Source organism: Pecten maximus, chromosome 12 (genome assembly GCF_902652985.1).
Source record: "Pecten maximus chromosome 12, xPecMax1.1, whole genome shotgun sequence".
NCBI classification, from domain to species: domain Eukaryota; kingdom Metazoa; phylum Mollusca; class Bivalvia; order Pectinida; family Pectinidae; genus Pecten; species Pecten maximus.
In genome coordinates this window covers 14752138-14882311 of record NC_047026.1, presented here as the reverse complement: position 1 = coordinate 14882311, position 130174 = coordinate 14752138, and the positions used below count along the sequence as shown (strand labels likewise).

Here is a 130174-nt window from a genome sequence, read left to right as displayed (position 1 = left end):
AATTGAGCTGCAAATTGGTGAGGATGTTAAGGAAGGAGAGCCAACAAAGTGTTGTTATTTTTCGGCTTCGTAAAAACATGGCAGGCACGGCGGACATTTTGTAACATGATTGCGCAATCCTAGTTATTCTGAACAACACCTATTTCAAACTTCAAATTACACCAGTGGGATTCAGTTCTTACCAATCGAATTTAAATCTAGATGGTCATTCCTACTACGTTACATGAACATCTAACAACATCCCATAAGGTGTCACGTGCGACATGCATGCGTGTATTGAGTGCGTATGTGTGTTTTGGGAGGCTGCAGTATGTTCGTGTTAAGTCTCCTTGTGATAGGTCGGAACTTTTGCCGATTTATAGTGCTACCTCACTGAAGCATACTGCCGAAGACACCCAGCAGCACACCCCACCCGGTCACATTATACTGACAACGGGTGAACCAGTCGTCCCCACTCCAGATATGCTGAACGCTAAGCAGGAGTAGCAACTACCATTTTTAGGTCATCTGACCCGAAGGGTCAGGATGACCTATAGTCATCATGCTTCGTCCGTCGTCGTGCGCCGTCCGCCGTGCGTCGTGCGTGAACTTTTCACATTTCAAACTTCTTCTCAAGTTCCACCAGTGGGATTGAGCTGAAACTTGCCTGAAATGATCCTGAGATGGTCCTGACCAAGTGTTGTTATTTTTCGGGTAGGTCCGAAATCCAAGATGGCCGCCATTTTGAAAAGACATTTTAAACTTCTTCTCAAGTTCCACCAGTGCTATTGGGCTGAAATTTGCCTGAAATGATCCTGATATGATGCCGACCAAGTGTTGTTATTTTTCGGGTCGGTCCGAAATCCAAGATGGCCGCCATAGTCGCCATTTTGAAAACACATTTTAAACTTCTTCTCATGTTCCACCAGTGCTATTAAGCTGAAACTTGCCTGAAATGATCCTGATATAATGCCGACCAAGTGTTGTTATTTTTTGGGTTGGTCTGAAATCCAAGATGGCCGCCATAGCCGCCATCTTGAAAAACACATTTTAAACTTCTTCTCCAGTTCCACCTGTGCTATTGGGCTGAAACTTGCCTGAAATGATCCTGATATGATCCTGACAAAGTGTTGTTATTTTTCGGGTCAGTCCAAAATCCAAGATGGCCGCCATAGCCGCCATCTTGAAAAACACATTTTAAACTTCTTCTCCAGTTCCACCAGTGCTATTAAGCTGAAACTTGCCTGAAATGATCCTGACCAAGTGTTGTTATTTTTCGGGTCAGTCCGAAATCCAAGATGGCCGCCATAGCCGCCATCTTGAAAAACACATTTTAAACTTCTTCTCAAGTTCCACCAGTGCTATTAAATTGAAACTTGCCTGAAATGATCCTGATATGATCGCGACCAAGTGTTGTTATTTTTTGGGTTGGTCTGAAATCCAAGATGGCCGCCATAGCCGCCATCTTGAAAAACACATTTTAAACTTCTTCTCCAGTTCCACCAGTGCTATTGGGCTGAAACTTGCCTGAAATGATCCTGATACGATGCCGACCAAGTGTTGTTATTTTTCGGGTTGGTCTGAAATCCAAGATGGCCGCCGTGGCCGCCATCTTGAAAAACACATTTTAAACTTCTTCTCCAGTTCCATTGGTGCCATTGAGCTGGAAATGGGTGAGGATGTCAAGGAAGGCGAGCCAACATAGTGTTGTTATTTTTTCGGCCTCGTAAAAACTTTGAAATGGCAGCATCATGGTTTTCCTGAACAACACCTATTTCAAACTTCTTCTCAAATTCCACCAGTGGGATTCAGCTGTAACTTATCAGAAATGATCCTGAGATGGTCCTGGCTGAGAGTTGTTATTTATCGGGTCGGCCAGAAATCCAAGATGGCCACCATGGCAACCATCTTGAAAAAACATTTCAAACTTCTCCAGTTCCACTGGTGCCATTGAGTTGGAAATTGGTGAGGATTTTAAGGAAGGAGTGCCAACAAAGTCTTAATATTTTTCCGCCTTGTAAAATCATTGACTTGGCAGCCATGGTGGCCATTTGTAACATGATTGTGCAATCATGGTTTTCCTGAACAATGCCTATTTTAAACTTCTTCTCAAATTCCCCCAATGGAATTCAGCTGTAACTGTAACCAGAAATGATCCTGAGATGGTCCTTACCAAGTGTTGTTATTTATTGGGTCGGTCAGAAATCCAAGATGGCCACCATGGCAAACGGCGCCACTATATACTTGCTACAGAGAATACATACTACAATTATATAAGGTTTTTAATTTAGAGTCAGATGACCGTTAAGGCCCCTGGGCCTCTTGTTAAAGACTCTGGTATGTCTCGACTAGGGAACAGAACACAAAGCCTTCCTCACAGGGGCGAACGCTCAACTGAAGACCAAAAGTGAGCATTGTCTAGGGAGACATTAGGAAGAAGAAAGTTGTTAAGAAAGAAGAGAAAAGATAAGATCCCAAATTTAGTCGCCTCTTACGATCATGCAATGGGGGCAGCAGGTACAATTCATACGCCCTACCTGCAGGGAGATTTTAATAGCATTGGTTTTGTTAGATTTTGTTAGATTTTGTATTATTTTATATCCTATACCAGACGCCCAATAAAAGGCCAAATGTAAAAGGAAAAAAATTAAATATGCATCAGTCAACAGATTCCACAGTCGGGGACAACAGGAGCACTGCAACATCCGGGGAAATTTGCAATACGTCACAGAGATTTATAAAACTACTGGTAAAACAACGTACACATGTCATTTCATTCAAATGTCATTGCTTTGACATACACCTCACATAAAATAGTTCCGATCAGGAAAATGATTTAACAATATTTGTGACATCAGTTATGCAGGAATTATAATGATAGGCACCAGGTTTTTTATATCGCATGCGCTCGTATGAAACATCGCGTGTGTATGCAATAACATTGCCGAATATTCTGTAATTATCTTTTGTAAACAAAAACTGCAGCATTTAACTGCGACGGAAGCCAAATTACGATTTCCTTGATGTCTTGCGATGTTACAGGATCAACAAAAAACATTTATAGAAGATCAGACGTAGTATAATGAGACATACGTCGTCTCTTTCCCCTAAAATTAGAAATCTAATTTCTTTGTAATGGCCGTCGTTAGCTGATCGTATTCCACAAGCAAAACTATACACTACATATGAAACAGATCATTGAATTACTGTAACTATTGTGTGTGTGGGGGGGGGGGGGGTTCGTGATTAATACATGCAAAACCTTTGGAAAGAAAAAAATGTTTACCGAATTTGTTACATTGGATATAGAGATAACCCAACCCGTATGTGCATAAAGGGCGGCCCTTGAGTTAACCCAACACGTATGTGCATAAAGTGCGGTCATTGAGTTAACCCAACCCGTGTATGAATACAGTGCAGCCCCTGAGTAAACCCAACCCGTGTGTGCATAAAGTGCGGCCTTGAATTAACTTAATTCGTGTGTATAAAGTGCTTTACTAGAGTCAAGATTCAGCAAGCCCCCTGCGAAGATAGAATTGGGGTGCCATGAATGTAGTACTAATTTACATAATATTAACATGCAGAGGGGGGAAAAAAATATATAAATATCAGAAAATCAATAGTTGGACTTCACTTTATAGTGGTTAATTATACACCAGTTCGCACCCCCTCAACGAAGTTTGGGGGAATCCTGGAATCAGGTTGTCCGTCTGTAGACACAACAATATGCCGACTACTCCTCATAAACTACTCGGGGGTTTCAACAAAACTTGTAAGCAATAATCTTTGAAAATTTTTACACATTGCAAATGTGCGTAATCTATTTCGGGTTTCCGATCAGTCAGCTAAGATGGCCGTTACGGCCTCTAATAGGCTAAAAAAAACGAATTCGCTAAAACTCTTTTATTATTCAATGCAATTAAATTAAACTTTGTGGGAGGGATGGTTACAAGATGAACTGTAATTTTGTTTAAACAAATTTTAAAACAAATTGGCCGCAATAGAGGACTTCTGATTGGTCGAAATTTATATATGATAAAATTCAGTATCTAGGTGTAGTATGGCACTGCAAAAAACCATGGCGGTATTTATTTTCTGGAAAAAATGGCCGCCATTTCCTGACCTATTATTGTCCCGATTTTGATGAATTTGGTATACATGTGCATCATAAGACACTGTTCCCTTTTGCAGCAGTTGCACATTTTAAGAAAATGGCCGTCATCTACTGGCTTCTGATGGGTCAAAATTTACATATTGTTCGATTTCAATGAAAATTGGTTTATAGGGGTATTACGGGACGGGGAATTCAACTGAATAGGTTACCACACAGAGGCTTCTGATTGGTCAAAAATTAAGTATTGTCCAATTTTGATAAACAAAAGTTGTATATAGTGGTATAAGAGGACTGCGAATTCAATTGTGTTGGTTTGGCTGCCATAGTAACCACATGGAAGCTTCTGATTGGTCGAAATTTAGATATTGTTTGATTTCTATGAAAAATAGTTTATAGAGGTTTTAAGGACTGCAAATTCAACTGCAATGGTTTCATTGCCATAGAGACGATATTTGTATCTTCGGGAATATGGCAGGCGTTCGGAGGACTTGTGTCATGGTTTCCATTACTATAAGTCCTTGTACTATAAATACAATCGGATTTCAGCTAAACTTATCAACAAAACCCCTTGTAAAGTAATACAATGCAATGGTGTATGTGACCAAAGGTAAGAAAACTCACGAGAGTGATTGTACTGACGAGAAGGAAGTCTATAGGCGCTAAGCAGGAGTAGAAACTACAGCTGCTTAGCGCTCAGCATATTAGGAGAGGGACGACTGGTTCGCCCGTTGTCAGTATAATGTGACCGGGTGGGGGTGTGTTGCTGGGTGTCTTCGGCAGTATGCTTCAGTGAGGTAGCACTATAAATCGGCAAAAGTTCCGGCCTATCACAAGGAGACTTGACAAAAACATACCACAGCCTCCCAAAACGCATACACACTCACCACACGCATGCATGTCGCACGCACGGGAGGCCGTCCTTAAATGACCTTAGCTGTTAATAGGACGTTAAACAAAATAAACCAAACCAAACCAAAACTACCATTTTTTAAGACTCTGGTATGTCTCGGCCAGGGGACAGAACCCAAAGCCTTCCTCACAGCGGCGAATGCTCAACTACAGGCCAAAAGTGAGGCAGTGTCAATGGAGGCATTAGGAAGAAGATAGTTGTTCAGAAAGAAGAGAAACGATAAGATCCCAAATTAAGTCGCCTCTTACGATCATGCAATGGGGGCAGCAGGTACAATTCTTACGCCCTACCTGCGAAACATAAAATAAGGATCCCAGGCATGTACAAAAGACACACGGGATATTAGCAACTTTCAAAACCAAAATAAATTAAACTCAATAATACAGCTGGCTTGTTTTTTTTTCAGGACTCGTCAGTGTTGCTAAGGGACTTAACCTCTGAGAATATATAGGAAGTTACCAAAAGAAGCGTAAGTAATGTTTGAATTTGGATTCAACAAATCTTTAATATTGAATTTCAAAAGGATAGCATGTACGTGTGTGTATACGTGCACGGTCGGACGAGAAATTATTACATTATTTTCACCGTAAACAAATACAATGTACAATATCAGATCAGATATTAATGACCAATCAAGATGAAACATTGTAACCAGGGCCCAATGGGCCAGAATCGCTCACCTGCTATGAAGTGATCATTTTCATACATAAATATAATTAAGAACAAGTGTATCATAGGCCATATATAAAATATCAGGGCCTCGCAGTTATTTCAAAAGAGTTGTCTTTTAAATATTTTGGTTAATTTAACTATTTCAAACTTATATTATGATCAAGGTCATTCATTTGAACAGCACGGGAGGCCGTCCTTAAATGACCTTAGCTGTTAATAGGACGTTAAACAAAATAAACCAAACCAAACCAATCATTTGAACAGACTTTCTAGCCTTCATCCAAGAATACTACCTTGAAAGGTCAATGTTATTCATTGGAACAAACTTGGTAGCCCTTATCCCCAGCATACTACAGACCCAATATCAAATCCCTGGGACTCTCTGTTATTGAGTGGATTTTTTTTAACATTTCAGCCTATTTGACCGCTGTAACCTTGAATGAAGGTCAAGGTCATTCATTTGAACAAACTTGGTAGCCTTTCATCCAATATAAGGTCTCCGGGCCTCTTGGTTATTGAGAAGAAGTCCCTTCGGGCAGGTGAGCTAAAAACAAACGGAAAGTAAAATACAGACGTTTTATAGTGTGGAATAGACCGAATGCGTACAGGTGGTATTACAGTTCCAATTAATTAAGTTTGAAGACTTGCTATTTCTAGAAATATCTAGTAAATTGCGGATCAACGCAGTTCAATGGATTTTCTTACCGTAAACGGTTTCATGAAACACTTATCCCTGAAACGTCCTGGCGTTCAATAGATAAGAAAATCAGAAGACTGGTAAAAACAACCAGGTTAAATCTTTCAAACGGAGTTGAAAATCAATCGCCTGACCGGCACAATCTGACTATTCATCACCTGGTGGGCTATATATTTTTTTGAGTCAGAAAATCAATGGTCAGTGCCAATTTGGCATATATACTGGCACTCGGCATTATTCAGCGAAACCCGTATCAAACTTCTCTGTAAATGATGAAATCTATTGGGTTTCAGTATCACGAGTTAAGGCCAAGGTCGCTTTGGATCAAAAACAATTTGGCTGTCAATCAGATTCAGAGAAAACAGTGCTTTTGAATATGATCATTCTTTTTATACTTGTTCTCCTTTGAGATGATTGACCCTATTTCTGGGGTCATGCTTTAAAAGTGAAGGTTACATGAAGACATTTGATTTTTAACAAGACACCAAGAAAACCAAACATGTATAAAGAAGAACCAAACAACGAAACCGTAACCCTAACTCGTAATTGATCAAACAAGCAAAACATGAACACGCATAGAGACCCAAAAAAAACGGGAAGGAGATGTCGGGCCTTAAACTTTTAAAACTCTTCCTTATCATCCACCAACACAGAAATTGGTCATCAGGGCCAATAATTGTAAAAGAAGTCAGCACGCTCAGGCAAGAACAATGACACCTGTCATCGGTCTAAGGTTTAGCGTGTAATTTGATTTCATATACATCTTTTGTGAAAAATAAATTTGACTCGTAACAAGACAACAAAGAAATGTACTCAGATTTGGAATAAATCCCCCTAGTTATTACGAAAAAGCTATTGACAGAACGGTTCGAAGATGACAAACGCCGCTCCATCTCTGAGCAATTATGGTATGGTGAACTAAAATGCGTCGCATCCTCCATATAAATTTTTGGCCGCAATTATTTAGTGCAGAGAACTCATTGATATCAGCAACTTAATAACACTTTCAACAAAACGCTGATGTTCTTTGATAAAACCTTCTCTCTACTTCAAATGATAGCATAGATGTATTTGACCTTGATAAAAACCTGAACATTGAGTAAACATGAGATCATGCAGGAATGTTACAATTTAGGGGTATGTAAAGGATAATTTAGTCCCACTTCAAGTCTGATACTACGCCTTGAAAGTTAAGTGATGTTTAGGAAAACATTCCAGTATGTTTGAATAAGTTCTACTTTCCATGTTCAACTTAATACCCTTTTCGGTTTAAATACACTTCAATTAATCAGTCTTCATGATTTATTAATCATAAATGTTAAGAGGTGGAGTATTCCATTGAACAAACTCATTACCGTTAGTAAATCGGCAAAGTTGACAATGTAATTAATATATATCCACGTCGACTTGTTGAGGAGTGGAATAATTGAAACCCAATTAGTGCAAGACATGAAATTTCATTGTAGAAACATTTGACACATAATAACGTATGTATTCCACTTGTCTCAATAATCGCTTATCGATGTTGATATCCCGGCATGACCTTGAGGAAGGGTGTGCAATATTTCAAACATTTTTATATCACAACAATGAAACAAAAAACATGTACGGATTCACTAAACTGAACAATCATCGTAGAACGCAATAAATTCATTACGATATTTTCTTTTTGAGAGATTGAACTGCATTTGGAATCAGTAAAATGCTGTTAGTTATTCGCTCAATATATTTTGCAAATCAACTATTATTCGAATATACACACAAGTGCATGTAAGCTTAAAAGGGCATTACTCTGTTTGAATAAAGTTAAGGTAGTCAGAATCAAACTTACTGGAAAATTTGTATTTTTCCCAAATCGTAAAAATTATAACCTTTACATTAATAACACAGTTTTATTCTCAAAATAAACCAAAGTTCTTTAAGTATTAAGTCTTGAAAATTCTTATTTTGACCCGAGGTATCACTAATCACCGCAAAGATATACGGTATTTGTATACGATACGCTTTTTTCCTGTACATTTCGGCGTTCATATCATTACTCACACACAACAAAAAAAACCAAACCAAACCAAACCACTCATATAATCATCGTTCGGATAAATTGTGCATATTTCTGATGTCCGAACGAAGGAATGCCCCTTTTACCCATGGGACCATATTATCACGATCAAGACATAAGTGTTTGTTCTGTTTCGAATAGTTAATGGCAGCTTTAAGCCCTTCTAGTAAGGTGCAAAAACTGTACTTGCTTTTTTAACTTTTCATAATATTTCCATTGATACTGCCCAATATGTGGCTTTTGGGTTCAGTATTCGCCTTTGTGAGGAACGACTTCGGTTGTTCTCTGGCCAAGACTGTTAAAACAGTAGTTATACATTACTACTCTATGCTTGATGTTCTTCATTTCGGGATTTAACCACTTGTTTACCCGTTTATGATATGAGACGGTGCCCTGTGGGATGTTTTTGGCAGTATGCTTCAGAGTGGTATTGGTTTGGTTTGGTTTATTTTGTTTAACGTCATATTAACAGCCAATGTCATTTCTTCCTAATGTCTCCCTTGACACTGCCTCACATTTGGCCTTTAGTTGACCGTTCGCCGCTTTGAGGAAGGCTTTTGGTTCTGTCCCCTGGCCGAGACATACCAGAGTCTTTAAAAATGGTAGTTGCTGCTCCTGCTTAACGCTACGCAAATTCAAATTAGAAGTGGGATGACTGGCTCGCTCGTTGTCAGTATAATGTGACCGGGTGGGGTGTCCTGCTGGGTGTCTTTGGCAGTATGCTTCAGTGAGGTAGCACTATAAATTGGCAAAAGTAAAAGTTCCAACCTATCACAAGGAGACTTAACACGAACATACCGCAGCCTCCCAAAATACACATACGCACTCACCACACGCATGCATATCGCACGCACGGGAGGCCGTCCTTATATGACTTTGGCTGTTAATAGGACGTTAAACAAAATAAACCAAACCAAATTAAATATAAGCGTCGGACGTTATTTCTTTTTCATTTTAGTGGTTAAACGTCCTCGCAACAGCCAAGACCATATTAGGACGGGTGTAAAATGACACTTATACACGACTGTATTTCAAAATATCCGTCCATATCGATATGAACGTCAAAGAAAGTGCGGTTCAATATAAATATTGAAAGGAAAGTAGCTATATCTACTAATTCTTTAAATATTGCGTTGCAGTAACAAAAGTAAAACGACATAAAACAGGAACTGATGTCTTTGACAATATATACCTTATAAAGAGTTTGAATGCCAATCTATATTAGTGTGTAGAACATTTATCTCACGATTGAAAAGAAATTTATCCTTAACCATTTCGTGTGAATCACTTTATGATATACCTCATCGGTTTTCAGCATATTTCCACATCTTAAAGAATGTGGTTTGTATAATAAAATATATATTGCCATTCTTTATCAAGGGTATATTGTGAAAGACTACAGTTCCTGTTTGGTGTCGTTTTATTTTGTTTGGCCCTATATCAACAAAGGTGTTGATGGGCAATTAAGCATCTTATCGATCAATCTTGACCATTACTACAGAAGATAGAAGGATTGAAATCATCTTGAACTGCAGGTTTATATGGAAATTAATCAACATTAAGACAATCTCGATTCCCGTTCTTCGTGTTTATGTGTCTAAAACCAACCCAGCCAGACTCAAATTTAGATTCGCATTCTTTTGGCATAAAAAAACCCGGCGGTTTTCGTCACAGATAGTTGACTAGAGATAATGTTCTGCGGTGCCAGACGTGTAATCGTCGAATGGTCAAAAGCAGTCTGGTTAAGTGGAGTCCATTAAGACTGTCTGTTGTAAATGCCTGATTACGGAGCAAGGTTTTACCGGTACGTCAATCATGTGGACACCTTCAGAAGGTGACATGTCTGACCTATTGAATAAATGAGCAGGTTTGTTGCTTTTTAAACCACGCCATAAATGTAGCTGTAACCTTGCAGTAGTCGAAGGTCTCACTCTGACCGACTTTCTACCTAATCACTGCCGAGGACTTTTGTTTTTGCTGTACATCAGGGTGAATAATATGCGAGGTAAACCAATGGATGCCATTTGAGTTATAACACGTACAGGGTTTGGTTTAGTTTGGTTTGGTTTGGTTTATTTTGTTTAACGTCCTATTAACATCTAAGGTCATTTAAGGACGGCCTCCCGTGCGTGCGACATGCATGCGTGTGTTGAGTGCGAATGTGTGTTTTGTGAGGCTGCGGAATGTTCGTGGCGGCTGCGGTATGTTCGAGTTAAGTCTCCTTGTGATAGGCCGGTACAGGGTTGGGATAGAGTGAAGCTGACCTACAGCAATCGTGTTCCGTCTGTTGTCTGTTGAAATTTTACAGAAACCTTTCATGGCCAAAGGGCAACCGTATTTGTGAATGGTACGGTCCCCATCACCAGGGGCCTGAGGGGTGGGGCCAAAAGGGGTCAAATTGACTGATTTAAAAAAAAAATCTTCTTTAGACCCAGAATAAAATATTGTGAATACTGTATACCTGGTAAGTTTAATTTTCGCCAGATAGGGCGAATTTAAGATGAAGGCGAAAATTTCAAGCTGAATTGAAGGATTTATAAACCATAGTACATGGGCCAAGTGTAGTCAGATCACAAACATACCCTCTTACTTTTCAACTGTAAAATCACGTAGTAGACTAAGCATTAACAAGAGGCCCAACGGGACTGTATGGCTCACCTGGCTCTAGAGCAACTTTGAAGTTGATTGAGGTCATTTCTACAGATACTATGCTGATTACTTCTTTATTCAAATATCATAGTAAGCTAGGTTTATTTATATAAATAATTTTTCTAGTCCTTCATTCCAGCATTCTATTGGCCTAATATCAGGTCTCAGAGGCTCTTGGCTATCGCAGACTTATTTACAGATTTAAGCCGATTTCACCCATGTGACCTTGAATGTAGGTCAAGGTCATTCATTTGAACAAACTTGGTAGCCCTTCGCCCCAGCATGCTAAAAGCCTAATATCAAATCCCTGAGCCTCTTGGTTATTAAGAAGAAGTCATTTGAAGATTATAGCCTATTTGACCAATGTGACCTTTAGTGAAGGTCAAGGTCATTTATTTGAACAAACTTTGTATCCCTTCACCCCAGCATGCTTCAGGCCCAATATAAGTCCTTGGGCCTCTTCGTTATTGAGAAGTTGTTTGAAGGTTATAGCCTATTTGACCGATGTGACCTTGAATGAAGGTCAAGGTCATTTATTTGAACAAACTTTGTAGCCCTTCACCGCAGCATGCTACAGGCCCAATATCAAGTCCCTGGGCCTCTTGGTTATTGAGAAGTTGTTTGAAGATTATAGCCTATTTGATCCATGTGACCTTGAATGAAGGTCAAGGTCATTTATTTGAACAAACTTTGTAGCCCTTCACCCTAGCATGCTACAGAACCAATACGAAGTCCCTGAGCCTCTTGGCTATTGAAAGAAGTCTTTTGAAGATTATAGCCTATTTGATCCGTGTGACCTTTATTGAAGGTCAAGGTCATTCATTTGAACAAACTTTGTATCCCTTCACCCCAGCATGCTACAGACCCAATATCAAGTCCCTGGGCCTCTTGGTTATTGAAAGAAGTCTTTTGAAGATTTTAGACTATTTGACCAATGTGACCTTTATTGAAGGTCAAGGTCATTAATTTGAACAAACTTTGTATCCCTTCACCCCAGCATGCTACAGACCCAATATCAAGTCCTTGGGCCTCTTGGTTATTGAGAAGTTGTTTCAAGATTATAGCCTATTTGACCCATGTGACCTTGAATGAAGGTCAAGGTCATTTATTTGAACAAACTTTGTAGCCCTTCACTCCAGCATGCTACATGCCCAATATCAAGTCCCTGGGCCTCTTGGTTATTGAGAAGAAGTTGTTTAAATGAAAAAGTTGACGCCGGACGGCCGGACGGACGACGGACGCCGCACCACGGCATAAGCTCACTTGCCCTTCGGGCAGGTGAGGTAAAAACGATACATACCAAGTTATTTTAAAAATTCAGTCTTTTTTTTTAATTATGTAGTCCAGTCATGATAAAAATGAAATACAGAGTGGCATCAAATTCCTGCCATGGAAAAGATTAATTTTATGAGTTCATCGTCGCTTAATTGTGGCTTCCATTCATGTGTATGTATGTACATGTGAACAAGAGAAAACACTGGTCAGTTATTAGTCACGGTGCGGTGAACTTACAATTGATGTTTGCTTAAAATCACCCATGCATACCTTATACTACTTGAATGAGCAGGGACTAACAGAAAATCTGAACACAGGTAAACATTCTTTGTTTCACACCTGATTACCTTTCACAGCTCATGCCGGTAAGACAATTCGGGAAACTGTATAAGTTCCGAGTGGTCCGAGTGCAACTGTATTGAGAGTTCCGAATGGAATTTTCCGATTTTTTTTATATTTTTTTTTACAAACGAGGAAAGGGATATTTCTTGAAAACCATTTAGGGCGAATTCAAAACGGGGCGAATATGTTTTGTGTTGCTCAAGGGCGAAAATTACCAGAGGTGCTATACCAAAATTGTAAAATGCTTTACGCTTTCATACCCCTTTTCCCCTTTAAAGGAGGAGGGGGGCAAATTTAGTATCATTTTGATAGGAATTTCACATTTAAGCATCATTTGTCTAATTTGTACTAGAAGTAATTCAAACTTTCTTAGAATATTCAGGATGGGAAGGCAGTTTGATGGTATACACATATCAGCCAAGCAAAATTGGATGAAAGTCAAATGAACGTTAAGGCCCGTTGGCTTTTTGTTATAGGCTCTGGTATGTCGTACGAAAGGCCGTCCTTAAATGACCCTAGCTGTTAATAGGACGTTAAACAATAATAAACCGAACCCGATATCTTACGATATCCTATCTGCATGGACGCAAAATACTTTATCTGTTGTATGTCACTGCGTGGATTCCTTCTTTGTTCGGGTCTGGCTACACGATGTTTTTTTTTATTTCGGGGCTTGATTTGGTATTGTTAAACGATATATTATCAGGTCATTTAAGGACAGCGACAAGGCGACGGCGGAAACTGACGGACGCTCGTATTGTCATGACACTGATCTGATCGGGTCACTGGCGGATGTCTGTAGACTGTCATAACAATGAACTGATCGGGTCACTGACGGATGTCTATAGAATGTCATTACACCGATCTGATCGGGTCACTGACGGATACCTGTAGAATGTCATAGCACTGAACTGATCGGGTCACTGGGGAATGTCTGTAGAATGTCATAACAATGAACTGATTGGGTCACTGACGGATACCTGTAGAATGTCATAACACTGAACTGATCGGGTCACTGGCGGATGTCTGTAGAATGTCATAACACTGAACTGATCGGGTCACTGACGGATACCTGTAGAATGTAATAATACTGATCTGATCGGGTCACTGGCGGATGTCTGTAGAATGTCATAACAATGAACTGATCGGGTCACTGACGGATACCTGTAGAATGTCATAACACTGAACTAATTGGGTCACTGACCGACAATGAGACATAGCACCATAACACGGTACTATAACTGAATGTTGATCATTGGAGCCGAGGGGACTGCAGATTTGGGGGTTGTCTTCGGTGAGTTCGGTTAAGGTGGCATCGAAGGAACAAAACAAATCCGTTATTCCCTATAGTAAAACTAGGTACCTTTACTATCTTTGCTTGCCCTGCAGGTAGAGCGTAAGAATTGTACCTGCCGCCCCCATTGCATGATCGTAAGAGGCGTCTAAATTTGGGATCTTATCTTTTCTCTTTCTTATCAACTTTCTACTTCCTAATGTCTCCCTTGACAATGCCTCACTTTTGGATTTAGTCGAGCGTTCGCCCCTGTGAGGAAGGCTTTGGGTTCCTGTCCCCTGGCCGAGACATACCAGAGTCTATAAAAATGGTAGTTTCTACTCCTGCTTAGCGCTCAGCATATTAGGAGTGGGACGACTGGTTCGCCCGTTGTCAGTATAATGTGACCGGGTGGGGTGTGCTGCTGGGTGTCTTCGGCAGTATGCTTCAGTGAGGTAGCACTATAAATCGGCAAAAGTTCCGGCCTATCACAAGGAGACTTAATACGAACATACCGCAGCTTCCCAAAACACATACGCACTCAACACACGCATGCACGTCGCACGCACGGGAGGCCGTCCTTAAATGACCTTAGCTGTTAATAGGACGTTAAACAAAATAAACCAAACCAAACCAAACTGCTTTTTGCTTTTTTCGGTTGGTATATCTTTAGGTGCATCGATAATCACAAAATCTTCGAAAATGAATATTAACTCATATTAACTGAATATTAACTTTTAAATTAGTCCGTGATTACACTGAAATGCGAAGAGCTATATTCAAAATCACGCTCATGTCTCGGTTATGATACCAAATTAACAGTTAATTTTAATGAAACACTGTCGGATTCAAATCAATTTTTCGTGACGAGAAATATGTTTTGGCCATCCTTATTGACCATAGCTGTTGGTAGGGCATTTGAATTTGAAACAGTGTGAATGCTAAGAAAATAGCTGATGATGGTTGATTTTAATATTTTTGAAAGCATATGACTTTCCATTATTTGGCGCCGTCGCAATAGGTACTATTCAGAGTTTAAAACTAACATATACAATTGGTATGGTTTCAATCACAGAAGAGGATACAATTGTTTGTTTTGGTTCTGCCCTGCAGGTCCTTAAATGACCTTAGCTGTTAAGAGGACGTTAAACAAAATAAACCAAACCAAACTGCCCTGCAGGTAGAGCGTAAGAATTGTACTTGCTGCCCAATTGTATAATCGTAAGATGCGACTAAATTTGGGATCTTAACTGTTCTTTCTTAACTTTGTTCGTCCAAATGTTTTCCTTGACACTGCCTCATTTGTAGCTTTTAGTTGAGTGTTCGTCCCTGCGAGACAGACTTGGGTTGTGTCCCTTAGCCGAGACAAACCGGAGTGTTTAAACATAGTTTTTTGGGTTTTGGACAACTGGTTTGCTAATTTCAGAATAATGTGACCGGGTGGGGTGATCTGCTGGGTGTCTTTGGCAGTGTGCCTCAGTGGTGTAGCACTATAAATCGGCAAAAGTAACGGACTACCACAAGGAGACTTAACACCGACATATGACAGCCTCCCAAACACACATTCGCACTATTGACCTTAGCTGTTAATAGGACGTTAAACAAAATAAACCAAACCAAACTCACCACACGCACGGGAGCAGTCCTTAGCTGTTGATAGTACGTTAAATAATAATAAACTATACCATACCAGCTTTGTGGTTAAGTTGCAACATCGAAGGCTTGGTTTGGTTTTGTATTTTTCAACGTCCTATCAACAACTTTGCTGATGTAAGGACGGCTTATGTGCGGGATGCGTACGTGTATTGTATGTGTATTGTATGTGTTTTTAAGAGAGAACAGTTGTCAAAAGGGACATCTACAAAAGACGTAAGAAACGAGTACAGAAACAAATACAGTGCACTCTGTCCAAACCGGACTCTGTCCAATCCAAATATTTGCCAAAACCGGCCAAACAATTTGGTCCCGAAAATTCCCTTCTTTATTTATAGTATTGAAATAAACTCTGCATAATCCGGACTCTGTCTATTCTGTAATCTGGCCATATATTCCGGCCCCATTCCTACTGTATACTAGTAAATCTACTCTGTATAAACCGGCGTCGGTCCCATTGATGTTTCCCTGGTAGCGGTAGCTATCCAGTTGTAGCCGCACAGGTATATTATCAATTGACCATTTACCGTCACTGTTCACAGGTGGCTACGGCTTGATAAACACCTAAACAGTTGTTACGTACAATAAAGAATGATTTTTTGTCAATTTATACCGATAATGTTACGTGTTTGTAAATGTATCCTAATTAAGAAAGTTTCATGCTGGCTGACTTACCCTTCGCGGACCTCACTACACGAACGTACCCGGATGAGGACATACATTTTGTATTACTCTGTTGATATTATTAACAAACATGGATCTCACGACAGCCGCCAACATTAAGGACCAATTAGAAATTGAGGCTAATTCCTCAGATTGGGAATCTGCACTTGTAGAAAGTGTCAGATCGGTTGATTGTTCGGACTCTGTGGAAGGCCTCTTAAAACAAACAACAATCAGTGATTATTTTCAACCGATGTACCGTACACATAGTGTCATATTGCCAGTGTTGAATTAAATTGTGTCATTCAATTCAAAGTTTGTATATGCATGAATAATGCACAATAACATCTTCTTTGTAATATATCTTTTATTATTATTAATTTTTTTTTTTGCATTCAACGACGATATCAAGTAGAATCTCTACAATCCGGAACTCTCTACAAACCGGCTTTATTTTGTGGTCCCAAAGGTGTCCGGTTTAGACAGAGTGCACTGTAGTAGGAAGGAAATGATAGTGGATCCCAAAATAATGCAGAAGTTTAACATATCTTCATCACCACTTATGTAGTAAGTCCAGAAGAAAACTTTATTCTGCAGAGGTTCCATATTGAAGATATGACTTCATCCTGACCTCTATTCCAATGCGGTCATGTATCAAGTTCAAAGACTGTAGGAGGAATATATATATACTAGGAGGAAATTAACGCGAATATAGATATAAATAATATATATATACTAGGAGGATGTCGTTATTACTACTTGACAATTACTAGGATACTAGAAGGAATATATATGGACATTCCATTCAAAGAGAATCACAAAAGATTATCAAAGTGATTCAAATGGTTTTACGAACATACATACAAGTAAAACGAACAATTTGGTTTTTAGGTCACCTGAGACGAAGTCTCAAGTGACCTATTCTAATCGCCTTTTGTCCGTCGTCGTCCGTCGTCCGTCGTGCGTCCGTAAACTTTTTACATTTTCGACTTCTTCTCCAAAACCACTGAACAAAATTCAATGAAATTTGGCAGAAAGTTTCTATGGCTGAAGGTCAACCAAAATTGTGAATTATATGGTCCCCACCCCCCAAGGGCCTGAGGGGTGGGGCCAAAAAGGGTCAAATTGACTAAAACTTCAAAAATCTTCTTCTCTACTCTCAGATATGGTGGAGTCAAACACTCTTTATAGATGAAAGGGTCTTGTGGTGCTTTACCAAAGTTGTGAATTGCATGACCCTGGGGTCTCACGTTTGCCCCTGGGGAGGGGGTAAACTTTACTATAGTTTAATGAGGGAAATCACATTTTTGACTATTATTTGTTGGATTTGTATTGGAACTCATTCTAACCTGGTCAACATTATCACCATAGGATAACATTTTGATGGTTTGGAAATGTTGGCCCTGACTGACCCCCAGGGGCTGATGGTCGGGGCTAAAAAGGGTCAAATCGACTGAAATTTCAAAAATCTTCTTCTCTACTCATATTTGGTAGAATCAAAAAATCTCCGTAGATGGAAGGGTCTTATGGTGCTTTACCAAAATTGTGAATTTAATGACACAGGGCTCTCGCGTTTTGCCCCTGGGGAGGGGGTAAACTTTACTATAGTTTATATAGGTAAATCACATTTTTGGCTATTATTTGTTGGATTTGTATTGGAATTTATTCAAACCTGGTTAACATCATCAGGGTTGGATAACAGTTTGATAGTACACATATGTTGGCCCTGACTGACCCCAAGGGCTGACGGGCGGGGCTAAAAAGTGTCAAATTGACTGAAATTTCAAAATCTTATTCTCAATACCTATATAAGATAGAATCAAAAACTTTTCATAGAAGGAATGGTGTTTTACTTGAATTGTGAATTTCATGACCCTGGGGTTTCACATTTGCCCCTTGGGAGAGGGTAAACTTTGCGATAGTTTATATAGGGAATTCATATCTTTGACAATCATTTGTTTTCTGTCTATTGGAATTCATTTTAACTTTCTTAAAATTATCAGCAAGGGATGACAGCTTAATATGCACATGTTGGCCCTGACTGACCCCAAGGACTGTTGGGTGGGGCCAAAAAGGGTCATTTAAATTAACTGAAATATTTCAAATCTCAGGTGACCGTTAAGGCCCGTTGGGCCTCTTGTTTTTTATTGTAAGTTGTCGTACGGAAAATCTTGATAGCCAATTTGTTTATAGTGTTATATGGTATCCGTAACATTCTGATCGTTGTAAGGTTTGCGAACTGTCTCGAAGCTACAGAACAAACAACTACTAGAGCGATAGTTCCACAGTGTTCCGCTTTTGTGATTGATTACCAAGTTGCACTCCGACAATTCATTATGTTTAACGGAATTGTTTTCCTTTATTTGATCGGTCTGGACGGGAGATTTTTGGACGTTGATTCAATTGATATTAGACATTCAGTAGAAAATAAAGTTGTGACTATATATTTGTGTCTGTTTTTTCCAGTTAGTTCGTAAGTCTTGATCTTCGTCTGTGTCAAATGTCTATACTTTATCAAAGTGACATTCAATGTATGTGCATGATAAAGTGACATTTAATGGGTATGCATTATACGAGGTACCGACTGTATTTCCCTCCCAATACTTTCTAGCCACATGTCTGATCAGGAAACCGTCACAAGGACAAAACTATTGATTAACACGGTCCGTAAATCATGCAGTGATTGGGAATTAACGTATCTCAGTTTTCTATTGGTAAATAGCATGTCCAAAACCTTGACTAGAATACAATGACCGTATATGAAATTACTGATGTAGCCTTGAGACTAGGCTTGCTTCCCATGCAGACATGGGTTTCTAGTAAATTGGAATCAGAAGCACAATAGTGACAGCTATGAACACATGTACGCGAATTTAGATTAGATTTTACAGTCATTACTAGCCCACGACACACTGTTCGGTGTCTATGTTACCGGTCAGACAGTCGCCATTGTTCTTGATAAAAATGATTGGCTAAAGCTGTTTAATACATTATTGAGACTTTTAAGTTGCGTGTGGCGACCTACATATTGTTCCATGCCAATTTATCATAAAATTATTGTAAAATTACAGAGCAATGCAAATTGATTGTACGTCGAAGTCGCCAGTACAACTAGGGACACTTTTTCGAATGATTAATTCTAGACAGAAAGGACATTTTATTTTTCTGATTTAAATTTTGATCGCAGTTCTAAAGCGTTTTGTTATAGTTTTCATTGCTTTTTATTTACAATTACAGTGCATCAATAAAACTAAGTCAAGCACTTCATCTTGGCGACGGTAACCGTGGTGCTCCAAAGGACAATGTTTATCTCCTTTACCGAACACCATTCTCTTTAGTGTATAAAATAGTGATTTCGTCCTTTGTTTAATTAGTGTAGGGAGTAATGTAGCAAACATTTATGCACAAATCCAGACAGGACAGCTATCTGATCTTATCTCATTCTACATACAAATGATGTAAAAACTGTACGACAATTTGAAGGTCATATGAAGACGGAATAGTAGGCACAAAATAATTGATCGTACAGGTCGGCTAAAAGTTGGCCCCTTAAGGATTAGTGGGTTTCCACCGTGTCTATTTAGTGGACATTGGTGAGACAAATAAGATCGTCTGCCCCCATTACAATCTAAAGCAAGCAGACAATGATTAATTACATATGTAATATGACACCTTATCTTACTGGTATATGTTTTGCAACCAGTTCTTTACCTTTTAACATTTTAGTTTAGGTTTGATGAATTTCTTTCTGTGAGCGTCCTTCTAGTCTTTGGACAGAAACGGTCAATGGCCTGTAAAACAATATAATTTTAAATCAAGAAAAAATGATAATTGTATTGTTCAATGGACTTGCGACAGTCCGGAGTCATTTAATTGCTAAACAACACGTTATAGGGTTTTTAAAAAAAGAAATGTTTTTGCAAAAAGAAAATCATTCCAACAGAAAAAGGTAAAAAATCTCTCATAGTTCATGAACCCTTGGCAAAACATGTCACATCTTAGGGTGAGGTAGCAGACTACAGAAAGTCTGCCTTGCCATGGGTGATTTTTTTTGTTAAGCAAATAACTCCTGTATTATGATGAGCATAAAGAATAAACTGTATATTTGTTATATTCATTATGAAGTAGTACATACCGGCTTGGTTCCGGATTTCCCGAGTGTTTACACCGGAAATCAATCTAATTAAAATCTAGTTGGTAATTCTCACTACGTTACATGAACATCTAACAACATCCCATAAGGGGTCACGTTCTGTTGACTTTTGAGATATGTATATTTCACTTTCAGGGCAGATTGTCAATTTTTTATGTCATCGAAGCAAAACATTTCGTCACAGCATGCATCTAAAGCAAACCATTTCGGCACAGCATATATATACATGTACCTTTATGCTTTCTGGGACGGCATGCTAATTCGGACACATAAAATCCACTTCCAAGATTCTGGAAGTAATCATTTGATTGGCTAATCCAAAAGGTCATCCCGACGTGACCCCTTATGGGATGTTGTTAGATGTTCATGTAACGTAGTGAAAACGACCATCTAGATTTTAATTAGATTGCACCGGAAATTTAGTTTTGTCTACAGCGAAAAATGATGTATCATAGTGAAGGTACGATTGCGGGAAAACTTAATGTACAACATATGTCAAAACAAGATTAATATTTAATTTCAAATAGGTTTCAGAAAAAAAATTGTGAAGAAAATTGTGTCATTTTGGATCAAATTTGAGATTTTGTTTTAGGTTTTTTGAAGTCCCTGATATTCACAGGTCTGAAAAATATAGAAAAAATAAGTTTACTTATCCTTCAGAGCTGTATTAAAATTGCCAATGCTGTATAGATCGCAAAATATATACTTTTCTTTTTATATTTCAGGTAGTATGAAGGGTTGACTGGCTATGTTTACATATCTAAAACATATTTTTCAGAACTGGGCAATGTATACTATACTCTGCTAACCGAGGTTCTAATGCACGTAAATAATCAAGTTATAAGCGATACAAAATTTGCTCTTAAAATCCACATCATTCGACATCTAATATTGAAAACGATGAAATGTATTCGCTCATATTTTTAAATACTTTGAGATTTCTTTCGTTGTGGCCGCCTACAAATCCTACAAGGACGAAACAGCTGGATCATGCCGTTTTATTTTGTTTGGCTCTACTGAACTCTCATGATTTTGATGGCGCTTATAACCACAGGCGCTTGCATAGAAAATGTGATTTTCCAATTTTCTTTTTTTTTTTTTGACAGTACTCTGTAAAGTACAAGGTTGGCAACTCCGTCACGAGCGAACGAAACGGCTCCCCATCTCACTTCAATCGACTGAAAAACATATATTCAAACTGACACGGCGCATACTTTATACTACCGTAATCTAGAAACATTCAAATGTGACTTTTAGTCGATTGAAGTGAGTTGGGATGCCGTTTCGTTCGCAACGGAGTTTTCGGCCTTGAATTTTACACAGTAAACATAACACTGACATCTTTCTTTTTATTATTCTCATTTTTTTAGTAAGCGCCTGTGCTTATAACCTTGCGTGTCTTTTGTGCAATCTATTGATACATGTTACAAATACCCTTTCTTGCATTGAACATTTTGAACAACAATCAGAACGCGCATGACCAAACGCTAAGTCGATCAGTGCAGTTGTTTCTTTAAACTTGTGATCAACTGCTTCTCTCACATCCCGCGCCACTCAATACATTTTATTCATCGGTTTCATTTTTCCGTCATCAGCACGACATTTGCTAGAATAAAATAGAATCTTCTAATAACAGTTTAATGGTTGAATGAGAACCACTGTCTGATATATCACTGAACATAAACGGTCACAAGGGGTAAATCGAAATAGCCGACAAACTTAATTTAACCTCTGGTAATAAAGAATTATTGTTTAAAAGATATACACTTTACTTACTTCCTTTCTGTCGGATTTTTTTTTCATTTTTGGCTTCTAGCATCACTGATTAGTCTTAGAAGGATACATTTGTACAATATAGTATCATTCTATTCTATATTCGGTACTCTGCATATACAGTATCTTGCTGGTTTCCTATTCAATGATATTCACTGGTGTCTTTTATACAATTGATACAGTATCTGCTTAAAAGTGGATTGAAATCGCACCACTCAGCTTTTTTTATCCTTCTATAAAGTATTGGTATCGGTCCTACCGCACCAGATTTGCGAACACGAATATAATAATGTAACGTGCATGATTGGTTTGGTTTTGCGTTGTTTAAAAGTCCTCTCAGCAGCTATAGTCATTTTAGGACAGTCTTGTGTTCGAGATGCATGTTTGTAATGCGCAGTGAATTTGTGTATTTTAGGAGACTGGTACGTTCGTCTTTGCCTTCTTGCGATATCGCGAAACTGCAGGGCTGGACTAGTTTTAGATTCGCCCTCTAAAGTGGTCACTTATAATCACCAAGTCCCTCGCCACACTGCCCTGCGAGTAGGGCGTAAGAATTGTACCTGCTGCCCCCATTGCATGATAGTAAGAGGCGACTGAATTTGAAATCTTATCTTTCTTGACAACTTTCTTCTTCCTAATGTCTCCCTTGACAATGCCTCACTTTTGGCCTTTAGTTGAGCGTTCGCCCCTGTGAGGAAGGCTTTGGGTTGTGTCACCTTGCCGAGACATACCAGAGTCTTTAAAAATGGTAGTTGCTACTCCTGCTTAGCGCTCAGCATATTTGGAGTGGGACGTTGGGTTTGGTTTGGTTTATTTTGTTTAACGTCCTATTAACAGCTAAGGTCGTTTAAAGTGGGACCGGGTGGGGTGTGCAGCTGGGTGTCTTCGGCAGTATGCTTCAGTGAGGTAGCACTCTAAATCGGCAAGAGATCCGGCCTATCACAAGGAGACTTAACACAAACATACCACAGCCTCCCAAAACACACATACGCACTCATCACACGCATACATTTCGCACGCACGGGAGGCCGTCCTTAAATGACCTTAGATGTTAATAGGACGTTAAGCAAAATAAACCAAACCAAACCAGGATTGAAGTGCGCAAGGGGTTTTACCATGGGAGAAACCGGGGAACACCCACGTGGTCGGGCAGGTGACCCCATACCTTTTCATGTCCGATCGGTATATTGAACCCGGCGGCCTAGGTGAATGGCAAGTAAGTTTGTTATCACTGTGCCACCTGACAACCCTAAGTTTAGCTGTTGACAGGTCCAATCGAATAACATAACAATACAGGAAATTTACACAAAAAAGTTGCTCGCCTTATGGATATTTCCTAAAGTCTACGTAAGCCCCTCCCTGATCCCTTTGATGTGCTTGAATTAACTCAAAGTCTTCGTCATTATATTGTCTCACTTGGCTTTACATAAAATGCGAATTATTTCTATTGAAGCGTGAGGACCAACGTTATGCGTCGCATGCAATGAACCATTTATAGTTAAAACCTTTTTTTTATTGCTGATATGGTGCGATTATTCCATGGGACATTCGGTAAAATCTCTCAAAATAAGATTTTATTACACTTGCACTACATATATGTGTGGTATGTTTAACAACCGATTTATCGTTTGCAACTGACATATCTCCGGTAATTTGAGATAAGTAGCCACGATGTAACTTGTGGAGTGATTTGAATGTACTTTTAAGATAGCGCTGTCGATACTTGAAATTTTACTTCCTGTGCATCTGCTGCTGGGTGTTGCTAAATCTGCAATTAAGACGACAGAGATTAGACCAGATTAAGTACATGTGGAAAACAAATTGTCTTTACGCGCACTCGACATAACTTAATTACAATCATTGTAACATCTCCAAAGATACCACAAATAATTCGGTGAAATCGAAATATCTTAATCCGCAATAGGACGTTTAACAAATGAAACCAAACTAAACCGCAATGTAGACTACAAATTATCGTGGTGTAAACTACGTCAACAGGTAAACAGAATTGGTGCCAAAGGGCAAATATGTTATATAATTAATTATTTTAGAATTTACTTATATGATGTCGAAATTATATCTAATTTGAAATCATTTTTGACAAAGGGACGAATGAAATATAAATTATTTTAAAAATATATATAAGCTTTTATTCCTAGATCTGTATTTTTATATAACACATTTGCCCTTTGGCACCAATTCTGTTTACCTGTTGACGTAGTTGATCTGATATTAATCTAATATTGTCTTGGGCTATATGACAACCGTCTTCCGTATTATCATGTATCAATCAATCATATATACTCATACCAGGACTTAGGACTATAAAAGGTTAGATGTTACTATATTATGTAGTCGGTTTCCAAGGACTGGACTGAGCAGTTCTACACACGTAAATAAACCAAGATACAACTACTTGGACTCCGTCTTCCTCTCTTACACCATACGCAACAATTCTACAAGTGGCTACACAACCTTGTAGTTCACACATGCATGCGTGTGGTGAGTGCGTATGTATGTTTTGGGAGGCTGCAGTATGTATTGTTCGTGTTAAGTCTCCTTGTGATAGGCCGCAACTTTTGCCGATTTATAGTGCTGCCTCACTGAAGCATATTGCCAAAGACACCCAGCAGCACACCACATCCGGTCACATTATACTGACAACGGGCGAACCAGTCGTCCCACTCCTTATTTGCTGAGCGCTAAGCAGGAGCAGCAACTACCATTTTTAAAGACTCTGGTATGTCTCGGCCAGGGGACAGAACCCAAAGCCTTCCTCACAGGGGCGAACGCTCAACTAAAGGCCAAAAGTGAGGCATTGTCAAGGGAGACATTAGGAAGAAGAAAGTTGTTCAGGAAGAAGAGAAAAGATAAGATCCCAAGTTTAGTCGCCTCTTACGATCATGCAATGGGGGCAGCAGGTACAATTCTTACTTCAATCCTGGCCAACAAGCGTAATTAGTATAAATTGATATAACTTGTTTCCCAATTGTTGAAAAATAACAGCTTAAGCCATTTAAAGCCAGCCTCCCCTGTGTGCAAGTTACAGGTTTGCAGGTAAAGGCTGCGACATGTAAGTGTTTGTCTCCTTATGATAGCCGGCAACTGATTTGTGCTACCTCTCTTAAGCATACTGCCGAAGACATAACAGCCCACCTGGCTACTTTATACTGACAACGGGCGAACCAGTTGCCCACTCCAAAACTGCTGAGCGCTAAGGAGTAGAAAAAACAAAGTCTTAAGTGACCTATTCTAATCGCCTTTTACCGTCGTCGTGCGTCGTCCGTCGTGCGTCGTTAACAATTTGCATTTTCAAATTCTCCAAATCCGCTACACCAAATTCAATGAAATTTGGCAGGGAGCTTCTATGGCTAATGGTCAACTAAAATTGTGAATTATATGGTCCCCACCCCCCAGGGGCCTGAGGGATGGGGCCAAAAAGGGTCAAATTGACTAAAACTTCAAAAATTTTCTTCTGTACTCCGAGATATGGTGGAATCAAACATTCTTCATAGATGGAAGGGTCTTATGGTGCTTTACCATGACCCTGGGGTTTCACATTTGCCCCTGGGGAGGGGGTAACCTTTACTATAATTTATATAGGGAAATTACATTCTTGTCTATTATTTGTTGGATTTGTATTGGAATTCATTCTAACCTGGTTAACATTATCAGCATGGGCAGGGGTCGACATTAACGCTTGTCCGATTGTCCGGTACCAGACGAAATTGATGTCGGACAAGTGAAGTCATTAAAGTACTTGTCCGACGGGACAAGTAGCAAATCTGTCTTTGTGTTTTATTTATATTATATTCTGAAGTCAAAACTGATTCAATACTCACTGTAAAATGAGTAAACACTCCGTTAAATTGTGTTAACCATCGAACGGAAGACGTGAGATGATCATGCTTATTGCTTAATTCGGAACTACATAGAAACGATGGTAGACTTCCGAGGGCTCCCGAAACATGTTATCGGTATCATTAGTATGTTTGAATCACATACGGAATGCTGTACATGTGAGAGCATCGATACTTTGATGCAGATACCATAATGGATCTGTATAAATTCGGCTTCATTAGCAACAAAGCTAAACGCCAAAAAACAGAAGACCATGATAATAGCAATTCATCTAATAAAGAGAAAAAACAGGAATATGAAAAAAAAGAGGAAACGCAAATTCCAAGACTCTTGGAAAGAGTTTAAAGGGTTAAATTATGAAATTCAACCTGTCGGGTATTATGTACTGTGACATATGTAGAAAAAACAGAAATTTAGCCGACCAGTCGAGTTCTATGTTTATTGGAACATCATCATTCCGTAGGGACACTTTGGTGTCACACTGGAAAAGCAGTTCACACCAGAGATGCGAGGAGAGGAAAAAACCGCAAGAATCGTCTAGTTCTAGTTCATTAGCAGCATCAGGTCCGATAGTAGACATGGCAAGAAAGATGGGTGAAGATGTTGAAAAACAGATTGAAAAGTTGATTAATACTGCATATTTTGTCTGTAAAGAAGAAATGCCATTTCAGAGCTATCCATCTCTTATCAATCTACAATTGAAAAACAAGGCAGATATGGGCAATTTCTATCGCACTGATAATGCTTATAGAAGGTATGTATCAATAATTAACTTGCTTAATGTGATCATAAATGCAATTCATTACTCAATTTTAAACACTTTTATTAACAACAAATTTATATCTACACTATATGTATTGCAAATTATTGCATGGAACTTTAAATAAATGCTTCATTTTGATTAATAATGATCTTGTCTACTTTAGATTTTCAAAACATTATTCAAGTTAAATCAGGATTATAACAGTTCAGCAAAATCAAATATGTTGCATTTCACCGCAGTATGATTTAATAATTTGTTGTATAATTAAAATGATTAGATTAGGTGAGTACAGTAATTTAAAGAAATTAATTATTTCCTGTTCCAGGTTTGTTAGTCCTATATTTGATGAGCTTTATGGCGCTTACACAGAAGAACTGAAAACCAATAAGTTTTTCTCAATTATGATTGATGGGGCCACCGACTGCTCAGTGACGGAGAATGAACTGATTTATGTCAGAAGTCTGGGTGACAATGGGACACCAGAAAATCATTATCTGTCAATGGAAGATATCCAACATGCACATGCTGATGGGATTGTTGAATGCATTGAGAAAGCTTTTAGTCGATGTGGCATGGATGATTGGAGGGACAAACTTATTGGATTTGGGTCAGACGGTGCATCTGTCAACCTTGGTGGACGAGCAGGAGTAGCTGTGTAATTGAAGCAAGATGCAAATCATCTAATCATAACACACTGTGTGTCTCACAGACTTGAACTTGCAGCTACAAATGCAATCAAACAGCATCGGCTGATGCGTGATGTCCAAGATCTTCTGACCAATGTGTATAAGCAGTACCACTATTCCCCGAAGGCTTTACGAGAACTCAGACAGATCGCAGAGTCCCTTGAGGAAAAGGTTCTGAAGCCAGGTAATCTCCATGGCACTAGATGGCTACCCCATGTTCACGGAGCATTGAAGATTGTGGTGAGGGATTATATGGTGATTGTCGCTCATTTCGAGCACATTATAACCACTCGTTCTGCCTCTGCTGAGGTACAAGGACGAGCCGCTAATGTCTCAAAAAAACTGAAAGACTACTCTTTTCTGTATATGGTTTTCTTCATGCTAGACGTTCTATCTGTTCTGTCTGAACTGAGTCTTGCATCTCAAAAAGACAGTGTGACTTTAGGTCAAATGATAGATGCAGTCACATCAACTCATCTGTCTCTAGTGGAACTGAAATCTGAAAATGGAAACACACTTTCCAATTTCCTGCAGGATGTGACTGATGAGAACTGCTTTAAAACAATCCAGCTAACCAATGTTAAGGACAATGATGACTTTAAACCTCAGAAAGAAGATATCATAGGGAAGGTATCACAGGCTCTCGAACAAAGGTTCCGGTCAATGGAGACTGATCCTATATTGACCGCAGCTGCCACACTCATGGGAAGAATATCCAAGGGACAGGGATGAAATGGCAACGTATGCCACTGCTAAACTAAACTTGCTAGTGGAACACTTCACTATTCCTCTTAGAGAAGCAGGCTGTACCATAGCCAATATTGGAAAGGAGTTCGAGGATTTGAAGGCATATCTGTTGAGAAACAAAAATGTTTCTTTACAAAATATTTTCCAACGAGATGATTTGTGCCACCGCTTACATAACCTTCTCATGTTGATGGAAATCCTTCTGGTGTTCCCCATATCAAGTGCCTGTTGTGAAAGAGGGTTTTCGGCCATGAAGCGTGTCAAATCAGACTGGAGGAGTAGACTCACCCCTGAAATGCTGCAGAAACTATTGTTTATAGTGATTGAAGGACCATCAGTTGATGATTTTAACACTGCACGGGTTATGGACAGATGGTGGTCCTCAGGAAGGGCAAAGAGGCCAGGCTTCAACTCGAACGATTTCATGTAATCAAAATGAATCACCTTTTCAAATGTTTTCACAGTAGTGTACGTGTTTATAGTTTGGTTGAACAGTTCATGAAAGTTTATTATTTTAAAGTAAAAGAGAATGGTTTTTATAAAACTTTAATAACTTGTAATGTACTTGCTTGTTGTTTTTTATGCCGGCTTGCAGTGCTTTCCCCTGCTTTATAATAAATTATCTCACTGTTTACACATAACAGATGGAAAGGTTTGCAACTTGCAAATAACTCCGTTTATGTTTGAACAAATACAAAAAAACACGATTGAATCCTTATATCAATTGATTTTATTCAAAGTTCACAATTTAATACAAATCTCAGAAGCAGGGTAACATTCACACATGATTTATGTGATAGCAAGCAATAATTTAATTATATGTAGCAAGGCAAAGTAGAAACACATGTAGGACAAGTGAATATTTCATTCGGACAAGTGAATTTATCTATCACTTGTCCGAAGGGAGTGCAGAAACAAGTTAATATCGACCCCTGATGGGTAACAGTTTGATGAGTGTACATGTTGGCCCTGACTGACCCTCAGGGGCTGATGGGCGGGGCCAAAAAAGGTCAAATTGACTCAAATTTTAAACATCTTCCGGCCTACCACAAGGAGACTTAACACGAACATACCGCAGCCTTCCAGGATACACATACGCACTCACCACACGCATGTATGTCGCACGCACGAGAGGCCGTCCTTAATGGTTTGGTTTGATTTATTTTGTTTAACGTCCTATTAACAGCTAAGGTCATTTAAGGACGGCCTCCCGTGCGTGCGACATGCATGAGTGTTGCGAGTGCGTATGTGTGTTTTGGGAGGCTGCGGTAGGTTCGTGTTAAGTCTCCTTGTCATAGGCCGGAACTTTTGTCGATTTATAGTGCTACCTCACTGAAGCATACTGCCGAAGACACCAGCAGCACACCCCACCTGGTCACATTATACTGACAAGCAAACCAGTCGTTCCACTCCAAATATGTAGCAACTACCATTTTTAAAGACTTTGGTACGCTCGGCTAGGGAACAGAACCTAACGCCTTCCTCACAGCGGCGAACGCTCAACTATAAAGGCCAAAAAAGTGAGGCATTGTCAAGGGAGACATTAGGAAGAAGAAAGTTGTTAAGAAAAGATAAGATCCCAAATTTAGTCGCCTCTTACGATCATTCAATGGGGGTAGCAGGTACAATTCTTACGCCTTACCTGCAGGGAGCCCCCCTTAAATGACCCTCGCTGTTAATAGGACGTTAAACACAATCCCAAATTCAGTCGCCTCTTACGATCATGCAATGGGGGCAGCAGGTACAATTCTAACGCCCTACCTGCCGGGCATTTACATTAGGGAGGATTCCCATCGCTTCATTGACATTTAGATAAAAAAAATCTGGGAAAAAAAACATACATTGATTGCGGATTAAACCAGCAATAGGTTAGAAACATCATACTCACAAAAACTTCACATCGTTGTAGATGTTGTGTAACCCATCTCAACGAAAAAGGCTTACTTTTTGTCCGGATTCGAGTCTCTCGTTAAAGCCTTTAGCGTCTCCATATAATCGAAATGCAAAGATCCCCTTATACCACAGGAGGATTAACATTTTAGTTACATGTACGAGCCGTCGAATCAAATTGTCGTGAAATGACATTTCAAATTATTACTATTTTGGAATGTTCTACAGGGACGGAAAACTGGGATTTCCTCATTTAATGTTTAAACGATTATCATAAAGATGACATTCTAAACATACCCATTCAAGCGCTCTTGAATTGATTTCACATACAATCCCGTGGAGGCAAATAGCAGATACTATAAGACTTTCATATATGGATATGAAGTATATGGATCTTCACAAACTGTGGTGAAATCATGCTGAGGATTTTTTTTATATAACAAAATTTCTCAACTGAATCAGATATTTTTAAATAACTAATTTATTATAGCTGTACAAAATACAATTATATTTACCCTGGTCAGTTTAAAATATAAATATTTATAACATTAGCTGTTAATAGGACGTTAATTGGTTTGGTTTGGTTTATTTTGTTTAACGTCCTATTAACAGCTAAGGTCATTTAAGGACGGCCTCCCGTGCGTGTGGTGAGTGCGTATGTGTCTTTTGGGAGGCTGCGGTATGTTCGTGTTAAGTCTCCTTGTGATAGGTTGGAACTTTTGCCGATTTATAGTGCTACCTCACTGAAGCATACTGCCGAAGACACCCAGCAGCACACCCCACCCGGTCACATTATACTGACAACGGGCAAACCAGTCGTCCCACTCCTAATATGCTGAGCGCTAAGCAAGGAGCAGCAACTACCATTTTTAAAGACTCTGGTATGTCTCGGCTAGGGGACAGGGCCCAAAGCCTTCCTCACAGGGGCGAACGCTCAACTAAAGGCCAAAAGTGAGGCATTGTCAAGGGAGACATTAGGAAGAAGAAAGTTGTTCAGAAAGAAGGGAAAAGATAAGATCCCAAATTTAGTCGCCTCTTACGATCATGCAATGGGGGCAGCAGGTACAATTCTTACGCCCTACCCGCAGGGCAGAATAGGACGTTAAACAAAATAAACCAAACCAAACCAAATTAAAATATAAATGTAGGGTTAAATGTTTATCAATGTCAATTATTGGGACTTGATTATCTGGTAGTTCAAACTCCTGTATCTTATATCATCAAATGATATCTTCATACTTTATTAAATCACAATTACAACACACGTATACGAGTTATCAACTTTATTTTAACAGCAGGAGACAAACTGATATACAGAACAGACGAAAGCTTTAACGTTAACCAAACATCCCAGAGGAATTGTGAAAAAGTCAAAATGGTACTTCATCTTGATAATCACTAAAGTTTACCAAATACTGCACACTGGGAAACATCCTGTCTTAATGGGCTCGATGTTTTAGTTTAATGATATACAGTAGATTGTTAAAATACAACAACATTAACCCTTGATGAATGACCGAGAATATACAGTACGTATTTAACAAGTATAATCTGTTAGCACATTAATTGAAAAAGATGATATAGTTATATAAACACTTCATACAAGAATTCCACGAAAGCTGATGTGTCGCCTGCGCAGAAAGTTGTGTGATAATAGGAGTTTTTGAACGGGAACAGATTTTCTATTTATTCTGTTTGATTTGATCGGCCCAAAGAAACTTGAGTTATCGGAAGGTAACCTTTGTGCAGACTCCACCGACATCAACTTCTGTAAGATGTTTTCCCGCAATTAGCTGATATGAGTAAAGTTGGAAATAATTCATCCATAGTTTATTTTTTCTTAGGTGGCAATTTAACCTTTTCGGATGTTTTACCAATGATGCCCTAACATCAGTGTTGGTGCGATTATTGTACATATAAATAAAAATGAACATTAAATAATTCCAATTGTTTGAAATATATCGGTTAACTACATTTCTATCACAAGAATTCTAATTGTTTTAAAATTGTCATGGCGTAAGAAGTGTACCTGCTGCCCCCATTGCATGATCGTAAGAGGCGACTAAACTTGGGATCTTATCTTTTCTCTTCTTTCTTAACAACTTTCTTCTTCCTAATGTCTCCCTTGACAATGCCTCACTTTTGGCCTTAAGTTGAGCGTTCGCCCCTGTGAGGAAGGCTTTGGGTTCGGTCCCCTGGCCGAGACATACCAGAGTCTTTAAAAATGGTAGTTGTTACTCCTGCTTAGCGCGCAGCATATTTGGAGTGGAACGACTGGTTCGCCCGTTGTCAGTATAATGTGACCGGGTGGGGTGTGCTGCTGGGTGTCTTCGGCAGTATGCTTCAGTGAGGTAGCACTATAAATCGGCAAAAGTTCCGGTCTATCACATGGAGACTTAACACGAACATACCGCAGCCTCCCAAAACACGCATACGCACTCACCACGCGCATTCATGTCGCACGCACGGGAGGCCGTCCTTTAATGACCTTAGCTGTTAATAGGACGTTAAACAAAATAAACCAAACCAAAGTCATGGCATGTGTCCTTTGCAATTGGTTTGGTCTGGCTTATTTTGTTTAACGTCCTATAAACAGCTAAGGTCATTTAAGGACGGCCTCCCGTGCAATTGGATGAAATCTTTCATACAACTTTCAAAACAATTGTTTTTTAGATTCGGGTATGGTATTTGTAATACATTTAGTGATTACTTGATGTACTTATAACAATAATTCTATTGATGACACGCATACCGTAACCATACAACAAGCTTGTCTTTGCCATTTACACATGCTGTCGGCTACTGTGTGATTATCTCCAATTGTGATATGAAATATTGCCATGAACCTATGACATGACAGTGATGACTACGGTAATTATACATGCATATGCCTAGAGTATTCAAGATTTTTTTTTTGGAATACAAGACAATAACTTTCATGGTGTTGTTGCATACAGTCGGATAGATGGGCAGGTGTACAGCAGCTGATCTTTGAATGTAGATCGAGCTCAAATAAACTTACTCATACATTCTACATGGTGGGTACTTGTAGACGTAAGGAAGGAATGACAGCAGAGGAAACAAATTTTCAGTTATGTAATGACATCTCTGCTCTCTGAAACGACTTGTTGTGAGAGGCGATTAATTTTGGAGGTCCCCTGCATGGCCAGGATAATTTCTCATTTCCCTTCTGATCAGAGGATATTTGAGAGCTATTGAATAAGGCCAACTGTGTCCCAATTGCTTGTGAATCGTAGAAGATGACTAAAAGTCGGCCTCTTATTCATCTTTGAAATATCATTATCTTATTTCTTTAAATGCCTCACTCGGCGATATTTGTTTTATGTGGATAAAGCATCCGCCCAGGAGACATTTTAAATCAAGCAATCAAGACAAAATCAGTTGTTTGTATCTGGACGAAATAAACAAAAACGAAAGCTGAAAAGGTCTGCCAATGACAGGTGACAGCAGCTTGGAGATGAAAACTTGTTCACCCGTTATCCGTATAATGTGATCTGGTGGTGAGCCCGCTGGGTGTCTTTGGCAGTATATATCGATGAGGTAGCACTATATACTATTCAGTTATGTGCTATCACAGGAACACATACACAAACATACCACAACCTCCCAAAGCACATGCATACTTCAGGCCTGTATATGACAATGGCTGGTAAATGTACAAATCAAACCATATGCATATGGCATGTCTTAAACTTCTTTAAATTGTTCCGATATACTAAAGATCTCGGACCCTGCGGACTGTACCTCAAGTTACCAATAACAATGGCCACAACTATCCTTTTAAACAATAATTTGAATGTGCAAAAAAATCGTTTCGTTTGCGTCGTCCGTCCTGCGTCAGTAAACAATTCACATTTTCGACTTCTTCTCCAAAACCCCTAAACCAAATTCAATGAAAGTTGGCAGGAAGCTTCTATGGCTAAAGGTCAACCAAAATTGTGAATTATATGGTCCCCACCCCCAAGGGGTCTGAGGGGCGGGGCCTAAAAAGGGTAAAATTGACTAAAATTTCAAAAATCTTTTTCTCTACTCTCAGATATAGTGGAATCAAACACTCTTCATAGATGGAAGGGTCTTAAGGTGCTTTACCAAAATTGTGAATTTCATGACCAAGGGGTCTCGGGTTTGCCCCTGGGGAGGGGGTAAACTTTACTATAGTTTATATAGGGAAATCACATTTTTGACTATAATTTGTTGGATTTCTATTGGAATTCATTCTAACTTGGTTAACATTATCAGTATGGGATAACAGATTGATGGTATGCACATGATGGTCCTGACTGACCCCCAGGGTCTAATGGGCGGGGCTAAAAAGGGTAAAATTAACAAAAACTTAAAAAATCTTCTTCTCTACTCTCAGATATGGTGGAATCAAACACTCTTCATAGATGGAAGGGTCTTAAGGTGCTTTTCCAAAATTGTGAATTTCCTGACCCTGGGGTCTCGCGTTTGCCCCTATGGAGGGGGGAAACTTTACTATAGTTTATATAGGGAAATCATATTTTTGACTATTATTTGTTGGATTTCTATTGGAATTCATTCTAATTTGGTTAACATTATCAGCTTGCGACGGCAGTTTGATGGTATTCACATGTTGGCCCTGACTGACCCCAGGGGCTGATGGGCGGGGCTAAAAACGGTTAAATTGACTAAAACTTCAAAAATCTACTTCTCTACTCTCAGACATAGTGGAATCAAACACTCTTCATAGATGGAAGGGTCTTAATGTGCTTTACCAAAATTGTGAATTTCCTGACTCTGGAGTCTCACGTTTGCCCCTGGGGAGGGGGAAAACTTTACTATAGTTTATATAGGGAAAATATTCAAATCTCAGGTGACCGTTAAGGCCCATGGGCCTCTTGTTTAATCACGGTATTTTTACAAAAATTCCTTAGCGAAATATATATCGCTATATATCACGATATGTATTTGCCTGGAAATCTCGTACTATCACAACTGTAATGATAGTGATATAAATGTATAAAATCATGAAATACATGGTCCAGACCTATTATTATATATGTATAGTTTACCGGGGCGATACTTACATTGTAAAGAGTGGTACCTATATTGGAAATCATATATATATGTGTATATAAAAAAAACGAAAAATATTTGTTCTAATAGTGTCCACAAGTACATATCTTGTTTCGCGATTGGCTGTTAGCACAGCAGTAATCTCATATTACATCTTCTTAAATCGATATAAGCCAGTAATAATGTCATTGTGATTTGTCAAGAATCTTTATCAATTCTATAGCTTATCAAAGGGACTTTCAACAGATGGTGGGCTATTCAAATCGCCCTGCGTCCGTGGTTCGTCGTCCGTCCGTCTCTCCGTCCGTAAACAATTCTTGTTATCGCTAATCCTCAGAAAGTACAGAAGGGATCTTTCTCAAATTTCATATGTAGGTTCCCCTTGGTGCCTAGTTATGCATATTGCATTTACAACCAATCGGATAACAACATGGCTGACAGGCAGCCATCTTGGATTTGGACAATTGAAGTTTGTTATCGCTATTTCTCAGAAAGTACTGAAGGGATCTTTCTCAAATTTCATATGTAGGTTCCCCTTGGTGCTGCTGCCCCCATTGCATGATCGTAAGAGGCGACTAAACTTGGGATCTTATCTTTTCTCTTCTTTCTTAACAACTTTCTTCTTCCTAATGTCTCCCTTGACAATGCCTCACTTTTGGCCTTTAGTTGAGCGTTCGCCCCTGTGAGGAAGGCTTTGGGTTCTGTCCCCTGGCCGAGACATACCAGAGTCTTTAAAAATGGTAGTTGCTACTCCTGCTTAGCGCTCAGCATATTTGGAGTGGAACGACTGGTTCGCCCGTTGTCAGTATAATGTGACCGGGTGGGGTGTGCTGCTGGGTGTCTTCGGCAGTATGCTTCAGTGAGATAGCACTTTAAATCGGCAAAAGTTCCGGCCTATCACCAGGTGACTTAACACGTACATACCGCAGCCTCCCAAAACACACATACGTACTTACCACACGCATGCATGTCGCACGCACGGGAGGCCGTCCTGAAATGACCTTAGCTGTTAATAGGACGTTAAACAAAACAAGGGCCCAATGGGCCCAAATCGCTCACCTGCAATGCAGTGATCTTTTCATATATGGATCCTGCAGTTATTTGAAAGCATGCTACAGGACCAATATAATGTCTCTCTGCACTTTGGCTTTTCACTAAAAGTCATTTAAAGATTTAAGCATACTTGATCGACGTGACCTTGAATGAAGGTCAAGGTCATTCATTTGAACAAACTTGGTAGCCCTTTACCCCAGCATGCTACAGACCCAATATCAACTCTCTGGGACTCTTGGTTATTGAGAAGAAGTCGTTTAAATATTTTAGCCTTTTTGACTCCTGTGACCTTGAATGAATGTCAAGGTCATTCATTTGAACAAACTTGGTAGCCCTTCACCCCAGCATGCTACAGACCCAATATCAACTCCCTGGGACTCTTGGTTATTGAGAAGAAGTTGTTTAAAGATTTTAGCCTTTTTGACCCCCGTGACCTTGAATGAAGGTCAAGGTCATTCATTTGAACAAAATTGGTAGCCCTTTACCGCAGCATGCTACAGACCCAATATCAACTCCCTGAGACTCTTGGTTATTGAGAAGAAGTCGTTTAAAGATTTTAGCCTTTTTGACTCCTGTGACCTTGAATGAAAGTCAAGGTCATTCATTTGAACAAACTTGGGAGCCCTTCACCCCAGCATGCTACAGGCCAAATATTAGGCCTCTGGGACTCTTGGTTATTGAGAAGAAGTCGTTTAAAGATTTTAGCCTTTTTGACTCCTGTGACCTTGAATGACGGTCAAGGTCATTCATTTGAACAAACTTGGTAGCCCTTCACTCCAGCATGCTACAGACCCAATATCAACTCCCTGGGACTCTTGGTTATTGAGAAGAAGTCGTTTAAAGATTTTAGCCTTTTTGACTCCTGTGACCTTGAATGAAGGTCAAGGTCATTCATTTGAACAAACTTGGTAGCCCTTCACCCCAGCATGCTACAGACCCAATATCAAGTCCCTGTGTCTTTTGGCTATTTAGAAGAAGTCGTCTAATTTTTTTTTAGCCTTTTTGACTCCTGTGACCTTGAATGAAAGTCAAGGTCATTCATTTGAACAAACTTGGTAGCCCTTTACCCGAGCATGCTACAGACCCAATATCAACTCCCTGGGACTGTTGGTTGTTGAGAAGAAGTCGTTTGAAGATTTTAGCCTTTTTGACTCCTGTGACCTTGAATGAAGGTCAAGGTCATTCATTTGAACAAACTTGGTAGCCCTTCACCCCAGCATGCTACATGCCCAATATTAGGTCTCTAGGCCTTTTGGTTATTGAGAAGAAGTTGCTTGAATGGAAAGTTGACGCCGGACGGACGGCCGGACGGACGGCCGGACGGACGGACGGCCGGACGACGGACGACGGACGGACGACGGACGCCGCGCCACGGCATAAGCTCACTTGCCCTTCGGGCAGGTGAGCTAATAAACCAAACCACTGAAAACTGTAAACACCGCAGGTAAGGAGGAGTACTATATAGAAATTGAAATCATCTTTATCGTGTTCGAGTCCGTTACAAGGTTATTCCCTGGAATTAAGATAGTGCGGTAGCTAATATATACAAAGAACCCGCTGGTCTACCTTGACCAATGCAAATGATGTTGGTTCATTAGATTCATATCACATTAGTTCATAAGACAACGTATTACACTGGGGGGAAATAACACACTGTACATCACCATGACTTTATATATAGTTACCTATGTACTATCTGCACCTAGTATTATACAGCACTGAACATACACCAAGTACTAGTATACAAGCTAAGATATATTCTCCAGTACCCCGTACTATGCCTTAGTACTCCGTACCATTAGCCCACAGTACTCGGTGTTGTATATCTGGACCCCGACACCCAATCCTATATGTACCTCGTACACTGCCTCTGTATCCCGTACCTTGTACACCTTTGATACCTGTCACAGAAATGGAGAGGGAGGGCCCTTGGCAGATTGTGTCGCTGCTATTTATGGAAGCCAGAAAGCCAGAGCAGGAATGATGCTGGGGATTGATTGATTGATGGATGGATGGGTTTAACGTCATTGTTCCGGTTATTGGCGAGCCTAGGACACCTAATTTGATGCTGGGAAGCTTAGAATAGACCCCTCTTATATAGACAGCATCAATCAATCAGGAGGCAGCATTGTATTCTGCTTATATCAAGTAGAAATATTGGTCTTCAAACGATGACCCTGCAGATAGGGCGTAAGAATTGTACCTGCTGCCCCCATTACATGATCGTAAGAGGCGACTTAATTTGAGATCTTATATTTTCACTTTCTGAACAACTTCCTTCTTCCTAATGTCTAATGGTAATTGCTACTCCTGCTTAGCGCTCAGCATTTTGGGAGTGGGACGACTGATTCGGCCGTTGTCAGTATAATGTGACCGGGTGGGGGTGTCCTGCTGGGTGTCATCGGCAAAAGTTCCGACCAATCACAAGGAGACTTGTACATGTACACGTACATACCCAGCCTCCCAAAACACACATACGTACTCACCACACGCATGCATATCGCAAACACGGGAGGCCGTCCTTAAATGACTTCAGCTGTTAATAGGACGTTAAACAAATCAAACCAAACCAAACCTAATGTCTCCCTTGACAATGCCACACTTTCGGCCTTTAGTTGAGCGTTCGCCGCTGTAAGAAAGGCTTTGGGTTCTGTCCCCTAGCCGAGACATACTAGAGTTTTTAAAAATGGCAGTTGCTGCGCTGCTTGGTGTTTTCGGCAGTAAGCTTCAATGAGGTAGCACTATAAATCGGCAAAAGTTCCGGCATATCACAAGGAGACTTAACACGAACATACCGCAGCCTCCCAAAACACACATACGCATTCACTACACGCATACATGTCGCACGCACGGGAGGCCGTCCTTAAATGACCTTAGCTGTTAATAGGACGTTAAACAAAATAAACCAAACCAAATCCTCAAAACCAGTCCTAACAAAATTGAGCTAGGATTTATCAAACGAACTTGAACTAGTATATACATATTATACGTGATAATGTCCGGCTTCTTTCTGTCACAATGCTTTATCATACCCCGATGTCCGTAAAGTTGCTGTCGGTCATTCAGAAGAATTTAAAAGAGAAACATGATTATGTTTCTTGATTGATTGCAATTCCATCGATGAAATACTTTATTTAAAACAAAACATTTTTTTCAAGGTAGATCATTCAATGGCAAATACAACTAAATGAAATATCGTTTTGGTTGTAAACGCATGCGTTACATTATAACTTCATCTATAATTTGCCACTCGAAGATATATACCCCTGTTGCCGTTCAGTATTATTAATCTGCCATCATCAGATGGTGGGCTATTCAAATCGTCATATGTTCGTCCGTCAAAAAGCTTATTTGTCGCTATTTCTTGAAAAGTACCAAACCTTGTTACCACACGCATACATGTCGCACGCACGGGAGGCCGTCCTTAAATTACCTTAGCTGTTACTAGGACGTTAAACAAAATAAACTAAACCAAACAAAACCTTGTAGATACGTTTCCCCTGATCGATCCCTAATTGTGCTCATTTAAATTTAAGTCTGATCCAGCAAGCAAAATGACTGACAGTTGAAGTTTTGCATTGTTATTTCTAGAAATTTCACAATAACTTCTTGATTCTCTCTTAGATTTTATGTTGGTTCCCTTATAATAGTATTGAAAATATCTGTCTTACATAGAACCAACAAAGATTATACCCTGGTGTCCTGCTTGAGACAAATACGAACATGCTGCTGCCTTCCAAAACACCCAACAATCCATTTGAATTAGAACATACATATGGTCTTGACGTTTTGTAAAATCCATTTTATAAAAATCATGAAATTTCTTGTATTGTGTTTCTGTATGTTTGTATTTTTTCATTATTGTTATCATTTTACACCCTTATACGCATCAATAACGAGTCTTCAAAAGATAAAATAACCGAGTTATGCGGCTATTGAGTGCAGTTTCATTCATATTGGCACTTTTGTATCGAAAAGTGCTAATATATTGCATTCATTTTGCATAATCTTTTGAATCCTATGCGACATATTTCACCATCCCTTGGCTTGCTTTTCTGATCCCGAAATGACTTGTAAAGCATGTTGCTATAGACAGCATGTCAATACGATCTTCATTGAAGTTTCCGCAACTACGACTGTCTAAAATTAAAAAAGAATCAATGCAAAACTCTCTAGACACAGCAAAAACTACATTTATCCTGAAGGCTAACAGGATCCAATCATAAAACATGTTTTTCATATTTATGGTATTTGTTTATGCTGTAATGGTGGAGTGAGGTTGCATCATATTGATGATTTATATTCTTAATGTGCTGCCGGCGTTTCGGTAAGACGCCTTACAGAGGACGATTTACTGTTTCCATGTACTGTCAACGACTAGACTATTTCTTCCTTTACTGCTAGATGTATTTTCTCATTCATATAAAAGAATGAGGTGACAGAAACGTTAAGCATCGTCCGGCCCTAAATAATGATTTCCCTGCGACGGAAGCCGTATTTGATGATTGTAAGCTATTTCAGGTTCAAAAGTTATCATATGGAGCAATAAAAGCACAATGATGAGTGTGTCATCCTAAAGTGCGTCTGGTAGTTAACAAGAACAAAAAGAAGACATTCACCATTTATATTACTCTTTCACTGCCATTTTTTTTAATTTGCCAAAATCCTATAATATATGACGCGGCACAAACAGTCCCGCTGAAAGTAGTCACGTCAAAGATATTGACGTATGTTTAGGAAGGTCTACTTTCGCCTAAGCTGCCTCTGGGTGCGATATGAAATAGGTCGACTAAGTTTATTGAACAAAAATATATTAATCACACAGGGATTCATAATCATTAGTAATGATGTTTTTACTCTCTACTTTTTGTTTTGCAACAAAACAACGGATAAACATCAAAATACCTTTATGATATGCTCATTACTTACACTACAGTTTTTACCGCAACATTTTTCTCATATACCTTCTACGCACACGATTTCACCCTTCCAGTAGAAAACAGCACCACCTTGTGCGTTTGATCTGATGAACAATGCAGATTGTTTTTATTGTTCATTATATACCGTATTTCTCGGAAGACTGCCAGTTGACTTGCATATTGTGCAAACTTACCTAATTCGCCGCCTGACACCCCCGCAGCACGTGTTGAAAACACACAACAGCCTCTTTCCCTACGAGATGGGAGCAAGTCCAGCCTCTGTCTTGGACGTCGGTTTCTTGGCAATGCATGTATATGATCTAAATCGGCAAGTGCCACTTGCCTTATGGTAGGTAGCTTCTGGGCTGGAATAAGTGTACTCGGTTATCTAGTGGTTTCTTGTCTTCGTTTTCTCGAGAGACACGATAATATTTTACCCTTTCTCATGTTTAAAGGAGTCTCTGGATCAGGATTCCCGTTCCTTATAGTTTTCCTGAGAGTACCTGTTAAATTGGTGTGAGAGACTTTGATAATTATATCTACATATTAAAAAAGGCAGCATAAATCGAAAGTTTCTTTCAATATATTTTATACGATTTAGTTGACACACACAATTGAGTACCGAGTCCACTATAAAAAATACTTGCGTACCTACAACTCGTTATCATGTACGTACAACTTAGTATCTTGTACATAATAGCCACCAATATGGCGGGAGTACATGTTTGTTTGCCAAACGATTTCCTTCATCAAACCAACTGTAAACATCATATTGAAATACGTGGTCGGCGAAGCATTCCTTGCTGGCATATCATGGTGCAAGCCAGATCTTTATGTAACTTGCGTTCTCCTCACTGGCTCCAGCGGATGCGTTCTCCTCACTTGCTCCAATGGAAACGCCCGTACCTATATGTCTTTGTTTTACGGCATGTCGTGATACAATGACGTTGGATGAATTTTTTGGCAGACTTTCTGTATATGGCCATATGTACCAATTCCTTTTCATTTGGTTGGAATTGTTTAACAGCCCATTTTACACAATGAAGTAAATTAACGTTGGTGTACATGTGTTCACTGGCGATTTTCTAGTCATCGCACTGAAATTCCACACCTAGAAGCGCGTATGTTCATCCAGTTCTATACTGGCAACAGACCACCCAGTCCTTTCCTCCACATTTAAAAGCTGTACTTCAAGCAGAGTCCTAAGTCACGATTATGGGATTGAATGAGAAGTCAAAAATGAAGACATTAGGAAGAAAATGTTAAGAAAAAGTAGTATCCAAAACGTTAATCGCCTCTTTCTGTACTTATCAAACAGTGGGGATGGGCTATTACAAAATGTAGTTAGCCCGGGTTTCCTCTGGCACTGACACCACTATATGAAAACGTGGAATGCCGAGATTTTGGTGCAAACAAAATAATATCGGGCGTGACATAACACCTACCTTACATATAAGGATAATTATTATATGTATTAAGCCCCGGTGTATTCGGATGGAGTGTGCTGCTGGGTGTTTTCGGTAGTATGCTTCAGTGAGGTAGCACTATAAATCGGCAAAAGTTCCGGCCTATCACAAGGAGACTTAACACGAACATACCGCAGCCTCCCAAAACACACATACGCACTCAGCACACGCATGCATGTCGCACGCACGGGAGGCCGTCCTTAAATGACCTTAGCTGTTAATAGGACGTTAAACATAATAAACCAAATCAAACGACTAACTGAAGTGTAGAAAAAACGAATGTAGGTGTGTTATCATCTTAAAAGTATTTTGGGGCAAAACTGAACAGCTGTTATGATGGCTACAATGTAGCTTTTCAAACCAAACAAATAATTTCTGAAATGGTACTTTACAAAATAGCTGTTAACCTATCTGAACATTGCTCATTTAAATCAATTCAACAACATTGGAATCCGGAGCTAATCAAACCGATATCCACTTAATACGGTATTTGAAAATATCCAAATGCTGTCTCTTGAAATAGCACTAAAGATTTTAGAAACGTCGTCTGATGAAGTGTTCATAGAAGCTGATGTTTTAGGATTGGATTTATTATTACTGCTTTAATGGCCTTGATAATGTTGGAAGCGTAAACGAAAGGTTAATGTTCGCTTTGGGATTAAACACCATCTTCTAGCACGTTAACCCAATTCAAATATTTCTGATTACTTACAGGTCTCAACATTTATATGTTTTTGTTCGAGTGTCTTGATTTAGCCAAATATACTTTACGTTAGTTTAGGTTGGCGGCTGTGAAGGATTTGCATGTGATACGATTATCCAGGCTAGACGGCTATTGATATTTACCAGAGGCACTAATAGACAAACTCGCATAGACACTTTTGATTTCCATTATATTCAGACTCAGACAGCAGATCAAATATGTATTATGGAACAGTTTATCATCATCTGACCTAAGAGCGGATATCCAAATATGGACCTCCCGAATAAATTTTGGTTTAAAAGCAAAGGTCAAGGACACTTAAGTTATTAACAAAGTCAATTTCTACGCACAGCATGATATGATGACCGTATAAGCATCGGTTCGTTGATACAGAAGGACGTAGGAAGTTCACCAAAACGAACGCACCACAAAACCACTCGCATTCAGTTTATTAATATGTTTGTGTCCTTTCTAACACATTCTCTTAAATGTCTATCGAGAACATCAACAAGGCTGTAATATTTGATGCCTTCATCCCCTTCAAGTGAACTCTCTATCAATGATCAGATAAGTTTTTGAAAAACCCTTACGTTGATAAAATCTTCTTTCGTATAATTGTTTAGATTCAAATAGGATATTTCGCATAAACACAACAACGTGCGCCATTGCTACAAAGAAATGTGATCAGGAAGGTCAGTAGCATGCTGGGACAAAGGGCTACAAAGTTTGTTCAACTTACTTTCAAGGTCACAGATTTCAATATTACGGCATTGCTTCGAACAAACATTTGCAATTACTTCATTGCAACACATCAGTATTGTAGATATAGTGGTTCCCCAACAAATGACGTTTGTTTACATGTTTATCTTACTCGAGTTAGATAAACATGATTAAAAACCGTCACTTGTTGGGGAACATGTTTATCCCATAACGTCTTCACTAACAAATGTCATGTTCAAATTCTGAGAGCGTAGCGACTAAATTATGTAAACCGAATCATTACGCGACAAAATATAGTTCGTAATGAAGGAAAGCTTATTATCTGTTTTAAGTGCACAACTAATTCATTTGTACTATTATTGTAAGTTATATCATTTTTACAAAATGAAAAGTAAGAACAGACTATAGTTTAAAGTCACTCAGGTGTAAAATTTGACATGTTGGCCAGGTAATACAGGTAAATTTCAGAGTGTTGGCTAAGTGAGAATGAGCCATACTTTGACCCCGGGGGGTTAATTGGGGACAGGTCACCTGGCCAGGTATACCATGTGTCAGACACAAAAGAGTCATCATCAGGTAAGGTGTGGTAGGATGCATGTCCTCAAGGCTGTGGAGGGGTTGCATATTGGGCCCAGGTGGACATTGGCAACAGGGTTATAGGCCTTTCCTAGATGTATGGCTTCAATATACATGTAGTATTATGTAATGTACATGTAGTCTGGACATGTCTCAAGATCTGTCGACAGAACATACAATGTCATATCATATAGATTACATGTACTGTAAAAGAACTTTCAATTTTGAAATAACAATGTAAAAGAAATTTAAGTAAATTAACATTCATTTAAAAATTTAAATATTGATATTTTGTCTGACAAAATATTTACATGAAGTACATGTACACCTGAGTCAGCCATTATTAGGCCTCTACAAACTGATGTGTTAATAGAGCATGTAAATAATAAAAATGATCGCAAACAGCATCAAAGTTAATTTCAAAAGTAGATTCTTCACTCTGCACTGTTGTATTACCGAGTTATGTCTTTTGTGACGATAAGTTAAAAAAAAACAGTTGTGCACTAATTATAAGTTTACTTCAGTACCTTAAATCTCGTGCACTCCTCACTTCTCCTAAGGTGCAAAGGATACCTGATCGACACTCAACTGAGAGGTACGGACCCCCCTTTTGTTTTTAGTTTTCATCCCTCCCCATCCAGAGTTTTCTCTGATCTCGACATCAGACTTTTAAATAAACCAGTGATTGTTATATATAGACTTGTCAGACATGTACATGTACTTGACTTAATTGTCCCCCTAACTTGTTGCCATGGGTACTAATCCCCCCCCCCCCCCCCCCCCCCCCCCCCCCCCCCCCCCCCCCCCACTCCCCACCACCATCAACTTCACCTGATGGCCATGGATATACAATTGATTAGGAGTCATCACCACACCTGGTCAGTTTCTCCTTTTTACAATTAGCCCTATGGGGGTCTATTCATAGCCTAGTCAACTAAGGCAGTTTATCTGTGGTCAGATTTCTAGATCTGTTTACCTGTACCTAAATGAACACTTTGATACAGGTTTTTCAATTCAATTAGTTAACTACTTAAACCTTACGGTTTATCACTACAAATACAGTGAATAAATACAGTGAAAATATAGATAAATACATACATGTACAAACAAAACAATAAAGTTCGGACACTCAGAGACCACACATACGCGACCGCAGCGCTAGTGTAGAGAGTGATTTTATTTTTAAATTAAATGCTATCGTCTTTTGTTGCCGAGAATAATAAATATTCCTTAATTTGGAAGATCCTTATATGACCTTAATATTTCCTGTTTCTAACAGTTGTACACATTTTCGCATACTGAAGTTTTCTATAGTAGTACGGTTTGATAAAACGTTCTTCCACTGACAACATTTCACTGTCGTTTCTACTTGTTCGCTTCGTCTAGGATTCGCTTTTTATAAGAACCAGACAATTTATTTAGAAACGGTCGAATATTTGTGAGTGTCAACCGTAGCACTTCCGTACCATTTCTGTAGCACTTCCGTAGCATTACCGTTCCATTTCTGTAGCACTTCCGTAGCACTTCCGTAGCGTTTGCGTTTAAGACGGAACTGCGAACGTTCACGGGTCTGTAGTTCGGAAAACGAGCTGCAGTGCTGAGCAATATGTTTATTTCATGTTTGTCAGTGTGTTTACACGAAATCTCATCAGTTTACGGATACGAGTGTTCCAAAATATGGATTTTATCTTTTTTGTAATCGGAATATTAATTCATCATAGGCAAGTCGAATGATATGAACGTGTTTTTTACCACTACACGAGGGAAAAGGAAAGCTTGGGGCTTAGACCTACGTTAAATGCTGCGACCGTTTCATTCAAATGATTATTAAAAGGGACAGCGATTTAACCATTTTGTCGTTATTATTTGTATTGCTGATTAATTCATGGTTATCGGGGTCCAGTGCATAACGAAAATCACGTAGGAAGTGAAGTTCAAATTATATTTCGTACTACTCAAACCCCACATTAATCGACCTTTCCATGAAGGCATTCCTCTCACCCAAGTACGCTAATGTTGACCGCCAGCAAATCCACGAAATGTGTCCATGTTGATCTTTTGAATGACAAAAAGAATAAGTGAGAGTAGAAAAAGTAATCCGTGGCCAGATGTTAGACAGTCAGATTGATGGAGGTCACCAATGACCAATCGGAGGCTTTGAATGTGGTTACACCCCGCGGTGTGTAAACAATAAAATACTTAAATTTTATCCAAGTATCATATTAGTTGTGAAACAAGTGTAGTTATGGAATAAATGTATTTTATAGATGGTAAATTCAGATAAAATATGTTTTGTTAGGAAATCGGATTTCTCTATCAAAATGTGCAATTCTATAAAAAGCCATACGTAAATGTGTCCTTTCAAACCAGTCTAATTTCCAACAGTCTACAGAAATTGCTTTTATTTCACACGACACCAATCCCAACGGAGAAATTATGTAAGGGATAAAAGACAAAAGGTCCCAATGAAAGCAGTAGATCACAAAAAGCTTTTACATGAGAGTCCCCGTACTAAATGTTTTATGCGATGATGCATTTGATATATTTCCCTTGCCACACCTATAACATTAGACCACGTAATAAAACAAATAGTAGACATTAAAAGGACACCCGTACAGGAGCGAGAAGACGAATATGTGCTATTTCTCACAGCACGGCATGAGATCGTTTGGTGTTTTGTATTGTTTTGAGAGGCGACTTATTGCCCTTACCCTCCTCTCTGCAGGGGTTCATGGATGATTTGCCTATATCTTCTGTTCAGGGGACATTGGAAAGCTCAATTGTAAGACTCGTTGATCATAGATGGCAACTAAAAGCGGGCAGAGTGGGCCATTGAAGTGATCAAATTCAATATTTATCTTGTCATAAATTTTGTATGTGCGTGTGATATTTACCCTATATTGTGGACAATTTACAAGGAGTCCGGCAAGAACAGAGCAGCTCCATGGCCGACACAAGCACGCAGGTACCAGGAAAATACCCCCAAGCGTCGTGCTATCATTAAGGCGAGATCATGTAAGAGCCGGTTCGGTGTACCTAAGGTCGCTTCAAAATGTTGAGATTACACAAAAGAATGCAAATTAAACAAAATTGGCAATAAATGACATTCCAAAAGATGTAATTAATGCATATTTCTTATTGGATTTCACTATCACACGAATTAAACACGGCTTCACTCTCAGCACGATAATTTCATGTTTGCATCCAACTGGAAAACGTCTGTTGAAACTGGATATTCTGCATCACAAAAAAGAGAGAAAAAGTATGCTGCATCTCGTTACAAAATATTGTTTGAACACAAACGTGTGTTTAAATGATGATAGAGAGGTTGTTTTGCCAAAGGGGAGACCGTTCACCGGAAACTTTATTTTTCAGAAACTTGAAAATGCACTCCTGATGTCAGATTCGATTGTACCCTTACTCAGTTTATTTTGTGTGACGTTATATTTACCATGAATCATGTGGATATTAATTTACGAAATAAATATGTTTTAAGTGATCCATGTTCTTCTATAATGATATCATCATACTTCGAAGTTGTTAAAATATTCCTCCTTATTATTTTATACCCTCGCCATGACCCGACCCAATGCGTTTTTATTAACTAATCTCGGTAACAGCCGATGCGATCATCACTAATCTTTGCATATATAATATGTACGATCAGTGCTGTGCACCTTACTCTTTATGTCATGGATTAAGTATCCAAAATGATCGCCAAAGCATCTGATTGGCTAAATCATATGCAACAATAGTTAAAGTACGAGAATACCTCTTACATTATTGTGTTTCGGGGTGCCAGGGTCAAGGCAAGGTTACTGGTGCTAAATAGAGAAAATCATCAACTATTTCAGTTTTTACACCTAACAACTTCATTCTTTCATTGAGTTTCATTAAATGTTATACAAAGGTCGATTATGAATATACTTATGATGTGTTTCGAGGGGCATTAATGTCTCACTGACATCATCTAGTTTATTTGTTTGTCCATTTGCATTTCCCCGTTTCCACACTTTTAACTTCGACGTCACTGATGAATCCTTGGAAGAGAAAAAACATTCAGTGAATTTAGCCGTGTGATATTTCTGTGTATTTGTCATTGATGCGCTAGTAAGATGTCAATTGTGATGTCATTGTTTAGACAAGGACGCAACAAAATTGCTTCAGCTTGAATTTTCCCTTCGCATTTTGAGTTTTGAACTTGCCGAAATGTAATTTAAAGTTTTTGATAAAAAATAAATTAAATGAGTTTCCTTTCAAACGAGAAAATTCGGCATATACTGTAAATATTACTAAATTTATATGTAAAGATGTTATTTGCTTGTATCTTTTGCGAAGTCCTTCAGCAATAATTCATACATCGGCTAGTGGACAAAATGCGCAGTTTATCACCTCGGATTCATCTATTTATTTCAAATCATTTTGAGATATTCCCGTTATTATTTCCGAAACATGTTTTTAATACTTTACCTAAGGAATGTCGAGACTTAAACATTATTCTAACCCAATGTGCAAGTTTTTCCTTCGAAAGAACGTACGAATGACGAAAATAAAATGTAAAAACAGAGAATGTTACAATTTCCTATCAAATCTTACGTTAATTACTTGATCAAACGAACATCTTAATCTCACTTCTTCTTGATCTCTCCTTGCCTTGCGTGAAGTCGTTGTCGGTAACGTACGGTTGTTTGGCATGTCTGTTTCCGTACTCATACTGAGACATGGCGGCAGCACTCGCTCATTTTATCCAATGTCTCTGATCGCTCGCTGAGGCTTTATTCAGAGAAGAAATTATTTGCAGAAGATTGATTTAAATATTCTGGTAACGGGAGCTTTAAGACGGATACCAATCGTATCCCGTTCCGTGTACGCTATATCACAGGGAATATCTAATCAATCAATCGCTATAAAGATGGCGGACTATTCGGTGTGATTTATAACTTGCATCCGATCAATGATCGATTAACTTGTCCATAGCTTGATTACGTAAATTATTCAGGAAATATTCAGATTATTTGGTCTATTAGATTTAAAGTGTCTATGTTAGACAGAATCATACCAGTCAACAATCAGGATGTTGGTCAAAATGCATTGGCTGTTGATAGGACGTTAAATATTGCTAAATAAAAGTTATGGTCCTAATGTGTTGTTCGTTTCTGTAAGTCGAGAAATATTCCCCGTTATGAAATATTATATTTTCAGTTGCTTTCCTTTCAGTAAGGTATCGGTTTTCAAACAAAGAGAACAAAACAAACAGAAAGACAATAAAAGAAATAAAACGTAAGGAAGCAACCAGACTTTGAAGTAAAATAGGTACACAACAACAAGTATTATTATACCTCATGTTTATAACAGTGCCTGTGATAAGCCGAAACGCATCAAGTGGATAAAACATCATATCTCCCTGGGGCGCGTGAGCCAGGGAGATAAATAACATATCTCCCTGGACCGCGTGCCCCCATGGCGACCCCCCACATTCTGTTGCGAGGAGTTGCCTCCCTTCAAGTTATTTACAAATGGCAGACGAACAGAAACGCAAACGTTTTCGTGCAGTTGAAGAAGCAGAAATAGATAAAATTCTGCAAAACAAGATTGCAAAGAACACGAAAATATCAACAAATGTACACGCCAACTGTTTCCAAGAGTTTCTAAAAGAAACTCAATAACACCTTGAGTTGGAATCGAGCGACCGGGATCACAGGGGTTTGTGATAAAAATGATATTTCAATTCTTCCGTTTATTAGGTCATCAGGATGACCTATAGCCATCGTGCTTCGTCCGTCGTCGTCCGCCGTCCGTAAACTTTTTCTTTCAAAACGCTACTCCTCCTTAACCCTTGGGTGGATTACTTCCAGATTTGGTTTGAAGCATCATCGGGGAGGGAAATCATATTTTGTATAAATGAGGCTGGTCTGACCTCAGGGGCCCGAGGGGCGGGGCCCCAATAGGGAACTTTGGTGAATATTTGCTATAAAATCCTACTTCTCCTTTATCATTGGGTGGATTACAACTAAATTTGGTGTGAAACATCATTGGGGGAGGGCGGTCATATTTTATATAAATGAGGCTGGTGTGACCCCTGGGGCCAGAGGGACCGGGCCCCAAAAAGGGAACTTTTGTGAATTTTGCTATAAAATCCTACTCCTCCTTAACCATTGGGTGGATTACTACTAAATTTGGTGTGAAACATTATTGGGGGAGGGCGGTCATATTTTATATAAATGAGGCTGGTGTGACCCCTGGGGCCTGAGGGGCGGGGCCCCAAATGGGGAACTTTGGTGAATTTTTGATATAAAATCCTACTTCTCCTTAACCCTTTGGTGGATTTCAACCAGATATGGTATGAAACATCATCGGGGGAGGGCGGTCATATTTTATATAAATGAGGCTGGTGTGACCCCTGGGGCCAGAGGGGCGGGGCCCCAAAAGGGGAACTTTGATGAAATTTTGCTTTAAAATACTAACTCCTCTTAACCCAGAAGTGGATTATTACAGAATTTGGTGTGGAACATCGCTGGAGGAGGACAATAATATTTTATGTAAATGAGGCTGGTCTGACCCCTAGGGCCTGAGGGGCGCGGCCCCAAAAGGTGAACTTTGGTGAATTTTTGCTATAAAATCCTACTCCTTCTTAACCCTTTGGTGGATTTCAACCAAAGGACCTGTTGCAGCTATATAGTGATTTTGGCCCACGGAGCTTTTTCATTAAAAATGATTGATTCATCAAATATGATCAATTCCTCATAACTTTTCGACATTTGGAAACTATTTTCTCATTTGGCCAACAGGTGGTGCTTCAGTCAATAGCATATACCAGATGGCAGCATGACCCGTCAATAACAGCTAAAGATATGTATAAATTCAGACAAAATGTTGACAACTATACTCTCTTTTTGAAGCCTGATCTTGTGCACTTACGAACACGTAGCAACTATATAAAAAAGTGTATTTCATTTTTATGTGAGAACAATTCAAAATATAAAGACAGCTCTTTTTGCGAATTAGACCTATACTAAAATCCATTTATTCAACAATGTTCGTATTTGAGTGCAGACAACTTTTTACTTTTAAAAACATCTTTACCAATCATATAAACAAATGCCAAAATTTTGTATAGCTAAACCCCTGGCCATTGAGCCATTTTTCAATTCAAAGATGCATTACCCCTATTTTTTTGAGTATATCAAAGTACTGGAAGTACTGAGAGTCAATACAGGATTTTTCTCATGCTACAGTTTCGAGTGAAAATGTCTACTTTTATTGCATATAAAGTGCCTCTTGAATAATGTTTTGTTGATTTATGAATTATTTTATTATGTACGCGTTCTTAACATCAGATATCAGGTGTCTATGATATATCTCCGTTCACTTTTAAGTACAAATGCAAACAATGTACACATTGCACACCACATTATACCTCTCTTCTTTAAAACACCATGAACACCATACCTATTTTACTAAAAAGCAGTATGATAAAAAGATAACATCAGTACAGGTTAAATTCATGTTGGTGGTGCTCAGAATTATGATTTTTGAAGGAAAAACATATGATTTGAACTGTAGCAAAGATGGCGAGTTGAGTAATGATATGTATTCCCTTTTCCTCGTCCAAAGCCAAGTAGCCGAATGATTTGGAATATAGAGACACCTTTGTGTATATATACATATATATTATATATAAACAGTTCTCATAGTACAATTACGACAGGTAATTCAAATCTAGACCTTTGGATCAACAACACATAGTGCATATATATTTATATTCATAGGGTCTAGTAAGTAATAACGACAATATGGTCAAATATATGTACTGGGTCCGCAGAAACAAATGTTTGTTGTTTTTGAATTTTTCATTGATCTGTTATGTGTTTTGTGTGTTCTTTGTTTATTGAAGGTTTCCCATCAAATTCTGTCTATAGCATGTATTCTTTAAAACTGGATTTCCTTAGATTGGTCGAAGAATGCTTATAAACTCCGAGGTAGTAGAGGGCACTTGCGGTGTGCGCACACATGCCTACCGTCCTCTGACCAGAAGGACATGTGCAGTAGTATGCCTGTATCGGATTTGGTGCATCATGATATAAAATCCAGATGTTATATTTGGTTTGTGATCTATGACGTGACCTTAGCTGACAGCGTAATAGGTCATCGGAGTGCTGGTATACCATGACCTCATAGTCTCCGTCATCACTGAGATGCTCGGTTATATAACCGTTTGCCAACTTCAGCTGGTATGTTCCACACGCCAATGTTTCCAAGTAATCCTCAGAGAGTTTTGGAAAGGTAAAATCAGTCGCCTCAAGCTTTTGCCAGTAAGATTGGGCATGTTTGGATAACTCCGGTTCATTCTTCACCCTTTGTGCAAGCTCATTAACCTTAGTTGATAACCCTTTCATTTGTTCAGCCATTGCCCTGTCTTTCAGCACCTGTTCAGAAGAAGGTTCATATATAGAACCACGGAGGAAGATCAGGGAAGCGGTTACAACCTTTACGAGTGTTGCAATGATGTCAATGAAGTAATTAGATGAGATCTGTCTGAAAGAATTTAAATTTCTTCAATCTTGCGTGATAGTTCTCAACAACCCATCTCGTTTTTGTGATGCATCTATCAGTGTTTGGCTTCAAGAGAATCATGCTGGCTCTTTCCTGGCTGGAGAAAGGATGGAATGTGATGTCCATATCCCACTTCAGAGATGTCTTTCAGAACATCCCTGAATCCACGATCTACGATGATATGGTCCTCTGACTGCAGGAGAGGATTCAGGCTTTCAATTCCGTCAAGGATTTTCTTGGTTATTGTGGCGTCATTTTCACTCCCAAAAAATGGCCTAACCGTGTCCAAGACGTATCCATCTGGGAAAACTACACTCATAAATTTAATATAGTTTCTTTTTTTCTGCCCGCAGTAACTTTTTCTTTGAAACTCGTGATTGCCACTCTTTCCAATATAGATGTACGTTCCATCTAAAACAACTGACATTATCACTAAAGAAAGTCTTGGTGAATGCAGTGTTATGGTTGATGGCGTTTTCTCTAGAAATATGTTCAGATCCCAGATACAAGGGAACAACTGTCGCCTCAAGAGATTGAGCAACATTGTGGAATATTCTACTGACACTGCATTTATGCAGGTTGAATATGGATGCCAACTGTGTATAGGATATGTCCGTTTTGAGTTTGACCCAAAACAAGAGGAGACAATCTTCTGTTGACAAACACTGGGAAGATATTAGATGTGCACATCGGCTATGAAGCTCTTGCAGCTGCTCCATGTTCCACCCAGTCCAAGCCAGACAGTCTTGGTCATCCATATTTTTCAGATTGAAAGAAAATGATGTCTTTCCACTACCACGTTGGTACGATAATCTCAGAAGATCATTGATCAGCTCTTCATGTTTATCTGGAAGATAGAGTGACAACTTTTCCCTTCCAGCAGCAGTAATTGGAAAATTAGGATCCAAGTCTTTCCCAATAAAGTGGTCTGCGCATGATCTCGCAGACTTAGAGACCCATATCCTGTGAAACAAGATCAATTGGAACCTAGCCTTTTCAGGAATTGTGGCAGTTTGTTCAGTATATGAAAGGCAAAGGCAACATTTCCTGTGAGAGGATGGAGTGAAAAAGAGGTCATCAACCGTAGGACAGATTGAGACACTTTCTTCCTCAACAGGATTGCAGTTGCTCTTCTTAGACTCATATGTATTTGAGTCATCTACCATGGGCTCTGACCTTGGACGCTTCCTTAAATATCTAGTATAACACTTTGGGCACATCTTTGCCTCCCCAACATCAGTTGTTGCAATACCATCAGCTTCCAACAGGGGTTTCATCCATTCTTGTACATATCGAGAATATCTTTTATCGCCAACTGCATATTTGTATTTCAATGAGGTTTTGCAGTTGAAACCAATGCATTTAGCTTCCATTGCGAATAAGGTATTGTGATAAGGCAGTAGTGATACTGTTCTACTACATAAAGTACAATCCATTACCCTTTATAGTATTACAACCAATTCGGTATTCGTCAAGAGTTTGACAATCACCCTATCAGTTTTTCACCGTGTAAGTGTTTGTTATTGTTTACTGATACATGAAATTACATTTAAATTTCTTTTTTTGTAAAATGTATAATTCCCTCTACACATTCTGTTTAAGGATTGGACGAAAAATGGCCACACAAATATATTATATAAAACATATTTTCGTCTCAATGTTTTAAGGAACATTAATCAAGATCCAATAACCGATCTTCCGTTTCATTCGTACAGTAGAAACACAGAGATTGCTTGTCAAAACGCAAGGAACAAAATTAGAATTTAAATACACTTTGAGTATCCCGACAATAGAGGTGTTGAAACATGTGTTATGAAAGGCAGTGAAATTGTTTTTCTTTTTATGATGATTGCAACTAATTATTGAAATTTTCACCAGTATGTATCAGAATAAAAGACAAATATGCATATGGAATGCCTACATATTTTATACAACACTAAGAACTCTTGTACTATATAAAGTAAACATATAAATAAATAACTAGTGAAAACTCTCACTGGAAAGTCATTTACTTTGTTCATGCTATCATAATTTGTCACAATGACACGACAGAAAAGTTTGAAACACGTAGAAAAATTGTACTCGGGGTTTAATACATGTACTTGAATCGTTTTTAGTCATTCCACAGATTTAACGAGGAAAAGTTTCAAATAAAACATAAATTATGCAAAAGAAATTCATAATTTTGTGATATTTTCTTCAAAACTAGTTCATTTTGGCTGAAGAAAGTCATGCTTTGGGAACAAATAATCTCTCATTAAGGCACTAGTAGCTTTTGAATTTTTTGTCCGGGTTTTGTTGATTTTTGGGGGTAGGTAGATAAACATGATATTTCTCTTACTTGCCAGGGACCTACTATCTTGATATTTTTGTAATGTTTCACAAGGATATCAAAGATGTTTTTAAAACACTTTCACTGTCTGCACTCGGGGTTTTAGATACATCTGTTGATATTTTTCTGAATTACTGAAATCAAAATGACGAAAAAAGTATCCCTGTCTGCCACCTTTTTCATGTATATTGTGAATTCTGCAAAATAAATTCACAAGTCGGGCGTATGATACTCAAAGCTAGGTCATTCAGGTTTATTATAGTCCATCTTTGGTAAAAAATATGTTCTCACTTAGGTGTTAGCGGCCATTGAATATTTTCCCCGGTTTTTGTGATTTTTGGGGGTAGGGGAGATAAACATGATATTTCTCTTACTTGCCAGGGACCTACTATCTTGATATTTTTGTAATGTTTCACAAGGATATCAAAGATGTTTTTAAAACACTTTCACTGTCTGCACTCGGGGTTTTAGATACATCTGTTGATATTTTTCTGAATTACTGAAATCAAAATGACGAAAAAAGTATCCCTGTCTGCCACCTTTTTCATGTATATTGTGAATTCTGCAAACTAAATTCACAAGTCGGGCGTATGATGCTCAAAGCTAGGTCATTCAGGTTTATTATAGTCCATCTTTGGTAAAACATATGTTCTCACTTAGGTGTTAGCGGCCATTGAATATTTTCCCCGGTTTTTGTGATTTTTGGGGGTAGGGGAGATAAACATGATATTTCTCTTACTTGCCAGGGACCTACTATCTTGATATTTTTGTAATGTTTCACAAGGATATCAAAGATGTTTTTAAAACACTTTCACTGTCTGCACTCGGGGTTTTAGATACATCTGTTGATATTTTTCTGAATTACTGAAATCAAAATGACGAAAAAAGTATCCCTGTCTGCCACCTTTTTCATGTATATTGTGAATTCTGCAAACTAAATTCACAAGTCGGGCGTATGATGCTCAAAGCTAGGTCATTCAGGTTTATTATAGTCCATCTTTGGTAAAACATATGTTCTCACTTAGGTGTTAGCGGCCATTGAATATTTTCCCCGGTTTTTGTGATTTTTGGGGGTAGGGGAGATAAACATGATATTTCTCTTACTTGCCAGGGACCTACTATCTTGATATTTTTGTAATGTTTCACAAGGATATCAAAAATGTTTTTAAAACACTTTCACTGTCTGCACTCGGGGTTTTAGATACATCTGTTGATATTTTTCTGAATTACTGAAATCAAAATGACGAAAAAAGTATCCCTGTCTGCCACCCATTTTCATGTATTATGTAAATCATGCAAAATAAATTCACAAGTCGGTCATACAATATTCAAAAAAATAGTTCATTTTGGTCGAGTATGTTTATGGTAAGGCAGAAAATATTTTTTCATTAAGATACTAGCGGCATTTGAAATCTCTTGGTAAAATTTTCAATCGAAATCAGTAAAAGGTGGCGCTGTAATCGCACCAAAAATAAAAATTAAAAATAATAGGCCATTCAATGTGTATTTTGACATCTTTTATCAAAATAAAATGTTTTACAAAGAATTTCACGTGGGCCATCCTGCAACAGGTCCTTTGGTGTGAAACATCATTGGAGAAGGGCAATTATATCTTATATAAATGAGGCTGGTCTGACCCCTAGGGCCAGAGGGGCGGGGCCCCAAAACGGGAACTTTGATGAAATTTTGATTTAAAATCCCACCCCTCCCAAACCCCAAAGTGAATTATTACCAAATTTGGTGTGAAACATCATTGGAGGGGGACAATCATATTTTATACAAATGAGGCTGGTGTGACCCCAAAAGGGGAACTTTTGTGAATATTTTCTATTAAATCCTAATCCTCCTTAACCTTTTGGTGGATTACAACCAAATTTGATGTGAACCATAAGGTGACGGCAATTCATATTTTATAACGAAACAGGTCTGACCCCAGGGGAAAGAAAGATGGGGCAAAAGGAGCGCTTAGGTTAAAAATTTCTTTAAAATGCTATTCCTCTTTAATGCCTTAATTGATTACAACCATATTTAGTATGAAACATCATTGGGGAAGGGCAATCCTAATTAATATAAATGAGTCTTGTCTGACCCATTGGGACAGAGGGGCATGCCCCAAAAATGGGAACTTGGCTAAAATTTTGCTTTAAGATGCTGCTCTTCCTGGATAAGCTAAATGGATAAAAACCAAATTTTATCTGAAACATAACTGGCTGTGTATAGATAATTTATGGTAATAATGCTGGATTGAGGGGTGTGTCGTCCCTGCTGTTAGTGTTTGTCAGATGACCGTTAAGGCCCATGGGCCTCTTGTTTTTAAGTATCATCATTACTGATTATTTTTCGGTATAATAAACAATTTATGGTCCTAGCTGCAGGGTAATAAATATGAAGGTTTGTTTACCCTCAGCTCTCATATTTTCCTCGAGCAAGCCCTCGGGCTTCATATTACCCTGCATCCAGGGTCATAAATGCATAGGGTTATCGGCACACGCACACCAGTTCTGAAAGTTTTACCCTTTGCATATTTTGTTTTAGACATTTATTTGATTGGTAAGGTTTTCATAGACTTGATTTTATTGTACCGGACTTTAATCTAACGATGACGCACGACTATCGATACTGGCGGCCAATGGACTGAGGTTCATGTTGCTGGGAAAAAAATAACTTTAGGTGTGTTCCTGTACAACAGCATTTGAGTTTTGGCAAGATACTACCGCAATTTCACTCGGTTGTTTTCAGGAACGACAATAATTAGAAAATACTTTAGTCTTTAGGTCTGTGTCATTGTGGCGTATGTTATCGTCATGGAGGGGAACACAGCAATTGAAAAGATGATAATCAGTAATTTAACGCGTTTTTCAACGCGTCAACAGCTTTGATGAACATTGCATCTCCTGTGTGCGGTATGTTCGTGTTTGTTTCTTTGTTTTAGTGCAAAACTGATACCTATACTGAAACATACTGAGAGCAACCACAACGGGCGAACCATACGTGCCACTCCGAAAATGCGGAACATTAAACAGAGGCGAACATTCAACAAAAGGCAAAAAGTTGGGCAATGTCAAAGGAACGTATTATTAGGAGGAAGGTTTTAAGAAAGAAAAGAGATAAAAACCAGTCTTCTCAAGACAGCAATAAAATGTAAAATGCAAAACGGCTTTATACCATAGAGGCTTTTATTTTAGCCCATGTTATTGAAATTAAGGGGGAGATAATGTGATGGCAAACACTGGCAATAGACAATACCCCTCCCTTGAATGTTGGAAAGCTTTGGTATTGTTGACATTGAATGCGTTTGTATATTTTTACATCAATTATTTCATACTTGTTAGGAAATATTGGAACAATATGAAGTGTAACAGTATATCTAAAAAGAACGATACTACGTGTTATTACAATGTAAGTATTTGGTATCGATTTAGCTAAAGATACAGGCGATAATAATTAAAACTTACTATCTTGTTTGTGTTGAGAAAAAGTCGTCTTAACCATATAAAAGTGTGGTGAACCACTGATGTGTGTCCTGCCATTCCGGCTCGTTCGTCTTCCACTTAGACGCTTGTAAATTATATATACCTAGGAGTTTTGGAAGCTTTCTAAAGACCCTGATTTTATAATAGGAGGCGTTAGTTTTCACATTCGGAGTGTATAAAAGGCGTCCGCTGAAGCAAGTTAGCGGTTACTTCTTCAAAAGACACAGACACGGTTATGTATTTATAAAGATAAAGACGTGTCTTAATAAGGCTTCTCTGCATCATTATTGTACTGTATTTTGATAACTTACGGTAGAGTACGGAGGCAGACGTTCTTGACGATTTCCTTTCTCCGTGAGGTCTCTTGTAAGTCTGTGTGATATGTACATCATATGAGTTGCTAGTTAAACCTATGTAGACTTGTTGTCTACAGTCGATAATAATGAGTGTTCAGTGAGTACTCAGTAAAGTGAGCGCTCGGTAAAAGTTTGCACTCGGTAGAAGTGAGTGCTCACTCGGTCAATGAGTATTGAACTCTGATACTATTGTAGTGATTAGCTAAGCCCAGTTTCATCATGTCATTAAATAACCCCGATTTACTCCCAAGTAGGGAAGATTTCTTTCATTCGTCAGGGAACGCTCATTTATTCATTAATGATATTAGTCTGTTCTGTTTTATACATGTAGTTGTCTGTTTTATTATTTTTGAAATTAGGATTAATCAGGTAGACTGAGAAATCAACGTGTGATATTATTTCTGTGTATAATAGTTGGTATTTGTTATTACATAAACATAGTTAGGCCAGCTGTTTATTTCTGTATATATTTACAATGAGGACTAGAGTGATACTAATCACATGTTAGACAATATAGATCATCAGTAGTGACTGATACGAACCCTGTAAATGTCATAAAACGAGAGCGTGTGAAATGCAGGTATGGTATTGTGTTGTCTCGAGCGGACAACTACTGGTGTCACATTACTTGCATCACGGTGAATTATTAATGATTAATTATTTAAGCTTTCTCTGTGGCTGAATTATTGGTAACAACTCTATCAAATATTTCAAATCAGACATGCAGGTTAGTATATTCCTGGTTGGGATAAGTACTCCTTCGGCGGCCTACATTCTCGTTACCCGATACAACATTGACGTTTCTACTGTGATCTTTGAGCTATATATATGTGTGTGTAATTTTTTTTATATGAGGAGCCCAATTATCCTAGTTTAGTCTATGATGAACACAGAGTTGTCGCTAAGGAGGAAAAGGCATGTAATATTTAAAAATAGTTTGGTCATGATCTTGTCCAAATTTGGATTTCTTCAACGTAAACAATTTATTCATGGTACGTATGTAACTAACTTCAGAATCTACAGATTCATTTGAAATATTTTGAGTTTCCTCGTTCATCTCCCTGTGAGGAAGGCTTTTTGTTCTGTTTCCTGGCCGAGATATACCAGATTTTTAATAAAGGGTAGTTGCTACTGCTAAGCACACAGCATTTTGAGGATTTGATTTGGTTTGGTTTATTATTGTTTTACGTCCAATCAACAGCTAAGGTCATTTAAGGACGGTCTCCCGTGCGTTCGGTGAGTGCGTTTTGGAAGGCTTCGGTATATTCGTGTTGAGTCTTTTCGTCATATTCCATACTTTTTGCCTCTTCATAGTGCTACCTTAGGAATCGTCTGGCTTCTATATTATGTAAATTGTAGCAAAGGTAATTCCTTTTCTATTTTCATGTAATTAATTCGTAAATAATTCTTAACGTTTATTACTTATTAAGGCAAACAACTAGGTACTATTTCTTGTATACCAGGCCTGTATTTGTATATGCTAGAGTGGCATTAGTGACGTGAAGATAGATATTGAAAAATGCTTTGTAATGAATGTCGATATACTTCTTACTACGGATGTATTGGGTCTCCCGCAGACTGTAAAAAGACTTTTGAATCTCAATCTCTGTGCAATGAAGAAGGCTTTATATTTCATTGCAGAGGTTTTCTGATTTGCTGTCTGATTGCGGGACAATAAAAACCAAACAAATGTTCCTGCTGCTTCCAATGTATGTTTTTAAAACCTAATGTTGAATTGCGCAAGCTTTTTGAAACACATTCATATTTGATGTGACATATTTCAAAGCGGATTGTTCGTGTCTTTTTTTAAGTTTATCAAATCCATGTTTAATTTAGTGTCAGATGTACTCAATAAATCTTAAAGAAAATCACGCCCCGATGTGTAACTTGCATGAAGTGACAACATTGACATCTGGCGGTTGATATTGGTGACAGGAATCTCGCATTTTTACGATGTACGTAAAAATAACAGCTGACATACTAATGATAACAATATTACACAATAAATTTTGATTACGTGGAAATGAAAAATAGACATACTTTTGTAAAATTTTCTTTTGTAAAATGTTATTTTTGACAGCTGTAACCAGTTAATGTTCCTGTTAAAAGCAGTGTGTAAACATCATGGATAAAGACAAGTTTTTACAATTAGGAAAAGATTCAGCGGAGCTGTGACTTCTGTCTTTAAAATTGAGAGGAACATTTTTAATGACAATTTAGGCAACTAGGGATTTTGAAACCGGCCTGGTATTGAAAATAATCGATAACAAGGTAATGTGTAAAAAAAAAATCGATTGTTTATACCAATTATTGATTGGTTACAACAAGGAAGGTGTAGATAGGACGTTAAACAATACAGAACCAAGACAAACAATAAGGAAGCTACTATTAAGTTAGCAAAAAAAGTATTCGTGTATTTGGCGGAAATGACAATTGCCTGATTCCGAAATCTATAATTCAATAACGCATACACGACCAACATTTTGAAAACAATAATGATCTCTTAAGTGTCGGTTGTACATTTACTGGTAATAATTAATTAAAAATGGAAACCATTAGTTGTCTTTGACATTAGTGTCGTAGACATTCTAATTACAAATGGAGTTCGTATTAAAGATTTTATCACATGACCACAATTAAGTAAGCTTAGCTAATTGTCCATTTAATGAATATCCATTTTATAAAGGCTTAGCGAAGCAATATCTGACACGAAAAACAAACCATGGAGCTTAGTGTAACACGAGCACTAATACGTATCAAGTGTATCTTCTGGTTTCGCATTGTTTAACGGCCTTTCGACAGCTAGCCATTTAAGGGCGGCCTCCCTGTGTGCGAGATACATGTGTGTAGTGCATGTATCAGTGTTTGGGAGGCTGCAGTATGTTCGTGAATATCTCCTTTTGACAGCATGAATAAAATGTTACTTCACTTAAGCATACTGCCGAAAACATCCAGCAGGACACCGCACCCAGTTACATTATACTGACGACGGGCGAACCAGTAGCCCCAACCCCAAAAATGCTGAGCTTTAAGCAGGAGTAGAAGCTACCATTTTATAGACTCTGGTATATCGCTGACAATCACAAGGGCGAGTGCTCAACTGACGGCCAACAGTGAAGGAGTGTCAGGGGAGACATTAGGAAGAACTTTGCATAGAAAGAAGAGAAATGATCAGATCAACTATTCCAATACAATGTTTTGCAACGCACATATGTTCCTTTGTTACATCAGGTACGATTTCTTAAGGGACGACTTATGCTGGGGTTAAATCCATACCCTTGGGGAAGTATAGCATTTCAAAATAGCAAACATGACCATTTGCTGTTTCTTATTTTGGCAGCATGCAATGCAAATGATTTTCGAGGCGACACTATAAAAAGACTTTGCAGATTTTACTTCCATCTTTAGTGTAAATAGTAAATGAAGATCAACATGACAAAGGTTTCATGAAACTGTGGGCGCTGGCTGTCAGCACTCCTCAAGAACGAATTATGAGTGGGCGGAGAATATCTAAAACGGTGATGTAGGTGAAGATGATAATAAATGACAAGTATACACTGAATAATTCATCCATACAGAATGACCTTACTGTACTGACAGAATGTTAAAAAACAAAACATACTTTGACAATGGTCTGTGAACACTGAACTCCTAATATTACTACTCCTGCTTAGCGCTCAGCATATTAGGAGTGGGACGACTGGTTCGCCCGTTGTCTGTATAATGTGACCGGGTGGGGTGTCCTGCTGGGTGTCTTCGGCAGTATGTTTCAGTGAGGCAGCACTATAAATCGGCAAAAGTTCCTGCCTATCACAATGAGACTTAACACGAACATACCGCTGCCTCCCAAAACGCACATACACACTCACCACACGCATGCATGTCGCACGCACGGGATGCCGTCCTTAAATGACCTTTGCTGTTAATAGGACGTTAAACAAAATAAACCAAACCAATTATCCTCGAGAATAGCGTAAAGGCGAAGTCATGAAAATAATAATTTCCGTTATTGAAGTTGCCTTTTTGACAAACATTTCTACAGCATTAAAGACATGGTGAAAGCTGTAAATCTTATCAATGATAAATATTGACCAATGTAGACCGCGTGAAAATGGTTGGTACAGTCAAACCTGAATTACACGGCCACCCAAGGGACCGACAGATATTGGCTGCTTAAGACAGGTGGCTGCTTAAACCAGGTTGTCCAGATTCGGCCTGTTGCCTAATTCTATTTTCAACAGTTTATTGAACATATCGTATCATAATGCACTTATTCATACATGTATTTTGATGTTGATAACAATATACCATGTACATACAGTGTATCTTGAAATGAAAACCAACAAAGATCAAATTTTTGATGAATTTATTGTTTCGTAAAGAAATCTGCAATTGTAGTTTGCTTGATTGTACATTTCACATATAGTTAGTCATGTTCAGCCTCAGCTTTCAAATGGCCGCTTAACACAGGACGATACGACGACTCGTTGGCCGCGTTAGACAGGTGACAGCTTATTTAAGGCTCATTATATAGTGTTTTCCATCGGGCGGACCACAGATTAGCCACTTAACGAAGGTGGCCGCTTATTCAAGGTGGCCGTTAGAGCAGGTTTGACTGTATTTTCACATGATAGATATTTAAGCATAAGTCCATAATATTCTGTTATACCTGTATGTTTTCTTATTTGTCCTTTTGTAGTTTTATCGCTTCTTGACACTGGTGACATTTTCTGCGTTAATATGTACCATTAATACAGTATAATTATAACCCGAAGGCGCACGACACCCTATCTAAGTAAGACTGGCAGATAATAATCATCTGTAATTCAAAATGTCTACGACATTGCTGTCAAAGATATCACATCACACGTCATTCACGTACCGGCGTGGCCCTTGATATTTGTAGGGGTTCGTGATGTGTCTGTTTTTGTGTCATCAAGAGTATACTCGGATGTGTCATTAGTTGATACAGTAGCTTATTTTATGTATTCTTTATTAATCCATTTACGTTAGGGGAAAACCACAATGTTAACTTTGATTAATAAAACAATTAACCTTTCGTTATCAAGTGACTCCTATGATTTGTTTGAAATTACTCATAAACTCGTGTGATCGCTTCCTGTGTCATACTAAATCTTGGTCGGGTATTGATTTTCATTAACAGGTACGTGTTGTCTCATCTTATAAAGGGTTTGCTAGCTCTGCTGGTCGTAATATGTTGAAAAGAAGATATAAGTCTAACATAATGAATCGTACTGACAGTATTGAAACTAAATAGTCAATACATTGTATGTCAAGGATACTTTATTTGAAAAGGATTGTGAAACAGGCTCACAAAATGCTGACACTTTTCTATACAAATTTAGAGTTAGACACCCTACTACAAAATATTAAACAAGATTATGCATCAATTTTGTCCTCTAACTCGTCGATGATGTCACGAACGCAAAGTGTTGATAACAAGGAAGCGAGAAGAAAATTGTAAAGGCCTAAAAATAAGAATAAAATCTTGAGAGGCTGCAATAGTTCCATAATCTAATATGTGTCATACTTTTCAAAACAGGACTCCAAATGAACATCAAGTACATTCTTATCATTAAATCCGTGCCACTATTTAAATGAATTAAAATATTACATACAGGTAACGACGGATCTTTGGGACTTGAGTCCACCTGTAGTTTCTGCCTACTTTTTCACGCGGAAGAGATGAATTGTGTGATAAGGTTACGGAAACGACGGATAACACAGGGATCATATCTGCTGAGTCCTATTCCAGCGAGAAGTGTTGCTATTGAAGAACTAGACGTTTTATAAAGGACAACCCGAATCGTCTGCTGTCCATATTCCATATTGCAACACTTTAATATTTCCCATAATTTAATTCGTTTTTGTCCACTAGTTACTTTTTTCACTTTATTTTTCTAACTGAAACGCTTAGATACCTAGATAAAATATCATTGGTGAAATATCGTGGAAACAAGACTCAAGCAAACCAAATATCGAACATATAGAACTTTACTACGAAGAAAATACAAACTGCGATACAAAGAATGGAAAATAAGAAATAGATTAATATCTCTTAACTACTTTTGTAGATCGGGTCAACTCATGAAGACGAGAACAGGTTATGGGTAAAATGACCCAATAGTGGGTTCGATTGTACTGAAATATATCATATTGTGACAGCACAACGAGTCATCATATCCTTTGGGAACAACAGTTCCATGTTCCTGCGATGAAGCCAGACTATTGTTACATTGATAAATGAAGATGTCACAAGAAAACTCACGCCTTTAGGCGCTTTCAGTGATCACTTGCAACGGGATACAAATCTTATTCTTGGGGTCAGAAATAGAAATCTTCCGAAATACTGCAGAGATGCCCCGCAATTAGTCACCTTTTACGACGTTGAGCGGGATACAGGCATACACTTTCTTCACTCCTGCCTGCGGTAGTACTGACCCTAGGTTAGAAATCAAATCATTATTGTCTGCTGTGATTTCTTGTTGGTTCGGAGAAATGTGATGTAAGATGTACTTGAACAGGTAATACTATGCTAATTTCTTACTGATGAATGTTTGTACAAATGACAAACAAGTGAATGACACTTTTATAAATACATTGATGTGTATACTGGTTTTCAACGGCAGAGCGAATCTGGTATTTGTCTATATATATGCATGCCTATAGTCAGATTTCAATACAAATCCTCAGTGCCTATAATCCATCAGACAGTATTGTCTCAGTAGTGCCCGTACCACGGATATGTGTTCGATATTGTTATCGTGTTCCTGGCCGATGTTTACAAAAACACTGGATTTTCTGTTTGAAAAATAAATGAAATCGAAGACTATCAGTGTTGTTTTAAATGTCTCTTGTTGACTGGAGGTCATTGTACGATCCAGTATAAAAGGGTCTCGCCATAAAAGGCTGTGACATGCTTTACCCTGGGGCTAGTTTTTGATTTAAATGACACATCAGGAAATGAGAAAAGACTTGGCGCCTTTTCAGCTGTTAGAGCTTTCACGAATTCTGCAATCTTTTCCTGAGTTGAGTGGTGGTATTCAGATTCCCTGTTAACTTCAATCGTTTCATATAACATTGGTTGTCCTGAGGACGACAAACCCCGAACAAACAAACAAATTGAAATAGAAGTATATAATATAAATTACAAACCGTCAAATAATATTGTGTAGTTGCATCAATTGCCAGCCAGGTATGTGTGTGCGTTTGTCGCTACTTTGTTCCATAAATCTACATTTGGCGTTTGAATTCGATCACATTTTTACAAACATAAACCCTGTAGGTAGGGCGTAAGAATTGTGCGTACTGCCCCATTGCATGGTTCGTTGGCCACAACCAAATTTTGGTTATTGTCTTTTTATCCTTTCAAAACAAGTCTATACTTACCAATATATACGGGCGTGCGTCCTACCGGTTGTCTTTAGCAGTATACCTCGGTAAAGGACCCGGCTTCAATTCAGCGCTAGCGCAAGGAGGCTAACACGAACGTTATGTAGCCTTCCAAACACATGCAGGCCGAACACAACTTAAAGGAAAATACATGTTGTTATCTGTTGACGTTTTAAAAATGTTAAACCAAACCAAACCTCAAAGTAAATTATCAACATCATTGATTGGACAGCCATTTTCGCACTACCTTCAAAAAGTCCTGACGAATCTGTCATATTTCTTTCAGTTCTGGTTAGTTTTGATTATCTTATCCCGTGTATTCTTTTTCCGCTTTGAACATTGATATTGATAAAGCGCTTATAACACACTCTCTGCTGTTGATCAGATTCATCGAAACGCTTCAATGGGTAGTTTGATATAAATACAACGACCACTGAAACGTAATGAAATGAAAATTATAATTGTTTTATACCTATTTTTTATTCCAAAACTTCTAACTGTCTGATCAAGTAGGATATTTATCGGTCAGCTGGTATTTTTTGCACACCCTGTTAAGTGCTTTTCAGCCTTGTTCTTTTGATATAGTAATTTTTGAAAAACTACAAAGGCGGTCTCTCTATGCGATACCATCGGTATAGGCGACAGAGAGAAGTGATGTTGTTTAACAACCTACATTGCATGTGTTACTTGTGGGGATTTAAAAAAAGATAAAGGTTGTTTTTTTTCTCAACGATAAGGCAATATTAAGAACAGCAACAATAAATGGCCTTCGTTTCAATAATAGTTTAGAGAGAAAAACGTATATTGCAAGGTGGAACTATATAAAAGTTGATATATGTGGCGCCACAGAGAACTAAGACTGATGCATAATAGAAATTTTGCTGTTTTATCGTAAATTAATAGACAAACGTAAAATCAGTCGATGAATATCGTGCTTTCACGCCTCTTTTTGCAGACTTTGCTATACCCAAACGAGCCCCTAACTTATTTAGGTCTATGGCGAAAGACTTCTTCCTATAGCGACGTTTAGATGTTTCCGTACCAACGACACTATCTTGTCATTGTAAACGTAGTTGTTCTAGTATATATAATACCGAATTGCCGTGATTATTTTGGATTTGTAGGTTTCGAGAAGAGTTTTCGGAACAACAAAGGTCATGAAGGCATGTGGTCACACAAGTGCCCTACTATAAAGTGTCCTCACAGTGACAATTCAAGGACTTGAAACGGTATGATGACACAGTGTTTGTTACACACAACAGCACAGACTAGTTCACATATAGTTTTATATCCAAATTATAACGTTATTTAAACAAAATCCCCACTGATATTCTAGTTTAAACATAGATTTTGAACTTCGTTAGATAAAACAAATGAAGAATCTGTAAAAGGTTATTTTCTTCAATGTAAATTTTACGAAAGGGTGTATTTTTAAAGTAAATTCCCAGGAGACCTGACTTTGCTGTTGAAATCTAGGGCAGTTACCTCCATGTTATATCCTAAGTTGTTTGAATATTTAGTAACCAGGACAAGAAACCTCGGAGAATATGAAATGAAGGGAAAAAAGGAAAAATAATTACTTTGGTAATAAATCACTGCAAGATGCAAAAATCAGCCTTACACTGTCGGATCAGACCATCGTTAATAAAATGTTTGTTGGAAGTAGCATTGACTCAAAACTTTTGCTTGAAATTAGCTTAAAATCGATTATCAACAGTCACACGGTTGAATTGAAGTGTCACCTTAAATACTCGTACATATTCTACAAGATATCGAAGGAGGTACAGGATATATTACCGACCAGGGAAGTAACTTACATGTATTTACAAAACTGAGACTACATTGCACGGGCACCGGTAAAAACAACATGAAACGGTAATGTATGGCGGGTGCCGGTACATTTTGTAAAATATACTCTTTAATAAAAAAATAAATTTACAAATTGTCAGGATTTACTTGCCGTTGTCAATAAAATTGGATTCGAGACTAACCTGAATGCGACTCGCGTATACTAACCAGAAATGATTTATTCACCTCTCGACGCGTTCTGAATATCACAACGGTAGGGGAGATAACAACATTGATTGTGAAAAGGGTCTATGAATATTTTTGTCTTCCAAGATAGTGATATTTCTAAAGACTCCACCATAAAATGGGCCTACTATAAATCGAAATGATCCATATTTTTGCGGTTTTATGCAATATCAACCTTGACCTGAAAGAACACAATAGACCTTGACATATTTACCTAAATTATTATCAATCATCTGAAACTGTAACCATGATCTCCAATTACAATAGAATACCTTGACTTTTTTACGTAATTGTCCTCAATTTGCTTGATCATTCGCTGATATGACTTTTATTATAATTAATCGTGTTACAAATCTCTTCCGGCTTTCCGCCGTTAACCAGCTCGTTAAGATTAAAAACGACACTATCTTAAATGGAGCAATTCGATTCTAAAACAGGATATCCGAGAAATTTCAACATCGACCCGATTACTCTGTCACTACCTCACGCTCTAAATGCCGACTAAAAGCCCCAATGAAACCAACCATTTCTTTGATATTGAATCAATAGTTTTTGATATGGGTTCCATGCTTTCGGAATGAGGTTTGTTATGATTAAGGCTTTAGACGATATAACCGTTCCTGTGGTCGCTTAGCTAAATCGTAAACAGATATATAAATTTTGTTTCCGTGGATACAAGTACATAGATTGTCCCCTTCGTTTCCCTTGTTAGCCATATACTCAAATCGTATGTTCAACAAGCATCGTATCCTCCGATAGTTTACAATTGACATATGAATTTCTGGTGGTTTGGGGGAAAGGATAACATTGTTATTGATAATAACTTTATTTTTATTATATCTCTATTTTCTTGAACGTTGTATCCCAATATACGGCAGGACACTAGTAGACTTTGAAACATAACTTTTGGTTTCATATTATACCCTATCTATTGATAAAGAAATAAAAACTTCAACCTTAATTAGGATCATTAAGTTGCATCAAAACGGTCTATATTCATCATGCACAAAGTTAGTAAACCTAAACATTCGGGAATCAGTCTTCAATTCAGGGTGCTTGCCACACAAATTTTAGTTCCCAATTGATTGTTACTAAACGTTTGCTGTTTTGTTGTAATATTACCCATAAATTCCACCACAAGGCTGTTTTAGCCTGATAGGTTGAATCAGTCGCTACAAAATATATTCAGGATATGATAGAACATAATGTACTATTGGTATGCCTATAGAATTGTTTTTTATAATATTTTACTTTTGAAAACGTCTCAGTAAGACACCAACTCGCGATATAGAGGCTGAAAACATTTAAAGTGCATACGACCTGTTCAAGCTTTTCTGTTTATGATTTGTCATACGCTCAAATTGTATTATAGGAGTGTGATCAACTGATGTTGAGATTTGTACAAGATGATGACTTTATGGCCCGTATCCCAATACGTGTGCTGCTGCTGCTGCTGCTATCTACACTCCGGTGGAATGAGATATTCACAAATACCACATAGCACAGTAGATATTCAACTATTGTACAGATGAAGAGTCGTTTTCATTTTCCTCTTGAAAGATATTTTATGAACTAAATCAAATGCTGCTGGAAGAGAAACATATACACATATACCTTCATTCCCCCCCCCCCCCTCCCCCCTTGTAACCTTGTAATTAGTCTCCCAACGACAACGAGGGGGGGGGGGGCCTTTTTGGGTAAACTTTTGATATACATCCAAGAAAACACATTATCTTTTTTATGATGTTTCAAAATTAAGTCACCCCGATCTTAATTTCGACTTTACACTTTAGTAGATATGAACAAAAATGGAGAATATAGTTCCCCTCTGCAGCTTAGGCTGGTGGGAATTTCCCTTGAGGCAAAAATTTACCCTCGGAGAGCGTGAGGTCGCAACTTCGAGGTCTAGCGCTATTTATTTATAGTTTTTAACCGTATTTTGGCTTTATTGTTGTACCCTCAATGACTCTTATTAGCAGTTGGCCCTTCAAACAAAACAAAGGCTTAATTCCGAAACTGAACGCCCGTCCTTATTTGACCCCGTCCTGTTAGTGTGCAGTACCACAGACAATTCTGAATAATGAAAATATGAAGTAGGCCCGGTGTGGTAATCTCTTACGATAAAATATTTACAGATATACTTTAAACTACTAATTCAACAGCATTCATATTTGTGATATAAAAAGAAGCAAGCGTTTATCCGATTATTAATTTATTTACTAATACATCTCGGTAATGCTTTTCAGCAGTGATACGTTACTCGGTGTGACGTGTTTTTCTTACTCATCTGAAGATGCTTCTGTTGCCATAGAATCCCGGATTAAAACTGGGATTTATTGCTACCATTCTTTGACATAACGAAATGGCTAATAAAGAAGAGTAACTCTTTTTGTTTTTCTCAAGACAACAAAGTTATCCACTATCTCAAGTGGTTATCCCGAGTCCTAGGGCATGCTTTACAGCTGAATTAAGTTTCTGTATTTAATACGGATAGGCATCTGTACAGACAATGTGGCACTTTTGCCCAGCCAAGAACAATAAATCTATATAAAAAACGTGTAAAAGTGCTTCACAATCCTTTGATTCTTGAAATTTAACATTTCTTCTGTCTAGAATCGCGTATCATTGTATGATTTACTGATCACATTCAAGTTTTTAAATTTGCATTAGAGGAGATATTTTATACGCGACACGGCAATGTTTTCCCATGGGGACATACAAAATAAGTTTTTAAAGGCATTAGATCTACGTTATTCAAGTTTAAAAGACATGTCCAGTTTTCAGGGAGACAGCTCTATGTGAATAAATAATTAAAAAAAAATACCTTGCATTGTTTTGTTTTCACTATCATAATCGTAATTAAGAACGAGTGTTTAACGTATATCTATCGTACCGATGATAATTAAATATCGATTTGAACTAACCAAGATGGCACTGATGGGTTTCCTACATTTTATCATCATACATTTTATAGTTTTAACAATTAAAACGAGGGATGATTATGTGAGGACATATAGATCATGTGCCTTTCAGAAACTTCAGGATTGAGATATTTCAAACATTCATAACATTAAATGGTTTGACAGATATGCATCAAAAATGGAATAATTATTAATTTCAATGAAAGACTTGCAAAATCTATTTTCAGTTTGAATAGTGTCTAATGGTTATAAAAAGAATAACAATTTACCTTAGCTTTTAGGTTGCTGCCCCCATTGCATGATCGTCCCTCTCAGAAAGGGTTTGGGCTCTGTCCCCTGGAACAGGCCATACTTTGGGGGGGGGGGGGGGGGGGGGGGGGGGGGGGCAACTGGTTTCTCCTTTGTCAATTTAATGAGACAGGGTGATGTGTTCTACTGGATATGTTTGGCAGAATGCTTCAGTCAACATCAGTTCCGCGCTATCACAAAGAGATAAACATGAATATACCTTATCCTCCCAAAATGCACGCGCATTCGCCACATGCATGCATCTCGCACCCAGGGCAGGCCGCCCTTAATGACCATAGCTGGTGATATAATGTTAAACAATGCAAAACCAAACCGTTGACCGATGAATCAATTGTTTTTGTACCTAAATAATCCAAAATTATCAGATATAAGCCATATCCAGGAGACTCGCCTTATTTATCCTCAAACCATTCTGACACAGCCATATGTGTATGTTGTTGATTCTTCTGTTTATTTATCGACGCGTCAACTTCCTTCTTCCTAATGTCTCCCTTGATAATGCCTCACTTTTGGCCTTTAGTTGAGCGTTCGCCCCTGTGAGGAAGGCTTTGGGTTCTGTCCCTAGCCGAGACATACCAGAGTCTTTAAAAATGGTAGTTGCTACTCCTGCTTAGCGCTCAGCATATTTGGAGTGTGACGACTGGTTCGCCCGTTGTCAGTATAATGTGACCGGGTGGGGTGTGCTGCTGGGTGTCTTCGGCAGTATGCTTCAGTGAGGTAGCACTATAAATCGGCAAAATTTCCGGCCTATCACAAGGAGACTTAACACGAACATACCGCAGCCTCCCAAAACACACATACGCACTCACCACACGCATACATGTCGCACGCACGGGAGGCCGTCTTTAAATGACCTTAGCTGTTAATAGGACGTTAAACAAAATAAACCAAACCAAACCAAATATTTATCGACGCACACGCTGATATGAAACATTACAACGATACCACATACACTCCACAGGAGGATAACTGTATCTTTGGCATTGAACCATATTCAACAATTGTTTCATTACAAAATACATATAAGAATCAATGTAACTATCTTGATTTGTTTTAAAATTACGCAAACGTGTCGGATACAACCGCTATCAATACTTTTTGAGAAAGTTCACTGCACCGTTGGTTACATTCTTTCGGACTCTTTTCTAGCAATTCCTCTAAATAACCTTTCGTTTTTTTACTCACACTTATTACACACAGGGTGCGGTATAATGGAAACTGAGTGTTCAATTATCAATGTAAGGTCGCTAATGCCTTACCATCCCCTGTGCTTGAACAACACCGAGTCTCGATCACACAAACGCTTGCAAGGGGCTCTCGAGAGGCGATTTCTGTCTGCAATCGAATTGGCGCTAGGGAACAGTTCACTTTGACAGACCGGGAAAATTTGTTTGACTGTTTCACCTCTTTAGCCGAAATTGAACAAAAATAAATGATTAATTAGTGGTAATGGACATTTGAATTGTGGTAGAAGTTATAACCTATTTACTAGTGACTATTGCCGTACTTCCTTTTGATAACAGGTAATTGTAGTAGGCTGGGCAAATCTGCAATACAACATTACTCCCGGCGTATTACCTGATACGAAATATTCAATTTGCAATTATGTTTAGACTGAGTGGCAATATTTAGGGTTTTTTTTCCAAATTTCCATGCAGGTTTTGTGTACCAATTTATGCAAGAACTAATTACCGCTATCGAAGGTTTATATTTTCATTCAATTAGTTGTGAGTATAATTAAGTAAAACATGAAAGTTGATTAGTGGCAATTGATGACGACGTGAATCCGTGTGTGTATGTTATGCTTATTAGGTTTAATATCTCGACTAATTCTACCACATGGAGAGTATTTCATGTTTAAATCTAAAACATGTAGTTTTATTACTTCTCATAAGCGTTGATCCTCTTGAAAGATAATTGACTGCATCTATTTTTGTATCCCTCTTGAACAAACATACATCTTAGAATAGATTGTATGTGTCACTCAGTTTGAAGGAACTTCTGGAATATTTTTAGGTTTAGCTTAATGTCTCAATCCTACTTAGTTATTGAAAGTCAATAACATTTGTTGAAATGGATGAAAAATGAATCATCCGGGGTTTTTTTAATGGTATAAGAATGTCAAAACAGAAATTTTACGATATTCGCACAGACGTTGACCAGTTCAAAAAGTATTTTCAAAAACGCCTGGCTTCAAAGAGCGTTGCCTGGACGGAGGATTAAGTTACTGTGATTTAGGCTATTACACAATTCCTTTCTTTAAGATGACATGACCATACAGAGTTGTCTCCCTGGAAAGAAAAACAAGAATATCATGAAGACACCGTGGCCACAAGTGTGCTTTCCAACAAAGTTTCAAAAATTATCAATTAATTATGCTCTGTTATGATAACGTTTTGTTACTACACACATATACTTTCACGACGAGTACATGACGAGTACATTCTTGGATAAGTGATACGGGTTACGTGTGCTGTACCTTAATTTGACCAAAAATAATTCTTGACTTCTGATTCGATATATACAAATATACAATGTATGTATTTCCAATAGCACTGGCATGTGGCAGTAAAACGACACAAACAAGATTTTAAGACTAATTATGACGATTAGGCATACGACATGAAACTGCTATGATTGCGAAGTAAAGTTCTTCCTTCAAATTCTGCTCATTTTGAGTTATCACGCTCATTAACATATTGTGATTTATACAACATTGATTCGATGGGAGGAAGGCAATTAGTAATAAGAGTTTTTTTTTAGTTTTCAGTTGTTTAACGTCATCGCAACAGCCATAATCATATGAGGATGGGTATCGAGGAGACACCTAGAGTAACAAAACAAAGCACAAAAAAGAGGAGTTCTCGGAAAAGAAAGGAACGATATGATATCATGAGTGTTGCAATAAAGACATGCGATCTCTTTTGGTTTCTTTAATGTCCCCGTGATAGCAAACGCTGAAATAAGCCCCGATTCTCCAGAGGGCCCACTATTGGTCGCCAACTACAATCAACATGCAGTTAGATACAGCGGGCCTTAATCTTGGGTTCTCCCATGTCCCCCGGCCAGGAAAATCCAACCCCGACCTTGCAAGGGGTCCCAACTCGCCCCTTACGACAGGCAGCGAGATACAGCAGGCATAGTCCCCTGGCCGAGACATACCAGAGTCATTACAAATGGTAGATGCTACTCCTGCATAGCGCTCAGCATATTATGATTGGGACGACTGGTTGGCCCGTTGTCAGTATAATGTGACCGGGTGGGGTGTCCCGATGGGTGTCTTCGGCAGTATGCCTCAGTGAGGTAGCACTATAAATCGGCAAAAGTTCCGGCGTATCACAAGGAGACTTAACACGAACATACCGCAGTCTCCCAAAACACACATACGCACTCACCACACGCATGCATATCGCAAACACGGGAGGCCGTCATTAAATGACCTGAGCTGTTAATAGGACGTTAAACAAATAAAAACAAACCAAATCAAACCAAACCCTTAGCTGTTGATATGACTTTAAAACAATAATAAACCAAACCGAACATACCACGTCGAAGAAAATTAAAAAACACCTCTTACCCTGTATGTACGATGGCATATGCCTTTTTACATCGTTCGTAAAAACTTGTACGCTCCATGGTTTCAATTCCCACCTGAAATGAGATAAATCATATTAGGTTATTTTATTGTTTTCATATATAATATGCTACATACTCGTAACACTTAAAGCTATTAATGACACACTTTTGACGTTGCAGTGTATCCTTGATCTTCTTGATCGACAGAATCAGTCTTCTTTAAACAAAATATGTGGGTCTAAACAATCCTGTGACCTAATTATCAATATGATACCATGTTCATTACCAGTGAATACAATGGAAATTAAATCGTTCATTCTTCGTTCTATTTGTCTCTTTGCATTTATTACGTTGATGATAATGTATTAATTCGTTTTTTTTTTCAAATTTCAGATTTCTATACAACTTGCGCAAAGTGTTAACATACTACGCCTACTGTTATTTCAACAATGTCTTGGGATGCAGTTCATTTTGTTTTCCGATTTGTATGAGCCCTTTCCGAAACATACATCACATTGGTATTTACAAAAGATGACATTAGAATTTAAACATAATGATCTTACTTTGAGAAATGGGAGTTTGTGAAAAATAATTTGGATAAATTTTACGAATAATCATTTAAATATATTGTTTTGTAGACTTGAGTGGGTGATCTTTCCTGACCAAGCTGGCATTAGTTGGCATTCCTCTATTCCATAGTGTTAATCTATAATCCCTCATACAGTTTACAAAGTCTTTTTAAGATTTCAAGATTTGCTGATATGCTTGATTTTTTTCACAAATAATAATTGGACATGTCGGTAGGAATTCCATTACCGGTTATTTTATCATTTTTCCCACCGATCCTTTGTCCTTATGACAATCTTTAGGTCGCCCAGAACGTAAAAATAAGAACAAAACAATTCAGAACCATATCGTACTTGGGAAACCATATAATCTATCACGTAGTGATCAATAAAATAACCTGTGAAATGACATACTTCTCTGCCTTCATGTTTGTTTACCAGTGTCCGGAATTTGTCCTTGACGAGACACGGGTAGTTACGAGCCTTGTCAACCGGTAGTAGATCCATAAACGCTACCTACAATGTAGCAATGCCAAGGTCAAGTAGATTGTTTTGTCTTGCAATCATCTTTTGCTTGTTAAAAGCTTTGCATATAGTTTGACTTTATCTATTCATTCCATTTACTTGTCATTGTAATTAAAACAAAACATAAAGACATGAATTGAAAATGCCGCAAAAATCAAAAAAAAAATTATCGTATTACCACAAAACAAAATGAAATTGTTTTACACAAAATGTGCGCCAGCGAAAATCGTCATACTGTATCATTGGAGGCAGGCAGCGCTTACCGGTTTGTCCACGTACACGTCTAGTGGGAAAAGTTCCAAGACAGCATCCAGCATTGTTGGGCCATCTACACCTACATTCATAAAAGTACATATTGATTTTTACAGTTTGTTTTGGTGAAACAGCAACGCTTTGTTTAAGCCATTTTGTGCCAATTTCTGTTGATCAAAAACGAAAATTTCCATAGCCAAATTCTATCAAATGTAATGTCATTATCTTAAATTCAGAGTTCTTAAACTAGGAGTACGCGACTTGACTGTATAATCAGGAATTATTCAAATACTACAATAAATATACAATATGTCATTAAAATATGTTCCGACGCTCGGAACGTTAAATATTTCAACTTGTCATACAATATGATGTATAAAAAGGCCTTCGCCAGAAAATGCACTCACGCAACTTTTTTGGTATTATATTTTCTATTACTAACACCATAGGATAATACAACTTTAGCCAGAGGCTTACTTTTTTGGTATTATATTTTCTATTACTAACACCATAGGATAATACAACTTTAGCCAGAGGCTTATCTACCACATGATTATTTACCACATGATTATCTACCACATTTTTATCTACCACATGATTATTTACCACATGATTTTCTACCACATGTTTATCTACCATATGTTTATCTACCACATGTTTATTTACCACATGATTATCTTAAAGGTTAACTACCACTTGTTTATCTACCACATGATTAACTACCACATGATTATCTACCACGTAATTATCTACCACGTGTTTATCTACCACGTGATTATCTACATGATTATCTACCGCATGTTTATCTACCACATGATTATCTACCACATGATTATCTACCACGTGATTATCTACCACATGTTTATCTATCAAATGTTTATCTTCCACGTGATTATTTATCACATGATTATTTACCACATGATTATTTATCACATGATTATCTACCACATGATTATCTACCACATGATTATTTATCACATGATTATTTACCAAATGATTAACTACCACATGTTTATCTACCACATGACTATCTTAAAGGTTAACTACCACTTGATTATTTACCAAATGATTAACTACCGCATGATTATCTACCACATGGTTATTTACCAAATGATTATCTTAAAGGTTAACTACCACTTGTTTATCTACCACATGGTTAACTACCGCATGATTATCTACTCCAAGGTTATCTACCACATGATTATCTACCACATGATTTTCTCCCACCTTTCACTGATTTGTCTCCCGTTTTGAGTGTACAAGATTTCTCTGTCTTTCTAGCGCGTGCAATCTGTCATACCCTAGGGTGTGACAGATTGCACGCGCTCACTTTCTTCACCGGAAGTACTACCGGAACTACTTTTTTTGTTTACATTACGTCGTCTGCTACGTCAACAAACCAATTGTGTACACAATAATACAGGTCTACAAAGCGATCTCGGAGATGTTTCAAACAGGTGACACTGTTACGATTGGTGGAAATGGTAGGAAGGGCAAAATTGTTATATATTTTGAGGCGTGAAGTACACTGCCTGACAGATGATATTCATACGCCCATGTGTACTTGTTTACAAACAGACGGAGATCGCCGATGGGAAAACACAAAGAAAAGAGGTGGGAGAAAAATTATCATTCCCTACCTTGAGGGTGTAACAAAGAAATCTCAACCTTCGGGGGAGATTCTTGAATGTCCAAAACCTCGGCAAGCCTCGGGTTGGACATTCAAAAATCTCCCCCTCAGGTTGAGATTTCTCTGTCACACCCTCAAGGTAGGAAAAGATTCTATTAATCTACCACATGATTATCTACCACATGATTACTTACCACATGATTATCTACCACGTGATTATCTACCACATGTTTATCTACCACGTGATTATCTACATGATTATCTACCACGTGTTTATCTACCACGTGATTATCTACCACGTGATTATTTACCACATGATTATCTACTCCAAGGTTATCTATCACATGGTTATCTACCACATGATTATCTACCACATGTTTATCTACCACGTGATTATCTACATGATTATCTACCACATGATTATCTACTCAAAGGTTATCTATCACATGGTTATCTACCACATGGGTATCTACCACATGATTACCTACCACGTGATTATCTACCACGTGATTATTTATCACATGATTATCTACCACATGATTACCTACCACATGATTATCTACCACATGATTACCTACCACATGTTTATCTACCACGTGATTATCTACCACCTGATTATTTACCACCTGATTATTTATCACATGATTATCTACCACATGTTGATCTACCACGTGATTATTTATCACATGATTATCTACCACATGATTACCTACCACATGATTATCTACCACATGATTATCTACCACGTGATTATCTACCACAGGATTACCTACCACATGATTATCTATCACATGATTACCTACCACATCAATTATCTACCACATGATTATCTACCACATGATTACCTACCACATGTTTATCTACCACGTGATTATCTACCACGTGATTATTTACCACCTGATTATTTATCACATGATTATCTACCACATGTTGATCTACCACGTGATTATTTATCACATGATTATCTACCACAATATTACCTACCACATGATTATCTACCACATGATTATTTACCACATGATTATTTATCACATGATTATCTACCACATGATTATTTATCACATGTTTATCTACCACGTGATTATTTACCACGTGATTATTTATCACATGATTATTTATCACATGATTATCTACCACATGATTATCTACCACATGATTACTTACCACGTGATTATTTACCAGGTGATTATTTACCACCTGATAATTTATCACATGATTATCTACCACATGATTACTTACCACGTGATTATTTACCACCTGATAATTTATCACATGATTATCTACCACATGATTATCTACCACGTGATTATCTACCACGTGATTATTTATCACATGATTATCTACCGCATGATTATTTATCACATGATTATCTACCACGTGATTATTTATCACATGATTATCTACCACATGATTACCTACCACATGATTATCTACCACGTTTATCTACCACGTGATTATTTACCACCTGATTATTTATCACATGATTATCTACCACATGATTACCTACCACGTGATTATCTACCACGTGATTATTTACCACCTGATTATTTATCACATGATTATCTACCACATGATTATCTACCACATGATTATCTATCACATGTTTATCTACCACATGATTATCTACATGATTATCTACCACGTGATTATCTACCACATGATTACCTACCACATGATTATCTACCACGTGATTATCTACCACGTGATTATTTACCACCTGATTATTTACCACCTGATTATTTATCACATGATTATCTACCACATGATTATTTACCACATGTTTATCTACCACATGATTATCTACATGATTATCTACCACGTGATTATCTACCACATGATTATCTACCACGTGATTATCTACCACGTGATTAACTACCACATGGTTATCTACCACAAGGTCATTTATCACTTGTATCTCGATAGTTAGTTAAACCTTCCCTTTGTTAAACTCAAAGCCTGCTACAAATCTATAAAAGTGCATTGTACGTATACAGGTTATGAAACAAAATCAGAAACGCATCAGTCATTGTTAATTCAAAAGAAAAGCAGTATAATAGAAAACAACTCTTAGTTACATAAACTTTCCTTTGATTCTGTAATGCATTCAAAATTTTCTCAAAATGGCACCAGGAAAAGAAACAATCATGCAAACGTTTACTATAACGGATACTTAAAATCATTGAAATAACTTAAAAAAAGAGAATTTTGAATTATCTGAAATAACCCGTTGGTGCAAAGTACACTCTACCGACTTAACCGATTAATTATCCAAATGAAACTTGGGGACCAGCCTTAGTTATATTTATATTTTACATGTTTCCTTTGTTTGAAGTTTTTTTCGTTTTTGCCGATTTTGAATATCCAAATAACTATCTAAAAATTGGATGCAACTACAGTTTCTCCAATGTCCACTAAATAGAAGACACGAACTGAAATCCACCATTCTTCATGGGTCCATTTTTAGTCGCTTTCTACGATTAGCATGCAGTTGGATACAGCGGGCCTTATTCTAGGGCTCTCGAATGTCGCCTGAACAAAGAAATCAACCCAGGCGGGGCGGGGCACAAAAAATCGCCTTCTACACGGGTCAACAATCACTCAAAGATAATAATTCGGAAAAAAACCTGTTCACGTGTTGACCTTAGTTGTTAATAGGACTTTAAACAAATGAAACCAAATCAAATGTTCGTTAAATAGGATTTCTGTTTGGTGTATTTAGTTTTGTGAACGTCTTTTGATAGTACTCTTTGGCCAAAATGACTCAAACTGTCAATATGATAAAAATATATCGTCTTGGATGTGGAACATTTTATGATGACTACTAAAAAACAGTATACTCGAGAGTACTGTGAAGATGTATACAATGTACTACATTAAGGCTTTTAATACTTTCATTAGCGACACACTGATATGGTATGGAATTATGTGTGGGAGGAAATCGGAGTACCAAGAGAAAACCATCGTCACACAGAGGCATCACAAACATTATCTTTACCTCTGTACAAATTGCCTGAATGTCATAACGCCACGTCCTGTTGTTTTTATTTAACCTGGCACAATCAACGCAATTATACTTCTTAAATTAGCATTGTAATTATTTAAAGATGCTGCATCTCCGACATCGAGTAAAAATGATTTAAAACAAAACAAAAAATTTGAGTGTTTACGCTACTACCGCTCCCCTGAAGGTTATGATTCTAATTGTATTTTTTTAAATGTAAAAGTGTGTAAATATTTCATTTGTCTCGAATAAATTATATCGTGCCCCGCCTCTATATTTGCATGTTACTTTCGGTGTTTAGAGATCATTATGAAGACGCTGTTACTTATTTATTTTTTTCATTTCTTGATGTTAATTCGATATATATACATTTATACATTGGGTGCCATTTTATTGATTTTTGTGACGAGCAGTGTATACCCTGTCTGCGAAGTAACATCTTTAAATAATCTTAAATGCACTTAAATAATGATTTTATTCCCCAATCTTTACTTCCTATCTAAAACTCCAAGTAGACCCCTTGGATGCTTCATTGCATAGTGTTTAATTGGCAAGAATGGTTCCATGCCACTCCCTTTGGCGTAAAGCTCAAATTGTACACCAGTATACGTATATAAATTGTGCGTGGTGGAGGCCCGTAGTGATAACTTAATAGTTTAAACTAATATATGAGGGTTTTCTAGCATCATCATGGCTGTCTAGACAATTCATTTACAATATACATGTAGTTAGAATGATATATTGGTTTGTACAATAGAGACAAGGGACGGTATTAAGATTAAAGAATGAAGTTAGTTTTATTTTGCCATGAAATAATATGATATACCAACAAGCTGTAAAGTTTATTTAGAAATACATCACTAACCTTCTGCACGAATTTCCCTCGGCCCGTTCTTGCAAACTGAGTTTGTAGGAAACCCTATATCTACAAGCACTGAAAATCGAGAAAAAATAATGTGCATAAGCGCTGGCACCCGGGAATCCATGACACGCAGAGATAATAATAGATCCCAAGATGGGAACTAGGATGACATTGATCCAGGGGATGAGGCGACACATAACGCCAGTAGATGGTAGCCTAGATGGTATAATTCTATAATTTAAAACCTAAATAAAAATTAATTGAAATATATTGTTTCACAATTCTTAAACACAGCTTACAACAGAACACAACTTTAGGCACCACGAAGACAAGGTACACTCACTATAATTGTTAAAAGACATTCCTGAATCAGAAAACAGGAGACCGATACCCGGGTATAAAATTGCAGCAGATCAGCTAAACGCCTTCAAAACTGACATCATAAATTAATTTACGTCACAAGTGTTATTGCAAAATTGTATGGCGCCATTTATGACACGGCAGTATTACATGGTAGGACAGGACAGTTATGTTTCTATGTAGAACAAACAAAACAAACAAGTCTACTGTAATTATCACCTATTTCATCGCCATGGCCCATAGCAGCTAACACGTGTAACAGATCTGGACTCAATATCTTCGGAATATTCTTTAATGGCATCGTGTTCTTATCGCTTGCTGACCTTGTAGAATGTTGAAGGGGCTTTGGGAAATCCTGAAGATGTCTTGACCTGAAAAAGGTGAAAAACAGACTAAGTATAGATGACGTGATATAATTCATGTCTCTTATGGATAGACCTATCCTATACAACAAAGCAAATATCACGGATGGCCCTTTAGCAATGGATTTTTAGTATATTTTTTCACTTCAGCAAATGTTAATTACCCAGTGATGTCATTTGGTCAAACCTGGGTCTACATCTCACACACAAACCAAAATATTTCATGTCGCCCGTAAATATAAACACATTTGGATACAAATTTGCATAGCCAGTAAAGTCAAAAGTGAATTATAAGCTATATTATTATAAGAATATTGATACCACCAAGGACTCATCAATGAAACTATTGGCCTAAAATATTAATATTGAATTATAAGCTATATTATTATAAGAATATTAATTCCATCAAGGACTCATCAATGAAACTAATGGCCTAAAATATTAATATTGAATTATAAGCTATATTATTATAAGAATATTAATTCCATCAAGGACTCATCAATGAAACTAATGGCCTAAAATATTAATATGTGTAAATATACCCGGTATCTTAGAAACGGCGCGGAGGTGCACCAGTCCCATTATTCAATATTTTTTTCTGTTTTTAAATACTGGTCTTTTCAAGTACACAAGTGATATTCTCATCCTTTCCACTGTTCATATGAATTAAAAATTGACAAGGAAGTGGACTGTACTCACCTTGTTGCCTCTCCGAGTTGATAATCCGAATACCTGTCAATAGGTAGAGGCAGGTCAAGGTATTGCCTTCACGACTTATCTCTATACCATAAGTGGTGTTTATCTGTCTTGGTGGACTACTTCCTGTGTCGACGATAGTATTAACCCAAATATACAGTAAAAAAATAGAATTTATATAATCTATATGGTATGTTGAGATGTCCATATTATCAAGTTAAGTTGAAATATTTTTTTAGAATCTGAGCTAAACAAAACTTTAAATTCCACATTCGCAGCACTGGACTATAAATTCTACATTAAATTACGTAAATGAAGGCTGTGTTGAGATGTCCACTACATGTGATGTATATGATCTAACTATATGCCAAGTTTTGTTAAAGTTGGACTTGGCGTTATCGTAAAGAGACAAACACGAATATACCGCAGCCACCTAAACACATTCACCATACGCATGCATCCTGCAAGTGACCAAAGTTGTTGATAGGACCATAAACAATATGAAACCAAACAAAACCGTATACATTTTAGCAATGCATTTCAATGCAAATCTTTCACGTTAACGTTCACAACGCCACTGGAAAAGAAATACCATGTAGTATTGCCTTGCAACGTCGTTGTAGGCGAGGCAAAACAATGTTGATTTTTATGATTTTTCTTTATTCATTATTGGTATGACTTCTTTATCTCAGTAATTCGTATCTGTATTCAAAATCTACCAGGAATTCATTTGTAGATACATTATACATTCCCATTCCTAACCGATACGTTTACAATGCTAATCCTAAGAGTATCTAAATTAAGAAAGTTACCATTAGCACGAAAAGGTTAACACTGCTTGCACTCGACTACCCCGATCGAGTAGGCATGTCAGATTTACATACAATGCTAATCAATTATAGGCGCCCGTGCAGCTTTACACGACAGGTTTCCAAATCAATACTAGCTAGTTGATCTGCGTTTGGAAATACAATTTTACCTCTTAAAGATGGTGAACCGGGTGATTTTTAAAATATCGTTCGACTATTTTAGGAACATTTCAATAAAAAGTGAGTTGTTTTATAAATAGTTGCCTGTACAAAATAATTACCCCGGACTGCAAACTAGAGTCTCCTCCCTCAATATAACGATTATTTTAGCCTACTACCAAGTTATTCTGCTGTTTTCATCAAAACAAAGGTAAACCAACACTGTATATTATATGTCCCCCATCCCCCATGGGACTGAGGGCCAAAAGAAGTCAAAATGACTGAAAATTCAAAAATGTTCTTCTCATGCCCCAAATAAGGTCTAAATAAGTAGATGTAAGGGTCTTAAGGTGCTTAACAAAATTGTGAATTTCATAATCATGGGGTCTTACTTTTGCCCCTGGCAGGTGGGGGGGTTAAATTTTACTATGGTTTATATAGGGAAATCACATGTCTGACTATCATTTGTTTGATTTCGATTGGAATTCATTCTAACTTGGTTAATACTATCAGCTTGGTATGCCAGTTTGATGGTATGCACATATTGGCCCAAGATGACCCCCTCTTCTGATTGGCAGTGCCCAAAAGGTCAATTAACTGAATTGTTGCATAACTCATGTACCTCTTGTTAAGCTAAAATGTGTTTGCTAATGGTTATTACCGTCAAAATGAGTACTTGCATAACCCGTGTACTACATGTGAGAGGCAACTATTTGGAGGGTCGGGGTGATTTCGTATTTGTCTTCAAGAAAAAGGCCGGCTGTATCCCACTGCATGCCCCCCTCCCCCTGAATAATCGGGTATGTTCTTCTTTGTCTTCTGTTTATGAGACATTGAAGATACCCAAATAGATCGTTTGCTTCCATTACATCCCTTGAATTTGAAATCTTTCCTTTCTTTCCTCCATACTCTGTCGTTCTGTGTTTTGTTTTCCTCTACAAGTGTCACTATGACACCCGCACTCGTATGACCTTAGCTGTTGTGAGGACGTTAGATATATAAACCAAACATTTGGTAGATAAATTGGAGACAAAACTATACGTATAGCAAAGATACGTATAAAGCACCAACGTATCAGTGATCAAATAGCAGAGAAGAAAAAAACAATAAGCAGTTGAAAACGGTGCAAGTGAGGCCAGGAACAGGCGAGTCAAGACTCTGTTGATCTTTAAATCCACCCAATTACATAAAGGCGGCAATACAAAAGGATGGGCGTCTGGTACCAATGGTCTTCTACACAGAGATATCACCGTCCAGAGGCCCTTATCGTGTAACATGATGATAGGGGTTCGTGATTGAGGGTGTACACCTAGTATTGGCGTTTGTGAATGATCCTACTGGGGGATGTATTGACGAAAAGTGCTATGTATCGTCATAAAAAAGCACATTATATGCGCCAAGGGTATGATACAATTAATTTATGTTAGATTTCCCCACCAACCTAAAAATTGAGCAGGCAAATCCTACACTTGGTCTCATTATGACACTTAAGTGTTAACACATTTTCACGAATCGACAATGCTTAAACCAGGTATATACTACAATTTTTTTTCATCTTTTAAGCAATTCTTGTTTCTTAAAACGTCCATATGCTGACTTTATTGTACACACAAGAACAGAAAGCAATTATTGTTATGATAGTGTACAAAATTCCGATAATTATTTTTCTTTTTCACTACAAAAAGAAATTAATCTCTCCATAAAAAGTTACAGTTCTTTCTGCAAGAAATGGTGACATTGGCTAGCAGAAAAATTCCCACGCTACCATTGAAATACTGTAATAGTTCTATCTATGTAAATAACGTTAAAATAAGTATGATAAGATATAAGGATTAAAATGTCAACAATACAGTGGTGGACCCGTCCTCGACCCACGTGACCTGATAACCGTCACTGTATACGCCTGCAATAGCAAATTATTACAGAAGTTAAAAACCCTTACGTGAAAACTACAGGCTAATCTAATCAAAATATAGATGATCATTCTAACGTAGAGCAACATAGAGAGAATGACCATCCAGATTTTATTTAGATCGATTACACGCATGTGTTGTGTACGTGTACGCTACACACGTATATCTTTTTTACGTGTTTTTTCGAGCAGATTTATCAACACCTCTAAGTAAATGAAAATATTTTTACAGCAATTATTCGAATTAATAATCACTCTACTACAAATATACCATGTTGTTGTGCCTGGCAATTTTCGTTATTAGTTAGTTTTGTTTTAGGGGGTTCAACGTCCTCGCAACAGCCGGGGTCATAAGAGGATAAGTGTTAAGGAGACACCTGAAGAAAAGAAACGAATAAAAAAAGGCAGCAGTGAGAAAAGCAATGGAATATTTAATACCCCTGTGCCGCAATGGGGCAGAGGATCAATTTAGGTCTCGTCAATGTCCCCAAAATAGAAGAGAATCCTTCAGAGGGCCCACTTTTGGTCGCCTTCTACGATCAACATGCTGTGGGATACAGCGGGCTTTCTTGTATTTTTTGGAGTATGAAGCTTTAAGATTGTTATTATGTAAAATGTATTTCAAAAGTTTTGATTTTGTATTAATCATTAGTAAAATGAAAAACCCAGCCAAACGAACAGGTGAGTATTAATCAGACTGGTGTCCCTGACGTGGAAGTCTGTATATAGCAGCTTTTCGGCTACCAAGGGACATAACTAAACGGGGAAAATATGTACATGTACATACATTGGCTACGAAACTGGCCTGCATATGCACATTCCAATATCAGAAAACAACATGGCCGACAGGCGGCCATTTTGGATTTTGACAATTAAAGTTTGTTATCGCTATTTCTCAGAAAGTTCCAAAGGGATCTTTCTCAGGTTTCATATGTAAGTTTCGCTAGGTCCCTAGTTCTGCATATTGCATTTTGTGACCGATCGAAAAATGGCATATGACATTTGCAGATTGCTCCTGCTATATCGATTTATATAAAGTTTTTAAATGATTTGACGGAAGAGTGACAGAAGGGGAAAGAAGAGAAAAGATCTGTCTTTCATATGACTGATATGGATAATCCAATGGTGGGTGCCAAGATCCCTCTGTGATCTCTTGTTATTTATTAATTACAGATTTTATTACAGCATATTGAATTTAACAATATCAAATATTATTTTCCTTGAGTGTAAGTTTGCGATCATAGTTTTCACAATTTATTGGGTAGTGTTAAAAAGTAGCGGGACAGGTTCAAAATGCCATCATTTCCTTTCGGAGTGTGGTAGCCATAGAGCCGGAAATGCAGGTTCAACGTAGGATAAATTTGATGTGTCTAATAAACACCAGGGAACGTTAATCAGTAGAGGTGATATAGTCTGGTAGAAAGTTCCAGCCGGAAATATTTTTAGAGAAAAATGAACAATTTCTAATCTGTGACTTGCATGCTTGAATTAGTAAGAATTTTGATGAGGATGATAGGTATAGCGGCTTGGAGGAAACAGTGGGGTTTCCCTTACAGATCATCGGGTCTTTTTTATCTTGTGGAGAGTGATCAACCTTAGTTCTTTTCTTCTGTTATATAGGTATAAAGAGTGCCATTCTATGATGTTTATCATGTCTCTAACACTGGATGTACTTACAAATTTGACGGAGACGTAACGGGCGGCTCTCAGTTACTCCATTTCAATTTTGTTTCCAAGCAGAGCAAGCATACCCTGGAGAAGGTCTTACCATGGCTAGATGTGTTTGTGTTTTGACAGATTTGGATCCTGCTTTGATGTTTTTTCTTAAGAAGTCTTATGTTGAATTTGTTTGTGAACGGATATTGTTTATATGAGCCTCGCACGTAAGATTCAGTAGCAGAGTGGCTGTATACATTTCTCTACAGAGACTGACTTCAGTTGTTTTCCGTGGAGAATATAAGGACAAGGTACAATGGTTTTATTAGCTCACCTGGCGCGATTGAGCACCGTCCGTCGTCTGTCCTCAATTCCTTTAAAGCCTTACTATAGACCTGAACGTCTGTATAGATTTTGATGAAATTTGGTTTGGAGCATTATTGGGCAAAGGAGATCAAACGAAGGATGTGGCCCCTTGGAGCCGGAGGGGCGGGCCCAACAAGGAAAATTGAGATATGTTTTAACCCCTGCTACTCCTGAACGCATGAGTAGATTGTAATGAAATTTGGTTTGAAGTATTATTGGGCCCAGGAAATCTAAATCATACAAATGGAGGATGTGGCTCCCCTGAAGCCGGATTAGTGGGGCCAAATGGGAGAAATTGAGGTAAATCGTTTAAATCGCTGTAAATCCCGAACAACAGAATTGATTATTTGTCAAATGAAATCTAATGAAGGATGTGGCACTCTAGGGGCGGGAGAAAGGAGTCCTATAAGGGAAATATAGTGGTAAAAGAAACTCAAGTTGATCTTTTCGAGAATTACGGGATTAAGTCCACCTGTAGTTAGAACCATTGTTTGGAAAGGCAGTTCAAAGGTAGGAAAATATTTGAAATAAAACTTAAATAAGAGTATGTTAGAAATATCCAGGTGAGCGATGCATGCCATATGGTACTCTTGTTATACAAATACATGTAGTATTTTGCAATAGTTTCCCTGTATATCAGTCACAAAATATAAAATGTTTATCCAAAAACACATCTTCAATCAAACTTATACTATAGAGTCACGGTCACCCAATCTTGTAGGTGGCTATATGACTACAGTCCTCTATATACTCCCTACACGTATATATATCAAAAACCAACGCATATATATAGCAATTAGCTGCTCGAACGCTAGTACGGAGGCTGCGGTATGTTCGTGTTAAGTCTCCTTGTGATAGGCCGGAAATTTTGCCGATTTATAGTGCTACCTCCCTGAAGCATACTGCCGAAGACACCCAGCAGGACACCCCACCCGGTCACATTATACTGACAACGGGCGAACCAGTCGTGCCCAAAACACACATACGCACTCACCACACGCATGCATGTCGCACGCACGGGAGGCCGTCCTTAAATGACCTTAGCTGTTAATAGGACGTTAAACAAAATAAACCAAACCAAACCAAACCGCTAGTACAGACGGAGTCGGCGTTTATTCAAGTAAGTAAAGTACACTTGATACGTCTCAACGTTTTCTTCTTCTCATTCCCTCTCACAGGTTGTCGCGTTAAACATCCTCAAAAACCAAGCGCGCCACCCAACCTGAAACCTTCTTATAGGAGAACAGGAGGTGTACCAGCCCGACAATGCTTAAGGTTTGTTTGTTTGGGTTTTTTTTTTGCAGGGATTTCTAACCATTTAGCGACACCCAAACATACCTCTATAAATGTAATATATCTACTATATGCAAAATTTCCATTTTGCCGTACTACATGTATGACGTTTTGAGTTAGAATGACTACCCAACCTATACCCGATCTACACCTAACCAATGGCCCTATCTGATTGGCTATTGCCAATGCACGAGACGGACAACCTGTCAACATATACTCCGTGTATACAGGACAAATATTTCCCGCTATTCTCCAAAACTCGGGAAAAAGATATTCCTGAGCTTGTTTTAAAAACGAATCGGATCAAAATGACGAGACATTAAAATTTACTAACTTTGACATGGAGTCGGCAACAAAACATTTTAAAGGAATTTCTTGAAACTGTTTAGTATACGACAACTGGGTTTAAGCGTTGAATGTCACAGCATGACAGGGATAATTTCCAATTAAAGCATCACAATTACCTAAATGAGTGGTAACTCCAAATGTTGTTTCCGGAGACGCCAACTGAACGGACGCCCACTTGTTTATTATTATAACAGAATGCGACGAGCATGTAGGCTGGTGACGGTGATAGCGTTTTAATTGAGATAACTATCAAAAGTAAGAGTAAGTCAATTTCTAATTTAGTTTCTTTATGCCTAAAATCAAGAGTCATCAATCCTCAAAATTCTAAAATCTAATATCTATATGTCTAAACTCAATAATCATTCCTTCCCCCTAACCTCACATTTGTGGCCTTTTTACGTGAAACACCGAGACGGCTAAAACCAACCAAGTATTACCAATCACTGGACGTTTAGCTCAAGTCTTAAGTTTATGCCGCCTTTCCGTCCGGCCGTTTGGCCTTTTTATTGCGGAGTGTAACTTTGCCCAATGTAAGCAATGTCGCGAAACTTGCTATGTACATGTACACCAATTTTAGACGATGTGAAGTGTATTAAATTCCAGGTCCACAACCTCTTATTTACAGTTATTGCCCATCGTTAAAATGTCGTGTCTGCAACATAACTTTGCCAACAGTTAAGTATGAATTATAAAAAAAAATGTGTCTATATCAGTTACTTTAAGGCGATGTGCAATGGACAGGATTAAAGTACCACGACCACTTATTTACAGAGTTATTGCCCTTTGTTTAAGTTTCGTATGCGGAGCATAGTTGGTTTGTTTGGTTTGTTTTTGTTTAACGTCCTATTAACAGCCAGGATCATTTAAGGACGTGCCTGGTTTTGGAGGTGGAGGAAAGCTGGAGTGGCCGGAGAAAAACCACCGGCCTACGGTCAGTACCTGGCAACTGCCCCACGTAGGTTTCGAACTCGCAATCCAGTGGTGGAGGGCTAGTGATAAAGTGTCGGTACACCTTAACCACTCGGCCACCGCCCCCCCCCCCCCCCCCCCCCCCCCCCTCCCCCCTCCACCGGAGCATAGTAATCTTGCTTGTATTTAAACTTAGATGTATACATTGCCCATACGAAGAAGATGTGCAATAAACCAAAGTCAGGGCCCGAAACTCCTTATTTACAGAGTTATTGCCCTTTGTTAAAATTTCATGTCCGCACCATATATTTGTATATAACATGTTAAAACATTTGTTTTGCCTTTTTCAAACCGTCCATTTTAACATCTTTTTACAGATACGCATTATTTATATAACTAAATACGAAATTCGCAGACAATAAGTCTCCAATTAAGTTGTTTTCGGGGAGCATTCATCAATTTCTCCGATACTCTTCTTTGTACAGAAAACAATAACGGCCAGGTTCTCTCATCATCTTCCTTAAATATTGACCAATGTTTTGTCGAGTTTAATCTGGATCTAATGCCTTGTCAAACTTACAGTTGTGATAGTTTCTTAAGTCGAGTCGGGGTTCCGTTCGGGATACATGCAATAAAAGAAAGTTACGTGTATATTGTTTGAGTCTCGTTTTGTTAAAACAAACTAATAATACCATTAGTTTAAAGGGGCATTCCTTCGTTCGGACACAAGAAACATGCACAATATCTATTGATGAAATCTATATCTGAACGTGTATTGTAAACAAATACCGCATGTTTTTGCGGTAATTAGTGATAATTCGGGTCGAATACTCGAAGAACTTTGGGTTCTCTTGAGAGTAAATCTGTCGTATTAATGTAAAGATTATAACTTTTATTACTTGGAAAAATGTATTTTTTTCCAGTAAGTTCCATTTTGACGACCTAAACTTCATTCAAGCGAAGGAATGCCCCTTTAAAGAAAAGCTGATGAGTTGTTTACAATACAACCTATTGTGGAAACATTTGCAACTAAAGCAGAACGCAAAAATTCAAAATGCTGTTTTTTAAGGAAATCAACTCTGCCTTATGACTTGGCAACTCAACACATTACTTTAGATTTTTCATATAGGCCTGATAGATATTTTCACGGCGCCATGGTTATTTGCGTTTGTTTTTGATAATTATATACATTTTTTTGTATCACTCTATACCGAACGTGCCATTTAATGTCTTTTTGAGACAGAAAACGTGTATACACTGTCGGCGATGTAAAATCGTTAATGAGTTTTACTTTCTAAATTTCGCTTTTTTTCCTGTATCATTGTTGGCCCCGATTCCCTGTGGATGTTAACAAATACTATCTGTAGCAGATGAGGACATAAGATCATTTCAGTAACACTACCGCAACAATATCATAAATTCTATACAATTGCATAAAACCCGGATAAATTGACTTTCCAAAACAAGATAGAAAATAATGATACTAGCGGTTGAAAATCTAATTCTTATCCAAGCGAGTTTCTGATGGTTTTAAATTATTCATTTGATATTGCGAGCCTTGGTATGAACAACCCTCATCATGATTAAGGCGGAGAATGTGTTGTAATTATTTAGTACGTAAACTTACGCGAATTGATCCAAAATTAAACCGGGAGTTTATAAGCTTATAGACTGCTATATATAGACACCAGCGTTGTGCGAACTTTCATGACGATTTCTCTTTTTTTTTCTAATTTGGCAATTCACAGGCAACGCCTCAAATCAGGTAACAGACACAGGGCTTGGCACGATTTTATAAATGATAGTCCATATATATATGTATTACAGAGTGACTATGATATATATATATATGGACTATTATTATAAAATCGTGCCAAGCCCCTGTGGTACCAGAGGAATGTGTTTGTTAATCTTAAACATTTTTTTTTCTTGAATGTCACAAAAGAAGACACATAAATGAAAAAAATACAGAACAGGTGTTTTCATTATTTATTTTCAAGCATGAAATATTGCACAATTAACAATATTATATAATTAATTACTGTTTTAATAGCAGACAACAGTCCTAGACAGATTTCATCTCTTCAAATGATGACTGAATCTGCATCCTCATTCAAAATCAACAATGAGATTACACACAAGATGGCAATATATCAACAAGAGTATTACAAACATTCAACAGTTCTGAAATTTGCTTCCTGATGAAGTTTCAGTAAAGCACTTTAATAATCAGAAATGTATATGCATACAAAACATTTTAGTAATCTGTCTGATTCAACAAGACTGACAATTTTGAACTTTTTGAAATTTTAGCTTGCACATCATTCTTCAACAAAAGCTTATTGATAACTATATTATAATATGGTATTCTGTGAAATTCTTAAAAAGATGCAAAACTTACCAATAGCATCTTTCTAGAGGTACGTCATGTTATTTTGTTTCACTATTGAAATTTACAGTGAAGCTTAAATTTCAGAATTTAGTTACCCCCACCCCCAAAAAAGAACCCAAAGTGAATCCTTTATATGGTGACATGAGGAAAACATAAAAAAAACAACTAAAATGTCCTTTACGGACATGAATTCGTATTTCAGTTACACTGTAATGTAAGTTTTTTCAAAAATGTCTAAATTTATAAAATTTCATCAACAGGGAATCGTAACATGATTTTTAATTATCTGTCAAGCAGGATATCTCGTGAAATATTAAGGAGACAACCAGTATGTAACAGTCCTACTTGATTCTTAAACAACTTACTTGGCTGTGAAACTATGTGAAACTATGTGAAACTATCATATGAAATATTCTTTCAGTCTGCTCTACCAATCAATAAATAACATTTCTCTACCACTTAAATCACAATTATACTTCATTGAAAGAAGGAGGAATAGCAAGTAGTGTGTCCATTAATTTTATCTCACAGAACAGCTTTGATAGTAATACATGTGTTATAATTGACATCTATTATGCTGGCTAGTCTAGTCGTTGTACCAATGTAAGAACAGTAGGGAGAGTGGCAACACAAGAAAAAAAAATAAAATCCATACACGTAATCCAGCACTGTTCTTAATGGCCTGCAAATAAAAACAACATCAATAACTTAAAATTGTTTAAACTTCAAGGAATTGCTTTATCACATACTGTAAATGTATATATTTTAGTGCTAATTTTATTTTAGCATATTTGCACTGGAAGCATTCCGCTAAATTATGATTGTACTAATTGTAGTTTATCTACATTGGTTTCTATGGCAATAATTGTTGCGCCACAAATTGATCATTCAGCTATACTGTTATGATTTTATTTTGCGCTAAAATTTGTGTGCATCAAATTATGTATAATTATAGTATTTCTGTGCACTGTTACCATTCAGTGATTTATCGTAGGATCATAGAACTTTAATCCAAAATTCTGAATGATAATCAAACGATAATATGTTGATAAATATTACATATTTCACATCATTTTGTATGATCTGTATAGCATGAGATCAGCTGTATGTATGACGTTAGGAGAGGACACCAGCTGCTAGAAGAAGACACCCACCTTAAAAGGACCCTGGCTGTTCATGGGTCAATAAACCCAGAAAACAGCTAATAAAGTAGACCATTTACTCAAAAACCCTGGGTGTTCACAGTCAATAAACCCCAAAAAACAAATCAAATGTATTTAGCAAATATGAGAGTTGGCACAATGTAAACAAAAATACAATTAAATGACATCATAATACAGTTTTCTGTTTCTCAAAAGATCTCAGGGGTTCTATAAAATGGTGAAGCTACATTACTACATGGTAAAGTATGTAGTTTACAGCATTTTACTGCATAGCTACAACTTAAAATGGTGCAAAGTAGGCTAAGGAAGAATTCTTCAATGTGAAGATAATGTGTTAACATAACCTTGAGTTTTAGATGAATGTCTTTTTTACCCAATTTAGTGCAGTATTTAAGGAATATAAACAGCTGACACATCAAGATAATTTGTAGAGGATTTTTGATTATAACTGACAAGACTCCCATTTATATACCATTTAATGTGTTCATGTCAGCTACAGAAACAATACAGGGGTGTTTTAAGACATGGAAACAAATAACTGAGATGTTGACAAGACAATTTACTAATAGAGTGTGCAATGCTTTTATACTAAATGCAAAGCAATGGCTAAAAAACAATTCCATTCTATTTATTCTGACAAAAGGCCTGCACAATATGTCACCTGGGTTATTCAGATGATCTCAAAAGCATCATTTACATTGTACAATGGGTTTCCCGTGTGTATAAACAACATTAGAGAGTAAATACTTTTCATATTGTAGGAAAAACAGGCCTTAGGGTCATGAAATTATCTTAAATCTAAAACTGTCTGAAATCATAGAAAATAAATTGATGTAAAATTCTAAAACTGTTGCATGATCTTTGGTGCCTTAAAAAGAAAAATTTGTGTAATACTCTGTTTACTGATTTATATTCTCTGGTTTTCATGCAAGAAAAAAAATCTTTAAGTAGCAAAAACCAAAGAATTCTGATTCCCTTCTAGATGATCCTGGAAACATGACGTGATACAAATCTGTGTGTATTCAAGGTGTTGTTTATATCATGCAAACATAATGTTTTGGTTTAACACTAGAAAAGAGTAGAAATTTGAAGCTGTGCATTGTATTTGAAGCTATGCATTGTATTAGGTTTATTTTGTTTAATGTCCTATTAACAGCCTGGATCATTTAAGGACGTGCCAGGTTCTGGAGGTCACGTGGAGGAAAGCTTGAGTACCTGGAGAAAAACCACCGACCTACAGTCAGTACCAGGCAACTGCCCCATGTGGGTTTCAAACTCGGAACCCAGAAGTAGAGGGCTAGTGATAAAGTGTCGGGACACCTTAATCACTCAGCCACCGCGGCCGCTACATGCATTGTAGTAATGTCAGTAACTACATATAGCTCGCTGTATAGTAAGGACTACAAAGTACATGTACATGTATATACATGTCTGTTAGCTGCATATGGGTGAGGGCATTGTAATCATATAACCAACTTGGAAATTCGAAACTGCATATTACCGTAATGTTTTATTTTAAGTATAAGCTACACTCTTGATACCGTAACTTTCACCCAAGATGGTATAGATGTCAATCTCACCGTTACTACTGGATTGGTGGTATCTATATCAGGGCATCCAGTAGACCCTTGACAGTATGTTTTTGACTCCCCATAGTCAGATCTAACTCTTGGGTTTGAAAGCACATATCTATTTGACATATGTTTTGACCCTTCAGATTTCTGAGAAATAGTGATTTGACTTCTGAAATTGCTAAATCTCAAGGGTCAACTGGATGCCATGTATCAATGTATATACATGTCAATATTTCAGTAAGAGCTTGGAAGAGAGAAGTGTATAGTCGGTAATATTGAACATTCGCGGTCATTATATATAGCACAAAAATAAATACCCAGCGAACATTTCCATACAAACAGATGTATAGAAGTGTATACTACAGAATGTTAAAAGTGTGGTTGCGCGGATTTTAATACCCACTAACTAGGTCTAGCGGCCACTACTGTGAAATATTAGCCTTGTGGAATTTAACTTTACAGTATTCAACGCACTGCTGCCCGAATTTTTGCCTAGTAGAGAAAACTTTTATTCCATGGATTTTAACAGTGACAAATATTGTATGTTCTAAACATGGAATAACATGGAATAAACTATCGACAAAACAGACAAAAATATAATTTTACTTGATTGAAGAGTGGAGGATACTACAAGATTGCGCTTGGTATTACTCAAGTACTTCATACAAATGTTCTAATAAGAAGAACCAGCAGTGTTGGTCAAGTGATTTTCCAATTCATAAAAAATAAATACTGCAATTTGTTTGAAAGAAACATGGAGCACACCAAACAAAACGTTATTTATACCTCCCTGCTGCAACCATTGAAGCCCTTTTTATAAAACTTTTATAATGTATAAGCTGTGTTTCCTTTTATTAGGACTCCTGAGTCGATGAGATAGTTTTCACCAAAAGCAGGATAGTGTTTTGCCCCTACACACACTTCCATTTTTAACATGTGATACCATAATCTTTCCCATGAGGACTTCTTGAGTTTGTTTGTTTATGTTTTACGGCCCATCGACAACTAGGGTCATTTAGGGCCAGACTTCTTGAGTCTTTTCAAAAACTTTTCAAACCTTTTTCAAACAATGTTCAAGCCTTTTTCCCAAAGTAAAAAAACAAAGACAAGACCAAAAAGGCTGATATTACAGAGAGCAACAATGCAATGAAGATGACAGAGAATAACAAATTAATATGTAAATTACTTGACAATAATTAGCCCAGCAGACAGTCAACTTCTTAAAAATAGATCACTATTGACAAACTATATGAAACACCAACTTAAATCAAAATGTCCTTTATTTGTTTAAATTCTGAAACCAGCAGTAAAACTTTCAAAGAAAACAAAAATCAAAATTCAATGACCTTTAACAGACTTTTCGGAAGAGTACAAAACCAGGATTTTTCAAGCATCACACTGAAATTCGAGCACTTTTCAAGGTCTTTGTGAGCCATGTAACCATCCAGTCAGAGAAGAGTACTGCTTGAAATCATTATCCAGAATCCTTATTTGAAAGTGTGCATGCCATTACAGAAAACTAAATGTAATGCTAAAATTTTTTTTTTTTTTTACAGAATTTAGAAAAGACATTTCTTACCTCTCGAATTTCTTCATTTCCGTCTTTAATGTTCTCTGTAGCACCAACAACATTTTCTGCTATTCTGTCTATGTCTTTGTCCTGCAGATAGAGTAAAAGAAGGTTACTTAAATCGCTTTGTTATCATTAAGTGTTTATTTTGTTAGATTTTCTATAAATTATGCTCCTTTATGTATGTCAATATAAAAAGAGTCACCATATTTCTGATGTGTACACCGATAGATGATGTGTTGCTTTTAAAGTAACATTAAACAGATCTCAGCCCTGTGACCTTGAAAGTAAATCAAGGTCATCCATTTGAACAAAGGTCGAAGGCCTTCATCCCAGCATGCTACGGGCCAAATATCATGACACTGGACCTCTTGGTTATTGAGAGGAAGTCCTTTAAATATTTTAGTACATTTGACCCAGTGACCTTGAAAGTAAATCAATGTCATTCATTTGAAAAAACTTTGTCCACCTTCATCCCTTCATGTTACTGCCTTAATTTCATAGCCCTGGGCCTCTTGGTTATTGAGAATTAGCTGTTTTAAGATTTTCAAGTCATATAACCCCTGTAACCTTTAAAGTAGGTCAAGATCATTGATTTAAACAAACTCTGTAGGCCTTCATTCCAGCATGATACTGGCCCAATATCATGAAACCAGGCTTCTTTCTTATTGAAAAGAAGTCAAACAACGCACAATGGACAAAATGAGATCGCAGTAGGTCACTTCGTCTCAGGTGACCTAAATTTGATGTCTGGATCAAAGTTGTAAATAAATATAATGATTATTCTCTCAAATGTTTTTTTGTCAATCTTGGGTTGGTTGGTTTGTATTGTCAATGACCTACCAATAGCTATACATTTGTAGTAATTTATGGAAGGCCTCCAACGTGTACGAGATGCATGCATGAGATATACACAGGTGTATTTTAGGAGGCTGCAATATGTTTGCCTCCTTGTGATAGCATGAAACTGAAGTTGACTTATAGTGCTACCTTACTGAATTGTACTGCCGAAGACATCCAGCAGGACCCCTCATTGGTCACATTATGCATTATACATATTTCATTGTCATTACATAAAGCTTCCTTGAGGAAATACTGTTGACCCTTTCAAACATTTCTATATGAAACTTAGTAGAATGTATTACACATGATCAACCTCTAAAGCATTTGTGCATGAATTTGCATTTTTTTTTTCTTTTGATGGTTTCCCTTAAGTGCCCCTTTAATGATCGTCTTGCATAAAACTTGGAATGCAGGAGCCAGGATATCAAGTTAATCTTTTACTTACCTACATTCCAGTTTTGATATTGCTATATCTGTATTTCAAGGGCATGTATACATATATTCATGTTTTAAGTACAAATGTATTATAATTATATTGTCTTACCTGTTCTAGAACTTTTTCAGTGAAAATCTCCTGGAGACGTGCTATTTCCACCACTTGGCCTTCAATGTGACTGTAAATAACATTCAATTAAATATTTCTTCCTTCGAGGAGTTTTTTTTTGTGGGGGGAGGTGGAATAGTAATACTACATTCAATGACAAAAACTTGTACATCAAACAAAATTAAGTTTCCTTCACTATGGTGTTATATGAAAAATATTGCAGGTACAAAAATATCTTACATTATTTGACTGCAAGAGAAAGCTCAACATTAACTAATTCAAACTTCTATATTTTTTTTCAGTTTTTATTACATTCATACTTGTAGATTTATCCAATGATATCACAAGTAACCTAACGCAGCCTTTAAATTAATGCTGTGTGGAAATCCACATTCCTTGCCATCAAATAAATATTTGATAAAAGAAGTAAATCCTATGGTTTGTTGTTATGGTTTAAGGGTATATGTCTGCAAAAGTTCCCTTCTACAGGAAATGTTCACTTCCTCTTACCTAACTTCTTGAGCCAAGCTGTTCATTTCATCAAACAATGTCTGGTTCTCCCTCTCAAACTACAACAAATTACAGCTAAGAATAGGATACAAATATATTTGATTATGATAATATTATGAACTGGCAACCTGCTGAATCCATTTATAAATATCTGGTAACCTTTTTCTTCAAATAATCATCATAGAAATATTTTGGGATGCAATATTTATACTCTTTCTTTAGAGAAATTAACATTCAACATCATAAATTATGAAATTAAGCCCCAAATTCATGACATCTTTCTAGTCTGTTACAAACATAATTAAGGGCAAATTTGTTGCAAATAAACTGGTTTAGGTTTGGGTTTATGGTTTAAACCTGGTTTTCAAAACGGTTTGTAAACTAAAACTGGTTTGCTCTTGAGAAACAAATGCGAAATTCTAGTTTTCAATATGGTGTCTTTGGGAGAAAAAGCTTCAGAGCAGTATTTGAAACGTTAATACCTCCTAAACGCACAAAAATTCCCCGAATCCCAAATTATGTTGAAGACATACTTCCACAATTCAATGCAATGACAAACACAAGGGAACACGGTCATACCAATGGGAAAACAATTATTAATATTTATAATTTATATTTTATTTGTCCAGTCAAATGACACTACAAGCCATAGCTGGCAAGTTTGGAGTACGTAGCGCACTTCAAGAGCACATTCTGCATGTTGACAACATTCGCCATCTTGTTTTCAGAAACGAAACCTTCCAAACCACAACCGGTGGTGGTTTGAATGGTTTAATAAACTAGTTTAGGTTTATCAGAAACAAATGAATGAACCGGTTTCAGTTTAAATGTGGTTTGAAACTGGTTTACTCAACAAATGGAAAGTTTACAGAACCGGTTCGAAACTAAAACTGGTTTTAGGAGAACAAATTCGCCCTAAGTTAGACTTCAGCATCCATATCAGAAGAGGAAGTACAAAGAAGGACAACTCTATTGAAGGAAAGCATGATTCTACCATCTGAGCATCCTCTGGTGAAATATCACTATCGTCATCATCAAACATCGGATTCTCTGGTGGAAGAGAACTCTTAGTTGAATTTTCTGATTCCTGGGCTGAAATGTAGAAAACAATCATCATACAAACCATATACTGTCAATGGTAATGCATTCCATTCTGTTAAACATTCCTTTTAGACTTAACAGTGAAAGTCAATACAGCAGATACTGTACATATTTATGAAAAAAATGTGGTTATCAAAATGCCAAGTTTTTAATTGTTCTTCTTTTTACATAAAAATCATCCAGGCATATGGTTTCTTAAACAATATGTATTACTGGAAACAATGTCAAAATGTTCAAACGGAGTAGATAGGTATACAGTCTGTAATCTTCTTTACAAAAAGAGAAATATGGCATTTGATAAGAAAATCACTTTTCCATGCATGTAATGCTGCAACTTCATATCATAAAAACTATAAAGTAAAATCCTAAAAGATTGGAAGTACGTACTCTCCATATTATTTTCTGTTTTTCTTTCTTTCGCTTCTTTTGCATCCAGTAGTTCTTTTCTCTTCTTTCTTTCTGGCTCTAATTTAGAACTGAAATGAGAGAGATTAGAAAGGTACCTCATGGCAACTTAGGTTTTAAAATCAAAATCACATAAGCATAACAAATTAACATTGATCAAGATTATTAGATGAGATCGTGATTTGGATGGAATTTGAATCAGGTTATCAAAGTGTTGATGAGTCAATGACCCATAAAATTCAACCTGCTGTAATTAAACATACTGTAAATGTACTGATTTTTGTTAACTTCAAGTTCATAGCAAAATTTCAACAGATTAGCACGATTGATAAATTTGTGCACTATTACCGGTAGTTGCTCTGTGTATCAAACACATTATCTCAAGCGACTCTTTGGGCATATTAAAATTGATACAAAATTTAAGTTAGGATTATAAAGATTTGTAGGCATGTTTGGCATGGTATAGTGAAAAAAATTCACAGAGAGTTTCTATCAAATCTATGATAAAAAGCTTATTTACTTACATCCGTTTCCTATCAACAACTCTTTTCACTCGAACAGCCTTTTGTTCACTGTAAATTTTGCAAACAACTGTAACCAAAAGAAATATGACACATAATTACAGTGAATTATATACAAAAGTTAAACATGGAAGGTATAATGAATTTGATTATACTAAAAACCTCCAACTTATGGCAAATGATATGCTGTAGTATACAATAACAGGAGCACTGCGAACACATTCATAATACACCCATCTGATCCTGTCCAAAAAATGCTCAAAACTTGAAGAAAAAAAAAGTAAATTTATATTCACAAATTGAATCAATATTATCATTGTTAGACCTACAAGTATATCCTTGTAAAAATTAAGTCAATTACACATTATCTGACTGATAAGACTACTGATTGAAAAAACTTGCACAAGAACCAATTGGATGGATGCAGATGATTTACAATATCATCCTGAAACTGGCACCACATTGTCGAATACACCCACCACTATAGTTTTGCTGTATTCAGCAATGACAGAAAATATCTATATTTTAGAATCTTAGCACATGTGTCAATTCGATTGATCTATTTCCAATTGAAACGTTCAAAAGGCGAACATATTTGGAATATTGTTGATACCATTTCACTTAAAAATACTTATTTTTGATGACTGTTGCAGAGAAAATAGAATACATGGTTAGTGACTTAAAATATAAGTTGGATTTTTGGCTCAGGACAGAAAGACAAAAGAGGCTCACCAGTCGCCACTTTTGTTTTTCTTTACCCTCACCAAAATACAGCTGATATTTCAAGACACTGACCATGTATTCTCTATATACAGCCACTAAAATTTGACAGGCACATGAAAATTGCATAGCTTACTGGTGTTCATATTATTAGTGTATGGGAGAGAGATTAAAATGTCAAAACTTACAATTTAAATACACTATGTTTATACAGGGCATGTCAGTACCACAATAAAATTCTAGTGTATATATGTATAAAACGACCTGATAATATCACCTTTTAAATATTCCTCAATTAGTCGAATAACTCCGTCTCTGTGATCTTTCACTTGAGGGTGAACCTTCTGAACTTCAGCTGTAAAAACATTTCATATGGTATTAGTTGATTATATCCACATATACTTGAGTACATATTAAGACCTTTTAATATCAATTGTATCTAGGTATAGAATGTTTAGAGCTGTCATTGATACGAGTTTGGCGTATCGATATATCAAAAGAAAAATATCGCGACATATTGATATACATCGAAACATTGGTGGTGTTGAAAAGAGACTGTCCAATAAAGTCTATCATTCAATAAAAAGGCTTCCTAGTTGTTGTTTTTGACAAATTAACATACTACCAATGTAAAGTAATGCACCTACTTGTACAACATCTGTTATCAAGTTTACTCAAACTAAACCATGCATGGTGCAGACTGTAAAAGTTAAAGATGTTTCCTTCCGCCTTGCTTATTTCATTGGTAATGCGTTTTTGACACCCTGACTAAAGGGGAATAATAACGTTGAAAATGAAACCGGAATACAGAATTTATAAAATCATACCTTCACATTTTTTGCTATTTAATCATGCTAAATATTTGTAAGATAGTTTATATTCATTGTTGAAATTGAATACTTATTTTACAGCAGTTAAGAAGTCTAACGATGTAAAATAAATAAAAGGATTCTTTTTAGAAATCCAGAGAGTGATTGTTTTGTGTATTACATCAAACAGTCGTAGGCAAAATGGCTGCTCTCAACTAGCGAGAACGGACAAGAGTGGAAAGACAGAGATATCCAGTAAAATAACAATTTTATCAAGTTTTTGCCACAGTTGTCTACCTTTGTATCGATTCTCTGACAAAAAAATCGATATCGTATCGGAAAAATAGAATTGACAATACATCGGTATTGTTTGTAACGATGACAGATCTAAGAATGTTTATATTTTTTTTCAAAGCAAAAGAATGAAACATATTGAAGCTTTCTGCAAAGTGAGAACAGCAAGTTGTATTGTTTTTTTTTTAATGAAAACACTTCCCTGGTAACTTTTAAATCAACGTGGATTTTATGAACTGAAAGTTATCAATACCAAGGAGAAATTTTGGCAATTTTCAGTATGGTGAAGAAGTGATAACTTGTTTTATGATATAATGTTGAAAAATATTCATGTATACACTTTATGGTATCATACACTAAAGCTAATTTTTTTTTTTTTTTAATCATATGACCTGGGAATTTAAATTTAGAATTGCCATTCCTGGTTTTGCCTTGAAAATCATGTCACATGGTTATGCGCCTGATCACATCAGAATCAGTTTTCTCCAAACATCTGCCCTGCAGGTAGGGCGTAAGAATTGTACCTGCTGCCCCCATTGCATGATCGTAAGAGGCGACTAAATTTTGAATTATCTTTTCTCTTCTTTCTGAAAAACTTTCTTCTTCCTAATGCCTCCCTTGACAATGCCTCACTTTTGGCCTTTAGTTGAGCGTTCGCCGCTGTGAGGAAGGCTTTAAGTTCTGTCCCCTGGCCGAGACATACCAGTCATCAAAAATGGCAGTTGCTACTCCTGCTTAGCGCTCAGCATTTTGGAAGTGGGATGACTGGTTCACCCGTTGTCAGTATAATGTGACCGGATGGGGTGTCCTGCTGGGTGTCTTCGGCAGTATGCTTCAGTGAGGTAGCACTATAAATCGGCAAGCCTTCCAAAACACACATACGCACTCACCACACGCATGCATGTGGCACATACGGGAGGCCGTCTTTAAATGACCTTAGCTGTTAATAGGACATTAAACAAAATAAAGCAAACCAAACCAAATCTCCAGACATCCCAGTTTTTACCTGTATTTTGATTCAGGAGAACTGTGACTTCCACCAATTAAAAAAAAAAAGAAGAAAAAATATGACTTACATTCATCTTTAAATTTCATAATGGTTTCCCTGCAAGTTTTAATGATGTCCTGAGCATCTGAATCGATCTGATCTCTCTCCGCATCTGTCATTCTGGAAGCTTCCATAGTGACATGGCTGAAATAGAAACACCAGTTTTTAATTAAGAACAGGGCATAATGATAACAATTTCAAATTATCGTTACTAAAGCAAATGTTCTTACAATCATTTAACAATTTAGATTTTTTATCAGGAAAACTAAATACAATCAATATTTTCCATCACATTTCATAAATATGTAACATAGTAATGGTACCTACGGTAAAACAATACTGTCACTCATTTCTCTTATGAATTTACATACTCTGAAACTTGTGCATTAACCCATTTTTAAATTTTAGGGGATTCTTTATGCTAATTATGTGGGGTTTTATGATGTCCCATTACTCCTGTTTGAATTACTATATCTATACATTGTTCCTTGGTAAGATTGAACTAAAATTAATTTATGTTTATCTGTGATTTATGTAAATGACTCACCTGCCAGCATTCACATACTCTTTCCGGTGTTCCAGGAGAAAATCCCTTAGTCTTGTTATACTGGACACCTAATACAAACAAAACTTAATGTAAAAAGATCAACATATACTTAACAACTTGTTCCTGGATCCTTCCAGGGTCTTATTTTGTTGTTTGTAAAATGTTAATGCATTGCATATTGCCACTTCAACTTGATGAAATGTAATGTGGTTTATACTAGCTTAACAATACAGATAATTCAGTAATTAATCTACATGTACAAGTGTACCTACTGAGAGATGTAACATTGTATAGTCTGCTTTACATTAATGTTTTTCACTGGATTCATTTTATTTGATATGATGAATTTACCACTAAAATGCATGTACTCCTATACGTATAAGAGGTCTGATTCCACCTGATTACATTGGTGGATATTGCGACAGCCTGTCAAAAGTTTCCTGTCGTGCAAACCTCTAATATTATTGGAGTTATATGCATGATACATCTCATTTGTAACGAACCCCTGTGGTCCGACAACAGCAGCTGATAATTAAGTTGCGTTACCATTTCCTTTGCTTTTTGTTCAAAATCTCCTTTGTGCTTTGACACAGGGAAGATGGAAGACGAGTTATTTTTCTTTCCTCCATTTGCATAATCGCCAAGAACTTTGTTTCTTGATTTCACTGTCTTAATCGTCGCTTTGAACAGATTGGTGACATCAGCCATTCTCTTTGGCGATTTTGACGTGTTTTCCCGACCGGAAGTGATCTAGGAACTGTATTCGGATTACTAAATGCCACAACAGACAAGGATCCCGACAGGCAGCACTCTGAAATAAGTAGTATTAAAAGCGGCGACACCCCTCAGTAAGAAGCCTGAAATACCAATACGAATCAATATGATGCCACAATAATTTACTTGTATGATAGATAATTTGAAATGTTTTCCCAATAGAAAGCTAGACCCTACTACGTTATCCAGAGACCTTACATTCTTAGTTGCTGAGCAGGTTGTCTGGTTTATCTAATAGATTCAATTAGTACAATAAACGATGTACAGTAATCAGTTTTCTATTTTACCAACATTCACTAAAAATACATAACAACATCTGTGATTCTGTTTCTCAATAAAAGATATTTATTTGATCTGCCGATTTAGAATACGGACAAAGGGAGGCAATCCTAATCACCGATATATAAATTTGATCAAGTACGTTGTAAAAAATTTTCAATCGCAATGGAAATGTTTGTAATTATGTATACTTCGTAAAACTACTAAATAAGACACTAACTTGTCACTTGGCATCACCTCAACTGAAACCTTTGGCTCAAATATATATTACAAGAGGCCCAATGGGCCTGTATCGCTCACCTGGCTCTAGAGCAAATTTGCAGTTGATTGAGGTCATTTCTACAGATACTATGCTGATAACAACTTTATTCAAATATCAGAGTAAGCTAAGTTTATTCATGTCAATATATTTTTTAGTCCCTCATTCCAGCATACTATTGGCCTAAGATCGGGTCTTGGCTCTTTGCTCTAAGCATGCTACAGACAGGCCCAATATCAAGTCCCTGGGCCTCTTGGTTATTGAGAAGAAGTCTTTTAAAGATTTTAACCTAATTGACCCATGTGACCTTGAATGAAGGTCAAGGTCATCTATTTGAACAAACTTGGTAGCCCTTCACCCAAGCATGCTACAGGCCCAATATCAATTCCCTGGGCCTCTTGGTTATTGAGAAGAAGTCGTTTGAATATTATAACCTATTTGACAAATGTGACCTTGAATGAAGGTCAAGGTCATTTATTTTAACAAACTTGGTAGCCTTTCACCCCAGCATGCTACAGGCCCAATATCAAGTCCCTGTGCCTCTTGGTTATTGAGAAGAAGTCTTTTGAAGATTATAGTGTATTTGACCCATGTGACCTTGAATGATAGTCAAAGTCATTTATTTTAACAAACTTGGTAGCCCTTCACCCCAGCATGCTACAGGCCCAATATCAATTCCCTGGGCCTCTTGGTTATTGAGAAGAAGTCGTTTGAAGATTATAGTGTATTTGACCCATGTGACCTTGAATGATAGTCAAGGTCATTTATTTTAACAAACTTGGTAGCCCTTCACTTTAGCATGCTACAGGCCCAATATCAAGTCCCTGGGCCCTAGTTATTGAGAAGAAGTCGTTTGAAGATTATAACCTATTTGACCCATGTGACCTTGAATGAAGGTCAAGGTCATTTATTTTAACAAACTTGGTAGCCTTTCACCCCAGCATGATACAGGCCAAATATCAAGTCCCTGTGCCTCTTGGTTATTGAGAAGAAGTCTTTTGAAGATTATAGCCTATTTGACCCATGTGACCTTGAATGAAGGTCAAGGTCATTTATTTGAACAAACTTTGTAGCCCTTCACCCCAGCATGCTACAGGCCCAATATCAGGTCCCTGGGTCTTCTGGTTATTGAGAAGAAGTTGTTTGAAGATTATAGTGTATTTGACCCCTGTGACCTTGAATGAAGGTCAAAGTAATTTATTTTAACAAACTTGGTAGCCCTTCACTTTAGCATGCTACAGGCCCAATATCAAGTCCCTGGGCCTCTTGGTTATTGAGAAGAAGTTGTTTGAAGATTATAGTCTATTTGACCCGTGTGACCTTGAATGAAAGTCAAGGTCATTTATTTTAACAAACTTGGTAGCCCTTCACCCCAGCATGCTACAGGCCCAATATCAGGTCCCTGGGGCTTTTGGTTATTGAGAAGAAGTCGTTTGAAGATTATAGCGTATTTGACCCCTGTGACCTTGAATGAAGGTCAAAGTAATTTATTTTAACAAACTTGGTAGCCCTTCACCCAAGTATACTACAGGCCCAATATGAAGTTCCTGGGCCTCTTGGTTATTGAGAAGAAGTTGTTTAAATGAAAAAGTTGACGCCGGACGGACGGCCGGACAGACGGCCGGACGGACGGATGGACGACGGACGCCGCACCATGGCATAAGCTCACTTGCCCTTCGGGCAGGTGAGCTAATAATGATAAAATAAGATGGCCAACAGGCGGCCATTTTGAATTTTGTCAATTAAAGTTAGTCACTATTTCCCAGAAAATTCTTGCTGGATTTTTCTCAGATTTAACACGTAGGTTACTCATGTTTTCAAATAATTCAAAGGAAGAAGAGGAAAGTACAGATAAGATCAGCCTGTACCGAGATCTACGAAAGGTTAATCATTCTTAAAACCAATTAAGTCCACTAAACTTCCGGTAATAAATGTTTAAACATCACTGAATCTAACAATTACATACCACCCTTTTCCTTTGACAAAGCACATCCGACACTATCACCTTGGATCGTGCACAAAGGATTTATCTTCCACACCAAATTTCTAGCCCTTGTACAAGTCATGAATTGGGTAAACAAGTTTCCCTTGGAGGCAGAAAACACAGAGATGTTACACATGTATCACAGGGACTTGGTACAAGTTCCAAATCCATGTTTAATATTTTGTCAGGTTCATAAATGAACCAAGGCTTGGGGATTTGTGTCAAGTAGTATCAGTATAATAACATGAGGGTACTGATCGAAAGATTTATTATTGCAAGTTATAAATCAGGAGGTGCCTGTCAAAAGTATCTCATCAGTTAAGCATCAAGCATGAACATGTACATAGCTGCAGTACATCATTGGTTAAAGAGTAAACATTATCTATACATTATTTGTCTTAAAATTTGAGAAATTATGAGATCTGTGACTTGATGCAGAACATTTTTTTGTGATGGATAATAAATTCATCTTCCTTCTAAAGAAATTAAACACAAACAACAAAATCACAATTAACAAGTTTTAATAACAGCTTAAAGGAAATCCAAACTTTAACATTGCACAGTTCACTTGTGCCAGACTTACAATCTAATACAAGTTGTCTCGATTCGAGAGTACAGACAATGATGTCCATTTGGTACAATAAATTACTAGTCACATATTTACATATAAAACTCTTAGTGTATATGTGTTGTTTTCCTTGTGGATTAATGAACAGACATAAACGTGTCAATACTTTTAAACTCAGAATATCCAATTGTGAAGTTATAAACTCCTTGCTTTACAACAAATAAACAAGAGGCCCAAAGGGCCTTAACGGTCACCTGAGATTTGAAATATTTCGGCCAACTAAATTGACCCTTTTTGGCCCCACCCATCAGTCCTAATGGGGTCAGTCTATGAAGAGTATTTGATTCTAACATATAGTAGATAAGAAGATTTTTGAAATTTCAGTCAATTTGACCCTTTTTGGCCCCGCCCACCAGCCCCTGGGGGTCAACTAGGGCCAACATGTAAATAACATCAAACTGTAATCCCATGATGATAATTTGAACCAAGTTAGAATGAATTCCAATACAAATCCAACAAATAATAGTCAAAAATGTGATTTCCCTATATAAACTATAGTAAAGTTTACCCCCTCCCCAGGGGCAAACGTGAGACCCCAGGGTCATGAAATTCACAATTTTGGTAAAGCACCTTAAGACCCTTCCATCTATGAAGAGTATTTGATTCTACCATATCTGAGAGTAGGGAAGAAGATTTTTGAAATTTTAGTCAATTTGACCCTTTTTGGCCCCGGCCACCAGCCCCTGGGGGTCAACTAGGGCCAACATGTACATACCATCAAAGTGTCATCCCATGCTGATAATTTGATACAAGTTAGAATGAATTCCAATACAAATCCAACAAATAATAGTCAAAAATGTGATTTCCCTATATAAACTATAGTAAAGTTTACCCCCTCCCCAGGGGCAAACGTGAGTCCCCAGGGTCATGAAATTCACAATTTTGACCCTTTTTGGCCCCACCCCTCAGGCCCCTGGGGGCTGGGGACCATATAATTCACAATTTTGGTTGACCTTCAGCCATAGAAACTCTCTGCCAAATTTCATTGAATTTTGTTACGTGGTTTTGGAGAAGAAGTCGAAAATGTAAAAAGTTTACGGACGCACGACGGACAAAAGGCGATTAGAATAGGTCACTTGAGACTTCATCTCAGGTGACCTAAAAATTGAACAAAATATACATGTATATAAATAAATTATTTCTTTAAAGTATTTTTTTCATGGTATTCTATTTGTAAAATAGCACTTCACTAAACTTCTTTTTTGTTTATATCAGATTAATTTGATAGTAAAAGTATCAGATCTAGACCGTTGTAACTCATATTTGTCTCTTGATGAGGAATGAATCCGAGGGTCAACTGCCTTGGTGAAAGGTGAGTGTGTTATATATATAATTAGCCCTTGTCCACTAAAACAACCTAACCTCCCCATTTCAAGCAGGGACAGAAAATAATATGTAACCAGTCAAACTGGATGACTATGAGGAATAAACATGTTGTCACTGTTGTATGTTCCCAATGATTTGATCATCACAATGCAAAATGTAGATTTACATTTACTTTAGATTAAAAAGCAACCTGTTTTGTCACAATTTATGCCCATGGATACATTTTTGAATTCTCACTGGACATCTGTTAACCCCGTCCAATCAAAACAGTCTCTCTTGAGTCGAAATGTGCCTGTCTTATAGGAGAAACTGTTTGAAGAGTTTTAGGCTAATGTTTTAGTAAATATGAGTTATAATTGAGTTCTTGTAAACACATACCAATATAATATTGACACATTTATGAACTTGATATGTATGTCCAGGGCCTTAAATAAAAAAATAAAACCCCTTTGATAGATTCCATGCTAATTGTGTGTGACTTGTTATCTTTACATGTGTTTCCAGCATTTTAGTGTGTAAAGCAAGGAACTTTTACAAGGGAGTTATTTTACTGAGGTTTAAATATTATAACTATACATAATGCTGCAATTACATATACAAGTACAGGAAGCAAACAACTCACATATAATTGACAAATGTACCAATTTAAATGAAAACTACATTTATAATCAACTTATTTTGCCAAGTTTGTCATTCAAAAAGCGAAAGCATTGTACTTTTTAACATATCACTGAAAATTGTGGGTTGTTATGATTCAAAAAGTGGAAGTAGTACCTAAACTTTTTAACATATCACTAAAAATAAAATAACCAGTGTAATATCTTAAAATATTAAATGGAATATTTAAAGATCTACTTAAAGACTACTACAATTTCAATCTTCAGTTATTGCAGAATCTATTATGACGAAACCTTACAAGAATAGTACAATGATATTGAAATGTCTACTTCCAATAACGCTAGATATGAATTTATAAGGTGAACGAGTGTCATTGCTATTACAATGCATATGTGGTGGGATAAGTCAGCAAGGAATTGGTTAAGTTTGTATAATGTCCTATTAACAGCCAGGGTCATTAAAGGACGAGCCCAGTTTTGGAGGTGGAGGAAAGCCAGAGTACCTAGAGAAAAACCACCGGCCTACAGTCAGTACCTGGTATTAAACTGTCCCATATGGGTTTATACAGTATTGAGGATGGTCAATAGTAGTTATCGGGAGAATGGGGCATCGTCAATACATCCACTTGATTTGTATCTGGAATTTGAGACCCTGCAGACTCTACACTGGCTTATACAATTCCTCGAGTCCAGCACCTGTGTCTAATATTTTGTTTTATTTCGACACAAGTGAATTTTTTCATAATTTTGTAGTAAAACAAATATGTTGGATAAAATTTGTAGTATAACAAATATGTTGGATAAAATTTGTAGTATAACAAATATGTTGGATGAAAAGATTTTGCCTTGGAAAGCAATTTTCCATGGAAAAAAATAGATTGAAATTGTGCACCATAAAGATTCACAAAGTTTTGAACAGAACATTTAACTGATATCACTGAATGACCTCGAGTACATTATTATACGTAGACAACTCTAAAACAACACAGGTGGTAAAATAATATTTGGATAAAATACTTATCTCACTGGGTATCCAATATTGACTATACTATATTATGTCAAGCAAGTATGGATGCCAATTATTATTAAATAATATAACTAACCAAACTGTCTCACAACCAAATCATGTACATTCACACACAGGAACATGTTCAACCTATGTCATCAAGGGGCACAATTTTATGTGCCATACAGAAAATACCAAAAGTATACACTTCCTCGGTAAATATTTAATTGTTCTGGATGATCAAGCTAAAAGGATGTTTTTTCTCCTAAATACATAGTAAGTAGCATGAAACAAGATGAGGATCTTAAAGTTTATGTATGTTTCTAATTTAAAGAAATATACCAATTCACAATGCTATCTTTACCGTATTCCACAAATATGCTCCTGCCCATGAATAAACTTCTTAATTTTTGCAGAATCATCAATTTCAAAAGATTGACTAATAGTGGTTCACAAATAAGCACTCCTCAATAATTAATACTTCCAACAAGGGGAGGGGGCTTATTTAAAATAAATATGGTACATTAAACCAGTGTCTTTTTCATTAATGCAGTAGACAAACCGATTTGTAACCGTAATAAAGGTCGCCAAGAAGTAATTTTATACTGTTTCACTCTTAGTAAAACTTCACAGAGATGTCACATTCACACATATATCTTAACAATGATATTATTTACTGAACAACATGATAGGTAGCTAGCTTACACATGCACACACAAAAATCTCACAGTACAATAACAGCACCCTCTGGCCAGCCCTGGCCTGAAGGAACAGATCACAAAATTATCATCATAATTCCTGCACATGGATAGTTTGAACAGGGATTTCTGATGGAGTGGCAACTAGTCTGTGTTCAATCTGTCCATTTCTCTGATGTCCATACTCAAATTTGATCCTTAGTTCCCCTATCCTGGTCTTTGGAAGAATATCCGGTATCCATTCTATAATGAACGGAGTTGGCTCCTTTTGGTCCGACGTTGAACTTCCTGTAATTATAAAAAAAAGTATTAATAAGTAAATACACTATATCACTCAATATTACTGTCAGAAATAGGTAGAAAATCAGTGATTTTCACTATAAAAAGCACATTTCAACAAAATACCAACATGTCAATACCTCTCAAATAATTTGAGGAGTCAAAATGCAAATTTCATATTTTCACTCCACATGAGGTAACTTTCATTTTGACAGAAACAGATATCTTAAACAAGGTCATTTTATTGATGTTGTTTTGTGGTTCAATGGAATTTTTTTTTATTTTTTTCTCACAAAATCAATTCTCAAACTTATTTAATTCAAGTCCCCAACATCACTGAAACAATTTTACACTGTAACATATAAGCTCACTAACCAACTTTGAGGTAGGTCTTGAGCTCAAATGGTCTGATAGGCATAGGACTCTTTCCTTTAAAAGCCTCATCTATGTTCTCCACTTCTACCTTGGGTACTTCATACAAATCATAGGTCCCATCTCGGTTCTCCACAAAGTTTCTAGTGATGTCTAGGGGCATCTGAAAAAAACAAAACCAAAGTAATTCAACGCCAACATTGATATACAACTCCACCACAAAACAAGAATATGAATACCTGTAAAATCTTACCATTTGAAATTTCACGATGAATTAAACATAAATTATAAGTCATGCCTGCCTCTTTTGTCAGATATCTACACAGGTCAATATAGTAAGTTTTAAGGAAACTCTGAAAATCAAATTTCATTGAATTAAAAAAAAACTACTGAAAAAAAAAATCAACTTGAATGATAGTATGAAAGCACACTGTATACATGTACATATAAAAATATTGATGCACTACGAACCAAATATTTTTTGAAAAATCACTAATTCTCAAAATTCACCTAAATAAGACATTTTAACACCACTAATCACTCTTTCTGAAAAACGAAAAGGAAATATATTACAAATTCATTCCAATTTGACAATAAACCAGTCCATAAGTCAGTTGGAGAAACAATAAAGACTTTATATCAACTTTTTAAAATGTGAATTTTTTAACACAAAAATACTGCAAAAAATTCTTATAATCTGTAGGGTGCATTGATATGTGGTTACTACGATGCAATTATGCTCCAGGTTTAGGTGGAAAAACATTGACACTTTTTGTAAAACCTAGCTAAACACAAAACAAAGTCCAGATCCCCAATTTTCAGAGGCACTGGACATAAAATTGTTGATGACCTTTCGCAAATGAAGGCTGCATTGAATTGTCCACTATGTAATTTAGCTATATACCAAATTAAGTTAAAGTAGTCCTAGTACATTTTGAGCAACAGAATGAAACACAAAAATTTAAAGTGAAGACGACGCTGCAACCACCAGAAAAGTAACAACAGAATCTTTGCAACTTCATCACAAAAATGCTGTGAGAATCAAACTGTAAGTTTTGCCACATTGAACTTTATCATTAAAATTCATTTGGAGCTAAACTTAAATATCATACCATGGTGTAAATATACAAGAATTTACCCATCAGAAACTAATTCTGTCAAGGGCAACTAAATCTATAACTTCACCTTTTGTCAAATTATAACTTAATAATATGTTTACAGTTTACATCAGCTCAGAAAAATCAAACAACACATTCATCATAACAGGTTATATCACATTTTAGATACGCATAATATTGAGATAATTACCGCTTGTGTGTCAAAGATCTGTTTGACATGTACAATGTTGGTGATATGCCATGTGTATTTGGTGAAGGTCCCCAATGGAAGTGCATCCTTTCGTACAAATCCTGTTGTAAAGTTTGGAAGTCTTTTCTTTCTGTTACCAACAGAAATTCTTTGCTGTAGACAGTCAAAAAAGACTTGTGGAGCATGAAACACCAAGGGATCTGGGTTACCTGTAAATAAACTCATTCTGTTTAAAATTCTCTCACTATGAGCAGCCATTTACAGAAAATTTACAAGATATTTTGATTATATAATATAACTACAGTCGAATCTGTATTAAGCGACCACTCAAGGGAAGTTGAAAAACGGTCTCTTAATGGAGAGTGGTCTCTTAATAGAGATGGTATCTTAAATTTAATAAATGTTCATAAGCTTTTTGTTCGCTTTATAAATTGGCAATAATGATTCATAATATATATGAACAAGAGGCCCATGGGGCCTGTATCACTCACCTGGTTGGATTTGACCAAATGTCAAAATAATGTTCATGTTAAAATTGTTAATACACATACTCTCTAAGGGACTGAAAGACCCTATGGATTATTTTTACAAACTAATTGTGTTCGAAGAAACTAAGTCCCTTAGGGTGGGGAAAGACTCTTGGGCCTATTTTTACATCAGAATTGTGTTTATCCCTTAATGTCCAACGATGTTATACATAGTTATGGGATGGAGGGTCACAGTAACCATTTATGCAAAATCTGTTCCCCTTTCACCAAGGATGTTTCTGACCAAATTGGGTTCAAATCCATTTAAAACTTTATGACTAGGAGCGATATAAAGACAGATCTCTATTTCCCCTATTTGGCCCCACCCTTCAGGCCCCTTGGGGGTCAGAGTCAATATTTACATAAACTTTCTTTCCCCTCTTCCCCCAAGGATATTCCAGACCAAATTTGGTTCAAATCCATACATAACTTTATGATAAATAGCGATTCATAGGATAAACCCCTATTTTCCTTTTTGGGCCCCGCCCCTAATGCCCCTGGGGGTTCAGAGTAAAAATTTATACAAACACGGTTCCCCTTCTCCCAAGGATGTTCCTGACCAAATTTGGTTCAAATTCATTCATAACTTTACGACTAGTAGCAATTTAAAGGATTAACCCATATTTCCCCTCTTAGACTCCGCCCCTCAGGCCCCTGGGGGTTCAGAGTAAAATTTATACAAACTCTGTTTCCCCTCCCCCAAGGATGTTCCTGACCAAATTTGGTTCTAATTCATTCATAACTTTATGACTTGTAGCGATTTAAAGACTAATCTCTATTTCCCCTATCTGGCCCCGCCCCTCAGGCCCCTGGGGATTCAGAGTAAAAATTTATACAAACTCTGTTCTCCCCTTCTCCCATGGATGTTCCTGACCAAATTTGATTCTAATTCATTCATAACTTTATGACTAGTAGTGATTTAAAGGATTAACCCTATTTCCCCTATTGGGCCCCGTCTGTCAGGCCATTGGGGGCCAGACCAACCGTTATACAAAATTGGTTCCTCTTCACCCAAGGATGTTTCAGACCAAATATGGATCAAATCCTTTTATTCCTACGAAACAAAGAAGGATTTCAAAGAATTTGTTTTATTTCCTCTATTGGGCCCCGCCCCCCAGGCCCCTGGGAGGCCAGACCCACTGTTTATACAAAATTGGTTCCCCTTCACCCAAGGATGCTTCAGACCAAACATGGATCAAATCCCTTAATTCCTGCAGAAGAAGAAGGATTTTAAAGAATATGCTATATTCCCCTATTGGGCCCCGCCCCCCAGGCCTCTGGGGGGCCAGACCCACCGTTTATACAAAATTGGTTCCCCTTCACCCAAGGATGTTTCAGACCAAATATGAATCAAATCCCTTCATTTCTACAGAAGAAGAAGGATTTTGAAGAATTTGCTATATTTCCCCAATTGGGCCCCGCCCCTAGGCCACTGGGGGGGGGGGGGGGGGGCCAGACCCACCGTTTATACAAAATTGGTTCCCCTTCACTCAAGGATGCTTCAGACCAAATATGAATCAAATCCCTTCATTTCTACAGAAGAAGAAGGATTTTAAAGAATTTGCTATATTTCCCCAATTGGGCCCCGCCCCTAGGCCACTGGGGGGCCAGACCCACCGTTTATACAAAATTGGTTCCCCTTCACCCAAGGATGCTTCAGACCAAATATGAATCACATCCCTTCATTTCTACAGAAGAAGAAGGATTTTAAAGAATTTGCTATATTTCTCCTATTGGGCCCCGCCCCTACGGTCCCTGGGGGGCCAGACCCACCGTTTATACAAAATTGGTTCCCCTTCACCCAAGGATGCTTCAGAATAAATATGAACAAGAGGCCCATGGGCCTTAACGGTCATCTGACAAACACTTACAGCAGGGACACACACCCCAATCCAGCATTATTACCATAAATTATTTATCGCAGCCAGTTATGTTTTAGATCAAATTTGGTTTTTATCCATTTAGCTTGTCCAGGAAGAGCAGCATCATAAAGCAAAATTTTGGCCAAGTTCCCATTTTTGGGGCATGCCCCTCTGTCCCAATGGGTCAGACAAGACTCATTTATATCAATTAGGATTGCCTTTCCCCAATGATGTTTCATACTAAATATGGTTGTAATCAATTAAGGAGGAATTGCATTTTAAAGAAATGTTTAACCTAAGCGCTCCTTTTGCCCCATCTTTTTTTCCCCAGGGGTCAAACCTGTCTCATTAAAAAATATGATTGCCGTCACCTTATGTTTCACATCAAATTTGGTTGTAATCCACCAAAAGGTTAGGGAGGATTAGGATTTAACAGCAAATATTCACCAAAGTTCCCCTTTTGGGGCCCTGCCCCTCAGGCCCCAGGGGTCACACTAGCCTCGTTTATATAAAATATGACCACCCTTCCCAAAGGATGTTTCACACCATATTTCGTATTGATCCACCCAAGGGTTAGAGAGAAGTAGGATTTATAGCAAAAATTCACCAAAGTTCCCCTTTTGGGCCCCCCCCCTCTGGCCCTAGGGGTCAAACCAGCCTCATTTATATAGAATATGATTGTCCTCCTCCAATGATGTTTCGCACCAAATTTGGTAATAATTCACTATGGGTGTTAGGAGGAGTAGGATTTTATAGCAAAATTTCATCAAAGTTCCCCTTTTGGGGCCCCGCCCCTCTGGCCCCAGTGGCCACACCAGCCTCATTTATATAAAATATGACCAACCTCCACCAATGATGTTTCACACAATATCTGGTTGAAATCCACCAAAGGGTTAAGGACGAGTAGGATTTTATAGCAAAATTTCATCAAAGTTCCCTTTTTTGGGCCCGTCACTCTGGCCCCAGGGGTCACACTAGCCTCATTTATATAAAATATGACCGTCCTCCCCAAATGATGTTTCACAACATATCTGGTTGAAATCCACTAAAGGGTTAAGGAGGAGTAGGATTTTATAGCAAAATTTCATCAAAGTTCCCCATTTGGGGCCCCGCCCCTCAGGCCCTAGTGGTCACACCAGCCTCATTTATATAAAATATGACCGCCCTCCCCAAATGATGTTTCACAACATATCTGGTTGAAATCCACTAAAGGGTTAAGGAGGAGTAGGATTTTATAGCAAAATTTCATCAAAGTTCCCCTTTTGGGGCCCCGCCCCTCAGGCCCCAGGGGTCACACCAACTTCATTTATATAAAATATGATCGCCCTCCCCCAATGATGTTTCACACCAAATTTAGTTGTAATCCACCCAAGGGTAAAGGAGGAGTAGGATTTTATAGCAATATTCACCTAAGTTCCCTTTTTGGGGCCCCGCCCTTCTGGCCCCAGGGGTCAGACCAGCCTCATTTATATAAAATATGATTGCCCTCCCCCAATGATGCTTCAAACCAAATTTCGAAGTAATCCACCCAAGCGTTAAGGAGGAGTAGCGTTTTGAAAGAAAAAGTTTACGGACGGCGCACGGCGGACGGTGCACGGCGGACGACGACGGACGAAGCACGATGACTATAAGACATCCTGACCCTTTGGGTCAAATGACCTAATAAAATCCCTTCATTTCTACAGAAGAAGAAGGATTTTAAAGAATTTACTATATTTCCCCTATTGGGCCCCGTCCCTGAGGCTCTTGGGGGGGCCAGACCCACTGTTTATACAAAATTGGTTCCCCTTCACCCAAGGATGCTTCAGACCAAATATGAATCAAATCCCTTCATTTCTACAGAAGAAGAAGGATTTTAAAGAATTTGCTATATTTCTCCAATTGGGCCCCGCCCCTAAGGTCCCTGGGGGGTCAGACCCACCGTTTATACAAAATTGGTTCCCCTTCACCCAAGGATGCTTCAGACCAAACATGGATCAAATCCCTTAATTCCTGCAGAGGAAGAAGGATTTTAAAGAATATGCTATATTCCCCTATTGGGCCCCGCCCCCCAGGCCTCTGGGGGGCCAGACCCACCGTTTATACAAAATTGGTTCCCCTTCACCCAAGGATGCTTCAGACCAAATATGAATCACATCCCTTTATTTCTACAGAAGAAGAAGGATTTTAAAGAATTTGCTATATTTCTCCTATTGGGCCCCGCCCCTAAGGTCCCTGGGGGGCCAGACCCACTGTTTATACAAAATTGGTTCCTCTTCACCCAAGGATGCTTCAGAATAAATATGAATAAAATCCCTTCATTTCTACAGAAGAAGAAGGATTTTAAAGAATTTACTATATTTCCCCTATTGGGCCCCGCCCCTAAGGTCCCTGGGGGGGCCAGACCCACCGTTTATACAAAATTGGTTCCCCTTCACCCAAGGATGCTTCAGACCAAATATGAATCAAATCCCTTCATTTCTACAGAAGAAGAAGGATTTTAAAAAATTTGCTATATTTCCCCTATTGGGCCCCGCCCCTAAGGCCCCTGGGGGGCCAGACCCACCGTTTATACAAAATTGGTTCCCCTTCACCCAAGGATGTTTCAGACCAAATATGAATCAAATCCCTTCATTTCTACAGAAGAAGGATTTTAAAGAATTTGCTATATTTCCCCTTTTTGGCCCCGCCCCTAAGGCCCCTGGGGGGCCAGACCCACCGTTTATACAAAATTGGTTCCCCTTCACCCAAGGATGTTTCAGACCAAATATGAATCAAATCCCTTCATTTCTACAAAAGAAGAAGGATTTTAAAGAATTTGCTATATTTCCCCTATTGGGCCCCGCCCCCCAGGCCTCTGGGGGGCCAGACCCACCGTTTATACAAAATTGGTTCCCCTTCACCCAAGGATGCGTCAGACCAAATATGAATCAAATCCCTTCATTTCTACAGAAGAAGAAGGATTTTAAAGAATTTGCTATATTTCCCCTATTGGGCCCCACCCCTAAGGCCCCTGGGGGGCCAGACCCACCGTTTATACAAAATTGGTTCCCCTTCACCCAAAGATGCTTCAGACCAAATATGAATCAAATCCCTTCATTTCTACAGAAGAAGAAGGATTTTAAAGAATTTGCTATATTTCCCCTATTGGGCCACGCCCCTAAGGCCCCTGGGGGGCCAGACCCACCGTTTATAAAATACAAAATTGGTTCCCCTTCACCCAAGGATGCTTCAGACCAAATTTGGTCAAAACCCACTGAGTAGTTTAGGACTAGTAGCAATTTAAAGGAAAAGTTGACGGACGGACGACGGACGACGGACGACGGAAGACGGACGCTGCGCCATGCCATAAGCTCACCGGCCCTTCGGGCCAGGTGAGCTAAAAATGAACCACCACTTTGAATAAAACAAAACAAATTTTTTTTTTTTGTGTATTTTTTTTTTTAATAATTATGACTGTGCTATTTTTTCATCACTATATGTATTTTTTGAAATTCTTTCAGCATAGCAAAATACATCGATTTAACATGAGAAATATATTTCATTGGTTAATGAGATTACTTTCAAATTATTTATATATTTTTTTTTTTAATTCCTGAAATCTTGGTCCGGATTTCCGCTCCGATTACTATTTACGTTCCTGCATTTCCTACTTTAAAAACGGCGACTTTTTCACTGGCAAATATCTGTTTTAATGTCTCAAAAAAGATAACAAATCACGATTTAACAGTAAGTTAACTGTTTATGCATTCCTTCATTGTTATATTTCGCATGCAAATTGATATATATCATATATAAAACGTCTGAAAATCGTCAGAATTCCAGACGGTCACTTCGCCTCATCTCCCGTCCTTTTGCACGAAAAGTAAAAATACTTGGGTGTTATTAAGGCGAAAATGGTTATGTAAGGCATTTTGGAGACTTCTGGTCGCTTATTGGAGAGTTATTTTTATCACGGGAACGAAAAATTGTGGTCGCTGGTCGCGTAAAGAGAGGGTCGCTTAATAGAGTTAAAATATATAACGAAAACGCTCGGGAGGAATTGAAATGGTCGCTCAGAACAGAGGGTCGCTAAATAGAGATGGTCGTTTGGACAGATTCGACTGTATACTAATTTACAACAATTGTCAAACCATTGATATCATTATATATCATTTGATATTAAGCACCCTTGCTGGTCCAGATGGAAGCACAAGAGGAGTCTTACGGTGGGAGGAAACTGCAGAGTAGACAAAGAAAACCAACTTGCTGGGCAAGTTGCCCCCCATACCTGTTCAAATCCAATCAGGGAATACATGTATATTAATTATACTATAATTTTTTCCTTCCCAAATAAGGTGGACTTGTCCTGTATATGGTGGTATTATTTTTAAAATTAACTTTATGTTGATATTTCAATTAAAATATGTACAGTAGGAAACATTATAATTGTTAATTGTGGTTTATGGTTGAATAAGGTATTAGGGAGGATTACACAACTTTTCAGAAAATACTGATTTTAAAAAAAATTTAATCTAAGGAAAGAGATGCCAGCATACCATCAAACTGATAGTGCATGGTTTGGTTGACTCGCTCAGTGACACTTCCAAGCCACTGGTAAAATGACACCATCACCTCAGACTCTTCAATAGCAGTTAGTGTTGCTGCAAACATGAAAGGAATCCATTATTAATAAAAGTCCCGATTTATTTCAAAATTAATACAAGGGCATGGGAAACATAAAAGTCTTAAGGAATCAGTGTGGTCATTTACACTGTAGCAATTTTCAACTAATACCTTCAAACTTTGTTACTTTTTATATATCAAAAAGATTGCAATTTGTCCATTAACACACTCGGAATTCTTTTTTGCTGATCATGATGACATCAGACAATATTTCAAACATTACTGTTTCACAAAGAAGAACTAATAATAAAGAATTCCTGCTTTTATTTTGTGTAATTTTAAAACTTGCAGAAGCATCCTTCCCAAAATCATATAAAATTAGATTTTGTTGGAGATTCTCTATAAAAACTTGGTGTCTTCCGATTTATTTTGTTCAATATTGCACTGTAGAATTAGAGTAGTAAAGTTCTAGCGTAACATTAATACATACAAATTTGCAAAACTGTTTACCTGTACCTGGCTTTTTAGCGTTGGGTGTGGCAGGTTTATTCTGAAGCTGGACTGCTTTCGTAGGACTAGCTTTCTTTGGACTAGGAGGTGTGGGTGTGTTTCCCTCTTGTAATGTCAACAAAGCATTACTTGCTTGGACTGAAACAATCAATGTTTTGGCATTAATGATTCCACTGCCAAGTAAGACAAATTTCAGTGGGAGCAATTACCAAGTCATCGTATTGAAACAAACAAAATATCTTGAACAGTCCTATATATACATATATCGAACAACTAGTATCTGTTAGGACCTTACATTGAAAATGTTGTATCAGTTAAAGCTGTAAGTTAAAATAATATATCTATATGCAAAAAGAAAAGGAAATTTTGAACTTGTGCTACTGTGATTGAGACCACAATATTTTGCCTTTCATGTCATACATGTGTAACTCTGTACATGTATTAACCCTGTTTATTTGGACATATTGTACATAGTGTGTACAATATTTTCTTTATCATTTATACTTGTGATGAAAATAATTTCACATTATTCAAGAAATCAAACTACACATAGAAATTGATTGCAGAGGCCTTAAATATAAATCAGTTTTAATCTATAGATATGACTTTATTCCAAAAATCTCCATGAAAAATGCCATGGAGATTACAGACTACTCTCTACCCTAACGTATCATCCTTCTGTTTGAGATTACAGATCATGCTCTACCTAATGTATCATCCTTGATTGAGATTACAGATTACTCTATACCTAATGTATCATCCTTTTTCTGTTTCTTCATCACTGGTGCCAGAAGATCCTCCTCCGCCACCACCACCTCCAGCGTGGTCGGGTCACCAGTGTCCAGTCCTGTGTCCTGGGCTTGATAAATTGTCACAATCTGACGCTCAGGGGATGGGGCAGACTCAGAAACTGTTAAAAATAGTCTCTTATGTAATATCAATACTATCAAAATATACATATTACAATCTTTAACTGTAAACAAGAGGCCCAATGGGCCTGTATCGCTCACCTGGCTCTACAGCAACTTTGAAGTTGATTGAGGTCATTTCTAAAGATACTATGTTGATTACCTTTTTATTCAAATATCATTGTAAGCTAGTTTTATTCATATTAAAATTTTTCTAGTCCTTCATTCCAGCATTCTATTGGCCTAATATCAGGTCTTGGAGGCTCTTGGCTATCGCAAAATTATTGTTTACAGATTTAAGCCAATTTCACTCCTGTGACCTTGAATGTAGGTCAAGGTCATTTATTTGAACAAAATTGGTAGCCCTTCACCCCAGCATGCTACAGGCCCAATATCAAGTCCCTGGGCCTCTTGGTTATTGAGAAGAAGTCGTTTGAAGATTATAGCCTATTTGACCCATGTGACCTTGAATGAAGGTCAAGGTCATTTATTTGAACAAACTTTGTAGCCCTTCACCCCAGCATGCTACAGGCCTAATATCAAGTCCCTGGGCCTCTTGGTTATTGAGAAGAAGTCGTTTGAAGATTATAGCCTATTTGACCCATGTGACCTTGAATGAAGGTCAAGGTCATTTATTTGAACAAACTTTGTAGCCCTTCACCCCAGCATGCTACATGCCCAATATCAAGTCCCTGGGCCTTTTGGTTATTGAGAAGAAGTTGTTTGAATGAAAAAGTTGACGCCGGACGGCCGGACGGCCGGACGGACGCCGCACCACGGCATAAGCTCACTTGCCCTTCGGGCAGGTGAGCTAAATATACCAGTAAATAAATTGCAAAATAGTTTTACAAAATGCTTCCTGTAAACCAACACCCTTTATGAATAATTAACACTAGGTGCCATCTGCATAAATAATACTATAAACATACATAATTTAGCAGCAATCTCATTTTAGGAGTTTTCATGCAGAATGCATTCTACTAAATTATGACTGTGCAAATTATGAAATTTTGTACTGTGAGTGTGTCGATTCATCAATGAACTAAATCTGTTTAAAATTTGAGTGCACAAAAAGTATATATTTATTGCACTGTGTCCAGAAGGACAAAATCACAGCATATTTGATGTCATCTAAAAATATAACAAGTGCATTATTGCACATTCAAAGAATTTGGTTTAGTTACTAACTTACTTTGTTCCAAACTTTGATCAGACCATATAGCTATGCCATATATGATACTTACGAGTATCAACTCCTGTAGAATCCATGTTGATATAATATTCAAATTCTTCAGCAAGCTTCTCGTCACTGGCAAATGCACACACACAAGCATATAAATGGACACACCGTCCGTAGCATGTCATCTTTTCCTCCAGCTTTGGCATTCTAAGTAAAATACAATGTGATCAAATTCAACATACGGTATATTGCTACACCCTGGTAGAGGGTATATTGATATTTTCTCAAATATTGTGCCATTGACTTGATTAAATTTGGCTCATCAATAAATATTCAGATAATTTACACTTTTGAAATCTTTTACTGATAATATAAGCTGTATACAACACTATATTCATATAGCTAGCTATATAGCCTATACATATATATATATACACCTTGAGATAATTGCACATTCTTATTGCAGTAATTATATAATATATAACAGATCTAGAAATAACATGATTTTATAGTTCAGCTTGAAAAACAAGAGGCCCATGGGTCTTAACTGTGATCAGACTTTAACAGATATAGACCATAGTACTAGCGTATAATGTACATGTATACTCTGTGGTAGTATATAGTGGTAGACAACAATTGTGATTGTGCAACACTATGTTGGCCATATGGCGACATCTTCAATGAATTATTGATCATGAGGAACACAAAAATAACAACACTTGGTCAGGATATTCTCATGATCATTTCAGGCAGGGTAGAGCTGTATCCCACTGGTGGCACTTGAATAGTTAAATAGGCGCATTGTTCAGGAAAACATGATTGCATGCATGCATATGTACAATCCTTACCCAAAATTGCAGCCATGGCTGCCTTGTAAAGTTTTTACCAGGCTGAAAAATAACATGTTGCTGGTTCCCTTTCCTTAATTACATCCCCACTGATTTCCAGCTCTATGGCACCAGTGGAACTGGAGAAGTTTAAAATGTGTTTTTCAAGATGACAACCATCTTGGATAATAAACCAACCCAAATAATAACACTTGGTCAGGACCATCTCAGGAAAGTTACAGCTGAATCCCACTGGTAGAATGTTAACTTGAGCAGAAGTTTCAAATAGGTGTTGTACAGGAAAACCATGATTGCACTTGTAATCATGTTACAAAATCCCAATTGGGACTGCCATGTCAAAGTTTATATACAAAAAAAAAAAAAAAAAAAAATATCAACACTGAACTTTTCCAGCATCCCTTCCTTAACATCCCCCACCAATTTCCAGCTCTAATTAAAAGATACCAGTGGAACTGCAGAATAAGTTTTAAATGTGTTTTTTAAGATTGCTGCCATGGCGACAATCTAGGATTTCAGACCGACCCAAAAAATAACAACACTTGATCAGGACCATCTCAGGATCATTTCAGGCAAGTTATAAGAGCTCATGATCAGTCACACGAGTAGAACATGATCATCGTGAGAAGAACTTTAAATTAGAAATATGAAAAGTTTATGTGTGGCCGATGACGACGGAAGAAGCATGATATGTCATCCTGGCCCTTTGGATCAGATGACATATAACACATGATTTCCAAATCTTACTGCATGTCTGTATAATACTTTCCTTATATCATTTTTCATCGTTACATCAGGAAATGATACAATCATGGCAACACTTTATCTAACTGAAAATGAATGAGGAGAAAGTTGAAGTCCTAGGCATCTTTGAATACCAAATTAAAACATAGAAACACACTTGTAGCAAATAACTATCATCAACTGCTGAAATAACAAACCTATAGAAGATATCTTCAACAAATAGATTCTCTAGTAGATAGACTACTTACTCTAAAGGCTTTGCAGCTACATTGGAATTTGTGTTCTGGCTGGGAACGATTTCTTGAAGTTTCAAATAAAGAAAAGTGTAAGAATCCAAGTGGTTGCTTTGTACTAGCTTTACATTTCACAACCATAATATTCTTGGTCACTCTTTGTACAAGAGGGCCAGTTGTCTCTGTGGCCAGAAGCCAAATGGCTTGTTTGGTATCATTTGACACTTGTAGAGAGTTCAAAACAGAGTTTTTTAGGGTCAGGGGATGAGCTTCCTGGTTGCATTCAATGGCAGCCTTTATATGAGGGCAGGCCTCTTCTTGAGAACCCAAAGGATTGCTGTGGGAGCAACTCTCAACAAAACATCTTGCATTCTGTGACAAAATTGTAGGATCAACCACTTGGGCTGGATTTCCATCAAGGTCTTGTACCAAAGGTAATTGTACAAAGCCTCTGTAGTCTGGTCCTCGATCCCTCAGTCTAACTGAAAACACTTGAACAGTGGATCCAGTGATAATCTTCACTGCATCAGCACTGTGCCCTCTCTTTTTCTCCTTTTCTTTAAATACCACATCACAAGTCTTGTTTTTACAGCTGATGCCTCTAGTGCCATTATATGTCCCACATTTGGGACATTTTCTAACTCCTCGCAAAGTTGGCTTGCCAAGATCTTCAAATAATGTTTTCAACTTGTCTGGAGTTGTCATTCTGCAATAACAAAAAACATAATCTTTTTACAAATAACATATAGCACAATACATTTGTTTGAGTTGTGAAGATTGCAGCAAGTTCCATCACCTTAGTTTTCAATCAGTATTTTGGGGGGTTTTTTCCAACGATTTTCACATTTTGGACTATATATATATATATATATGGATCCATTTCCCATACCTTCCAAATGGTTAATTTTGAAATTAGGACACTTATCTTAGGCCTAAAAAAATGAATGCATTTCCATTAATTATAATTATAACATGGCAGAAAAATGTGTGGGTTGGAATTTTTTTTATATGCTATTCAAAAGATTTTACTTTATACTTATACAGAAAAGGAAAATTGCATAATGACTTTAAGTAACAGTTTCTACATTGAGAAAAAATTGTCTTGGTTAAGTACAAATTAAATATAGGGTTAGCAGAAATACAGGTATTTTTTTAGGTGCAACAAATTTCACAGGTGAAACAGCACTTTCTGACTTACATCCGGTATATGGTAGTAGTACCTGCATGAGCTAGTGCTATTATACCCAATTGCAAATTTGCCAAGTTCGTGAGAAAAAAAGTCATCACTTTTAGTCAAATTGGCGAAGTACAATACTGTGTTCCTGAATTTGGAAAATTATCTTTTTTTCATCTTTAGTTAATGAACAGAACAGATCAAAACGAAGAGAAGATCTCTCTAGTCGATTGGTATATTTTAATTTACCAGGGTTACAAGTATATATTACTATGCAACAATATTTAAAGAAAATAGTCTGTGTCTACTAGGGATCAAATCCAACTCTCCACTGCTCTAATGACCAAGCGAAATGGATGGTTGAATGCAACTGTATCCTATGTACATTGGCCGGTTTTGTACATGATGTTGACAGTGATTCAATTTGGTATACATAAATGTGTTGTCCAGGGAAATTCATGTTATTTATTTTGGATCATTTGTTATTATTATCTCTGCAGAGGGAAGGGATTTCAGGGAATTTAAGTCACTCAGTCTCTTTTTATAGTATAAAGGATATTTTTACATGGATTATTATATTTTTTTCAATGACAGACATCAGCTGACTCTGGAGCTAAATCACTCCATCTACTTGTCAAACCTTTGATTCATAATCATTTGAAAACGATATTCTGGCCGGACTCACTACAGAACAATCAGACATGTTAAGAAAGACACGTTTTACTAGACCTAGTCCACGATTCGTCAACTGCCATTCGAGTAAAATCAAAATACGTTCGATTGACAGCGTGTGTACGACTATATATATAGCTAAGAGGCCTAATCGGATTTATGATTTGCAGGCATGTCTGATCACCTATCGTCATCTGTTTGATAGTAAAATAACACACCAACAACAACCATGAAATATACAATTACAATGGGTCTGATTACCGTAACAAACGGAAACGCCCATAACCCGGCTGGTTGTGTTGTCATGTCTTAGTATGCGATTCATGCTATTGACTACGCAGATTTCAGTCTGAAATAAATTATTGAGAATACCTTAGTCTGTTGAATACACAGACAATATGCTGAATTGTTTCTCTTCTTTGATTCTGTTACAGTCGTATTTCACTGCACACACGTTAAAAAGCAGACTACAATTATTTAATATCGGTCCTAAATTGCTGTCTGCTGCTTGCTAGCTTTCCGCCATGACACCAGTCTCCTCTAAAGGCGGTCAAGACGAAGCACTGCATTGGTCGAGAAATGACACATGATCTGTGGGAACTTTTGATTGGTGAATACGTAAGAAGGGGGTCAACCTTTTACTTCCGGGTTAAGTTCTCCCGGGAAACACGAAAACTAATATAACAAACTTTTACGACACGACAGAGACATATATAGGTCTCTGGACACGACAGGGACTTACGTCCCTGAACAACATGATTAGGAAATAATGAGTTTCTCTGCTTATTTTTTATTTAAATATTTAGTCTTTTTGGGCAACATAAAATTTTAAAAGATTTTTTTTTTTTCAAAATAAGGACGAACATTTTTTTTTCTGTAAATTTTTAGTGATTTTAGAAAGAATTATATTTTAGTCAGAGAGTATATCCCATCTGATATACACGTCTCTGATTTTAGTTGAGAAACTTTACCTAAGTAATAATCTAATTTTTGGGTGTATTTCTATTTCACCAAAATATAGATATTTGAACTTTTCTTTTTGGAACAAAAATGTCATGAACGAAATCATTAGCACACCCTTCTCTTATAGTGATAGACTCTAGCTAGATAAATATAAATACAAGTTTATAACGAAAACAATATTGTCATTCAATTAAAAGAAAAAGAAAAAACGTTATCCAGTTACTTGATAAAAAGCTGTTGTTCCGATCTGATTAAGCTTCTTTTTTTTTTTTACAACAATGGCGAAACAAGTTATAATCTATATGAAAATTATCTCTCAGATAAAAGCGAGCTACTTTACTATTTAAGTGGAGAACGAAAACTTAAGAGTGTCCATACTAAATTGAGACACAGTGCTCTCGAACATGATCTTTACTGTGCAAACCTGGTTTTGGTTAATAAAATATGTTTAAAATCAAGAACCAAAATCGGTGAAAAGGATCAGGCACAAGTTATAGCAACTTATGAAGCCATCCCCTTACAACAATTAAACAGATGACAACATAGACTAGCTGTTAATTACAATACATCAATAAAATAAAAATGCACACTTGATTAAAAACGTAATGAATCAAGTTTAAACTGGCCTTTGAAAATTGTAAAATGTCACACAGGCTGAACTTATTCAATATTTCATGCTGAAATCTATTTCAAATCTTGAGATTTTTATTTTTAATCAATTGATATGATGTAGTCTAGTGACAGGACCCTGAGGAACCTTCCAGCTCCCTAGCTGTAGGTTCAATTTAAATAGTTCTATAAAATTAATTAAAATCTCAGTCCTGTATCAGTCGCCTGTTCTGCATAAACTTGTAATAATTCGATGTTTACAACCGCTGCATGTTCACCGATAATGCTAGTATTTCATATGTGAGTACATAGCCAGGCACACGTATGGCGCGGGAAGGATGTCATAATTAAATATTTTTGCCTAGACAAAAATAAGATATTGCCTCAATGAGGCAAAAATCGAATATTGCTTAGAAAAAATATTTGTGCCTAGGCAATATTCAATTTTGGCCTAGGCAAAAATAA

General features: G+C 37.4%; 5 protein-coding genes across 5 annotated transcripts; 1 reads left to right on the top strand and 4 right to left on the bottom strand.

The window, feature by feature from the left end:
* The first annotated feature begins 26429 nt into the window (after positions 1 to 26429).
* On the top strand, positions 26430 to 28254 carry LOC117338870. Its single transcript, XM_033900234.1, has 3 exons — positions 26430 to 26827; positions 27162 to 27491; positions 27546 to 28254. Exons 1-3 carry the CDS (start codon positions 26430 to 26432, stop codon positions 28252 to 28254), a joined length of 1437 nt encoding a protein of 478 aa, XP_033756125.1.
* A 25008-nt stretch (positions 28255 to 53262) lies between these two features.
* On the bottom strand, positions 53263 to 54580 carry LOC117338869. The gene is made up of 2 exons (XM_033900233.1): positions 53633 to 54580; positions 53263 to 53400 (listed from the first exon to the last, which is right to left on the bottom strand). The coding sequence occupies exons 1-2, from the start codon at positions 54578 to 54580 to the stop codon at positions 53263 to 53265; spliced, it is 1086 nt and encodes a 361-aa protein (XP_033756124.1).
* A 19529-nt stretch (positions 54581 to 74109) lies between these two features.
* On the bottom strand, positions 74110 to 83992 carry LOC117340042 (fucose mutarotase-like). Its single transcript, XM_033901800.1, has 7 exons — positions 83879 to 83992; positions 83037 to 83188; positions 82461 to 82529; positions 76976 to 77046; positions 76602 to 76703; positions 75623 to 75696; positions 74110 to 74336 (listed from the first exon to the last, which is right to left on the bottom strand). Exons 2-7 carry the CDS (start codon positions 83116 to 83118, stop codon positions 74288 to 74290), a joined length of 447 nt encoding a protein of 148 aa, XP_033757691.1. The 5' UTR covers positions 83119 to 83188; positions 83879 to 83992; the 3' UTR covers positions 74110 to 74287.
* A 9309-nt stretch (positions 83993 to 93301) lies between these two features.
* On the bottom strand, positions 93302 to 106129 carry LOC117339498 (syntaxin-18-like). Its single transcript, XM_033901133.1, has 11 exons — positions 105915 to 106129; positions 105369 to 105436; positions 104850 to 104965; positions 102948 to 103025; positions 101954 to 102020; positions 101412 to 101500; positions 100918 to 101015; positions 99924 to 99982; positions 99414 to 99483; positions 98036 to 98116; positions 93302 to 94401 (listed from the first exon to the last, which is right to left on the bottom strand). Exons 1-11 carry the CDS (start codon positions 106074 to 106076, stop codon positions 94306 to 94308), a joined length of 984 nt encoding a protein of 327 aa, XP_033757024.1. The 5' UTR covers positions 106077 to 106129; the 3' UTR covers positions 93302 to 94305.
* Positions 106130 to 110396: 4267 nt separating this feature from the next.
* Positions 110397 to 128681, bottom strand: LOC117339173 (uncharacterized protein C2orf42 homolog). Its single transcript, XM_033900612.1, is given in 10 exon segments — positions 110397 to 113227; positions 113594 to 113753; positions 114899 to 115107; positions 121805 to 121909; positions 122388 to 122519; positions 123130 to 123283; positions 124544 to 124639; positions 124641 to 124676; positions 126307 to 126997; positions 128510 to 128681. Coding segments are annotated over 9 exon segments (1779 nt in total). The 5' UTR covers position 126997; positions 128510 to 128681; the 3' UTR covers positions 110397 to 113030.
* Between the last annotated feature and the right edge of the window lie 1493 nt (positions 128682 to 130174).

Bases quoted from the DNA above. Each gene is read 5' to 3' on its own strand.
- LOC117338870 (XM_033900234.1), top strand. From the start codon at position 26,430: ATGAAATTCAACCTGTCGGGTATTATGTACTGTGACATATGTAGAAAA. The intron at 26,828-27,161 runs GTATGTATCAAT...TTCCTGTTCCAG, and splicing joins ACTGATAATGCTTATAGAAG to GTTTGTTAGTCCTATATTTG. The intron at 27,492-27,545 runs GTAATTGAAGCA...TGTGTCTCACAG, and splicing joins GGACGAGCAGGAGTAGCTGT to ACTTGAACTTGCAGCTACAA.
- LOC117338869 (XM_033900233.1), bottom strand. From the start codon at position 54,580: ATGGAAGCTAAATGCATTGGTTTCAACTGCAAAACCTCATTGAAATAC. The intron at 53,401-53,632 runs GTCAGTTGTTTT...CCTCTCCTGCAG, and splicing joins AGACTTTCTTTAGTGATAAT to TCAGAGGACCATATCATCGT.
- LOC117340042 (XM_033901800.1), bottom strand. From the start codon at position 83,118: ATGCCATTAAAGAATATTCCGAAGATATTGAGTCCAGATCTGTTACAC. The intron at 82,530-83,036 runs GTGATAATTACA...CTCGATTTTCAG, and splicing joins GGGCCATGGCGATGAAATAG to TGCTTGTAGATATAGGGTTT. The intron at 75,697-76,601 runs GTATGTCATTTC...ATCTCATTTCAG, and splicing joins ACAAACATGAAGGCAGAGAA to GTGGGAATTGAAACCATGGA.
- LOC117339498 (XM_033901133.1), bottom strand. From the start codon at position 106,076: ATGGCTGATGTCACCAATCTGTTCAAAGCGACGATTAAGACAGTGAAA. The intron at 104,966-105,368 runs GTGAGTCATTTA...TTTCTATTTCAG, and splicing joins GAGTATGTGAATGCTGGCAG to CCATGTCACTATGGAAGCTT. The intron at 99,983-100,917 runs GTAGAATCATGC...AATTTGTTGTAG, and splicing joins CACCAGAGGATGCTCAGATG to TTTGAGAGGGAGAACCAGAC.